This window comes from Rattus norvegicus, chromosome 2 (assembly GCF_036323735.1).
Source record: "Rattus norvegicus strain BN/NHsdMcwi chromosome 2, GRCr8, whole genome shotgun sequence".
Taxonomy (NCBI): domain Eukaryota; kingdom Metazoa; phylum Chordata; class Mammalia; order Rodentia; family Muridae; genus Rattus; species Rattus norvegicus.
The window spans coordinates 167344824-167489002 of record NC_086020.1 but is presented as its reverse complement, the minus strand read 5'-3'; the positions used below and the strand labels follow the sequence as shown (position 1 = coordinate 167489002).

Below are 144179 nucleotides of genomic sequence, written 5' to 3'. Positions count from 1 at the left end.
CTATCAAACCTTCATAGAAGACCTCATACCAATATTATCCAAACTATTCCACAAAATTGAAACAGATGGAGCCCTACCGAATTCCTTCTACGAATCTACAATTACTCTTATACCTAAACCACACAAAGACACAACAAAGAAAGAGAACTTCAGACCAATTTCCCTTATGAATATCGACGCAAAAATACTCAATAAAATTCTGGCAAACCGAATTCAAGAGCACATCAAAACAATCATCCACCATGATCAAGTAGGCTTCATCCCAGGCATGCAGGGATGGTTTAATATACGGAAAACCATCAACGTGATCCATTATATAAACAAACTGAAAGAACAGAACCACATGATCATTTCATTAGATGCTGAGAAAGCATTTGACAAAATTCAACACCCCTTCATGATAAAAGTCCTGGAAAGAATAGGAATTCAAGGCCCATACCTAAACATAGTAAAAGCCATATACAGCAAACCAGTTGCTAACATTAAACTAAATGGAGAGAAACTTGAAGCAATCCCACTAAAATCAGGGACTAGACAAGGCTGCCCACTCTCTCCCTACTTATTCAATATAGTTCTTGAAGTTCTAGCCAGAGCAATCAGACAACAAAAGGAGATCAAAGGGATACAGATCAGAAAAGAAGAGGTCAAAATATCACTATTTGCAGATGATATGATAGTATATTTAAGTGATCCCAAAAGTTCTACCAGAGAACTACTAAAGCTGATAAACAACTTCAGCAAAGTGGCTGGGTATAAAATTAACTCAAATAAATCAGTTGCCTTCCTCTATACAAAAGAGAAACAAGCCGAGAAAGAAATTAGGGAAACGACACCCTTCATAATAGACCCAAATAATATAAAGTACCTCGGTGTGACTTTAACCAAGCAAGTAAAAGATCTGTACAATAAGAACTTCAAGACACTGAAGAAAGAAATTGAAGAAGACCTCAGAAGATGGAAAGATCTCCCATGCTCATGGATTGGCAGGATTAATATAGTAAAAATGGCCATTTTACCAAAAGCAATCTACAGATTCAATGCAATCCCCATCAAAATACCAATCCAATTCTTCAAAGAGTTAGACAGAACAATTTGCAAATTCATCTGGAATAACAAAAAACCCAGGATAGCTAAAGCTATCCTCAACAATAAAAGGACTTCAGGGGGAATCACTATCCCTGAACTCAAGCAGTATTACAGAGCAATAGTGATAAAAACTGCATGGTATTGGTACAGAGACAGACAGATAGACCAATGGAATAGAATTGAAGACCCAGAAATGAACCCACACACCTATGGTCACTTGATTTTTGACAAAGGAGCCAAAACCATCCAATGGAAAAAAGATAGCATTTTCAGCAAATGGTGCTGGTTCAACTGGAGGGCAACATGTAGAAGAATGCAGATCGATCCATGCTTATCACCCTGTACAAAGCTTAAGTCGAAGTGGATCAAGGACCTCCACATCAAACCAGACACACTCAAACTAATAGAAGAAAAACTAGGGAAGCATCTGGAACACATGGGCACTGGAAAAAATTTCCTGAACAAAACACCAATGGCTTATGCTCTAAGATCAAGAATTGACAAATGGGATCTCATAAAACTGCAAAGCTTCTGTAAGGCAAAGGACACTGTGGTTAGGACAAAACGGCAACCAACAGATTGGGAAAAGATCTTTACCAACCCTACAACAGATAGAGGCCTTATATCCAAAATATACAAAGAACTCAAGAAGTTAGACCGCAGGGAAACAAATAACCCTATTAAAAAATGGGGTTCAGAGCTAAACAAAGAATTCACAGCTGAGGAATGCCGAATGGCTGAGAAACACCTAAAGAAATGTTCAACATCTTTAGTCATAAGGGAAATGCAAATCAAAACAACCCTGAGATTTCACCTCACACCAGTGAGAATGGCCAAGAACAAAAACTCAGGTGACAGCAGATGCTGGCGAGGATGTGGAGAAAGAGGAACACTCCTCCATTGTTGGTGGGATTGCAGACTGGTAAAACCATTCTGGAAATCAGTCTGGAGGTTCCTCAGAAAATTGGACATTGAACTGCCTGAGGATCCAGCTATACCTCTCTTGGGCATATACCCAAAAGATGCCTCAACATATAAAAGAGACACGTGCTCCACTATGTTCATCGCAGCCTTATTTATAATAGCCAGAAAATGGAAAGAACCCAGATGCCCTTCAACAGAGGAATGGATACAGAAAATGTGGTACATCTACACAATGGAATACTACTCAGCTATCAAAAACAACGAGTTTATGAAATTCGTAGGCAAATGGTTGGAACTGGAAAATATCATCCTGAGTGAACTAACCCAATCACAGAAAGACATACATGGTATGCACTCATTGATAAGTGGCTATTAGCCCAAATGCTTGAATTACCCTAGATCCCTAGAACAAACGAAACTCAAGACGGATGATCAAAATGTGAATGCTTCACTCCTTCTTTAAATGAGGAAAAAGAATACCCTTGGCAGGGAAGGGAGAGGCAAAGATTAAAACAGAGACTGAAGGAACACCCATTCAGAGCCTGTCCCACATTTGGCCCATATATATACAGCCACCCAATTGGACTAGATGGATGAAGCAAAGAAGTGCAGACTGACAGGAGCCGGATGTAGATCGCTCCTGAGAGACACAGCCAGAATACAGCAAATACAGAGGCGAATGCCAGCAGCAAACCACTGAACTGAGAATAGGTCCCCTATTGAAGGAATCAGAGAAAGAACTGGAAGAGCTTGAAGGGGCTCGAGACCCCAAAAGTACAACAATGCCAAGCAACCAGAGCTTCCAGGGACTAAGCCACTACCTAAAGACTATACATGGACTGACCCTGGACTCTGACCCCATAGGTAGCAATGAATATCCTAGTAAGAGCACCAGTGGAAGGGGAAGCCCTGGGTCCTGCTAAGACTGAACCCCCAGTGAACTAGTCTATGGGGGGAGGGCGGCAATGGTGGGAGGGTTGGGAGGGGAACACCCATAAGGAAGGGGAGGGGGGAGGGGGATGTTTGCCCGGAAACCGGGAAAGGGAATAACACTTGAAATGTATATAAGAAATACTCAAGTTAATAAAAAAAAAAAAATAAATAAATAAATGTACATGTTAAAAAAAAAAAAAAAAAAAAGAGTGAAAGTACAAAGAACAGACAGGAAGAGGGTGGGGATCCAGAATGGGAAGGAAAGAGCTTATCTATGGTTACATGTGAGACAGGGTGACAAGAGAAAAGAAGGGTTAAGGTCAAACAGATGGAAGGGAGGGAATTTAAAGGAAGTCTTGCTTGATAGTATTTTTCTCCCTTAAACTGGAGAATTGACCAACTCTTATGTGTCAGAAAGGTTGTTTAGGTCAATCAAAATTCAAGTAAAACGGTTGCAAGTGATATAGAACGGGTGGGAACCAATGTTGATAAAGGTAAATGTGGAGAAGTCCGAGAGGGAGGATACAAAATCTGGTAAAGACCTGGTAGGATCGCATTGAACATTTCCTACCATTTTTTTTTCTGATGAGTCTAATGCTGAGTTTCAACTCAAAGTGCTGATGGGTAATAAACCTTCTTCCTTCATGACCACAAGAGTGTAGTGATGAACTTGTTTTAAGAGGACACCAAGTACAGCTGAAAGCAACTGAAATTGGAAATAGATCTGTTTTTGTGGCTGTAGTATTTGCAGCAGGCTCCTGAGGATACTGAGAAAGCTATCTGAAGCTCAGGTTTGAAAACTATAAAGTGAATACAGCATTAAATGAAACATGCAGTTCTTTTGATTATTGTGCTATTTGTTTTTATTGTTGCTGTAGTCTACAGGAGAGCTTACAGTCTAACAACAGCGGTTCTCAAACTTCCTAATGCTGTGACCATTCAATATACTTCTTCATGTTGTGAAGACCCCAAACCATAAAATCATTCCATTGCTATAGCATAACTGTAATTTTGCTACTGTTATAAGTTATAATGTAAATATCTGATATTCAATATTTCTAATATATGATCCCTGTAGGGTTCAAGATCCACAAGTTGAGAACCACTGGTCTCAAGTGTAGAAGATTTCTGATAGACTCTGTCTTCCAAGCTGGACTTGATTCTACCTGCTATAATCCACTGACCCTTTCAAGGCACTACACACTACCTCACCTGGCAGTCTCATATATGTTAGTTATATTCTTTCATTGAGAAGAACTGTAGCCCATGCTCTCAAAACACAAGGGGCTTCTGGTACTGTTTGATCACCAGTAAAACTGGCAAAATTAACACTGGATAACCTTTCAGGCGAAGACACAGGAGAAGGCTTGGCTTCCATTTTGCCCAACTCTGGAGTCTTGACCTGTAATGTGGGTTAAAATGTAGCTTTGAAATTATTGTGCTGTGTAGAGTGCTAAATCACCCCGTGTTATGAGATTCAACAGAAAAGCTATCAGACCCTAAGAAGAGAAAGAAATAATTGAACAGCCCTTACCTGCCATCTCTACCTTCTTGGAGATACATCTGCTCAGCCACACTACTAATGTGTTCCTAACAAGCACAAATCATGAGAAACAATAGCACTGGGTAGATTTAAGACCCTAACTCTACAAGGATTTGTTTTATCACTCCAGTAACTGACCAGTGATTCTTCTCCTAGCCCTTCTCAGATTTTTTCTTTTTTTTTAAAGATCCCGTTAATCAGTAGATATATTACATTTACTGTCATATCACATTTACTAAATATGAGATATTTAATTCCAAGCATTGACATTTCCCCCTCTTATATTTATGACTGGAATTACACTTTCTTTGATCTGTAAGGTTGTAACTCTCACTTCTCTCTCTTTTCTTTTTTATTTCCAGCTCTCCTGGGAGAAATGAATCTGAATTTCATAAAGAAGAGCTATAGCAAATGCATTACTTCCTTGATCAGTCAATTGCTAGAATCAGTAACATCTTCTTTTACCATCAGTTTATTTGAAATTACTTTATTACCAAAAACAATGTGTCTTCAAGATTGCAATAGATCTTCCATTTGGAAATGATCTTGGCTTTCCGGGTATTTCCTACTTCTGGCAACATCATGGCTTTGACCCTTTTGCATACAGCTGATTCTTCTATTTTAAAGGATAGTTTCTCCTTTTTTGGTGTGGTTAATGACTTTATCATTTATGACAATGTGATTCTTATTATACTAATTTTTAGTATTGACTCTAATGGTCAAACTTCCTCAGACATCTGCTCCCTGTTGACCATGGTAACAAAGACACTGCTGGGAATCCTCCTTCTCTTTTCTTTACTCTTTATAAAGGGATTTTAATGGATCTGATTTCCAATTTTGCTTGGTATCAAAATAATAAAATATGCCTTACTGTCCCTCCATATTATAAAACTGTTTGTCTTAATTTGTAAGTTGGCCTTGGAAAGAGTGTGCTATCAAGAAAAAGAAATGAGCCTCTTTTCCTCATTTCCCTTCTTGGATAATCATGAGTCCTGGAAAGTGATTGGAAGGAAAACTGGAGAGGGGTATGGAGTCATCCTGACAAAATCACACTTTCTCTTTCTCCCATTTTTCAACACTTTTATAGGTCTCAACAGTCAAGTGGTTTCTTTCCCAGAACTGCAGTAAAATTTGCTCTTAACCCTTAACTTACACTGAAGTACAAATGACTATCCATGAATGACACATGCATTGTTTGTAGTGTGGAGGGTTGAACCTAAAGTTTCAAGTATGCTACACAAAGCCCAACCCCCCAGGTCCAATCCCATGGAATTTATTTCTAAAGCTTTTCTACCTACTGTACAATTTCCAATGAAGTATTTGTCTTTTTTGTTTTAGTACCACTGTAATATGTGGCATCATATCTTTCCCTTACATAGTTCTCCAAGATTGTCAGTTCAAATAATTATATTATTTCAAATTCAAATGTACATGATTCCTGGCATTTTTATATAAACTAAATTTTATTCAGATTTGGAGCTAAATTTTTCATTAAGGAATGCTTAAAAAAATGGTAGCTCTCAGCTAATCGTGACACTTATGATACAGACAGAAGGCTCAGGAGTTCCAGAGGGTTCAGAGGTGCACACTGAAGCCTTAGCTACCCAATGGCATCTCTTCCCAGTCACTTCCTCTACTACAAACAAATAGGCAGCCTACAAACCAAAGCAAATACACACCTTTGTGCACCTGTTTCATTTTGTAAATCTGTAAGATTTTAATTTCAGAAAGTATTTCTGCATAGCTGATGTGTAATATCTGGTCTCAGAGTTCAGTTGTCATCTTATGCCTCTCCCATGAAGCCTGGCAGTGAGAGTCAGTAGGGAGGAGGGAAAAATGAATTTTCATTCTGCATAAAAATTAATTCATTCAATCTATAGCCAACTGATCCCTGAGATGGCCATGGGGAAGGTGTGTCTTTGACCCTAGTCCTTTCTTAGTGGGAAAGAAGAAAATTAATCATGCTGTGGATTTATTTTCTGCTCTTAAGAATTCCTTGCCTGGTGTGGTGGCATACATCTTTATTTACAGCATTTTGTAGGCAGAGACAGGCAGAACTCTGTCAGTGAGGCCAGCTTGATAAGCTTAGTGAGTTCCAGGCAAGCCAGGAATACATAATGAGCCCTTGTCTTGAATATATAGCCTTAATTGGGCTGAGAGGTATTTGTGAATAAGACATATAGCCTGGTTCAGGTTTGTAGACTGGCCATCATTATGCCCTGTGACCTTTTATAAGCCTAGATAAAACAAATGAAAAAAATAAAGTCTCAATCAACTTCATATCTATGCATGTTTAAGTCTATAGCAGTTTCCAGGACACTGTTGATATAAGCACTATTTTCTCTCTATCATTGACTCTAGGATATACCAAGGAACTCTGTGATAATTAGGTGCTTGGTGGTGGAGTACTTCTTATTCACTACACTAAGCACTGGGGACTCCAGCAAGAATTCTTATAAACATTTCATACACCATAAGAGCTTAACAAATACTCGTTAAATAAATATCACTGGATGATCAAATACAAGGGCCTGAATCGTCTTCTAGTCTCATCTGTATGATTTCTCTCATCACTTTCTCATTTGTAATAAGTTGGTAGTAATAGCTTCTGTCCATTATGCTGAGTTAAATGTGTTAACACAGGCAAAGTTGTTAAGAAAATGCCACATGTATTAATAGCAAGTACTGGCCTTTAGTCACCCACTTCTCCCCAGCATGCCCAAAGATAGTGCCCACACTCTGGGCTACACCACTAGGCTATAATTAGAGCAATGCTTCTCAGCCTTGGCTTTATATGGGAAACAATGGAAGGCTTTAAAAATGCTCATGCCTAGGTCCACTCACATTCTTAATGAGTTTGATGTCATTGACTAGGGGTTTCACTAGAGCAGAGAGCTTTACAAAGGCACCTGTTCTATCCCAAGGTACCTGAATAAAGGTTGCCTACCAGGCCATCTCCCAGCCATCTTTCAGAGTTACCAAGAAGCTTCAAAGTCACCCTCTCCAGACTTATGATGCCTTTTATGCTAGATGAAACCTAGAAAGGTAATATCTTCATAATTTTGAAAACTTGAAGCCTGTTTTAAGACCCTTGTGGAGTGTGTGTGTGCTGTTGAATCTGTCCCTGCTGTTTCAGCATTATATTGCTGTGATATGAGCATGCTGGTTAATTATGAATTCCATACACACACTTTAGAAGTGGTGACAGCAAATTTTCAAACCTTCTTAGTAGGAATTACTGCTTTGACTTAAGACCAAGGAATGCTGAATGCTGTCTGAATACCCATTTGTTTTACTGTGAGAATTCCTTCAGCATGATGTTGGGACTGACAAGATGAAAAATGGCTTTCTGATTCATTTCCAGTCCTGTGCTTCTAGGAGTACTTAAATAGTTTGAAATGCCCCTTCTATCCTGTAATTATACTAAGTCAGGGCTGAAGGGATCCCATCTGAGCTTGATCCCAGGTTTAACATATCATTCCTTTTCACAATGCACTAATGTTGTGAAAATAAACATTACTAAGAAGCATTAAATGTGATTAACTGATAGTTTTGAACTTCTCATACTCTGTTATGAATTGCCTTCAAAAGTGGGGAGGGGAAGGTGAATGTATGCTTCCTGTCGGCCACTATACATCAGGTGTACCAAATGAACAGGGAATCCATGGATTCGTGGGGGGCATTTCTAAGCGCAGACCATTTGAGACCAGTTATTAAAGTCTTTTGTTCTTTTAATGCGTTTTAAAATAACTGGAGAAATGTTCTGACTGACTCTGACTCATAATCAGGGGATCTGGCTAGAGGAACCTCTCAGCATGCAGTACTTTCCAAGGTATGCAGAGGCTGTTGGAGCACGTCAATGTATGCAGTTGAAAACAGCACGGGAAAGTCAGGTGGCAAACACATGTCAGTCCATTCAGAAAACACCAGCCTGCTCCCACCAGAAGCTTTACATCAGGAAAGAATGCAAGGCCATTAAGGAACAACAGATCCTCAATGAAATGCATAAACGATAATGTAGGTCTGCAAAAATAGCCTCTCTGAAATATTGTCTACTTGCCCTTAATAGAGTGTCGCCTCCAAATTTCAGATGACTGATCCAACATCAGGTTTTATTTTTAGCCACAGTTAAAACTGGATTTATTCACTCAACAAATATCCCTTGTCCCAAAAAGACTTTTTAGAGACTGTGCACGCACGCACGTGTGCACACACACACACACACACACACACACACACACACACAAAGACTAAAGGGGACATTTGCAGTCCTGAAGATAGTTACTGAGCCACCACCCAGTGTAGATGCTGGGAAGCAAATTCAATTCCTTGTGGAAGGACAGCAAACACTCTTTTTTTCTCGTACAATATATCCTGATTATATTTTACCCTCTCTCCACTTTCTTCCCACTGCCCCTCCCCTCTGAATTCACTCCCTTTCTGAAAAGAAGAGGACTTTAAGAAATAACAACCAAACATAACAACATAAAGTATAAGATGAAGCAAAACATTCCATGTCAAAATTGAACACAGCAAACCAACAGGAGGAAATGAATCCCAAGAATAGGTAAAAGAATCAGGGACTCATTCGTTATTATAGACAGGAGTCCCATAAATATGATAAGCTAATAGCTATAACATATGCAGAGGACCTGGTGTAGACACATATAGGCCCGGTGCTTGCTGCTTCAATCTCTGTGACCTCATATGTGCCCTTAGTTGATTCAGAGGGCTATGTTCTCTTGGTTTCCTCCATTCCCTCTGACTCTTACAACCTTTCCAACTCCTCTTCTGTGGGGTTCCCTAAGCTCTGAAGGGAAGGATTTTGTGGACAGCTCTAATTCAAACTCTATCTCTACATGATGTCTGGCTATGGGTCTCTGCATCTGTCCCCAAATGCTGCCTGAGGAAGCCTGTCTGAGGATGACTTGATAAGGGACTATGTCTGTGAATATAGCATCATATCATTACGAATCATTTTATTGATTTCTTAAACCAGTCATATATCATTGAGCTATCTAGTCCCTGATTCATGGTTATCCAAGGAGTTTAGGGTATGAGTTCCTTCTGATGGAGTGGATCTTAAGTCAAATCAGATATTGAATGGTTACTCCTACAAGTTCCATGACACATTGCCCTAGCACACTTTGCAGGGAAGACAGTTTATAGGAAAGGCTTTGTAGCTCGTTGAGTGTCTACATTTCTCCTTTGCTAGCCTGGAGAGTACCTTCCTGCACCAAAGAGACTGTGGTGTGCCTGTATCAAAAGCATGAAGATTTGAACTCCAGTACCCAGAACACATATAAAATGTTAAGTGTAGCAGTATATATCTACAACCCAGACAGTATATAACTACAGAAAGCAGAGACAGGCAGACCTTGGGAATTCACTGTCAAGCAAGCCTAGCAGAATCAATACGTTCCAGGTTCTGTGAGCAACCCGTTCTCAGCAAATAACAATAGCAACTAAAGAAGATACCTGGTGTCAGTCTCTGGCTACAAACATGTGCACATATACACATGCATAACATGTGGTACGACAGGAATTCCAACAGTTTCAAGAGAGAATGTAAAAGATGTAAATGGGGGTTGGGGATTTAGCTCAGTGGTAGAGCACTTGCCTAGCAAGCACAAGGCCCTGGGTTCGGTCCCCAGCTCCGAAAAAAAGAAAAGAAAAAAAAATATGTAAATGGCAGTGGTGGTATGAGGGACTATTTTTATTGAATGATGAACCTGACCATCAATGTGGCACTTGGGTATGAAAACATTCATGCATCAACACACAGTAAGTGAGGACTACTGTTTATCACAGAGTTCTCATGATCATGAAAGCTGAAAGCATCCTATGGCCCATTTCTAGGAAAGACATTAGGAAAACCTAACACATGTGTTAAAACCATAGTATAAGGCAGCAATATGCAAACGCTGGCCAAGAAATACCGAGCTGAGAAGCAACATAACACTATTAATATGATTTCAAGAGCACACATATTGTGCATATTGTGTGAAAATAAGCAAATATGTTCCATGGTGCAAACATTATTAGAGGACAACTTTATGAGTAAGTTCTTTCTTTTATGGATTGGACTGAGTTCATCATGCATATATAAGAAACATACCGAAGGGAAACCACACTATACATTAAAGTTCTACTCACAGTGAAAAAGGAGTGAAGAGAACATGGATTTAGGGATCAGAGAAGACAGAAAATAAGACAGAAGAATGGGTGATACAGAGTCTAACACACTGTGACACACATACAGTGATATTGTCTTTGTGTCTGAACTCCACCTCCAAAACAGAGTGCATGTGCGCGCACGCGCGCATGCACACACACACACACACACACACACACACACACACACACACAATTACTTGAAATGCCAATAACCAGGCCATAAGCCAAATTATTGGCAAAAATGAGAAAATAAAAATATTTACGGTCTTTTCTTTAAATGGGAAAACATGTATCAAGACTTCTGCAATACTGGCATAGACAGAAAACCCCGTGGCTTTAAACTCATCCTGTAGACACAACACTCTCATGAGTGTTGTCTCTCTATTGCCTATGGAAATACCTCCATATCTTTTCTGCTGTGTAAAATATTCCAGCAAAAATAGCTTAAGGGAAAAAGGTTTCACTTTGGCCTATCCTTGCAGATTACAGAATCAAGGAAGGAACAGCAGCAGTCAGATCAGGAAGACGGCTGACACCACTGCTTCTACTACCATACCCAAGAAGCATGAAGAAAATGGAGTGACAGGATGTGAAACTTAGAAACTCCCAGTGAGGCAGGTCCTCTAGCAAGCCTCTCCCTCCCAGAGAATATATACCCTCTTCAGACAGACACCATCTTGGAATCCATGAGTCTACTGGAAACATTTCACATTCAAGTCACCAAGACACTTAATTTTATTCAGCAGCTAGAAGAAGAGCTATGACTTTACCAGGTCAGGGTTCATTTAAAATTAAGTATAATTAGCAGGATGGTAATGCTACCTTTAAAGACACACAGCAACATCTCCAGATTTTAAGAAGCTCACAGGAATCATCAAACAATTCCCAGTGCCCAGAAGTGCAGAGGAGCCAGGCAGCTCACCAGTGTGAGGACCAACTCCTATTACTGTCTCTCCCTGAAGTACTTTCATTCAGCCATTCACTCCTGCTGTCCCTGATCTGTCATCACACATAGCTCTCTATCACACTTCTCAACCTCCATCAATTTGCACTCAAAACACTCTGAATGTTTAAACTGGGGACACTATCATTCCTAAGTCTCCCAATCTGCCTCACTTAAGGGGCTGTTTCTATCTTGTGACAACCTTGCAAAAGCATCACATAAGTACTGTCGATATTTCTAGAGCTGAAGCTATAATCAGAACAGCCATCAAAGAAGGCCTTTATCAGGAGTTGCACATTGTGACCACACCATCATGAGAATAGGGATGTTCCCATTGTCCTCTGCTGTAAGTACATGTGAGTAAGAGAGAATAAGACAAGAAATTTCAAGATCAGCTCATACGCTTGTTTATATTTTCCTAGGCATAGCTACCAGATCATTATAATTACTAAAAAGACAAGCTAAAAGAAAAGAACTTTTGTTTCTAACTGTTAAAAAATGTTAATAAACGTGATTGTTGGGGGGAGGGCAGTAATGGGGGGAGGATGGGGAGGGGAACATCCATATAGAAGGGGAGGGGGAGGGCTAGGGGGATGTTGGCTCGGAAACCAGGAAAAGGAATAACAATTGAAATGTTAATAAGAAATACCCAAGTTAATAAAGATGGAGGAAAAAGATGTTAATAAAGAAATTCAAGTATTTTCTTTTTAGTAACTCAGAAAAGAATTTGTTAACATGGAGAGTAAGCAATAGCAGTATTTTTCAATGGCATTTACAGAACTTGAGCAGACCACAGCATTAACTTCAGTACTACTTTCAAAAATGACTATGTGCTCTACATGTTAAGGTATAATGTGGCTCTGCACACATCGTGAAATGGCTCTATTAGCTAAAGACAAAGTGTTCAAACACACAGGCATGTGAGCACAGTGCACATCCAAACATGACAGGGTATAGTAAAAGGATATCTACACTTTCATTCTCCATCTGGGCCCAGAGATAAGGCTGTCCCCACAGCCCTCTGGACACAAAACCTGCACAGAGGGAGCTGGTCTTCCAGGAGCACTCTCATTCTTAAGCCCGCAGGTAAGAACCACTTATGCTCCACTGACTGTCCCAAGAGGGACCTACCAGGAGCACACAGGGCACAGGAACCATGGAGCAGCCTGGGACAGGATTCTTCTGGTCACCACATGCTCCCAAAGCTAATGCTGTCCCACAGCCCTCCAGAACCAAAGACTGCCAGGAGAGAGCTGGTCTACCAGAAGTACTCTCACTCCTAAGATCACAGGCTGAGAGGCCCACAGGAGAAACAAGTTCCAGTAAGAGACAACAAGACCAACCAATTAACATATATATATTTAAAAAAAAAACATATGGACACAAGTGCAAGAACCTAAACAAAAGAAACCAAGACTACTTGGCATCATCAAAACCCAGTTCTCCCAACCACAGCAAGTACTGGATATCTTAACACACCAGCAAAGCAAGATTTGGATTTAAAATCACATCTCATGGTGATGATAGAAGACTTTAGGGAGGACACAAATAACTCCCTTAAAGAAATACAAGAGAACACAGGTAAACAACTAGGAAGTGCTTAAAGAGGAAACACAAAAATCCCTTAAATTACAGGAAAACACAACCAAATATATGAAGGAATCAAACAAAACCATCCAGGATCTAAAAATGGGAATAGGAACAATAAAGAAATCACAAAGAGAAACAACCCTGGAGATGGAAAACCTAGAAAAGAAATCATGAACCATAGACTCAATCATCACCAACAGAATACAAGCTATTGAAGAGAATGATACAACCATCAAAAAATGTAAAGAGCAAAAAGTTCATAGCCAAAAACATCCAGGAGATCCAGGACACAATGAGAAGACCAAACCTAAGGATAATAACTCTGGAAGAGAGCAAAGATTCCCGACTTAAAGGACCAGTAAATATCTTCAACAAAATTATAGAAGAAAACTTCCTTAACCTGAAGAAAGAAGTGCCCATGAACATACAAGAAGCCTACAGAACTCCAAATAAATTGGACCAAAAAAGAGATTCCTCCTGTCACATAATAGTCAAAACAACAAATGCACAGAACAAAGAAAGAATATTAAAAGCAGTAAGAGAAAAAGGTGAAGTAATATATAAAGGTAAATCTATCAGAATTACAACAGGTTTCTCACCAGAGGCTGTGAAAGCTAGAAGATGCTGTGCAGATGACATTCAAAAGAGAATTTGAGTGTTCACAAATGCCAGCCTAGCCTACTACATCCAGCAAAACTCTCAACATGGGTGGAGAAACCAAGATATTCCATGACAAAATAAAATTTGCACAATATCTTTCCACAAATTCAGCCCTAGAAAGGATAATAGATGGAAAACTCCAACATAGGAGGGAAGCTGCACCCTAGAAAGAGCAAGAAAGTAATTTTCTTTCAACTAGTCCAAAAGAAGATAGCCACACAAACATAATTCCACCTCTAACAACAAATAACAGCAAACAACAATCAAAATTCATCATTATCTCTTAACATCAATGAACTCAGTTTCCCAATAAAGGACATAGACTAACAGATGGGATACATAAATAGAACCCAGCATTTTGCTGTGTACAAGAAACACACCTCAACGACAAAGACAGCCACTATCTCAGAGTAAAAGACTGGAAAACAATTTTCCAAGAAAATGGTCCCAAGAAACAAGCTGGAGTAGCCATTCTAATATCGAATAAAACTGACTTTCAACTAAAAGTTATCAAAAAAGATTAGGAAGAACATTTCATATTCATCAAAAGAAATATCTACCATGATGAACTCTAGATTCTGAATATCTATGATCCAAATGCAAATTCACCCGCATTCATAAATGTGTGCTCAAAGCACACATTGCACCTCACACAATAACAGTGGGAGACTTCAACACCCCACTCTCATTACTGGACATATCAAGGAAACAGAAACTAAACAGAAGTTATGAACCAAAATGGATTTGACTGATATCTATAGAATATTTCATCATAAAACAAAAAAAAAATGAACCTTCTTCTCAGCACCTCATGGTACCTTCTCCAAAATTGACCATATAATGAGTCACAAAACAGGCCTCAACAGATACAAGAAGATAGAAATAATCCCACACATCCTATCATATCACCATGGACTAAGGCTGATCTTCAATAACAACAAAAGCAACAGAAAGCCCACATACACATGGAAGCTGAACAATGCTCTACTCAATGACAACTTGGTCAAGGAAGAAATAAAGAAAGAAATTAAAAACATTTTAGAATTAATGAAAATGAAGGCACCACATACACAAATGTAAACAATACATTGAAAGCAATTCTAAGAGGAAAACTCATAGCTCTGAGTGCCAAAAAAAAAAAAAATGAAGAGAGCATACACTAACAGCTTGACAGCACACCTGAAAGCTCTAGAAAAAAAAAAGAATCAAATATACTCAAAAGGAGTAGATGGGAGGAAATAATCAAACTCAGAGCTGAAATCAACCAATTAGAAACAAAAAGAACTATCCAAAGAATCAACAAAACCAGGAGCTGGTTTGTTGAGTAAATCAACAAGATAGATAAACCCCTAGCTAGACTAACCAGACAGCACAGAAACAATATCCAAATTAACAAATCAGAACTGAAAAGGGAGACATAACAACAGAAACTGAGGAAATAAAAAAAATCATCAGAAAGCCTATACTCAACAAAACTGGAAAATCTGGAGGAAACGGACCATTTTCTAGACAGATACAAGGTACCAAAGTTAAACCAGGATTAGATAAACCATCTAAACAATCATATAAACTCTAAAGAAATAGAAGTAGTCATTAAAATTTTTCCAACTAAAAAAAACTCAGGACCAGATGGGTTTAGTGCAGAATTCTATCAGACCTTCAAAGAAGGCCTAATAACAAAACTCTTCAAACTATTCCACAAAATAGAAACAGACAGAATACTGCCCAATTCATTCTTTGAAGCCACAATTACACTTATACCCAAACCACAAGAAGACCCTACAAATAATGCAAACTTCTAACCATTTTCCCTTATGAACATCAATGCAAAAAATGCTCAATAAAATCCTCACAAACCAAATCCTCCATTGCTGGTGGGATTGCAAGCTGGTACAGCCACCCTGGAAATTAAACATAGTACTACCTCAGGACCCAGCTATATCACTACGGGGCATAGTCCCCAAAGATTCTCAGACATATAACAAGGACAAATGTTTCATCCACTATGTTCATATCAGCCTTGTTTCTAATAGCCAGAAGCTGAAAAGAACCCAGATATCCTTCAATTGAGGAACGGATAAAGAAAATGTGGTACATTTACACAATGGAATACTACTCAGCTATCAAAACCAATAGCTACATGAAATTCTTAGACAAAAAGATGAAACTAGAAAATATCATCCTGAGTGAAGTAACCCAGTCACAAAAGAACACACATGGTATACACTCACTGATGAATGGATTATTAGCCCAAAAGCTCCAAATAACCAAGAAACAATTCACAGATCATATGTATCTCAAAAAGAGGGAAGATCAAAATATGGATGCTTCATTTCTTCTTAGAAGTGAAAATAGAGTAGTCTCAGGAGGAAATACAGGGACAAAGAGTGGAGCAGGGACTGTAGAAAAAATTATCTGGAGACTGCCCCACCTGGGGATCCATCCTATATGCAGCCACCAAACCCAGTCACTAAAGCTGATGCCAAGTGCTTGCTGACAGGAGTCTGATATGGATGTCTCCTGAGAGGCTCTGCCAGAGCCTTTCTGATATACATGAAGATGCTTGCAACCAACCATCAGACTGAGTACGGGGAACCCAATAGAGGAGTTAGAGAAAAGAACTGAAGGAGTTGAAGGGGTTTGCAACCCCACAGGAAGAAGAACAATATCAACCAACCAGACCCCCCAGAGCTCCCAGAGACTAAACTACCAAAGAGTACACATGGAGGGATCCATGGCTCCAGCAGCATATGTAGCAGGGAAAAGAACTGTCTAGCATCAATAGGAGGAAAAGCCCTTGGTCCTGAGAAGGCTCATTTCCCTAGCGTAGAGGAATGCCAGGGCAGTGAGGTGGGAGTTGGTGGGTGGGAGTGGGAGCATCTTCATAGAAACAGCAGAAGGGGGAGGGGGTATATGAGAGGGGTTAAGGGCATAACATTTGAAATGTAAATACATAAAATATACAATAAATCTACTCAAACAGAACACATCCTGTGTGTGATCATTTTCCTGCTCTTAACCACTATCTATTCACTATAATCCACAGTATCTACTGACTAAATCTACATGGGAGATTCTTATGAAAAAGAAGAAAAATTGTTTTAAAGTCCTAGTTCTCAACAATTTGCTTCTTGAGACTAACACAGGCAAAGGAGCAAACTAGTATCACCAATCTATAACTTGATTCCTACGTATTTGCTCCCTTCTGCTATATTTGTTATAAATGCCTAATTGATGGGCTTTATTCTTATTTAATAAATGATTCAATGGTCAGTTAGGATGATTTCACAAAGAAAATCATACTGTCAAAGAAAATATTCCATAGAATCCCAAGTCTAAATGTGCTAAAAACTTCTGAGGGAATTTTGAAGGAAGGCTAAGCTTTGGACATGGTTAAAGACATAGGTTGTTGACAAAAATCATTAAACTATATTTAATTAAATACACTTACTTAGACAAATTAAATAGCTGCTGGAATGAATGACATGAGTAAAGGGTTCAAGAAAGCACACTTAGCCTTAAATAAACAATAATCAGTGCAGAAAATGCAACTCTTTAGATTTCTTTTCTTGCAGCCAATTTTAGTTTCCCAAAAAAACATAAATCTAACATGCCATAAATAGAAAAATTCCTTAAATTATTTTTCATTATTCAAGTTAAGAAAAAGAAAAACACAAATCAAATGAATGCATGAAATTTCAATTTGTACACTCTACATTTTGCCTTTTAATTAGTTTCTTTCTGAAATTACATGACCTTCCCTTGACAACAGGAAGATGAGTTATCATAACAGACATGAACACATCTTTCTGTGGATCTGAACTGATACATTTTATAAAGGATTGAGTTTTTCAGTCCACAACAAAGTAATTGATTATCTCTTATATTTACATAACATGATATTTCCAAATGACTTTAAACAATGTTAGCACATTATATTCTTCTGACTCTTGGAAGTCATTAGAGTGAGTTAACACATAAATCAGTTTTTCAGATATAAAACCTATCTCTCAGGGGCCAAATTATGCATACCAAAAATCAGAAAATTAGTGTTGAACTTAAGTTAGAACTTAAAAGGCTTTCCTTCCCTATTCCGTTTATACTCTATTAAACAAGTGTTTAGCGGTGCAATTAATTAATTAAATGGTACAATCAATCATCTTAAGATGTGCATACCATAGGATGCACACCAAATGTAAACATAAACTGAATGAGTTAGGGCATCATCCTAGGTTGGAAAGGCAGCTCAATTTAGAAGAAGTCCTCTATCATCATGATCAAATGTGATTTTAAATCTAGATCTTGCTTTTCTAGTGTGTTTGGATATTCAGTGTTTGCTCTGGTAGGAGAATTGGGCTCCGATGATGCCATGTAGTCTTGGTTTCTGTTGCTTGGGTTCCTGCTCTTGCCTCTTTTTTTTTTTTTTTTTTTTTTTTTTTTTTTTTTTTTTTTTTTGGTTCTTTTTTTTCAGAGCTGGGGACCGAACCCAGGGCCTTGTGCTTCCTAGGTAAGCACTCTACCACTGAGCTAAATCCCCAGCCCCTCTTGCCTCTTGCCATCACGTTGTCTCTGGTGTTACCTTGTTCTGCTATTTCTGACAGTGGTTAGACCATCCTATAGGCCTGTGTGTCAGGAGTGCTGTAGACCTGTTTTCTTTCAGCCAGTTGTGGGAACAGAGTGTTCTACTTTCAGGCATGTAGTCCTTCTTGTCTACTGGTCTTCAAGTGTTCCTGTGGGCGTGTGTCCTGAGTCCACCAGGCAGGCTGCTTGGAGCAGAGAAGTTGGTCTTACCTTTGGTCTCGGGCCTGGAGTCACTCCTCAGAGCTGGGTTTCAGCTCTCTGTGAGGGCAGCAATCAGAAGGGCCTGCCCCACCTTTGCTCGGGACCCTGTGCACAGGGGGCCCAGATGGCGGTGGGTGTTTTTCTCTAGAGTCAGAAATGTGGGTAGAGAGTATTCTCCTCTGGCTTCCCAGGTTTGTCTGCCCCTCTGAAGTCTAACTCTCCCTCCCATGGGATTTGGGTGTAGGGAGCTGTTTGACCGGGTCCCTTCAGATCCGGGGAGTGTCTGGACTGCAGCGTTAAGGGGCCTATCTTCCTATTCCCAGAGGCCCTATATAGTTTCCTCTTGGGCCAGAGATGTGGACAAGGGTGGGCAGTACTGGCGGTCTCTCCTGCCCTGCAGTCTCAGGAGTGCCCACCTGTCTGGGCGATGAGCTCTCTCCCACGGGGTTTGGGAGCAGGGAGCTGTGGGCCTGTATCAGCAAGGTTTGGGCCCCAGCTCGAACACAGAGTTTTAAAAAAATAGCTTACTTAACAATTGTAAGGATAGAATAAATAGGGCCTGGTTCTAAACAACAGGAGTGGAAAAAATGAAACTAGCTTGTAGCAAGAAACTGGGGACAAGCAGAGATTGGTCTCTTGGTGCTCAAGTACCAAGAGAAGGCTAGAGACAATGTCGATTCCCACAAAGACATCTGTTGAGTATACCCTGCCACCCTTCCTGAAAGGTATGGGGCTTTAAGCTCACCATAAGGAGAAGCCGGCTTGTAGTTCCTACCGACTTTTAGGAGGAAAAGTTGAACCACATTGACAGACAAACCACTCAGCCTAATTAGTTTTGTGCTGACAAAAGGCAAAGCAATCTGCCATTGCTTGGAATTTATGATCTCTAGGAGGAAACTGGGGCAATGCTCAAGGAAAGAATAATGTTTACCAATGACATTATCAGTCCTCTGCCTTCAAGTATCCCTATCTAGAAAATGCCCCTGTACTCTCAACCTAGTGCTTGTCTTGATTTGGGCTTTTCTAATTCATGAAGTCAGTAACTTAAAATATTTACCTCCAAATGCCACATTGAGCAAATACAAGTCCAATTTTCAATTTTCACCTTAAATCTTTTGCATATTGTACTATTTCATCTTTGTAACAACGTACAGTAATATTATGAATCCGTTCATGCTATAGATGAAGAAACATGAGTCAAAAACATACTAAGAGATTTCAAGAACCTCAATCTCCGTTGATGACATTTGTTTAGTAAGCCTGGGTTTAGACAGAAAACTAATAGTATCAAATGTATAATCCTCAAAGAAATACCACAGAGAGTAGCAAGAGCCAAGTGTGGAGTGTGAGTTGCTTCCTGTTGGCACGTCAGTAGTTCCCTTTTTTCAACTTTCTGAGTAACAGAGTTTGACTCTGTGTTTCATCTCTGGGAATGAGGAATAGAGAAGGCTTGGGGTGTAATTAGGTAGGAAGAATTTTTTGCTTTGTTTTGTTTTCTGAGGCTTAGTTGCATGATTATGGTAGACAATAATTAACAATCGCAAAAGAATTTAAATCAGGGATTTCCAACAAAGAGAAATGTATGAATAAATAGATATATCAATTACTTAATGAGATTACCAAATTTCACAATTTATCAAAATATCATACACTTAGCTCAGAATATAGCCCAGTTATAGATGTTAGCACTTTTCCTAGCATCTATGATGTCATGCATTCTATTCTCAGCACCACAGAAGCTAGCTGTGATAGTTTATTCCTATAATTTCATTAGAGTCAAGAAGATCAGTACTCCAAGGCAAACCATGAATTTACTATGATTTGGAGACTAGATTGCTATATGTTAGTTAGACCTGGCCTCAAGCAAAATGAAAACACACAAGCCCAAAATATTACATATTCCAATCATGTGCATAATTATTACTTGTCAATTTTAAATATATATTAATAAAATTAATTTTGATAAAATGACGTGTGTGAAATAAATGGGTATATGTGTTTAATATTCAAAAGTAACCAACATCCAGACTGATGGTGGAAGTAGAGACATTTTCCATGGGTAAGTGGGAAGAGGAGGTAAACGGTACCACAAAAGACTCAGAGTGAGCAAAAAAAGAAAAAAGAAAAAAAAAAGAAAAGAAAGAAACACAAAGAATCTTTAACAATGGGATGTAGGCCAGTCTAAAAACGAAGAATGCCAAACACACACATAATGACAAGATGCATATGAAGGCAAGGATCCATGTCAAAAGTGTTGTTCTGTGTACTGGAGGCTATCCATGGAGACCTCTGACCCAGTCTGGCAGGAGGGTTCAAGCCAAGGGGAAAGGGCATGTGCAAAGAGGGGAAGGGCTTCTACCATCTCCATTGCTGCTGCTGCTGCTGCTGCTGCTGCTGCTGCTGCTGCTGCTGCTGCTGCTGCTGCTGCTGCTGCTGCTCTGGTGTTACTGCCCCAGCAGCCACTGTTGCTGCACTGGTTGTGCTGAGCCAAGCTGAGGTAGGATGAGTTGGAGGAGAGCTGGGTAGGGAGTGAGCAGAGTGCCAGGTAGATTCTGGTAGTGAAAGCTTTGGGAGAGCATTCTCTTCCCAGGCAGTACTACAGCTCTTGTGACCGATACTCTCAGAGGACAGAGTAATTCTCACACACCTTTATTCCTTCTGGATAGGATCTTTATATACAGTTTTGGGTGGGTTGGGTCTGAAATCAGGTGCTTCCTATTGGCTTGGCCTGAAGGCCTCATCCACATAAGGAGGGACTTGAGGGCACTATCCCTAAGTGATTGATGACCACAATCCTCTCTGGTGGGGGGGAGGGGTGTGGCTATTGACAGAGGCCTAGAGATGGGAGCAGGTGAAGCTCCTACCACCGCTTCTGGGTCTCAAGGACTTCAAGCCCTAGCTCAACTTTACCAGGCTTCCTCTCACATTCCACTACCACACAAAAAGGAATATGCTGGGTCCTACTGAAAGAGAGAATCTCCTTTGAAGATCTAGCCAATAACAAGTTCCAGTTAAATGAGAATAAAGAAGAGAGTACACAGGCGGTAAGCAAAGTAATGATTAAATCTAGGATAAAAAGTTATATGACTTCTGTCTTAATTTGGGTTTTATTGCTATGAAGAGACATCATGACCATGGCAACTCTTATAAAGGCAAACATTTTAGACTTAGTCCATTATCATCATAGCAGGAAAAACAGTATCCTGCAGCCAAACATGGTACTAAAGGAACCAAGAGTTCTACATCTTGATCTGAAGGCAGCCAAGAGAAGACTGACTGTGCAGGCAGCCAGGAGAAGGCTCTGAATTCTCACACTAGACAGAGCTTAGGCACTGGGAGACTCACAATGACTTCTTCCTTCAACAAGGCCTCAACTACTCCAACAAGGCCACAGCTTCTAATAGTGAAACTCCCCAGGGGCCAAGCATTCAAACACATGAGTCTATGTGGAGTTGGGGGGTGGGGTGACAAATCTATTCAAACCACCACAACATTGTAATGGTGATGAACTATTCTGGAGCCTAAAAACTTGTCACACAGGCTTGAGGAATCAAGCTAGGCTGTGAGAGGAGAAAATGGCAAGGTTCTGAAAACAGGAGTCTTCTTACAGGCAGAATTGCTAGCCAAGAGAGGCCACAGTGGTCCCAGAGGCCCATGTTCATCCTCATAGTAAACACAGAGATGACCTTGGTTATTTTTAACTTATCACCCTTTCCTCTGCTACACACTATGCTGGGATTCTGCTAATGAGTTCATGGCTCAGCCAAGTGCAGACAAGACTGGAATGTTTGACTTATGCCCCCATGTCACTAAAAGTGGCTGCACAGACGGGTGGGAGCAAAGTCCCAACAGCTTCAATATTTCCACAAAAGCTGTCTTCTTCAGTTAACACAACGATTCTCACCATTCAAACCCAAAGTTCCATTTTCCATGCAAGTCTGGTTACTAGACACAAAAGGAAAACATTTCCTCCCCATGTGCAGCAGGAAGCTATATGTAGAGAAAATTAAAATGTTTTCATCGTGGAAAGAATTTTAGCACAATGGGGACCTGACCTTCACACACACAAAAACAATGTGTGTTGGGAGACTTCCAGGTGGGAGGGGGAGGTAGAAGTTGAATATTGAACTGTGCTAACCACCACATATTATATTCTCAGACATTACTCAGCTCCTACCAGGAAAAATAGCAAAGAAAATTCAATATGCAAAGCTCTTTATAGACATCTTGCATTACTAGGACATGCCTCTTTAGTACTCCACTGCCTTTATGAAGTCTGAGTTTTTCAAAAATTTCTTACCACTGTGAAAAATACAAAATCAAAACCAGGATGCATCAATTTGCCCTCCAGGATTAACCAGGAAGACATCTATATGCATCTAACCATATGGGCCCTCAGGGGAGAAAGTCTTGCATGCAAACAGTCATGTAGGCCACTACCCCTCTACTCAGACTTTAAAGGACACTGTATTTTCTCCTTATTGTTCTCTGTTATTTCATTATTCCCTAACCCCTCCACTGTTCATCTTCCCCCTCAAAACCAACCCTTCTATGAATCATAGCTCAGACTATTGCAGGGATGTCTTCTAAGGCTGTAAAATTCACCAGCATCAAGTCCCTGCCTTTGACCTTGTCTGCACCATAGCTCTTTGACCCCATAGCTTTTGTATCCCACTCTCTCATACACAATATCATCACCACTGCCATTTTGTTTTGGAGGTCATTACCCCACGCTCTTTATTGCTTCCAGAATTTCGTGGGTAATGGGAGTCTTTGGACAGTCACCACTTTATCCCATGTCTTTTGTATGTGATTCAAGTATATTTGTCTTGTTTGCTGAATGAAAGGAATTCTATCAACAAAAAGACACTTCTTCCCTATTGCTCACTCCCAAATTCTTTATCTTCTACTCTTTCAGTTTGATCCCAGGCAGCCTTTCAAGATGCCCTACTGGAGAATTGTCATAACTAATCATTTGTCTCCCCAAGTCTCCATGCCTGCCTCCACTTTAGTGTGGTGCTCATAGGGTTGCCAGAGCCAATCTTCTAAGTCATCTGTGATGTTCATTCTTCTGTCTGAAGCTCCTTGATTCCTTCTAGCTCACAGCATCATTTCCTTAGAAATTTAGGGTCGGCTTGCATAAGGAAGTTCGAAAAGGTTGGGAGGAAAATAAGAGAAGACAAAGTATAAAAATATCTCAAAACTCACAGAAACATTTTTGTTTCTTAATTGGTGTCATGTTCTAACTGTTTATGTTTCATGGACTAGATATACAAAGCAATAAGGAAATACTATTGTATGTGTGTGTTGCTTTCAAAAACAAAGAAAGGGGGCCAGCAAGGAGGGTGGATGGAGAGGGGAATACCTTTATAGAAGAAGGGGAGGGGGAAGGGAGGGGGCTTATGAACAGGAAACTGGGAAAGGGAATAACATTGGAAATGTAAATAAAAAATTCAAGAAAGAAACAAAGGAAGGATAGGCTAGATCACAGCCTAGTATGAGTTATGCATTAGGAGTCAGTGTAGATGTGATCATCTAATTAGCTCTCTAGATGTTTTCCCAACTGTGCTGTGGTTACATAAAATTCTTATTCTTAGGAAATATACACTATATTGTACATAGCTCAAAGAATGTGACTAATACAGCCTCCTGTCAAATTATTTAACTAAAAATAACTGTGTGTTGAGGGATGGGGGAGACACACACAGAGAAGGAGAGAGAGACAGACAGACAGACAGACAGACTGACAGAGACAAAGAGAGAGACAGAGAGAGAAAGACACAGAGAGAGAAAGAGAGAGAGACAAAGAGACAGAGAGAGAGACAGAGACAGGGAAAGACACACACAGAGAGAGAGAGAGAGAGAGAGTGTGTGTGTGTGTGTGTGTGTGTGTGTGTGTGTGTGGGCACACACGAGAGAGAGGGGGGGAGAATAAAGTAAAACCAATTTGTCATCAAGTTAGAAATTATCACTTGAGGGTAAAGAGTCATTTTCTTTTTCCTGACAGAACATTCATCACTTCCTCATGCACTGAACAAGCCAGAAGCCTTTATCCTCATTTCTACTCATTCCTAATCTCCACTTCCGGTCACTGACAGCTTTAAAAGCCTGAAGATTTGCTGATAATTCCATCCTGGAGAAGATTGACAGTGTTTGGGTTAAGTGCTCCATCTTCTGCCATGGGTTTGTAGAGCTGGTGAGCAAATGATTTTGCACACTTCCTCTTGGATTGAAGTCCTGCAGATCTTGAGTTGTTACTGTGATGATTCATTGTGTGGGCTGTCATGTATATTCTTGTGAAATGGACATTTTAAATTTCTTCAGCTGTAGAACTGTTGAGTAATCACAAGATTACATCTCTAAGGTCCTTTCTCCCACCAAAATTCCTCTTTCATATAGTATTTCCTTGACTTCCACAATGTAGAAGAAATTCAATTAACTGACCACACACTGCACTATCACTTGGAAGAGAAAAACATTTGTTCCTGACAGAGGCGAAGTAAAGCCTGTTGTCAAGCTTGTTCTTTTCTGCCTGACTTTAATTTCTTAGTTGAGACTAGAATTGCAAGACTTATTATTTCAAGAATTCTAAAAATACTAACCTCATGCCCGAGATGGCTTACATTCTTCCTAGTAGAGGGGAATTGTTGAAATAATTGCCATGTTGCCAGATGAACGCCTCCAGTTTTCCTCATTTCTTGGGCCTGCTGTCTGCTCCAGCCACTCAGGGCTCCTGGCCTGCTTGGTTAGCCTGGGCCAAGGTCGTCAGGTCAGGAAAGAGGTGCTACCCTCTCTCCAGAAGCCACCCGTGCTTATGTACTTTGTAAGTGGCTGGACACATACTGGAATGTATTTTCTATTTTTTTTCTGCCCCAAGGAGACTTTGCAAAGGTCTGAACATAGTGCAGGTAGAAGCTGCTGTTGGTTGACAGGTGACAGAAATGGGCTTGGTGGGTTTTGAGGATTTAGATGACAGGTCATAAACTTTACCCCAAAGAGAAAGAAGTAGGGAAGGAAGTGGTTTCTATGATGACATCAGTTACTTTCAAAGACACCAAAGCCCTGGGACATATCAAAGCAATTTTCTTAGAGGAAAAAAAGTTAAATTTTCATTAAACTTAATTCACTTGATACACACTTTAAGTCCTTATTTTATAGTCTGCACAATGATCCACAAGTCAGACCTCTGCTCTCAGGAAAGGCTGATTGTAAGAAACATTAGCTCCTAAGTAAATTTTACTAAAAATTAAAAGATATTGGTTTGGTCATATACAAAAATTTTTATGTGATGTTTTCCAATTGAAAGAAGTGAACGCATAAAACTAATCTTAAAGGTTCTTGAAAATTCTTCCTCAGCCATGATCTGAGTATTTTCACATATTATAAAATCTATCTTAGCACTGCACAAAGCTTCTATGTTCAAAATTGCACGTGTTGTTGCACGGATTGTATTTTTACTTTCGGCTGTGACATTCATTCAATTTCGAGGTTTTGGGGTTCAGACAGACAGTGGGTGTTGACAACATTGTTTCTCTTCCCACACAGGCACTCAAGGGAAGCATCCACAGTGGAATAGGAAAAAGTCAATGCCATTAAAACTGGCTTTTCCTAAACAATATTGTCACTGTGTAAATGCCAAGGTCTACACAGAACTGGAAAACTTTTCATGGTTTCAAGCCTTGTAATTTTCCACCAATAAGCAGCCTTTGCTGTCTAAAATTCTCTATGCAAATCTCCCCAAGAAATTCTCTCTTAGAAGGAAAGGATGGTGTCATTTTAAATGCATCACTTAACAAAACCATGTTTTAACTACAATTGGTATGATGGTTTTTCTATTGAAGCTTTTTCACATCTATACGTATGTGTATGTATACAAACACATACAGAGAAGCCTATTAGAGCACTGGGGTTTATTTTTTGCCCATGGTAATAGTATTACTCCAGGATTTTAGGAGGTTGGAGTTTTTTTTTTTTTTTTCAGAAGAGCAAATGATACTTAGAATAATGAAATGTGGTCTCTACCCTTTTTGTGTGTTTCATTATGTTGTAGGATGATGTCATTATGCAGCAGGGCGGGTCCAGGATAAGGCGAAGCCTATCATTGGATGAGAAGGAAGAGTAGGCAGGGAAAAGTCTAGGAAGGAGAGAGGAGGAGGAGGAGGGGGAGGGGGAGGAGGAGGAGGAGGGGGAGGGGGAGGAGGAGGGGGAGGAGGAGGAGGAGGGGGAGGGGGAGGGGGACAGAGGAGGAGGATGATTCCGATCCAGGTGGTCTAGGTCAATTTTATCTTGTCTAGGTGGGCAGTTTCTATATTAGTTAGCAGTGAATTTATTCTGTGAATGAATTGTAGATTAAGAATTTTAACATATAAATCTAATTGTTAAACTACAAGTTTCTAGAGCTTTGATTTTACCGGACTTCATGGGAGGTGAGCAAAGTTCCCAACAGGCAGAGATACGACGTGTCTCAGTTCTAGAAGCCATGTTAGGCTACAGAACGCCTAGGGCTATCGTGGTGTGATGTCATGCTAGAATGCGATGTGTGTGTGTCAGGCATGGTAACAACCCGCCGAGGGGACAGTTTGTGAAAGCAACTGGCAGAGAAACAGCCAGAGCACCTGGCTCCTGTGGATCCCCATGAAGTGAGCCAGTACCTCCACTTATTTATTTTTACCTCAACATTATATTACCCAACAACTGCAAGTAACAGTTAAACCACACTGCTGTTGTACCTTAAACAAAACCTCAGTGATAACAGTATTTAATCCATTAAAAAATTTTTGTGAGGAAAAAGTTTCAAAATCTCTGCTTAGACATTGTATAGAATGGGTCTTCACTGAAGAACATGATGGCCCATATTCTTTGCTAAAACCTTGAAAATTGCAGGCATAAATGTGAGATGGTGCGTGTTCTGTTTGCATTGAAAGAGTGGGCTTCTGTTTCTTATCTTTGCTTTACTTGTTTCAAAATTGTGCAGCCTTTGGGGTAAAATAATCTTTTCTGTTAATATGATTATAATTCATTGAAGGATGTAGAAAATCCGAATAAATTGCTTTTGAAAGTAACTCATAATCAAGCTATTAAAGGAATATAAAAACTGTGCCACTTGCGGAACAGTGACAAAGATTACAATTTTATTTTTTTTTAGATTTACGTAATTTTATGCATATGTAATTTGGTGGTATGCATGAATGTATGCACATAATGTGCATGCATGCTGCCCACCTAAGTCAGAAGAGGACATTAGATCCTCTGGAGCTGGAGTTATGGATGCTGTGAGCAGCCCTGTGGATACTGGAAATTGAACCTGAGTCTCTGCGAGAACGAATACTCTTAACTGCTAAGCCATGTCTCCAGCACCAGGACTGAAGCTTTATGTTCTACCTGACCATTTGATGGAGGAGGCATTTCCTCCAGTTCCTCTTTCCAAATTAGTTTAGCTTGGGGAAAAAAAAGACAGGCTCTTGTTACTAAGGAAATATGGCCAATAATAAATGAACCAGATCTCATGGTATTTAAAAAGCATACAGCGGCCCACATCCCTGGCCCAAGAGGAAACTGTATAAGGCCTCTGGGCTCCCGTGGGGGAGGGCCCAGGAGCGGCAGGACCCCTGCGCCTGAGACACCGCCGGAACCTGAAAGAAACAGACCGGATAAACAGTTCTCTGCACCCAAATCCCGTGGGAGGGAGAGCTAAACCTTCAGAGAGGCAGACAAGCCTGGGAAACCAGAAGAGACTGCTCCCTGCACACACATCTCGGACGCCAGAGGAAAAAGCCAAAGACCATCTGGAACCCTGGTGCACTGAAGCTCCCGGAAGGGGCGGCACAAGTCTTCCTGATTGCTGCCGCTGCAGAGAGCCCGTGGGCAGCACCCCATGAGCGAACTTGAGCCTCAGGACCACAGGTAAGACCAAATTTTCTGCTGCAAGAAAGCTGCCTGGTGAACTCAAGACACAGGCCCACAGGAACAGCTGAAGACCTGTAGAGAGGAAAAACTACACGCCCGAAAGCAGAACACTCTGTCCCCATAACTGACTGAAAGAGAGGAAAACAGGTCTACAGCACTCCTGACACACAGGCTTATAGGACAGTCTAGCCACTGTCAGAAATAGCAGAACAAAGTAACACTAGAGATAATCTGATGGCGAGAGGCAAGCGCAGGAACCCAAGCAACAGAAACCAAGACTACATGGCATCATCGGAGCCCAATTCTCCCACCAAAGCAAACACGGAATATCCAAACACACCAGAAAAGCAAGATCTAGTTTCAAAATCATATTTGATCATGATGCTGGAGGACTTCAAGAAAGACATGAACACACTTAGGGAAGCACAGGAAAACATTAATAAACAAGTAAAAGCCTACAGAGAGGAATCGCAAAAATCCCTGAAAGAATTCCAGGAAAACACAAACAAACAGTTGAAGGAATTAAAAATGGAAATAGAAGCAATCAAGAAAGAACACATGGAAACAACCCTGGATATAGAAAACCAAAAGAAGAGACAAGGAGCTGTAGATACAAGCTTCACCAACAGAATACAAGAGATGGAAGAGAGAATCTCAGGAGCAGAAGATTCCATAGAAATCATTGACTCAACTGTCAAAGATAATGTAAAGCGGAAAAAGCTACTGGTCCAAAACATACAGGAAATCCAGGACTCAATGAGAAGATCAAACCTAAGGATAATAGGTATAGAAGAGAGTGAAGACTCCCAGCTCAAAGGACCAGTAAATATCTTCAACAAAATCATAGAAGAAAACTTCCCTAACCTAAAAAAAGAGATACCCATAGACATACAAGAAGCCTACAGAACTCCAAATAGATTGGACCAGAAAAGAAACACCTCCCGTCACATAATTGTCAAAACACCAAACGCACAAAATAAAGAAAGAATATTAAAAGCAGTAAGGGAAAAAGGTCAAGTAACATATAAAGGGAGACCTATCAGAATCACACCAGACTTCTCGCCAGAAACTATGAAGGCCAGAAGATCCTGGACTGATGTTATACAGACCCTAAGAGAACACAAATGCCAGCCCAGGTTACTGTATCCAGCAAAACTCTCAATTAACATTGATGGAGAAACCAAGATATTCCATGACAAAACCAAATTTACACAATATCTTTCTACAAATCCAGCACTACAAAGGATAATAAATGGTAAAGCCCAACATAAGGAGGCAAGCTATACCCTAGAAGAAGCAAGAAACTAATCGTCTTGGCAACAAAACAAAGAGAATGAAAGCACACAAACATAACCTCACATCCAAATATGAATATAAAGGGAAACAATAATCACTATTCCTTAATATCTCTCAATATCAATGGCCTCAACTCCCCAATAAAAAGACATAGATTAACAAACTGGATACGCAACGAGGACCCTGCATTCTGCTGCCTACAGGAAACACACCTCAGAGACAAAGACAGACACTACCTCAGAGTGAAAGGCTGGAAAACAACTTTCCAAGCAAATGGTCAGAAGAAGCAAGCTGGAGTAGCCATTCTAATATCAAATAAAATCAATTTCCAACTAAAAGTCATCAAAAAAGATAAGGAAGGACACTTCATATTCATCAAAGGAAAAATCCACCAAGATGAACTCTCAATCCTAAATATCTATGCCCCAAATACAAGGGCACCTACATACGTAAAAGAAACCTTACTAAAGCTCAAAACACACATTGCACCTCACACAATAATAGTGGGAGATTTCAACACCCCACTCTCATCAATGGACAGATCATGGAAACAGAAATTAAACAGTGATGTCGACAGACTAAGAGAAGTCATGAGCCAAATGGACTTAACGGATATTTATATAACATTCTATCCTAAAGCAAAAGGATATACCTTCTTCTCAGCTCCTCATGGTACTTTCTCCAAAATTGACCATATAATTGGTCAAAAAACGGGCCTCAACAGGTACAGAAAGATAGAAATAATCCCATGCGTGCTATCGGACCACCACGGCCTAAAACTGGTCTTCAATAACAGTAAGAGAAGAATGCCCACATATACGTGGAAATTGAACAATGCTCTACTCAATGATAACCTGGTCAAGGAAGAAATAAAGAAAGAAATTAAAAACTTTTTAGAATTTAATGAAAATGAAGATACAACATACCCAAATTTATGGGACACAATGAAAGCTGTGCTAAGAGGAAAACTCATAGCGCTGAGTGCCTGCAGAAAGAAACAGGAAAGAGCATATGTCAGCAGCTTGACAGCACACCTAAAAGCTCTAGAACAAAAAGAAGCAAATACACCCAGGAGGAGTAGAAGGCAGGAAATAATCAAACTCAGAGCTGAAATCAACCAAGTAGAAACAAAAAGGACCATAGAAAGAATCAACAGAACCAAAAGTTGGTTCTTTGAGAAAATCAACAAGATAGATAAACCCTTAGCCAGACTAACGAGAGGACACAGAGAGTGCGTCCAAATTAACAAAATCAGAAATGAAAAGGGAGACATAACTACAGATTCAGAGGAAATTCAAAAAATCATCAGATCTTACTATAAAAACCTATATTCAACAAAATTTGAAAATCTGCAGGAAATGGACAATTTCCTAGACAGATACCAGGTATTGAAGTTAAATCAGGAACAGATAAACCAGTTAAACAACCCCATAACTCCTAAGGAAATAGAAGCAGTCATTAAAGGTCTCCCAACCAAAAAGAGCCCAGGTCCAGATGGGTTTAGTGCAGAATTCTATCAAACCTTCATAGAAGACCTCATACCAATATTATCCAAACTATTCCACAAAATTGAAACAGATGGAGCCCTACCGAATTCCTTCTACGAAGCCACAATTACTCTTATACCTAAACCACACAAAGACACAACAAAGAAAGAGAACTTCAGACCAATTTCCCTTATGAATATCGACGCAAAAATACTCAATAAAATTCTGGCAAACCGAATTCAAGAGCACATCAAAACAATCATCCACCATGATCAAGTAGGCTTCATCCCAGGCATGCAGGGATGGTTTAATATACGGAAAACCATCAACGTGATCCATTATATAAACAAACTGAAAGAACAGAACCACATGATCATTTCATTAGATGCTGAGAAAGCATTTGACAAAATTCAACACCCCTTCATGATAAAAGTCCTGGAAAGAATAGGAATTCAAGGCCCATACCTAAACATAGTAAAAGCCATATACAGCAAACCAGTTGCTAACATTAAACTAAATGGAGAGAAACTTGAAGCAATCCCACTAAAATCAGGGACTAGACAAGGCTGCCCACTCTCTCCCTACTTATTCAATATAGTTCTTGAAGTTCTAGCCAGAGCAATCAGACAACAAAAGGAGATCAAGGGGATACAGATCGGAAAAGAAGAGGTCAAAATATCACTATTTGCAGATGACATGATAGTATATTTAAGTGATCCCAAAAGTTCCACCAGAGAACTACTAAAGCTGATAAACAACTTCAGCAAAGTGGCTGGGTATAAAATTAACTCAAATAAATCAGTTGCCTGCCTCTATACAAAAGAGAAACAAGCCGAGAAAGAAATTAGGGAAACGACACCCTTCATAATAGACCCAAATAATATAAAGTACCTCGGTGTGACTTTAACCAAGCAAGTAAAAGATCTGTACAATAAGAACTTCAAGACACTGAGGAAAGAAATTGAAGAAGACCTCAGAAGATGGAAAGATCTCCCATGCTCATGGATTGGCAGGATTAATATAGTAAAAATGGCCATTTTACCAAAAGCAATCTACAGATTCAATGCAATCCCCATCAAAATACCAATCCAATTCTTCAAAGAGTTAGACAGAACAATTTGCAAATTCATCTGGAATAACAAAAAACCCAGGATAGCTAAAGCTATCCTCAACAATAAAAGGACTTCAGGGGGAATCACTATCCCTGAACTCAAGCAGTATTACAGAGCAATAGTGATAAAAACTGCATGGTATTGGTACAGAGACAGACAGATAGACCAATGGAATAGAATTGAAGACCCAGAAATGAACCCACACACCTATGGTCACTTGATTTTTGACAAAGGAGCCAAAACCATCCAATGGAAAAAAGATAGCATTTTCAGCAAATGGTGCTGGTTCAACTGGAGGGCAACATGTAGAAGAATGCAGATCGATCCATGCTTATCACCCTGTACAAAGCTTAAGTCCAAGTGGATCAAGGACCTCCACATCAAACCAGACACACTCAAACTAATAGAAGAAAAACTAGGAAAGCATCTGGAACACATGGGCACTGGAAAAAATTTCCTGAACAAAACACCAATGGCTTATGCTCTAAGATCAAGAATCGACAAATGGGATCTCATAAAACTGCAAAGCTTCTGTAAGGCAAAGGACACTGTGGTTAGGACAAAACGGCAACCAACAGATTGGGAAAAGATCTTTACCAATCCTACAACAGATAGAGGCCTTATATCCAAAATATACAAAGAACTCAAGAAGTTAGACCGCAGGGAAACAAATAACCCTATTAAAAAATGGGGTTCAGAGCTAAACAAAGAATTCACAGCTGAGGAATGCCGAATGGCCGAGAAACACCTAAAGAAATGTTCAACATCTTTAGTCATAAGGGAAATGCAAATCAAAACAACCCTGAGATTTCACCTCACACCAGTGAGAATGGCTAAGATCAAAAACTCAGGTGACAGCAGATGCTGGCGAGGATGTGGAGAAAGAGGAACACTCCTCCATTGTTGGTGGGATTGCAGACTGGTAAAACCATTCTGGAAATCAGTCTGGAGGTTCCTCAGAAAATTGGACATTGAACTGCCTGAGGATCCAGCTATACCTCTCTTGGGCATATACCCAAAAGATGCCTCAACATATAAAAGAGACACGTGCTCCACTATGTTCATCGCAGCCTTATTTATAATAGCCAGAAAATGGAAAGAACCCAGATGCCCTTCAACAGAGGAATGGATACAGAAAATGTGGTACATCTACACAATGGAATATTACTCAGCTATCAAAAACAACGAGTTTATGAAATTCGTAGGCAAATGGTTGGAACTGGAAAATATCATCCTGAGTGAGCTAACCCAATCACAGAAAGACATACATGGTATGCACTCATTGATAAGTGGCTATTAGGCCAAATGCTTGAATTACCCTAGATCCCTAGAACAAATGAAACTCAAAACGGATGATCAAAATGTGAATGCTTCACTCCTTCTTTAAATGAGGAAAAAGAATACCCTTGGCAGGGAAGGGAGAGGCAAAGATTAAAACAGAGACTGAAGGAACACCCATTCAGAGCCTGCCCCACAGGTGGCCCATACATATACAGCCACCCAATTAGACAAGATGGATGAAGCAAAGAAGTGCAGACCGACAGGAGCCGGATGTAGATCTCTCCTGAGAGACACAGCCAGAATACAGCAAATACAGAGGTGAATGCCAGCAGCAAACCACTGAACTGAGAATAGGTCCCCTATTGAAGGAATCAGAGAAAGAACTGGAAGAGCTTGAAGGGGCTCGAGACCCCAAAAGTACAACAATGCCAAGCAATCAGAGCTTCCAGGGACTAAAAAAAAAAAAAAAAGCATACAGCATTGGTTGGAAACTCAATCAAGTGAAAAGGCCCTGCAGAATTGAAGAAGAGTTTAATCTGACCAAGAAATTTGTATCTAGAATATAGAAAGAATGTAAGAAACTAACATTACGGAAACAACCACTACAAAATGGGCTAAGGCACTTAATGGAGTGTTCTCAAAAGAAAAAGTATTTAAAGAACATTTAAAGAGTTGAACACCGCTAGCCAACAGGCAAATGTAAATGAAAACTATTGTGCGATTCCATTTTGTTCCAATGGTACCAAAATTCCCTCTGAATACCTTACAAACAAGAGTCCATCTTACCCTGCAAAGGAAAGGTGATCACAAAGAAATGAAGTAACAAAAAATGGTGCTGAAGATGTGGGCAAAGAGGTTCCCTTCTTCACTGCTGACAGGAGTATGATCCTGTATATACAATATGGAAATCCTTGCAGAGTTTCTTTTTTTTCCCCCATCTTTATTAACTTGAGTATTTCTTATTTACATTTCAATTGTTATTACCTTTCCCAGTTTCTAGGCCAACATCCCCCTAACCCTCCCTCCCCTTTTATATGGGTTTCCCCTCTCCACCCTCCCCCCATTACCACCCTCCCCCCAACAATCACGTTCACGGGGGTTCAGTCTTGGCAGGACCAAGGGCTTCCCCTTCCACTGGTGCTCTTACTAGGATATTCATTGCTACCTATGAGGTCAGAGTCCAGGGTCAGTCCATGTATAGTCTTTAGGTAGTGGCTTAGTCCCTGGAAGCTCTAGTTGCTTGGCATTGTTGTTCATATGGGGTCTCGAGCCCCTTCAAGCTCTTCGAGTTCTTTCTCTGATTCCTTCAACGGGGGTCCTGTTCTCAGTTCAGTGGTTTGCTGCTGGCATTTGCCTATGTACTTGCTGTATTCTGGCTGTGTCTCTCAGGAGAGATCTACATCCAGTTCCTGTCGGCCTGCACTTCTTTGCTTCGTCCATCTTATCTAACTGGGTGGCTGTATATGTATGGGCCACATGTGGGGCAGGCTCTGAATGGGTGTTCCTTCTGCCTCTGTTCTAAACTTTTCCTCCCTATTCCCTCCCAAGGGTATTTATTCTTGTTCCCCTTTTAAAGAAGAAGTGAAGCATTCCCATTTTGGTCATCCTTCTTGAGTTTCATGTGTTCTGCTTGCAAAGTTTCTATGCATGAACCACAACACGGTCTAGCTACACCATTCCAGGGCTATACCCAAACAACTCTATACAATACTAGACACTTACTCATTAATGTTATTGCTGTTCTAGTCATACTAACTAGAAAATGGAAACCACCTAGATGCTCATCAACTGAAAAATGGGTAATGGAAGTGTGGTGCACATATACAAGAGAATCTTATTTAGTTGTAGATAAAAATAAAATTGCCTCTCAACATGGACAAATGGAAGATAGCCAAAGGCCCCCTACTGAAATGAGCAAGTATGTAGTGTGGAGATGGGAGAGAAAGAGAAGTGGAATGGTTTGTGCACTACAAAGAGAGGCAGAACTGGAGACACGACCAGACCGAGGTGAGGAACAGCCTGATGTAAGGTGCTACCCCCTGAGGCCATGGTGATGTCCAGGTCTGTGTACCACCCAAGGCATTGTGAATGTCCGTGGTCTAGGCTGCCACCTGAAGCCATGTTGGTCTCCAAGGGTCAGACTGAGCTGGACACACCCCTCAGTAGCCACCACACCGTGGCACCAGAGGTGTCATGGGACAGAAGAGCTGTCCCTGACCCTCGTCTGGCCAGTGCGAGAGCTGGCCCAGGTGGCATGGGCATGAGAGAGCTGGGCTGACAAACTCAGTTACCTCCCAGACCCAGGTCCAAGGCTTTGTTTTGGCCCACCCCAACATCCACCCCATCCATGAACTGCTAGAACCAAAGCCACGGGATCTCCATGACACAGGGCAACAGCAGACTATCCAAGAGGAGCCCTGATGAGGATCCAGTATTGATAAAGTAGCAGAAACCAGAGGATTTAAACCAGACCGATGACTCATTGCTCTGAGCACTTTCGAGTAAAGATGTTTGGGGTAAAAGGATGTACCACGTGACACACCTCAGCTTCCAATGCCACTGTCACTAATGAACATGTGATAGAGAGATGGGAAAACCTGGAGGAGCGAATGGGTACACACAAGCAGAACTAGGGATATGACAGCTGTGGGTTTGAGAAAGGGCTATGGTTGAAAGAGGAGCAGTCCACTGCCCAGGGGAGGTCCGAGAAAGGTTTTTGTTTGAGGGAGGGGAGATTACAAGGTTGGAGGGTGGATATGGAAGGACTAGAAAATGAGTGGATTGTGGTGCATGATGTGAAACTCCCAAAGAGTCATAAAAAATATGTTTTAAAAATTATGAAAGTACAAATTGTACAAGTAAATGGATAGAATAACTGACCTAGCAAGACAGGCAAGGTGTCTTCTGTCCCATATGTGGCTCTCAGGTTTGGGTCTTTAGCCTAGTGCATTTTAATTGGAGAACTAGAAGTTTGGAACTAGAAAAAGGCCACTGACTGGAAAAAATTTCCTGAACAAAACACCAATGGCTTATGCTCTAAGATCAAGAATCGACAAATGGGATCTCATAAAACTGCAAAGCTTCTGTAAGGCAAAGGACACTGTGGTTAGGACAAAACGGCAACCAACAGATTGGGAAAAGATCTTTACCAATCCTATAACAGATAGAGGCCTAATATCCAAAATATACAAAGAACTCAAGAAGTTAGACCGCAGGGAGACAAATAACCCTATTAAAAAATGGGGTTCAGAGCTAAACAAAGAATTCACAGCTGAGGAATGCCGAATGGCTGAGAAACACCTAAAGAAATGTTCAACATCTTTAGTCATAAGGGAAATGCAAATCAAAACAACCCTGAGATTTCACCTCACACCAGTGAGAATGGCTAAGATCAGAAACTCAGGTGACAGCAGATGCTGGCGAGGATGCGGAGAAAGAGGAACACTCCTCCATTGTTGGTGGGATTGCAGACTGGTAAAACCATTCTCGAAATCAGTCTGGAGGTTCCTCAGAAAATTGGACATTGAACTGCCTGAGGATCCAGCTATACCTCTCTTGGGCATACACCCAAAAGATGCCCCAACATATAAAAAAGACACATGCTCCACTATGTTCATCGCAGCCTTATTTATAATAGCCAGAAGCTGGAAAGAACCCAGATGCCCTTCAACAGAGGAATGGATACAGAAAATGTGGTACATCTACACAATGGAATATTACTCAGCTATCAAAAACAATGACTTTATGAAATTCGTAGGCAAAGGTTGGAACTGGAAAATATCATCCTGAGTGAGCTAACCCAATCACAGAAAAATACACATGGTATGCACTCATTGATAAGTGGCTATTAGCCCAAATGCTTGAATTACCCTAGATGCCTAGAACAAATGAAACTCAAGACAGATGATCAAAATGTGAATGCTTCACTCCTTCTTTAAAAGGGGAACAAGAATACCCTTGGCAGGGAATAGAGAGGCAAAGATTAAAACAGACACAGAAGGAACACCCATTCAGAGCCTGCCCCACATGTGGCCCATACATATACAGCCATCCAATTAGACAAGATGGATGAAGCAAAGAAGTGCAGGCCGACAGGAGCCGGATGTAGATCGCTCCTGAAAGACACAACCAGAATACAGCAAATACAGAGGCGAATGCCAGCAGCAAACCACTGAACTGAGAACGGGACCCCCGTTGAAGGAATCAGAGAAAGAACTGGAAGAGCTTGAAGGGGCTCGAGACCCCATATGAACAACAATGCCAAGCAACCAGAGCTTCCAGGGACTAAGCCACTACCTAAAGACTATACATGGACTGACCCTGGACTCTGACCTCATAGGTAGCAATGAATGGCCTAGTAAGAGCACCAGTGGAAGGGGAAGCCCTTGGTCCTGCTAAGACTGAACCCCCAGTAAATGTGATTGTTGGGGGGACGGTGGCAATGGGGGGAGGACAGGGAGGGGAACACCCATAAAGAAGGGGAGGGGGAGGGATTAGGGGGATGATTGCCTGGAAACCAGGAAAGGGAATAACACTTGAAATATAAATAAGAAACACTCAAGTTAATAAAAAAAAAAGGAAAAAAAAAAGAAAAAGGCCACTGTGTGGGCAAACCTCAGGAGAGGGGGATGCTATAACATGGGTAATAAGTAGAAAGAGATGTGGATATGGTTTGAATTTTGTTTTGTTTTGTCTTTTTTATATTCAGCAAGAGAGTATTTTTTCAGTTCCCGTTAGTATTTTAGGAAAATTGGTTTTTAGCCCTGATCTTTAAAAAAAATCCCTAAAGGGACAAAAGAAAAACTAGAGAGATATCAGAGAAGACATGAGACAGTTCTTCTCCTTCCCTGGCTTTGAGGATGTGCAGTAACTCTTCTCTTGATGTTGTTAAAATTTTCACAAACTTGGAGGCTTAAAACAATGGAGATTTGGTATCTACAGTTAAATAGATCAGAAGTCTGACCCAAGTCAGAGGGAGAAAAGACAGAACAGATGCATTCCTTTCTGGAAGTTTAAAAATGAATCAATTACCCTGCTATTCTAGCTTCTAAAAACCACTCACATATCTCTCTCTCTCTCTCTCTCTCTCTCTCTCTCTCTCTCTCTCTCTCTCTCTCTCTCTCTCCCTCCTTCCCTCCCTCCCTCCCCCCCCCCCCTCTCTCTCTCTCTCTCTCTCTCTCTCTCTCTCTCTCTCTCTCTCTCTCTCTCTCTCTTTCTCTCTCTGTCTTTCATCCCACCTCCTCACCACAACAGGGAAGAATGCCCTGATTTACCTCCTGTGTCATCATTAGATTCTATTCATGAGGCGAGAAATGTCAAGGTCTAATTCCATGTCAGAGCCTCACATCCTAGGTCCCTTTTGTCATATGAGGTGACTTATTCACAGGATGTCAGATATACATGTGGTTATCTTCAAATAGACATTGTTCTGATCATGTAAAATGGATTTCTTGTGTCTTGAATATTACTGTTCTGTTTACGTCTAAACAAGAATAACTTTCACAGAAATCCTTTTAAAAACATTCAAACATGTGCAAGAAAAGGAAAGAAATTTGCCAGTTTTCCTGTGCTGCACAATTGGAAAAGCCTGCAGCTGAAGAGACTGCTTTCTCTGCACGGCTCACTAAGAACACTCATCCATTCTTTTTGAACACGCAGTATGTTTTGCAGAATGTTTACGGGAGTGACTCTGTGCTTGTCACTGTTACTACCAAGAGTATTCTCTTGCTATTTTCATATTGGCTGTTTTTAGTTTTCAAGCAATTTCAGAAGTATATTAATTACATGAATGTCACTAGTTAGGACTACATTAAACATTTCATTTAATACCAACCATTTCCTTTATGCCAACTTGGATCACAAAGGTTCCAGAGTGTATGTAAAGTATTATTCTGGATTTTTCTGTCAGGATTTGTGATAGTATTGACCTTAATGGGAATTTTTTTTTAATTGAGAATAGTTTGTTTTCATATAATATGATTCTGATCATGGTTTGTGGGTAAGTTCTTAACTAATCCAGATTTCCCTCCTCAATATAACTGGAGCTCATTCAGTAAAGACCTGAAAAGAACAAAAGGCCATGTTTACCCCAAGTGGGATCAAATTCTATAGCAGACAGACATGCCCTGGTTATACAGCAAACCACCTACAGACACCATCTGCCACACTGGTTCTGGAGTGGAGCTGTAGTGTGGCTGCCCCAGGCTGTAGCCTGCCAGCTCATTCTGCACTTTTGGAATGCCCAACTTCCATAACTGTATAAGCCCATTCCTTCTGAAATACTAATTTTATGAATAAAAAAGCACAGAAAGACAAAATATTTTATAAATATAAAGTATTTAAATATAAATATAAAGGCATAAATGCAGGAAGGGAATTATTTGGGGAAGGAAGAATGAAGAGAAACAAGCGAGGGTAGTACAAAAGAATGTGAACAAAGAACAGTAATACATGTATGAAAATGAAGTGGTATAAAGAAGTCCATGACTTTTTATAATAGTTTTAAAAGTAACACTAAACGAATATAATAATAACATCTATTTCTCTCTGTGTGTTTCTGTGTCTGTGCCTCTCTGTCTCTGTCTTTCTCTGTCTCTCTCTGTCTCTCTCTTTCTGTCTCTCTCTCTGTGCGTGCGTGTGTGTGTGTGTGTGTGTGTGTGTGTGTGTGTGTGTGCGCGCGCGCGCACGCGTGTGTGCATGTGTCCTATAGACTGTTGTTCTGGAGAAGACTGGCTTGTGTCAACATAAATAGTTCCTTTAATATACGAAGTACCTATTATCATGATCTTCATTTTTTAATTAGTGTTTTTAATTGATAAATCAATTGTATACATTTATGGAATAGATGAGTTGATTTTACATATGTGTAACAGACAGAATACTAAATCATTCCTAGCCACGCACTCATTACCTTATTCACTATTTATTTTTTTGTGCTGAGTCCCTGAAATTACTCTCTTGTCTATTTTCATATATTATTATTGATTCTAGTCATGTTACTGAGCACTAGGTCCCAAAATTTTCCTCCCTCTCCAATGGTCCTCATTTTATAAATGTAAAATATGAAGTATGTGATTAGTTGAGTGTTTCATATAAAGGAGGATGAGTAAGAGGAAGAGAGAAGACAGAAGGAGCCTTCAGTTTGACATTCAATTGTGATGAGGCTTTTCCTGGGAAGGTGAACAAATGTTACTCACACCACATAGAGTGCCAACAACGGGATTAGAAGCAAATCTATTCAAGTATTGCTTAGTGGACCCAGAAGTTCATTGGGATGATTTGTTGAAGTGTGGGTGAGTAATTACTTTCAGGAACATGGACAATTCAGAGGCAGCTGTATCATCAAAATCATTTTCTTCAATTTGAGGAGGAAATATTTAGCTGACTACCTGAGTTCATTTCTATCAAGAGGGATGTCCTAGTCCATTGTCTAAAAAAAAATAACAGGTCAAAGGTTTCCTGCCTGCATTAGTATCCTAGGTAAGTACCTAAATTGGATGTTTTTTAAAGAGCATACATGAGTGCCCCAGTGGCCTCACTATTCAGCAGGATAGCCTCAGATTCACTCTGCTGTCAGAAGGATGACCCTGAAAGTCTGGATCCTCTGGCCTCCACCTTCTGAGTGCTAAGAGTATAGTCATTCACTACCATAACTGCTTTGCATAGCTCTGGAGATCAAAGCTAGACACTGTTCAGGCTAGGCCAGCACTCTACCAACTGGGCTTCATCACCAGACCCTCAAAAGAACACTGTCACACAGAATTAATGTCTACCCTAAGGAACTCTTCTTCAACACATTGGATCTACTCAGATCCTATTTCCAAGTAGGACCACATCAGTGCCTTAAGAGCTTGGATTTCAAGCTGTCTTTGTGAAGAAACAAAATGATCTTTGCAATGAAGCCAAAATCATAGGACTCTAACCTATCATCTGCCATAGAGTTAAAGCCGGATTTCTTCTGCAACCTATCTGTCTGTGTACCTCAGTCTGTATGTCTGGTTTCACACTGGCAGCTGTAGCCTTGAGGACGAAATCCTTGATACATACCAGGGAAATGCATTTTCGGGTCAAGCATTGCCCATGGAAAGGTAGATAGAATGCTTTCTTCTTTGATGCCATTTCCATGTTATTCACCACTGTGAAGAGCTTGGGCCTGTTTTACTTTTGTTTACCTGATTATCCAAGATTTCATACATCTGACTGATCAGCTCCTTCTTGAATCAGCAACTATTTGACCCAATGCCATTCTACGTGCTGTGAGAGCACCAAAATATAATATATGTGACACTAATAGAGGTAAACCAAACCAATCTCTGGCAGAGAGGGACACTAATACCCATGGGATTAATGGATATTAATTATCCAATATGGTTAAACCTATTGGAGACAAGGCCAGATAACCGCAAGTATCAGTTGGACCTCACCTGTTCACATTTCTCAATTCAATATGATATTTATATTTTTCAAAAACATACATAGGGCAGTTTGTTTTGATTTGCATTCCTGTCCCTGCTTATAACCATTTGTCCTGGCTGGTTTTGTGTGCCAACTTGACACACACTGGAATTATCACAGAAAAAGGAGCCTTCCTTGGGGAAATGCCTCCATGAGATCCAACTGTAAGGCATTTTCTCAACTAGTGATCAAGGCAGGAGAGCCCCGCTCATTGTGGGTGGTGCTGTCCCTGGGCTGGTGGTCCTGGGTTCTATAAGAGAGCAAACTGAGCAATGCAGAGGGAGCAAAGCCAGTAAGTAACAACCCTCCATGGCCTCTACATCAGCTCCTGCTTCCTGACCTGCTTGAGTTCCAGTCCTGACTTCCTTTGGTGATGAACAGCAATGTGGAAGTGTAAGCTGAATCAACCCTTCCCTCCCCAACTTGCTTCTTGGTCATGATGTTTGTGCAGGAATAGACACCCTGACTAAGACACCATTGCAGAAGAGAAAGTTCACAGTTCTGTCTGCAATGAAGGAAGCCTCCTTTCTTATCACTCTGGCACAGACTACAACATTGGAAACACTTGCTCTTTGCCCTATCTAGTAAATAAACTGATGAGAGAAAGTCCAGGAATCCTCCTTGCCCCTGAGAGCTGCCTAAGCATCTCAGTTCTGCTTCCTCCCAGCAGCACCCCTGCCTTTCAGCATTTCAATTGCCCACAGAAACCACTGAAGGATTTGCTCTGGCAGCTGTCAGTGCCTAGCCCTGAATATTGAACAGACAGCAACACATAGAACAATCACAGTCCTAATCAAATAATGTTTTATGCCCTTGCAACTTGGCGATAAAATTCAGATTGACTTTTTTGGAAGTTACGCCTTCTCTCTGCAATGCATATAACCTATTTCTTACTTTCATTTTCTGTACCATAAGAAATTTCAAGCATCATCTGTGGGTTCATAATTGCAGGAATGCATTTTTATGAGGAATGTGATTAATTTTCCTGCATCTTTTTTTTAAAAATCAATGGGGAAACATTTTAGAGCATGAATCTCTCTCTGCATCACTGACTGCATTAAGCTGAGTACCCACAGTCAATGAAAAGGAAGGAGGATAAGCCATCCAGTAGAAGGAAAGTGTGTCTCCATTAATGGGAAAGCAATCCAATCAATCCTGTTTTAATCGAGTTATGAAGACAAACAGTCCTTAAGGGTGTTGGAAAATATGAATTTTGATGAGGATTAAACAACTAATACTGAACAATAGAGTCAATCTTTATAGAGTAACTTGCGTCTCCCAATTTAGATTTTTAACAGAAAAGAAAATATGGTTATATTATCTTTCTGGAAATCACTAAATAGTAGTTTTATTTCCACTTTACTCAACCTTCTCAGTGACATAAAGTAATACAACATTCAAATAAGAACTCTAAAATTAGGCTTCCTTTATTCAAGGGCAGGCATTGTAATTGACTAGCTGAATGTCCTTGGATAGGTTAACTTTTAAAAAACTTCCTCAATTTTCTTGTCTACAAAACAGAAATATGATGTAGTTCCTTCCTCCAATTATATTTGCACAGATATGCCAAGACCATGTGTGTAAGACACTTTGATAATAAATGCCCAAGCTCCCTTGCTACTTGATCTTAGTGAGGAGGGAAGGCCATACATAGACCCTCTTGGAAGTGCAAAGGGAAGTTGTAAGCATTGGCTACCCACACCTATGATGTCTTTTCTTTTTCAGCACCAGATATGGGCCACCACCTTGTCTATCTTCCTCAAAGAAGTCACATATGATGATAGTTGGGTAACACTGCACATATACTCATGAGGTTACTAACACGAAGCTATGAGAAAAACAAAATGTTGCTCATGTCCTACAGTGATTTCTGCCACTAAACTAAATAGTAACTGTTTTCGCTCTAGTCATCATTCAGAAATTTTATAAGACCCACCAGAGAGAGGGGAGAGATGAAGTAAAGAGCGCATGCCCTTGCAAGAGGCAAATATGTAATTTATAAACATCTTTTCTGTCCACAAATTTGGCATATGGTTTTCATGATTTTCAACTATGAAAGGTCTTATAATTCCCATGAAGTCCTTTAACGAGAGTCAATTACTTGCAACTGGATGAGAAACCTGTGTTCTGTTCATTGGCAGCTGCGGAAGCAGATGCTGTCTGCACAGCTATCCAAAAGGAGTAAGGTGTACTCCAAGGTCAGAGCTAGAAGAAAAACACACCAATGAGGGAAAGTACAGAAACGAGGAATAGACCACAGTGGTGGGAACCAGTGCCTCAATGATTACATTTGCCACAGTGCAGCAGAGCCAGGCACTGGAGGAAGAAAGCAGCAAGCTTTCTCAGTGAGAATCTGCCTCAGCGAGATCTTCATTGCCAATTGTCAGATCCTATCCCGTCACTTTGAATTTAAGTTAAGATCCTCACACTTCATTCCAGCTTGTGAAACACTGCAGATCTTCCTACTTTTCATCAAGAGCACATGAATTTGTAAATGATTAGTTGATTCAACTCTAGTCTGAAAAGCAAATTATCAACCATGACACTCATGCAACAGTGAAAAACAATCCACCCAGTATCAAAAGGCAGGAAGTCAGTGTGACACTGCCATGCTGCTAGGAAGAGATCTCTGAAGGGGCTGCCTCATCTCCCCAAAAGTGTAAGAAGAAGACCCACATGAATGCTCCCACAATCCTCTCTTGCCCCTAATTTTATGGTATAGGTTAATCTTCAGAAAAGAAGAAAACATAAAGGTTACCTAGAACCACAACTAAAGCCTATCAAATTAATTCTGCAGCAAAATGAGAAACTGCACTGGTTTATTAAATAAGTAAATAAATGCTTTCTGACCCTACTGGGTGTGACTAAAGAGTAACTTGAGCTCTCACTAGTTATTATTTGTCTGACATGGCTCATATCCAATCAGTTACAAAACACTCAGACTAAGGACTAGGGTTGTAGCTCAGTGGTTGAGGATTTGCCTACCATACATCAGGACCTGGGCTTAATCCCTAGCACAAACTTAAAACAGAAATTCCTCCACACCAATTCTCATGTTTTAGACCAACACCAGCTTCTACCACTGACCAAAATACCTGAGAGTTACCTTGTAAGGAAAGAAGACTTAGTTTTGATTTGCAGTTTCAGAGAGTTCAGCCTATTGTTAGTTGGTCCTATAGACTTTGGTTAGAGGAACTTGGATAGAGGAGAGAGATTGACTTCTGGTCAACCAGGAGTGAAACAGGAGGCACATAGGGATAACATAGGTCCCATGGACCTTCCCCCAGTGACTTACTTCTTCTAGTTTGATCTCTTAAATATACCAACACCTCCAAAATAGTGTCACCAGCTAAGAACCAAGTGCTCATGAGCCTATGGGAGGCATTTCATATTCGAACCATAGTAAAGCTCAGTCTTCACGCTTGGATTTGGAGTAGAGCACAGTATACAAGGGGACCAAGTAAACATCATCTCACCAGAGGAAACATGGTTTTTTTATCTTCTACTAATAAAGTTCAGGGAGACAAGGTTCTTCTCAGGAGTTCCAAGAAGCAGCTGTTATCATTGGCTTCCAGTCGACAAAGTGTCTAGTTTTCACAGCTGGACCAAATGTTCTTAAGATTGGCGGTTGCTTCCAGCACACACAGTAGAAAAAATAAAAAGATGATAATAATTGCTTCACTTCTCCTTCCTCCAAATGAAAGAGATATGGTTTTTCCACCAGAATCAAACTGCAGGTTGGGAAAAATTACAAATTCATATTATTTATATTTATACTGCTAACTATAAATATTTATAATAATAAAGTCTGTGCCACGGTAATATGTAGACATAGCTTCTTACCTCTCCCTTCCCCTATTCTCTCTCTCTCCCTCTCCCATCCTCCCTGCCTTCCCCGTGTGTGTGTGTGTGTGTGTGTGTGTGTGTGTGTGTGTCTGTGTGTGTCTGTATGTGTGTGTGTCTGTATGTGTGTGTGTCTGTGTGTGTCTGTATGTGTGTGTGTCTGTGTGTGTCTGTGTGTGTGTCTGTGTCTGTGTGAGTGTCTGTATGTGTGTGTCTGTGTGTGTGTATGTGTATGTGTGTGTCTGTGTCTGTGTATGTGTCTGTATGTGTGTGTGTGTCTGTATGTGTGCGTGTCTGTATGTGTGTGTGTGTCTGTATGTGTGTGTGTCTGTGTCTGTGTGTGTGTCTGTGTGTGTGTGTCTGTGTCTGTGTGTGTGTCTGTGTGTGTGTGTCTGTGTCTGTGTGTGTGTGTCTGTGTGTGTGTCTGTGTGTGTGTGTCTGTGTGTGTGTGTATGTGTATGTGTGTGTCTGTGTCTGTGTATGTGTCTGTATGTGTGTGTGTGTCTGTATGTGTGCGTGTCTGTATGTGTGTGTGTGTCTGTATGTGTGTGTGTCTGTGTCTGTGTGTGTGTCTGTGTGTGTGTGTCTGTGTCTGTGTGTGTGTCTGTGTGTGTGTCTGTGTGTGTGTCTGTGTCTGTGTGTGTGTGTCTGTGTGTGTGTGTCTGTGTGTGTGTGTCTGTGTGTGTGTGTGTGTGTGTGTGTGTGTGTGTGTGTGTGTGTGTGTGTGTGTCTGTTTCCTGGATTCCAAGCTACTAAAATATCTTAGGTTTACAGTTGCTTCCTTCCAACTTCTTGAAGTACCTCAGGCATAGAACATCCAGAATACTCTTCCTTCTCTCACCCTACCTTCTCCCCTGCCCAATACCCATCTGGTTCTCATTTCTCATTGACTCTTCTATTTCCTTAACACTAACATCCAACCAGTTAGTTCCACCTCCAAAATGTGTCCAGTATCTGACCATTTCTCTCTTCTATCACTGCTTGCACTGTGGTCCATCATTGCTCACTTGGGTCACTAAAAAGGACGTCCTCACTGGCTCTATGCTTCTTTCCTTGCCTCTTAGCTTGTATCTCCATCACATGGAGGATAATCTGTTAGCTCTTAGCCACAGTAGCCTTTTAGAAGAGAAGTCATACACATTTGCATTTGCTGTGCTTTGAACATTAACATCCCCCAAAGCCTATTTGTTGAGACTTGTATGGCTTTGTTAAATGCTAGTGGAATATCTAAAAAGGAGAGCCTTGTGGGAGGTCTTTAGGTCACTGGAGGTGTGCCCTGAAGGAAGTCGTGGAATCTCTATGTACTTCTCCAAGGTCATGCTAAAATGATCTCATAGCTAATACTACAAAGGGCAGACACTTCACTGCCCCACTGCAAGGAATATTCTCTCCGCTGTGATATTTTCTACTCACTGGATTCCCTCAAGCAAAGTTAAGTAGTAATTCCCAGGGCAGCACCTGTGTTCTAATAGGTGCTGCTGTTTTTATCTCTAACTATCCTCGGTAGAGACAAAGAAACCACCCTAGACCGGACAATGCCCTTGCTCAGGCTCAGGCATTGTTGAAATTCCATTCAGAAGGTGCAGCTGATTAGAATTCCTTTAAGACACAAGGTCCAAACCAAAGTCAAGAATAAAAACATGTATTTTCTCAAATCAGAGGATAACTGCATATTTCTAAATGAACATTTTAATGTCCAGATTTTATTTACATAGTATAAAAACAATGTACATCTTCAGGAAGATACTAAAATGTATTGGGGATATTAGTTTGAAATATGTGAAGTATAAAGTGCTAATGAGGAAAAACTGTAGAATCCAGAGATTAAAATTTAATTAATAAATAAAATACTTTTAGGTGTTTGCCAAAGCTATGTGGCATCTTACCACATCAGAACAAAAGTCAGGCATTTCTTGACCAGAAGAGATTTGCTGGGAGAAAGCAATGCTCCTTGGAGAACTGGAGATTGTAGGAGGTGCTTTCCTGACCAAGGAAAATTCTGCCACAGTTGTTTCTCACAGATAACATTGAGGCACTTCTCTAAGCCAAGCCTGTGCATAGTCAATTCTAGTGCATTATCCTACTTACTCCTCACAGTATCTCTATCCGCTGCTTATTGCTGACTCATTCCCACCTTACAAATTAAAAACCTGGGGCTAAGAAGTGTGGCAATTTGTCCAAGGACACAAAGCAAAGAGTGTCCAGACTGGTACTCAAACCCAGAGCCGACAAACAGGGTCAGATTTTTGGCACTGTGTTCTGCAATGTCTTGGCCAATAATGAAGACAAATAATGAACAACTAAAACATTGTCTTTCCGATCATTTCTTAATATTTTTATTTCATCTTTTTATTTATTTTATGTAGATGAGTACATTGTTGCTGTCTTCAGATGGTTGTGAGTCACCACAAGGTTGCTGGGAATATGAACTCAGGACCTTGGCAAGAGTAGTCAGTGCTCTTAACCTCTGAGCCATCTCTCCAGCATCATTTCTTAAGGGAACAGAACTATTGGTTTCCCAATCACCCTTGGAGGAATAAAACTCAAGGTCAAGGTATGAGGTCATAGGCTTAGGGGGCAAGAACAGCTTCCTTATCTGAGTGTGGTTTTTTTTTTCTTGTAAAATGTGATGATAATGACTATGACTGTTATAAAAACTGAGTGAATACTCAGACAGTAAATAACCCAGCAGCAAAAATTATAGGCCTTTGACCCCAACACTGACCTCACCTTTTCTTACCATCTGCCTGCTGGTTCTCTCAGCCTAGTCTCCTGAATGTTTGGAGGAGGTTATGGAAATCGCCCTCCTCTCCTACCAGGGGGCTGAAAGTATTAAGACAGAAAATCCTTACACATAAAAAATGTTTAATAAAATTGAGCTTTGCCTTTTATTACAAAAAAAATCACCTGGCACCACAGACATTAGCGATTATTGTTCTAAGCAAATAGAAGATAATTTACTAGAAAGATGACAAAAATAAAAATGTAACTTCAAGTAAACAGGTCACACCAAAATTAATATTACACCAAGAGAAATGATCCTTATATTATGTAAAATAAAATCGCTTACTTGAAAATAAGCTCTGACCAAATACATTATAAAGCAAAGTTTAGTGACTGGCTGCATAATGCAAGTTAAATAACATGAGGAAAGTTAAACTAAGATGAGATATGACAGTAAGCTAGAACAGGATAATTCACAAATAGAACAGATAAGCCAAAAACATAGAAACATAGAGTGATCTTATCTGTGACTACATGGAAAGGCAAACTAAAAACTGAAGATTATCAGGCCATCATGAAAAATTAAAATTTAAGTCTAGAAATCTAAACCTATATATTTTGGGGATGTATGTGTGTGTGTGTGTGTGTGTGTGTGTGTGTGTGTGAGAGAGAGAGAGAGAGAGAGAGAGAGAGAGAGAGAGAGAGAGAGAGAGAGAGATGCGTGCACATTTGTACAAGTCTAATGCAATACAGGATGTCTTTCCTTGATTGCTCTTTGACTTATTTTTTGAGACAGGCTCTCTCCCTGATCCAAAGTTCACTGATTTGTCTGGACTGCCTGGTCAATGAGCTTCGAGAACTCCTGTGTTCACCCCTCCACGCTACCCCTAAGGCTCAGTTACAGACTTGTGCTGCCATGCCTACTTCCTCATGGGTTCTGACTGTCCAAACTCAAGACCTTGTGCTTATGCACCAGAGCACATTAGGAACAGAGCAATCTCTCTAGCCTTAATTGGCAAGGAAGAAGATAGTGACAGGCAGATCTGCATAAAACTCCTAAGATTCAGAGTGTATCACTTAACAGTTTACGCAGTGTTTAGCCAAGCTAATAGCACACAGAGAATTCTTCTAATACAACTTTGAAGGACACATTGGATTTTGTCATAGGTCCATGAAACCAGAAAAAAAAGTATTTTTCCACCTATAATTGATTCTTGGCTGCTTTAATAAAATAAAGTGAAGAAATTGGACAGCAACATTTCATAACGCCGCGTGACAGTTTGGGGACCGAGGAACTTTGATGTGATTTATGCTATCAAAGACAGAGTCCCAAGATCAAACCAGTCTATGAAGAAGCAGACTGGCCTCAGATGAGGTGCATGTTCTCCTCAGAGGAAGAACTTTCTTTAGTAAGCTTTGCTTTCCATGTGATTGTACCGAGTGGCTAACGAACATTGTGTGGTTGTCAGCAGGCTTGACAAACACAAGCCTAAGGAATGGACCTCCGGCCTTTCTGTCTGACACTATTCCCCTCACCTTGGTGATTTCTCTGGAATATGTGTTCATTTTAACATTACACAGCGTTTTTACATTGTTCATATGCTGAACTCTCTATCTAAATTGAGGTGGGAGTTATGCTTTCATTTCTATCTTTGGGAACGTATGCCTTTTGGTGGCTATGGAAATATATAGACATTGCTCTGCCCATGCCAGCAACCTCTCCCTCTTCCTAGTCTGCCTTTGTAGATCTCCTAGCAGATATACCCAGGTCCTCCCCAGGCTTCCTTCCATTCAAGCTTATCTTCAGACATTCTTTGAGAATGGTCCATTGTTCCAATGGCCAGCTGTTCTGTGAGCTCTGTGCTCATAACTCCACTTACGTAACTGTTATTTTAAGAATTGAGTTTTGAAAAACAGAATTCCATTTTCTCTTTTTTTTCTCCCATACTCATCTCTTGTTCTAGGCCATATTAACTTCCTTCAATAAACTTCTTCTGGTATTTTAAGGACTCCCCACATACTATCTGTTTTATTTATTGGATCAGCTGATTAGAGTACTTTTTCTGCTTCTCTATAAATTTTGGTTTGTGGCACCCGAGTTCTTTACATTCGAATTGAATGTATTTAGAGAGTTTTAATTTTCACTAGTGCCTTTATGCCATCAGCTGCTGAAGGTGACATTCCTGAAATGTGGGGTATTAGTTTTTCAGGGGTACCCTGAGTGCCAGCTTTTATATTGTTCTCTTCTCTGAGGATCTATGCTGGCCACATATGGCAAATTTAAACTTTCACCCAAAATAGCATATCAGTACAGGGTTTTTATTGATTTGAGTTTTTTTTTTCTCCTAGCGACAGACAGAAAAATGAGCTTCCTTGTCAACCCTGGGTCAGAGGGCAGATAGGTAATGCCTGCCTGTCAGGGGTGCTTCACATTTCTATCCTGCAGGAAGGTTTTTTTCTTCACAGAGAATCATTGCTCTGTAAGGTTTATGTGCAGATATTGAAATTCAAGCCCAGGAGCTCTTTCCACATCACCCTTCAACCTCTGTCCAGGGCTGCAGCAGGGTCTACTCCACACTCTTGGACCTAAGCTCTATTCCACTTTTTTTCTTTGAAAAAGTAAAATGTTATTGTGGTGTCTAGGACTTCTCTTTCCTTGCTATGTTCTCAGTGTTAACTTTAGTGTCAGCATATATTTTATCAAGCAGTTCCAACACAGTGGGAGGGTTTGGCACTTACTTGGCACATAACTTGATGGAACTGAAACTCTGTGGGTGATTTCTTCCATTTATATGGATTTCAAATTCCCCGTGCATTTTAACAACTCCTCAATTCTATTCTGAAATCAGTGGCTCTCAACTGGGTGGTGTCTTTGCTTTACAGAGGGCATTTTGTCATGTCCAGGATTATTTTGGGTTGTCACAACAGGAGACTACTGTCTCATTGTGGGTAGAAGCCAAAGCCTCATGGCCTTTATGTACTGTGCACTACTTTTCTATTTTCTAGACCCACACTTGAATGAATATGTAAATGTGTTGAACAAAATATTGGTGTAGGTTTTATTTACCAAATCACTTTCATCCATCTTTCCCACCTTGCTGGATGGCCAGCATCGTTAGGAAACTGACTGCTCCATTCTAAAGTGCAAAGGTCATCCTTCAAATCTTGATGGCCCCATGCAGTTGATCAGACTTAGAAAATAGGAGCTCATTCTTCATCTCTACTCCTCCAAACTTACCTAACTTGTTGCCTCAAAGGCTTCTCTTTTTCTTTTTTTTCTCTCCATCTTTATTAAATTGGGTATTTGTTATTCCCTTTCCCGGTTTCCCGGCCAACATCCCCAAACCCCTCCCTTTCCCCGTCTATATGGGTGTTCCCCTCCCCATCCTCCCCCCATTGCCGCCCTCCCCCCAACAATTACGTTCACTAGGGATTCAGTCTTGGCAGGACCAAGGGCTTCCCCTTCCACTGGTGCTCTTACTAGGATATTCATTGCTACCTATGAGGTCAGAGTCCACAGTCAGTCCATGTATAGTCTTTAGGTAGTGGCTTAGTCCCTGGAAGCTCTGGTTGGTTGGCATTGTTGTTCATTTGGGGTCTCGAGCCTCTTTCAGACCTTTCTCTGATTCCTTCAACGAGGGTCCCATTCTCAGTTCAGTGGTTTGCTGCTGGCATTTGCCTATGTATTTGCCATATTCTGGCTGTGTCTCTCAGGAGAGATCTATATCCGGTTTCTGTCAGTCTTCACTTCTTTGCTTCATCCATCTTATCTAGTTTGGTGGCTGTATATGTATGGGTCACATGTAGGCAGGCTCTGAATGGGTGTTCCTTCTGCCTCTGTTCTAAACTTTGCCTCCCTATTCCCTCCCAAGGCTATTCTTGTTCCCCTTTTAAAGAAGGAGTGAAGCATTTGCATTTTGGTCATCCTTCTTGAGTTTCACATGCTTCTTGCCTATCTACCTCCTTTCAGCCTTGCCTGTCCCAGATTCATTTTCCATACCATCTGGATGACCTTCTCACTGGAAATCTGACAAAACCTCCCACTTTCTCACCAAGGTATTCATGACATTTGGCCCTCTGAGCTCCTTAGCACACATGTCCCAACAGTTACCTTTTATAAATGGCTTTTGTCTCAAAGCAATTTTTATCTCCAAATTCTTTTGAGAAAAAGAGGTTCTCTCTCACTTCTGTTTCCGCAGAGGCATGGGCTGAACAAACTGTCTTGACTTTATAAGAAAGAATGTATTCTTCTGAAAAGGAATCTCAGCCAACAAAAGAAAGCTGGACTGGGGCCATGACTGTTACTCTACTATGCATGTCACAAAGTAAGCTCAGCCACCTTTGACTCTCTTCCCTGCTAATATCAGGATGCTGCACAGGAAACCCCATATTCTTAAAATCTGTACCTGTCTCTAAAAGAGTTCTCTGTGTGTTTTCACATTTGAAATGTTCTCCGATACTCAGCACAAAAGCTCTATGATTTAAACCAACTCAGTGGATTTTGAATTGCTGGATTTATATTGTGGCCTCGTTGTTATTTTTAAGGCTTCCATCTGGTATTACAGCAAACAACATCACTTCAAAATATATTTCCATTAAAACAACAGTATCAAGATAAGTATCACTTGTTGTTCCTGACAATAAACTTATTTCTAGCATGCTGAGGGAAAGAAAGATTTCCTTTCCAGCAAAGAGCTGATTTTCTGAATTTCAATCTGGCTTGGTTTTTGCCTACCTTCTTGCTTTGAAGCACACTAATGAACCAGTCAACCAGCGCTGCCCTGGCCATTATGTCTACTTGCAAACTAGCAAATTCAATTTTTAACATAACAACACAAAGCAAAATGAAGTGGAATGCTGTGATTTTAAGGGGGCTTTGGTCTCTTTTGTTCTGCAAACTTTGCCAGCTTTCACAACACAGAAGCCCCACAGCCCTTTGTTCAAACTCACATCATATGTAAAGAATGGCTTTACATTGTGATCTTCTTACCAGAGGAATCCAAAGGCATCAAGAAAAATGCTCATCAAGGCTTGGAAGAGAAAGAAGTATTTACTTTACTTGTGGCCTCATTTTATGCTACTCAGCATCACGACGGATGGGACTCGGTTTGCAGAGGACAGTCCGTGCTCTTTTTCTGTAGGAATCAAGAAGTCCTAAAGCACATGCCTAAAATTTATCCTTTTAAATACCAACTACTGGTAAGAGGGGACACTGAATATCACCACCTCACATACCTGACTAGCACTACATTTGCAAGAGATCCCACAAACGTACTTTTGGCTCCCACAGGTGCTTATTAGTCAGTTTTACATATGGTGTGGTTTCTGAAGTCTATCTCATCACATGCCCAAGGTTCAAACTCTCTCAGGCAAGCCACAGAGACAAGGTGGAGAAAGCTCAGGGTGGATGAAAGAAACTCGAGGGACCTCATTTTCACAGGCATAAATAACAAAATCAAAACAGACGGGATTTCGAGTCATTTCAGCTAACACCTACCTAATTGATCTGTGTACAAGCTCCACTCACTTTTGTTTGGTGGGTAGAGTTAATGTGAAGAATAGAGTTGGAAGTAAAGAATGTGTCAGTTGATTTAATTTACTCATCCTATATGATTTCTTAAGGCATATTGCTTTGCACTCCATGAGTACATGCAGGTTTGGGAAATTTTTTAAAATAAATTTTGAAAAAGAAGACAGTATTTTTGAAGAGCATTGTACCACACTTGTTTTCATTATAGAAAGAATCTGACACAGGCAACTATTATACTAAGGGGATATTATTTTTAAGGGACTTTTTTTCCCACTCTCACTCTCAATAATTCACATGAAATCATATTCAAAGTGCAAATGAAAAAAATTTATAACATGAAAGGCCCAGTAACCTAAACAAGTTTCCAATGTGTCAGCTTTAAAGTCGTGTTCAGTTTCCCACTGTGTGCTCTTGCTCCTTGCATTCCTTTGATGGCCTCCAACATCTGTGTAAAGAACCCTTGAAGATTTGGAAGCACAAATAGGCAAAAGCCAGACATAGTGGTATACACATGGTAATCCCACTATTCAGGAAGCTAAGACTAGAGGATCCTAGAGACTGATCAGGGCCAGCCCACACTATATACTGAGGTCATGTCTCACTACAAAACACACACGTACACACACACACACACCACTCAAGACACCTTCGAAAACAATGAAACCAACATTGTCACTTTCCTCAGAGGTTCAACTCTGCATCTACCTGAGAACACTAACCCAGAAGAAACTCTGCCCATGCGTTCAGGAAAGAGGAAACAGGGAAATGGGAGAATGTCAAAGGCCACACCTCCAGGGTCCAGCAGAGAGGGCAAGCATTAATGGAAAAGAGAATGTATGAAGATGAAGTATCCAGACAGCACAGAGAAGTTACTTCGATAAACAGAAACAATATTGAAGAGACTTCTAGTTTAAAAAAAAAAGACGAAATAAAACTGGCAATTTTGCAAAACACTTAGACACAAAGCATAAGTGTTCTGGCCACAGGGGAAGCTCTAAAGGCTGGTGCAGCTCACAGAGGACAGCCCTTGAACTTGGCTGTCCTCACATTAGTCTTCCTCTTCACAAACACCATCCATTTCATTCAGGGCAGAACATCGTGCCAAGTATGCTCTTTAAATATTGATTTTTAGAACATTTCCTTGATTTGAAAGTTCACTAGGAAGCCTGGCAGTCACCCAGATTCTTTCTCTCTGTAGTTGTTGTTGTGATTTATAGGAGCTTTTCCCCCTAAGAGCAAGTGGAAGAAGACCAGACAGTAGACTGGTGCCGAGCTCACCATTGCTGATAGGTAAATGCCTTAGGGAGAGTAGGCATGAACATTTGGGTTGATCCAAGAGATCCACATTGTATACACAGGACAGCTGAACACTGATGCTTCCTTTCCTTGTAGGGACCTTTGAAGACTGGAAAACTAAAGGAACTCTGCATGAAATTACTCTTCATGATGTGTGCCCCATTTAGAATGAATGCTCCTAACTTCTGTTATTCCACAGATGCACTGGCATTAAGTTGGAGAAAATAAATGGCCAATGAGGAAAGCCCTAACTGCCTGCTTCCTGCTTTCTCAGGAGGCCAAAAGCAATCCTGACACACAGCTGGCACTCCATAAACATTGGTTAGATGAATGAATGAAGCACTAGAGAAATCACATTAGCAACTAAAGTGAAGTCTTTCATCATCACAACCTGAGAGCCCCCTGTGTCAGAAGCCCTGAGAACCTTGAAGTATGAGTTGCAACTCATGGTTTCGGCTCCCTCAACCTGAGTTCATAGCTCTAGCCAGAAACTAGTAAATAAGCTGTTTTATGATCAACCATAAAGAGAAATCAGCCTCTTGATCAATAGAAAGAAAGGAAAAATGATCTAATTCATTTGGATTTAGAGTGTGTGTGTGTGTGTGTGTGTGTGTGTGTGTGTGTGTGTGTGTGTATGGTTGGCAAATGCATGCCCTTTAAAGTCTTTCCTTTGATGTGTCCTCAGTGACCTTCTCTGGCTTACATAACTCTCTTTAAAGACTACTGATCTGACAGCTGAGGAAAACAGATCTAAACCCTTTTATATGATATTTCTAAATTTTTTTGAAATCGTATCTCATAGCAATGTTTTTCTCATAAACTAACACATTTCCTAGGAATTTTAAAGTGACTCACAATTACATATGAAAAACTCTTGAAAACAACACCCATCTTAGCTCTTACCTTGACTCCTAAGCCTTGTAGAGCTTGCTAAATTCTCCTCCACGTGGCCCACCATCCCTTCCTGCCCCAGTTCACTGGGACACAAGACTATCACAAGGCAACTTTTCTGAAAAATACATTCAAGCCTGTCAGTAAAACATGACAAGAAAATAAATATAGCTTTTAGTGGAAGCTGGGGCAGGGTGAAAAGACAGGTAATTTGGGGATAAGGAAAGGGAGAAGAGCCTTCACTCCACACTTGAACTGAAGCCAACTGAAAACCAAGAATAATTAACATTTGCTGACATCAAGTTAATATTCCTCTAATGTGTATAGGTACTTTATATTAAAGTAATAAAGAACAGGCTTAAGTATTAGATGTCCATGACCTTGGGTAGAGTCGTGGCTCCTTTCTCAGGCATCATTTTACGCTGTTAACTTTGCTTATGATGAAGAGATCCTACCTTCCTGTATCTTTAGATTTTTACCTTATCACTTAGAATTCTATCAGATGCCTCAGAAACCACTCTGCGATCTTACTTAGATTCCTTGATGGCACTTTAAGATAGTAAACTTAACACTACCAGAATCCTAGGTGTGCCTAGGCAAACAGCCATGAGGTGACACAGCTCTTCTGAGAAACCCGAGCCCATGACTGACAGTAAGTATGTCTTACTTTCTACAGCTTACCTCAGTCTCTCGGTACTGAAACTGATATCAACACATCTACCAAACCTCACCTCTGCTTCAAAAACTTCCCAGTCCTGAAATTCTTTTCAGGACTGAAGCCACAAATCCCACTTTGGCTTGAATCAAAGTCCCTAAAATTTAAGGGAACACCCCGGGTTGCTGAGAATGACAGTTTCTCTTGTGCCTATACCCACAAACATGGGCAGAAACCACTAAAGTAAGCTGAGGCCGGAAATTCAGTTGAAGTCAGCAGCATCACTCTCTAAAATGGCTGCCTCGAAAATCAGGACAGAGAGCATCAGTCAATCATAGTAAACTAAAGGAGGAGGAGAAAGAAAAATCACCTGCCTGTTCTCCAATCAACATGAGTTGATTCTGCCACAGCAAGGGGGTGTTTTAAGAGACTGAAAACAAGTCTTACACTTGCTCCTTAGAAAAACCAGGATGGGAGGAAATGGGGGCAACAAGGATCTAGCTCTGTGGCTTGAGGGTTTAGTGTCCACAGCCTTCATTTGTCTCTCCATCCTTCCATACTTAACTCTTGCTATCGCCACTGTCCCCACCATCTCTTCTTTATCCATCTCTTGCAGCTCAGCAGAAAAATCCTAAGACCTCAAGAATGCTGCAGATGGGTTTAGTTTTCAGAATCTTTTTTCTTATCATGATGCCAAAATTCTGAGTGAAATGTTCTGATCAGCCCAAATCAGTAGTCTAATTTTGACCCAACCAACTATTACAGGAAACAGAGCTCACAGCAAATGGCTGGCTTTCCTGGTAAGTTGCATGGCTATCAACCACAGCAAGAAGGTCAGCGGTGCAGCATGTTGCGGTGCTCAGTTCCCAGAACACTGTTATTAGGATGCAGTACGAAGCTGAGGCTACTTTGACTCAACACTTGAAACTTTCACCACATGCTGTACTTAGTCATTCAATGGAGAGTTCCAATTTGCAGGCTAGGTATCCAATGTGTGCAATGGCCAACTCCTTCCAGAGCTTTCTTCACTCGGGCATAGAGATGAAATATCTGAGTGCTTGGGTGTAAAACCTTCCTATGATAGATTTGTACCAGAAGAAACCCCCTTTGTTTTAAGTCGCTGAGATTTAATGGCATTTTGCTATTGCAGCATTCCTTTGTCTGCTTACTGCCTTGCTGCTATGGTTTGGATAAGGATCTCCCAAAGCTCACTGTATTAAATGCTCAATCCCTCCTCACACCCCCAGTAATGTTACAGTGAAGGGTGAAACCTGATGTGAGGTCTCAAGGTTACTGGTATACCGTACCCTTAAAGAGAAATGTGAGATCCCCATTCCTTTCTATTCCTTCTCGCTTCCAGACTCGTGAATTAGCTTGTCCTACTGTACACTCTTTTTATGATGTTCCATTGTCACTGAAGACCAAGTTATAGGAACATTGAAATTGGACTGGAGCTGCAGAACCATCAGCCAAAATAAACTTTTAGCCCTTATAAGTTAGCTGCCTCAAGTATTTCATTGTAGTACTGAAAGCTGACCAATGTGCCGACCCTGACTGAGGCTCCATGCTTCCCCCATTTACCTTTGCTACTCTTTCTGCAGGATCCACTTGGCAGCTGACTGTGTCCTGACTTAGCAGTCCCTCTCTAGGGTGATTTCTGTTCCTCACAACGAAATACCTTCCTTCTGCTTCTTTGACCTTCATCAGGGGGGGTTTTGAAACACTTCTGAGGCCCACGAATGAGTTTCTTTGACAGAAAAGTTCTCAAGAAATACAGGTCCTGAGTCCTGGGGCAGGGCATAAGCATGCTTACCAGCAGCCACAAACCATCCTCAAAGTCCTGGTCTTTGCTTTGCCATGGGCTTCCAGGTTTATTCCTCACCTAGAATCTTTCAGAGCCTCCAATGTGTCTCTCTCCTGAATGGCAAGTAGCTGCTTCCTGTGATTGGTTTCCTCAAGCCCTCTCATTTCTCTGAATTTTCCCTGGTGTCATACAGGGTGGTGATAGATTACCATGCATGAAATTTCACAGAGAAATATCTTCATAAGCTAATTGTGAGGAGACCACAGTTACAGTTTGTCTTTTACGAGAGACTTGGTGTCTAGGCAGTAGCTCTCAGCTAAGCAGGAGGGAATCTCCTGGGTGATGTTTTACTTTTCTCTGGAAGAGAGTGGAGAGCAGAGTGAGAACTAATCTTGGTTGTCAAGGAAACTTTTTTATGACAGCACATATTGGTTGTTAGCCTGACATATCTGAGAAGAGACAATGTCAACACAGTCATCTCCATCAGATTGGCTCTGTAGCCAAGCCCCAGAGGCATTTTCTTTATTGCTAACTGATAGGAGGGCCTAGCCCAGCACTAGCAGCACTTAGCTGAGTGTGGAGCTGGGAGCAAACAAATAAGGGTCTTTCCTCTTCCGTTCCTGTTTCCAGGCTCCTGCCTGAGTGCCTTCCTTGATTCCCTTCAGTGAGGGACAGTTACCAGGAAGTATAAGCCAAGTAAATCCTTTTCTCCCCAAGAATCTTTTGTCACAGTGTTTGTCACAGCAACAGAAAACAAACTGGAACACAGCCAGCTACACTGCATATATAACATCTGCCATCACAGGGGCTCTCGGGATTAAAATGTCTCCAGTGGAGAAAACCTACACTATAATGGAGGTTTAACTAGGAAAGGAGGTTCTGTCTTTAATTAGAGACTTGGTTCTGGTCCTGCAGTGCCACTGCTGTTAAAACACATCATCCCCCTCTTACTGGAGACAATGTTTTTGGCATCCCTAGAAAAGAGGAAATGACACAAGAGAATAAGACAGGAACTATCACAATACTTACCAAACAACTAGTATTGTCATATTAGCATGTGTCTTACATTTTAACTGTCATGTTAACTGATTAAGAGAGATTAATGTTGAGTCTCTTTAAGTTATTCCGTTTCTCTCTAAAAATAGCCGAAACGTATAATATTAATCATATCATAATTCCTCCAATTAAAAAAGAATGTCTACATCTTTGTTGTTGCTGCTGTTAAAATGTTACAAAGATTAAACACAAAAGCTGTATTAATCTTAAAGTCTAATACTACTGAGATTAAGAAACAAGTGTCTTATTCTCTTTAATGGAAGCTGAGCCGATAATATATGTCACTTTATAAATCAAATAGTACCTATTGTCTTGAAGCTAAAGACATAATTGGCCTACCTGTAAACTCACAGCTTTCAGTCTGGCTTATAGACCCATTGCTGTCTCAGAGACCCATCTTGCCTGCTAAACTAGAGTGGTAACCAGCTATTCTGGAACATGGGGTGAAAGTCACAACCAGACCAGGAGCCTGGCCTCAGTTTTAGCTCAGTATCACAAAAGTCTTAGAATGTCCTGACATGTACTGTTAAGAAATATAGATTGCATTTTTTTTTTAGAAAGAACATGCACCAGGGTTCCTTAAAGCTCATGTAGTTGTGATTTTTTTTAAATCAAAGTAAGTGCATTTTAGAGGGATGGGGGTAAAGGGCTACCCAACCTTTCCACAGCGAATAGAAGTGGGTTGATGATGCGCAGTGCGCTGGCTGCTGACAGGGAAGGGGCTCTGAGATTCATTCACTCAGCATGTGCATTTTCAGGCTCTGCGGTGGGCTGCCAGCAACTCTGAGTCAGGCCTTTCGTACAGCAGAACCCCATCCCAGGGGACTAAAGAGCTTAAAAAGTGGGGAAAATGCCATATTCTAACAGGAGACAGCTGTGCGTAAAAGGGACAAGGGCAAAGGTGACAGGAATAAGATGTTCAGTGCTTCCGGGAGTCAAAGAAACAGGTCACATGGCCTTAAAACTTTTCCCAATGTCAAGGAAATAATGTCATTGGCAAAATTTCATGAATTTGTTTAGGAAAGTGTTAAATTAAATGTGGGAGCATTACTAATGTGCAGTAAACTACTGAGTAATAATCAAGTTGCTTATTTCAATACCACATAGCAACTTATTTTTCTCCTACTCCAAAACAGATCATAGTATTTTTGTTTTTTTTTTGTTGTTGTTGTTGTTATTTTTGAAAAAGAGCAAATAAATCAGATAACAGAGTTTTAATAAATTAAAGTATTAAATAAATGCAAATGACACTCTATAATTCTGTCAGTAGATTGGGAACTCATGGCACTGACTAAGCATATTTAGGAATTACTAACAATCAACGATTCTTAGGTTTACATGCATGGATAAAAAGCTTGCAAACTATTTGCTCTAAGCTCAGTTTCCAATTTTGTATGCAAGTAATGACTTTATTAAGTGGTGATTTTTCTTATTTATCTGATATAATTTATTGCCCTCTTAATTTTGCTCTGGAGAGCAAGCATTTTAACTGTCAGAGACTGTAGACCGAAGAGACGAGAGCATCCCACCCATAATTGGGTACCTATAGGTCTAAGAACCCACTCAGCTGAAAGCTGTATGATTCTATTGCTATAACAGCGAATACAAGTGGAGGAAGGGTTACCTGTGGAGGAGTGAGTCTACTTTCACTAACTCTTAGTATTGTCATATTGAAGACCAAGCTCCTAGGACAGGCACATGTAGGGAGCAAACCACATTTTAGCCTATGAAGTTTGTTGTGGTATCTCTTGGTGCTTAAATTATTACAGGGTTGGTGATTTAGCTCAGTGGTAGAGCACTTGCCTAGCAAGTGCAAGGCCCTGGGTTCGGTCCTCAGCTCCGGAAAAAAAAATTATTACAGTTCATCAAATATTCCTAATTTGACCTCAAATAGTCTAGCTTCAATTGCTAATGAGGAATCACATTAGAACCAAAGAGAAAGGAACTAGCTATTGAGCAAATTAGTATTAAAATAAAATATGCGGCCCGCAGCAGCTCTCTGCCCCCAGACCCTGTGAGAGAGAGACCCAACCGCCTGGTCAGGTGGGCACTCCTGAGGCTGCAGAGAGGAAGAGACCACCAACACTGCTCACCCCTGCCCACATCCCTGGCCCAAGAGGAAACTGTATAAGGCCTCTGGGCTCCCGTGGGGGAGGGCCCAGGAGCAGCAGGACCCCTGTGCCTGAGACACCACCAGAACCAGAATGAAACAGACCGGATAAACAGTTCTCTGCACCCAAATCCCGTGGGAGGGAGAGCTGAACCTTCAGAGAGGCAGACAAGCCTGGGAAACCAGAAGTGACTGCTCCCTGCACACACATCTCGGACGCCAGAGGAAAAAGCCAAAGACCATCTGGAACCCTGGTGCACTGAAGCTCCCGGAAACGGCGGCACAGGACTTCCTGGTTGCTGCCGCTGCAGAGAGCCCGTGGATAGCACCCCACGAGCGAACTTGAGCCTTGGGACCACAGGTAAGACAAACTTTTCTGCTGCAAGAAAGCTGCCTGGTGAACTCAAGACACAGGCCCACAGGAACAGCTGAAGACCTGTAGAGAGGAAAAACCACACGCTGGAAAGCAGAACACTCTGTCCACATAACTGACTGAAAGAGAGGGAAGTCCCACACCCGCGGATCCCGGCCCGCAGCAGCTCTCTGCTCCCAGACCCGGTGAGAGAGAGACCCAACCGCCTGGTCAGGTGGGCACTCCTGAGGCTGCAGAGCGGAAGAGACCACCAACACTGCTCACCCCTGCCCACATCCCTGGCCCAAGAGGAAACTGTATAAGGCCTCTGGGCTCCCGTGGGGGAGGGCCCAGGAGCGGCAGGACCCCTGCCAGAGACACCCCCAGAACCTGAAAGAAACAGACCGGATAAACAGTTCTCTGCACCCAAATCCCGTGGGAAGGAGAGCTAAACCTTCAGAGAGGCAGACAAGCCTGGGAAACCAGAAGTGACTGCTCCCTGCACACACATCTCAGACGCCAGAGAAAAAAGCCAAAGACCATCTGGAACCCTGGTGCACTGAAGCTCCCGGAAGGGGCGGCACAGGTCTTCCAGGTTGCTGCCGCTGCAGAGAGCCCGTGGGCAGCACCCCACGAGCGAACCTGAGCCTCGGGACCACAGGTAAGACCAAATTTTCTGCTGCAAGAAAGCTGCCTGGTGAACTCAAGACACAGGCCCACAGGAACAGCTGAAGACCTGTAGAGAGGAAAAACTACACGCCGGAAAGCAGAACACTCTGTCCCCATAACTGACTGAAAGAGAGGAAAACAGGTCTACAGCACTCCTGTCACACGGGCTTATAGGACAGTCTAGCCACTGTCAGAAATAGCAGAACAAAGTAACACGAGAGATAATCTGATGGCGAGAGGCAAGCGCAGGAACCCAAGCAACAGAAACCAAGACTACATGGCACCATCGGAGCCCAATTCTCCCATCAAAACAAACATGGAATATCCAAAAACACCAGAAAAGCAAGATCTATTTTCAAAATCATATTTGATCATGATGCTGGAGGACTTCAAGAAAGACATGAAGAACTCCCTTAGAGAACAAGTAGAAGCCTACAGAGAGGAATCGCAAAAATCCCTGAAAGAATTCCAGGAAAACACAATCAAACAGTTGAAGGAATTAAAAATGGAAATAGAAGCAATCAAGAAATAACACATGGAAACAACCCTGGATATAGAAAACCAAAAGAAGAGACAAGGAGCTGTAGATACAAGCCTCACCAACAGAATTCAAGAGATGGAAGAGAGAATCTCAGGAGCAGAAGATTCCATAGAAATCATTGACTCAACTGTCAAAGATAATGTAAAGCAGAAAAAGCTACTGGTCCAAAACATACAGGAAATCCAGGACTCAATGAGAAGATCAAACATAAGGATAATAGGTATAGAAGAGAGTGAAGACTCCCAGCTCAAAGGACCAGTAAATATCTTCAACAAAATCATAGAAGAAAACTTCCCTAACCTAAAAAAAGAGATACCCATAGACATACAAGAAGCCTACAGAACTGCAAATAGATTGGACCAGAAAAGAAACACCTCCCGTCACATAATTGTCAAAACACCAAACGCACAAAATAAAGAAAGAATATTAAAAGCAGTAAGGGAAAAAGGTCAAGTAACATATGAAGGGAGACCTATCAGAATCACACCAGACTTCTCGCCAGAAACTATGAAGGCCAGAAGATCCTGGACTGATGTCATACAGACCCTAAGAGAACACAAATGCCAGCCCAGGTTACTGTATCCAGCAAAACTCTCAATTAACATTGATGGAGAAACCAAGATATTCCATGACAAAACCAAATTTACACAATATCTTTCTACAAATCCAGCACTACAAAGGATAATAAATGGTAAAGCCCAACATAAGGAGGCAAGCTATACCCTAGAAGAAGCAAGAAACTAATCGTCTTGGCAACAAAACAAAGAGAATGAAAGCACACAAACATAACCTCACATCCAAACATGAATATAAAGGGAAGCAATAATCACTATTCCTTAATATCTCTCAATATCAATGGCCTCAACTCCCCAATAAAAAGACATAGATTAACAAACTGGATACGCAATGAGGACCCTGCATTCTGCTGCCTACAGGAAACACACCTCAGAGACAAAGACAGACACTACCTCAGAGTGAAAGGCTGGAAAACAATTTTCCAAGCAAATGGTCAGAAGATGCAAGCTGGAGTAGCCATTCTAATATCAAATAAAATCAATTTTCAACTAAAAGTCATCAAAAAAGATAAGGAAGGACACTTCATATTCATCAAAGGAAAAATCCACCAAGATGAACTCTCAATCCTAAATATCTATGCCCCAAATACAAGGGCACCTACATACGTAAAAGAAACCTTACTAAAGCTCAAAACACACATTGCACCTCACACAATAATAGTGGGAGATTTCAACACACCACTCTCATCAATGGACAGATCATGGAAACAGAAATTAAACAGTGATGTCGACAGACTAAGAGAAGTCATGAGCCAAATGGACTTAACGGATATTTATAGAACATTCTATCCTAAAGCAAAAGGATATACCTTCTTCTCAGCTCCTCATGGTACTTTCTCCAAAATTGACCATATAATTGGTCAAAAAACGGGCCTCAACAGGTACAGAAAGATAGAGATAATCCCATGCGTGCTATCGGACCACCACGGCCTAAAACTGGTCTTCAATAACAATAAGGGAAGAATGCCCACATATACGTGGAAATTGAACAATACTCTACTCAATGATAACCTGGTCAAGGAAGAAATAAAGAAAGAAATTAAAAACTTTTTAGAATTTAATGAAAATGAAGATACAACATACCCAAACTTATGGGACACAATGAAAGCTGTGCTAAGAGGAAAACTCATAGCGCTGAGTGCCTGCAGAAAGAAACAGGAAAGAGCATATGTCAGCAGCTTGACAGCACACCTAAAAGCTCTAGAACAAAAAGAAGCAAATACACCCAGGAGGAGTAGAAGGCAGGAAATAATCAAACTCAGAGCTGAAATCAACCAAGTAGAAACAAAAAGGACCATAGAAAGAATCAACAGAACCAAAAGTTGGTTCTTTGAGAAAATCAACAAGATAGATAAACCCTTAGCCAGACTAACGAGAGGACACAGAGAGTACGTCCAAATTAACAAAATCAGAAATGAAAAGGGAGACATAACTACAGATTCAGAGGAAATTCAAAAAATCATCAGATCTTACTATAAAAACCTATATTCAACAAAATTTGAAAATCTTCAGGAAATGGACAATTTCCTAGACAGATACCAGGTATCGAAGTTAAATCAGGAACAGATAAACCAGTTAAACAACCCCATAACTCCTAAGGAAATAGAAGCAGTCATTAAAGGTCTCCCAACCAAAAAGAGCCCAGGTCCAGACGGGTTTAGTGCAGAATTCTATCAAACCTTCATAGAAGACCTCATACCAATATTATCCAAACTATTCCACAAAATTGAAACAGATGGAGCACTACCGAATTCCTTCTACGAAGCCACAATTACTCTTATACCTAAATCACACAAAGACACAACAAAGAAAGAGAACTTCAGACCAATTTCTCTTATGAATATCAACGCAAAAATACTCAATAAAATTCTGGCAAACCGAATTCAAGAGCACATCAAAACAATCATCCACCATGATCAAGTAGGCTTCATCCCAGGCATGCAGGGATGGTTTAATATACGGAAAACCATCAACGTGATCCATCATATAAACAAACTGAAAGAACAAGACCACATGATCATTTCATTAGATGCTGAGAAAGCATTTGACAAAATTCAACACCCCTTCATGATAAAAGTCCTGGAAAGAATAGGAATTCAAGGCCCATACCTAAACATAGTAAAAGCCATATACAGCAAACCAGTTGCTAACATTAAACTAAATGGAGAGAAACTTGAAGCAATCCCACTAAAATCAGGGACTAGACAAGGCTGCCCACTCTCTCCCTACTTATTCAATATAGTTCTTGAAGTTCTAGCCAGAGCAATCAGACAACAAAAGGAGATCAAGGGGATACAGATCGGAAAAGAAGAGGTCAAAATATCACTATTTGCAGATGACATGATAGTATATTTAAGTGATCCCAAAAGTTCCACCAGAGAACTACTAAAGCTGATAAACAACTTCAGCAAAGTGGCTGGGTATAAAATTAACTCAAATAAATCAGTTGCCTTCCTCTATACAAAAGAGAAACAAGCCGAGAAAGAAATTAGGGAAACGACACCCTTCATAATAGACCCAAATAATATAAAGTACCTCGGTGTGACTTTAACCAAGCAAGTAAAAGATCTGTTCAATAAGAACTTCAAGACACTGAGGAAAGAAATTGAAGAAGACCTCAGAAGATGGAAAGATCTCCCATGCTCATGGATTGGCAGGATTAATATAGTAAAAATGGCCATTTTACCAAAAGCAATCTACAGATTCAATGCAATCCCCATCAAAATACCAATCCAATTCTTCAAAGAGTTAGACAGAACAATTTGCAAATTCATCTGGAATAACAAAAAACCCAGGATAGCTAAAGCTATCCTCAACAATAAAAGGACTTCAGGGGGAATCACTATCCCTGAACTCAAGCAGTATTACAGAGCAATAGTGATAAAAACTGCATGGTATTGGTACAGAGACAGACAGATAGACCAATGGAATAGAATTGAAGACCCAGAAATGAACCCACACACCTATGGTCACTTGATTTTTGACAAAGGAGCCAAAACCATCCAATGGAAAAAAGATAGCATTTTCAGCAAATGGTGCTGGTTCAACTGGAGGGCAACATGTAGAAGAATGCAGATCGATCCATCCTTATCACCCTGTACAAAGCTTAAGTCCAAGTGGATCAAGGACCTCCACATCAAACCAGACACACTCAAACTAATAGAAGAAAAACTAGGGAAGCATCTGGAACACATGGGCACTGGAAAAAATTTCCTGAACAAAACACCAATGGCTTATGCTCTAAGATCAAGAATCGACAAATGGGATCTCATAAAACTGCAAAGCTTCTGTAAGGCAAAGGACACTGTGGTTAGGACCAGACGGCAACCAACAGATTGGGAAAAGATCTGTACCAATCCTACAACAGATAGAGGCCTTATATCCAAAATATACAAAGAACTCAAGAAGTTAGACCGCAGGGAAACAAATAACCCTATTAAAAAATGGGGTTCAGAGCTAAACAAAGAATTCACAGCTGAGGAATGCCGAATGGCTGAGAAACACCTAAAGAAATGTTCAACATCTTTAGTCATAAGGGAAATGCAAATCAAAACAACCCTGAGATTTCACCTCACACCAGTGAGAATGGCCAAGAACAAAAACTCAGGTGACAGCAGATGCTGGCGAGGATGTGGAGAAAGAGGAACACTCCTCCATTGTTGGTGGGATTGCAGACTGGTAAAACCATTCTGGAAATCAGTCTGGAGGTTCCTCAGAAAATTGGACATTGAACTGCCTGAGGATCCAGCTATACCTCTCTTGGGCATATACCCAAAAGATGCCTCAACATATAAAAGAGACACGTGCTCCACTATGTTCATCGCAGCCTTATTTATAATAGCCAGAAAATAGAAAGAACCCAGATGCCCTTCAACAGAGGAATGGATACAGAAAATGTGGTACATCTACACAATGGAATATTACTCAGCTATCAAAAACAACGAGTTTATGAAATTCGTAGGCAAATGGTTGGAACTGGAAAATATCATCCTGAGTGAGCTAACCCAATCACAGAAAGACATACATGGTATGCACTCATTGATAAGTGGCTATTAGCCCAAATGCTTGAATTACCCTAGATCCCTAGAACAAATGAAACTCAAGACGGATGATCAAAATGTGAATGCTTCACTCCTTCTTTAAATGAGGAAAAAGAATACCCTTGGCAGGGAAGGGAGAGGCAAAGATTAAAACAGAGACTGAAGGAACACCCATTCAGAGCCTGCCCCACAGGTGGCCCATACATATACAGCCACCCAATTAGACAAGATGGATGAAGCAAAGAAGTGCATACCGACAAGAGCCGGATGTAGATCGCTCCTGAGAGACACAGCCAGAATACAACAAATACAGAGGCGAATACCAGCAGCAAACCACTGAACTGAGAATAGGTCCCCCGTTGAAGGAATCAGAGAAAGAACTGGAAGAGCTTGAAGGGGCTCGAGACCCCAAAAGTACAACAATGTCAAGCAACCAGAGCTTCCAGGGACTAAGCCACTACCTAAAGACTATACATGGACTGACCCTGGACTCTGACCCCATAGGTAGCAATGAATATCCTAGTAAGAGCACCAGTGGAAGGGGAAGCCCTGGGTCCTGCTAAGACTGAACCCCCAGTGAACTAGACTATGGGGGGAGGGCGGCAATGGGGGGAGGGTTGGGAGGGGAACACCCATAAGGAAGGGGAGGGGGTCGGGGGATGTTTGCCCGGAAACCGGGAAAGGGAATAACACTTGAAATGTATATAAGAAATACTCAAGTTAATTAAAAAAAAAAAAAAAGAAAGAAAGAAAGAGAGGAAAACAGATCTACAGCACTCCTGACACACAGGCTTATAGGACAGTCTAGCCACTGTCAGAAATAGCAGAACAAAGTAACACTAGAGATAATCTGATGGCGAGAGGCAAGCGCAGGAACCCAAGCAACAGAAACCAAGACTACATGGCATCATCGGAGCCCAATTCTCCCATCAAAACAAACATGGAATATCCAAACACACCAGAAAAGGAAGATCTAGTTCCAAAATCATTTTTGATCATGATGCTGGAGGACTTCAAGAAAGATGTGAAGAACTCCCTTAGAGAACAAGTAGAAACCTACAGAGAGGAATCGCAAAAATGCCTGAAAGAATCGCAAAAAATCCCTGAAAGAATTCCAGGAAAACATAAATAAACAAGTAGAAGCCCATAGAGAGGAGACACAAAAATCCCTGAAAGAATTCCAGGAAAACATAAATAAACAAGTAGAAGCCCATAGAGAGGAGACACAAAAATCCCTGAAAGAATTCCAGGAAAACACAATCAAACAGTTGAAGGAATTAAAAATGGAAATAGAAGCAATCAAGAAAGAACACATGGAAACAACCCTGGATATAGAAAACCAAAAGAAGAGACAAGGAGCTGTAGATACAAGCTTCACCAACAGAATACAAGAGATGGAAGAGAGAATCTCAGGAGCAGAAGATTCCATAGAAATCATTGACTCAACTGTCAAAGATAATGTAAAGCAGAAAAAGCTACTGGTCCAAAACATACAGGAAATCCAGGACTCAATGAGATCAAACCTAAGGATAATAGGTATAGAAGAGAGTGAAGACTCCCAGCTCAAAGGACCAGTAAATATCTTCAACAAAATCATAGAAGAAAACTTCCCTAACCTAAAAAAAGAGATACCCATAGGCATACAAGAAGCCTACAGAACTCCAAATAGATTGGACCAGAAAAGAAACACCTCCCGTCACATAATTGTCAAAACACCAAACGCACAAAATAAAGAAAGAATATTAAAAGCAGTAAGGGAAAAAGGTCAAGTAACATATAAAGGGAGACCTATCAGAATCACACCAGACTTCTCGCCAGAAACTATGAAGGCCAGAAGATCCTGGACTGATGTCATACAGACCCTAAGAGAACACAAATGCCAGCCCAGGTTACTGTATCCAGCAAAACTCTCAATTAACATTGATGGAGAAACCAAGATATTCCATGACAAAACCAAATTTACACAATATCTTTCCACAAATCCAGCACTACAAAGGATAATAAATGGTAATGCCCAACATAAGGAGGCAAGCTATACCCTAGAAGAAGCAAGAAACTAATCGTCTTGGCAACAAAACACAGAGAATGAAAGCACACAAACATAACCTCACATCCAAATATGAATATAAGGGGAAGCAATAATCACTATTCCTTAATATCTCTCAATATCAATGGCCTCAACTCCCCAATAAAAAGACATAGATTAACAAACTGGATACACAACGAGGACCCTGCATTCTGCTGCCTACAGGAAACACACCTCAGAGACAAAGACAGACACTACCTCAGAGTGAAAGGCTGGAAAACAATTTTCCAAGCAAATGGTCAGAAGAAGCAAGCTGGAGTAGCCATTCTAATATCAAATAAAATCAATTTCCAACTAAAAGTCATCAAAAAAGATAAGGAAGGACACTTCATATTCATCAAAGGAAATATCCACCAAGATGAACTCTCAATCCTAAATATCTATGCCCCAAATACAAGGGCACCTACATACGTAAAAGAAACCTTACTAAAGCTCAAAACACACATTGCACCTCACACAATAATAGTGGGAGATTTCAACACCCCACTCTCATCAATGGACAGATCATGGAAACAGAAATTAAACAGTGATGTCGACAGACTAAGAGAAGTCATGAGCCAAATGGACTTAACGGATATTTATAGAACATTCTATCCTAAAGCAAAAGGATATACCTTCTTCTCAGCTCCTCATGGTACTTTCTCCAAACCTGACCATATAATTGGTCAAAAAACGGGCCTCAACAGGTACAGAAAGATAGAGATAATCCCATGCGTGCTATCGGACCACCACGGCCTAAAACTTCAATAACAATAAGGGAAGAATGCCCACATATACGTGGAAATTGAACAATGCTCTACTCAATGATAACCTGGTCAAGGAAGAAATAAAGAAAGAAATTAAAAACTTTTTAGAATTTAATGAAAATGAAGATACAACATACCCAAACTTATGGGACACAATGAAAGCTGTGCTAAGAGGAAAACTCATAACGCTGAGTGCCTGCAGAAAGAAACAGAAAAGAGCATATGTCAGCAGCTTGACAGCACACCTAAAAGCTCTAGAACAAAAAGAAGCAAATACAACCAGGAGGAGTAGAAGGCAGGAAATAATCAAACTCAGAGCTGAAATCAACCAAGTAGAAACAAAAAGGACCATAGAAAGAATCAACAGAACCAAAAGTTGGTTCTTTGAGAAAATCAACAAGATAGATAAACCCTTAGCCAGACTAACGAGAGGACACAGAGAGTGCGTCCAAATTAGCAAAATCAGAAATGAAAAGGGAGACATAACTACAGATTCAGAGGAAATTCAAAAAATCATCAGATCTTACTATAAAAACCTATATTCAACAAAACTTGAAAATCTTCAGGAAATGGACAATTTCCTAGACAGATACCAGGTATCGAAGTTAAATCAGGAACAGATAAACCAGTTAAACAACCCCATAACTCCTAAGGAAATAGAAGCAGTCATTAAAGGTCTCCCAACCAAAAAGAGCCCAGGTCCAGACGGGTTTAGTGCAGAATTCTATCAAACCTTCATAGAAGACCTCATACCAATATTATCCAAACTATTCCACAAAATTGAAACAGATGGAGCACTACCGAATTCCTTCTACGAAGCCACAATTACTCTTATACCTAAACCACACAAAGACACAACAAAGAAAGAGAACTTCAGACCAATTTCCCTTATGAATATCGATGCAAAAATACTCAATAAAATTCTGGCAAACCGAATTCAAGAGCACATCAAAACAATCATCCACCATGATCAAGTAGGCTTCATCCCAGGCATGCAGGGATGGTTTAATATACGGAAAACCATCAACGTGATCCATTATATAAACAAACTGAAAGAACAGAACCACATGATCATTTCATTAGATGCTGAGAAAGCATTTGACAAAATTCAACACCCCTTCATGATAAAAGTCCTGGAAAGAATAGGAATTCAAGGCCCATACCTAAACATAGTAAAAGCCATATACAGCAAACCAGTTGCTAACATTAAACTAAATGGAGAGAAACTTGAAGCAATCCCACTAAAATCAGGGACTAGACAAGGCTGCCCACTCTCTCCCTACTTATTCAATATAGTTCTTGAAGTTCTAGCCAGAGCAATCAGACAACAAAAGGAGATCAAGGGGATACAGATCGGAAAAGAAGAGGTCAAAATATCACTATTTGCAGATGACATGATAGTATATTTAAGTGATCCCAAAAGTTCCACCAGAGAACTACTAAAGCTGATAAACAACTTCAGCAAAGTGGCTGGGTATAAAATTAACTCAAATAAATCAGTTGCCTTCCTCTATACAAAAGAGAAACAAGCCGAGAAAGAAATTAGGGAAACGACACCCTTCATAATAGACCCAAATAATATAAAGTACCTCGGTGTGACTTTAACCAAGCAAGTAAAAGATCTGTACAATAAGAACTTCAAGACACTGAGGAAAGAAATTGAAGAAGACCTCAGAAGATGGAAAGATCTCCCATGCTCATGGATTGGCAGGATTAATTTAGTAAAAATGGCCATTTTACCAAAAGCAATCTACAGATTCAACGCAATCCCCATCAAAATACCAATCCAATTCTTCAAAGAGTTAGACAGAACAATTTGCAAATTCATCTGGAATAACAAAAAACCCAGGATAGCTAAAGCTATCCTCAACAATAAAAGGACTTCAGGGGGAATCACTATCCCTGAACTCAAGCAGTATTACAGAGCAATAGTGATAAAAAACTGCATGGTATTGGTACAGAGACAGACAGATAGACCAATGGAATAGAATTGAAGACCCAGAAATGAACCCACACACCTATGGTCACTTGATTTTTGACAAAGGAGCCAAAACCATCCAATGGAAAAAAGATAGCATTTTCAGCAAATGGTGCTGGTTCAACTGGAGGGCAACATGTAGAAGAATGCAGATCGATCCATCCTTATCACCCTGTACAAAGCTTAAGTCCAAGTGGATCAAGGACCTCCACATCAATCCAGACACACTCAAACTAATAGAAGAAAAACTAGGGAAGCATCTGGAACACATGGGCACTGGAAAAAATTTCCTGAACAAAACACCAATGGCTTATGCTCTAAGATCAAGAATCGACAAATGGGATCTCATAAAACTGCAAAGCTTCTGTAAGGCAAAGGACACTGTGGTTAGGACAAAACGGCAACCAACAGATTGGGAAAAGATCTTTACCAATCCTACAACAGATAGAGGCCTTATATCCAAAATATACAAAGAACTCAAGAAGTTAGACCGCAGAGAAACAAATAACCCTATTAAAAAATGGGGTTCAGAGCTAAACAAAGAATTCACAGCTGAGGAATGCCGAATGGCTGAGAAACACCTAAAGAAATGTTCAACATCTTTAGTCATAAGGGAAATGCAAATCAAAACAACCCTGAGATTTCACCTCACACCAGTGAGAATGGCTAAGATCAAAAACTCAGGTGACAGCAGATGCTGGCGAGGATGTGGAGAAAGAGGAACACTCCTCCATTGTTGGTGGGATTGCAGACTGGTAAAACCATTCTGGAAATCAGTCTGGAGGTTCCTCAGAAAATTGGACATTGAACTGCCTGAGGATCCAGCTATACCTCTCTTGGGCATATACCCAAAAGATGCCTCAACATATAAAAGAGACACGTGCTCCACTATGTTCATCGCAGCCTTATTTATAATAGCCAGAAAATGGAAAGAACCCAGATGCCCTTCAACAGAGGAATGGATACAGAAAATGTGGTACATCTACACAATGGAATATTACTCAGCTATCAAAAACAACGAGTTTATGAAATTCGTAGGCAAATGGTTGGAACTGGAAAATATCATCCTGAGTGAGCTAACCCAATCACAGAAAGACATACATGGTATGCACTCATTGATAAGTGGCTATTAGCCCAAATGCTTGAATTACCCTAGATCCCTAGAACAAATGAAACTCAAGACGGATGATCAAAATGTGAATGCTTCACTCCTTCTTTAAATGAGGAAAAAGAATACCCTTGGCTGGGAAGGGAGAGGCAAAGATTAAAACAGAGACTGAAGGAACACCCATTCAGAGCCTGCCCCACAGGTGGCCCATACATATACAGCCACCCAATTGGACAAGATGGATGAAGCAAAGAAGTGCAGACCGACAGGAGCCGGATGTAGATCGCTCCTGAGAGACACAGCCAGAATACAGCAAATACAGAGGCGAATGCCAACAGCAAACCACTGAACTGAGAATAGGTCCCCCGTTGAAGGAATCAGAGAAAGAACTGGAAGAGCTTGAAGGGGCTCGAGACCCCAAAAGTACAACAATGTCAAGCAACCAGAGCTTCCAGGGACTAAGCCACTACCTAAATACTATACATGGACTAACCCTGGACTCTGACCCCATAGGTAGCAATGAATATCCTAGTAAGAGCACCAGTGGATGGGGAAGCCCTGGGTCCTGCTAAGACTGAACCCCCAGTGAACTAGACTATGGGGGGAGGGCGGCAATGGGGGGAGGGTTGGGAGGGGGACACCCATAAGGAAGGGGAGGGGGGAGGGGGATGTTTGCCCGGAAACCGGGAAAGGGACTAACACTTGAAATGTATATAAGAAATACTCAAGTTAATAATAAAAAAAAAAAAAACAAATAAAGGAGCACAACTGAAAAAAAGTAAAAAATAAAAAAATAAAATATGCATGTTCTTTTAGCCAAAAATTTCACTTCTGAGAATTCACCATGAGAAAACAAAAGATTTATACAAATAGTTATCAACAAACACATACGTTACACAGGGTAAGTGAAAATTTCTTCTCTGTGTCTAATAGAAAGGGATTGTTTAAACAAATCGTGATGTTTCAGTTCTATAGAGCACCACATAGTTTTTTATCTGAGCTCCAGAGTTTAGCACCCAACTGTGGACTCAACAGCTCTACATGTTGATATCCTCCCGACCACATACTACCAACATAATCTTTATCTCAGCATATAGCACCATTTCTATCAAGTTCTCTGAGCCAGAAATTTATGAACCATTCCCAACATTTCTCTGAACATACCTCTCAATGACTCACACTATTTCATTGTATTACGGTTTGTGTATCTACTGAACCTAATTGTCAATAGTGTTACTATGAAGAGGATTTCCCACACTGTATCCAGGGGAAGGCTTAAAAATTATTAACTAGTAACATATTATAAAGGTCTGTATTTCACTTACTATTGTATCAGTTTCCTGGTTTTCATAAACGATAGTATACTCATGTAAGATCATTTAAGATTGTTATTTAAAATGAACCCCCCACATACAGGGTTTCCACAAGTAAATATTGGAAACTCATTGTATTACTTTGAAATTTAATGTGTCTAAATTATTTTCAAATAAAAATTTTAACAAAAAATAAGTTTATTAGAACAAAATTTTCCAAAATATAAAATTGATTATTAGGAAAATATAAATATAAACACATATAAACTATTTGATCCAAATAATAAATACAGCATTACTATGTTGGTAAACTCATTTTAAAATATTTCTAAAGTTAAACATTTAAAAGCCATGAGTAGATAAAAAACTGGTTAGTGTCTAACATGGTAATAAATTTACCTATAAAGTTTGTTTCTTCCACCAGGAAAAATTTGTATTTCTATGGAACATGAATCTACAAGCTAACCTCTTCCCTAAAATTCTGTTCAATAGGCATTCGGTAGAAAACCAAGCCCAACATTGTAAGAATATGCCAAAGTCATGGTAGGCTGTGCCCAAGTTCAGGTAAGTTTTATAACACGTTGAAAAGTCTCTCTTAGAGTGAAAAGTTCTTGTATTCTGTTTTTGAGACAGGGTCTGACTGTAGTCCAGGCTGACTCAAACTTGAAGTCACTCTGACTCAATTCTTACATGCTGGGATACCAAGTACATGACATCATTGTCTCAATGACAGATCAGTGAGAGCACTCAGTCTGGTAAACAATACCCACGATGCTCACTACGTTCTTATGTCCTCCAGTGAGATCCCAACTGCTTGGGCTCAAACCATCATGGTGCCACAGGCTACTGAATACCTTGGACTCCCCCAGCCTGGTTCTTGACTATATTACTTAATTTTTATGAGAGAAAGAGAGAGATGATCAAATTCATATATATATGATTTCAATGTTTTTCTGACCAGTACATTAGATGTGACTTAAGTAGACTGCATTCAAATAAACATTAAGATGTCATAAGCCAATGTGCAAAGAATGTTTATCTAAATATTTTATTACTTGTAATGTAATACATATCTAAAAGTACAGTAGAATAAACACATTATTATTCAAGTCCACAGATATAAATATTTTAAGAATAAATCTAGGATATTTTACATTTTGATCAACTCCCTAAGTACTTAACAAACTTATTAAACAGGAGTGATAGGAAGGAGAGTTTAACCTACTATGAGGCTCACAGCAACCATGGAAAGTTAACCAATCCGGGCAGGCATCTTGATTTTTAAATTGCCTCTTTTTCCCCACTGATGAAGTAACAAACAAACACACTTTTCAAAGCTCGTTGCTTATCCTGTTTTCCAGTTTAAACAGAATATTTGGTCATCAAAACAAAGACGGTATAAAGCAGAAACAGATTGGAGTGGACTGTTCCAAAGGGTGTGGGGAGCTGCTGCATTTGCTTTTGAAAACTAACTCAATGGATCAGAAAAAAGTACACAACTTTAATTTGTAGCATTTTTATTACAGGGTCTAAGACACATGTGCACTTTCATATCAGTTAAAAGGAAACAGGTCACACCAGACTAAGCTGCTGTATGTGAACCAAGGTAAATTCTTCTATTTTAAATCTGTTAGAGCAAATTAACCACGTAATGAGCTAATAGATACAAAATCTTAGTCATTTTTTGAGCACATCTGAAATACAAACACTCTCATCCTTTCGATGAAAGAAGAATGTTACTTATTAGAATTCAGTTTGGCCTGCAGCTATTATTCAATACTAATGCACCATCAATTACTCACTGTTTGCAAAACGAATCATTAAAAAAAATGAATGTAAAGACTGGGGAGATGCCCAGCTGTTGAGAGCAGTACCGCTCTTCCAGAGGACGTTAGTTCAGTTCCAAGACCCCAAGACAGGAAGCTCACAACTGCTTCTGAGATTCTGATGCCCTTCTTCTGGCTTCCATGGGTACTACATACTCATGCATGTATATGCATATGTATACACACAAATAAAAAAGTAAAAATAAATCCTTAAAAGATAAGTTATAAACATAATCAATGGTCTTTCACTTTTTGCTTACAATTAAGCATGTTGAAATAACTAGGCAAAAATACAGTCAGACACATCTGGGGAAAGCCAGCCTGCTCAGAAACATCCTAACTTAAGAGACATAAAAGCAAGATTTTTTTTTCTTTTTTTTTTCTTTTTTTCTTTTTTTCTGAACCCAGGGCCTTGCACGTGCTAGGCAAGCGCTCTACCGCTGAGCTAAATCCCCAACCCCAAAAGCAAGATTTAAGAAGCCAGAATGCCTGTAATTAATATCACAATGGTAAATGGTGAAATGGTAAAATCTGTAGAAATAAAAAAAGTATTCAGATGAATGTAGATCGTCTTGATAAGGCAGGAGACAACTTGGCAGAAATCTTTTAATTCTAAGTTAAGTGGGGGTGTAAAAGTGCTCGCAAGGATGATTGAGAAGATAGTTTGTGAGACAAAACTCACAGAGAGCAACCATCATGGGAACTCACCAGGGCCCAGTCATTCTCAGGTCACAGTGGAGAGAACTGCAGAGAGCATGGCAAAGTTCAACATGGCGTGCCAAGGGAAAGGAAACCTGCAGGATGGTAGGTGCAGTGCTTGGACGTGAGCCTTGAAAGCCAAGCCAAGAGACTCAGCTCTTCCCTTGGTCTGTCTTCTCTTAGACCTAACATTTTGGCTTTCTTTTTGACATGTCGGTGTGTTTGTATCAGTTATAATCTACACAAGTGTTTTTACCCCCATGATGTAGTCTATATTGCTGTGTTTTTAAAAGTTGACATCGATATCAAATTATTCTTCATCAGAATATGGAAAATGTTGTGTACATTAGGAACAAAACTGAAAAAGAGGAGACGAGAAATATGATAAAAATGTGTAATGCTTTATTTTTAAGTTTCCAAAAGAAGAAAAGGTCAGTAAATCAGCTTCTATGAAGGGAGGGGCACATTTCAGACAGGATGTCACTATGAACCGGACTGGCCTCAGATTTACAATCCTTCCACAGCTTCCTGGGTGCTGGGATTTCAGCTATGTATCACCGTAGCTGGCTATTCATGGCCTTTCAAATAAGGCACAGAAGAGTTGAAATCGAGAGAGACATGATATGCTCTAGATTCAAAGGCTCCATATAAGTAGGATAAGGAATGACCTGGCAAAGTCTCCCAGGACAGACAGACTCAGAGCATGAACCTTGTGTGTCTCAGTTCTTTCAACCCAGTGAAAAATTTGGTAGAGGGATTTGGGGAAGAATTAATTGAGACTTAATCTTGCTTAATTTGTTGCAATACGCTTTCTATCCATATGTTCTTTATGAGAAGATCCAGTCATGTGTGTTGGGTTTCATTGCAACTTCTTGTATTGAACTGATCTATATGTGTATTTAATATCTGATACCTAGATAATATCAATTTATCAATTTAATATCAATACCTAGGTAATATCAATTAAATCAGATGAAACCTAATTATACCAATGTAATCTTCTGTGATCAAAGAAAAACTTCATAAATTACAGCATATCCTTTATAAAATGACAAATTGTTAAGTATTCATTAAAAGTGGTCTGGGTTTATGGGCATAGTCATACAGTGTCTCTCTAACATGACTGAAGACCCAAGTGTGATACTGGGCACTCTGGGACATGGCATCACATACCTGTCTGTAATCCCAACACTTGGGAGACAGAGCATCAGAAGACCAGAAGGCCACTGATGAACAAAGAGTTCAAAGCCAGCCTGGGCTACATGAAACCTTAACTTTTTTTTTAAACCAACCAACCAATAAAAGCAGTAAGAGACTCTACAAGTAAATTTTCAAACAGGTAACAACATGCCTTACACTTCCTTAGTTTTCTAACCACAGGGCATAAATTGGGTCATAATTGAGACAGCAAAATTGAATTAATACATCATTGTTATGACATTTCTATGCTGTCAATAAACTTCTTAAAAAGGGAAGGATAGGAGGAGAGGTTTTTGTTTTTCAGAGGTAGCTGATTATCTGAGGCTCTAGAAAATATACTTGTCATTTGTAATGAATCTACTTCTATGTCTACTTAGAAGTTGTTTTAGGACTGCTGCTCGTGCAGAGCTCATGCCTCAAATTCCTGATGGAGAATTGCCTCTGAATAGGGTTGGGATAGCTGTTGTACCCATCAGCAATGAGAGGATGTCAATAAATTCACTGCTAGCAGCTGGTCAGATCAGTCAAATGTCATGGGAATGGTTTATTAGAAGAGCCAGTTTATACTGTCCCATCAAATGACATCAAAATGGTTTAAACATCAGTAGGAATAATCATTTGGGTCATTGCACAATGACAATACTGTGACACACATATCAGAGTCTTAAGTAAAAAATATCATCAGGCATTTTGCAATATGTTATTCTGAAACTTCTTGAATCTGCATACCTTTAAACTCTACAAACTTTTTTAAACTTAGTTCATGGTATAAACTGCGTCAGTTTCATGTATTCAACTATGCTGCCTCATTCCTAGAAACACTTAAGGTTGATACCTTTAATTAAAGAAAAACCAAGTGTGACACATGTACAGCCCTTGAGGCGGAAAGCCATTTGTCATTCGTTCATAGGTAATACTCTAGCTCCATGTGCGTTGATGTAGGTGATAAGGATTCTGGCTCTCCGCTCTATGACATCGATAAGCTTCTCAATCCCTTGCCTGCCTCCTTGACTTTCCCAATAAACCTGATCAAGGAACAGAGACTGCAGGAGCTTCTGCCTTAAGTGTTGACTCTTCAAAACAGAAACTGCAGATTCAGGAAACCTGAAAAGATAACACAATATTTCATTCTTAGCATTCTTTATGTTGCTCAGAAATATTCTTTCTTCCCCCACTTGCTCTGCCTTCATTAGTCTCATAAATCACATTATCAAATAATACCTAGAAAACCAAAATGTTTTTGTCACTGTCAAGCAGACACTTCCCCTAAAAATAAAATACAAGAAAAATGTGCTTTGAATGAACCAAATTATCTAATCCATTCAGAACTCGACATACTAATTCCTTATTTAAAGGTCATTAAAGACTGGCGAAGAGAGGCATAGAATTAAGATCTCATTAGGTCTGAAGATGTATTTCCCGTCATCTTAAGCTCCATGTCTCCTACCGAAAGCCTTTGTCTGCTCTCATCAGTAACAAGGTGGAGTTTGAGGGAAAAAAATGGTGAGAAGCAAAACATGTGTGGTTTCAGTGGAATATCCTCCCTGAGCAGCAGTTAGGTTTAAAGTGTGATGACCTCAGACTTGTGATAGAGCAAAAGAGAAATTATTAAAAAAAAAAAAACTCAATTAAAGGAAGAATTTCCTCTGGTTCCAATTATAGAATTGAGGCATCCTGGCATGTATAGTCCAGTTCAAATGGATTCATCTACAAAACAACTCCCACATCTGGGACTTAGGAAACACTGAAGAGGAGGGAGTAGGGGTGTGTATAAATGTCAAAAGGTCAAGGAGTTTGCACCCAGAACGTCTCACAAACATGGCACAAGCTGAGTAAGAACAATAGACATGGTTAGGTGCAAGGCCAGTGTTTTCCTGAGTGGAGTATTACATGATGCTCTATGTCTTGAATGATCTTGAATGTCTCCCAAATATCCATGCATTAAAGACTTAGTCCTTGGGATATTATGTCTGGGGGGTGGTGAACCTTTTAGGAGGCGAGGGGTAGTGGGAGATGGTGTCATTGGGGCACGCCTTAAAAGAGATGTTAGGACTCCACCCCTTCCTCGTTCTCTCTTTCAATTCCTGGTCATTGGTGAAAAGGACCTCCCCATCCTTGGCTATAAAAGTCCTGTTCATAAAGGAAAGCAAACCATTACTCTACTAGTGTCATTTACACTGCATTGGTTAAGGGAAAGGAAATGGCTAATATAAATACAGTAGCATTTAGTACCACCACAGTGTACTGTACCACTAAAAGATCAAAGAAGCAGTTGGAACTGGAAAATATCATCCTGAGTGAGCTAACCCAATCACAGAAAGACATACATGGTATGCACTCATTGATAAGTGGCTATTAGCCCAAATGCTTGAATTACCCTAGATCCCTAGAACAAACGAAACTCAAGACGGATGATCGAAATGTGAATGCTTCACTCCTTCTTTAAATGAGGAAAAAGAATACCCTTGGCAGGGAAGGGAGAGGCAAAGATTAAAACAGAGACTTAAGGAACACCCATTCAGAGCCTGCCCCACATGTGGCCCATACATATACAGCCACCCAATTAGACAAGATGGATGAAGCAAAGAAGTGCAGACCGACAGGAGCCGGATGTAGATCGCTCCTGAGAGACACAGCCAGAATACAGCAAATATAGAGGCGAATGCCAGCAGCAAACCACTGAACTGAGAATAGGTCCCCTATTGAAGGAATCAGAGAAAGAACTGGAAGAGCTTGAAGGGGCTCGAGACCCCAAAAGTACAACAACGCCAAGCAACCAGAGCTTCCAGGGACTAAGCCACTACCTAAAGACTTTACATGGACTGACCCTGGACTCTGACCCCATAGGTAGCAATGAATATTCTAGTAAGAGCACCAGTGGAAGGGGAAGCCCTGGGTCCTGCTAAGACTGAACCCCCAGTGAACTAGTCTATGGGGGGAGGGCGGCAATGGGGGGAGGGTTGGGAGGGGAACACCCATAAGGAAGGGGAGGGGGGAGGGGGATGTTTGCCCGGAAACCGGGAAAGGGAATAACACTCGAAATGTATATAAGAAATACTCAAGTTAATAAAAAAAAAAAAAAAAAAAAAAAAAGATCAAAGAAGCAGAGCCAGGTGGCTATGTCCTGAAATCCCTAAAGTTGTAAGTCACAGTAAATCTTCCCATTTTGTATGATGATCACTTCAGTCATTACTTACAATAACAGAAAGCTGCCAATTGTTTTCAAACAAAGTCAGCAAAACTACTGAGCAAGGATATTCAATGACACCTCACTGGACATCCTGAAGTCACTTAAGAAGAACCTGACTGAATAATTGAGAGATTTCATTGAACTTGATTATATATATAAAAACTAGACTAGAACCAGGGTCTAGCATGTATAGTGTCACAAGGTCTTAGAAAATTTCTGCTCATAGGTTAGGTTCTGCTACACCTCCAGCTTGGCCTCTTCTAGCTTGCAGAAGACCTGTGCCATATAATCACTGGGGTTCAAAGTGACTTTCAAATAAATTTAGTTGCACCCTAAAAACATCAGGGCAAGAACATATACTTAAAGACATATATTTAAAGACACACTTGGGGACAAGACACGTGACACATTAGACACTAGGGATCCAGAGTCAAGAATCCTGGTGATGACAGAGACCAAAGATTGCTGAGCTGGACAGAGTAAATAATCTTGTGTGCTCTGAGTCCCCTTAAAGCATGTACTGTGCAGTCTTGTGGGCTATGTCTTAGTGTTTTGTTGTATAATGTATTAATATCCATAATTATTATTTCTATAGCCTTTCAACCAAGTTAGCTTAGGCAGCATGCATGAGATGAGAATAAAACTGCCAGACTCTTCAATGACTAGAAGTCCTGTTCATAAAAGAAAAGAAAAACCATTATTCTGCTATTGGTTTTTACATTGCCTTGGTTAAAGGAAATATCAGTGTGTGACTCTAAGCCTAACAAAGACTTCACTTTTGCTTATTAATGTGTGAATTATATGTTTAAAGGAGATTTACCCTTAAATCCATTATACCCCATAATGCAGTTAAGGTTTAATCTTCTTTGAAAGAATAAATAAAAGTATTCATATTTTTGTGAATGTTTAAGATAGATAGATGTATGCCCTCGGCACTCTCAGTGCTGCAAAGAAATTTAAGTCCCTGTAATATCAACTTAATAAGAGATGTCTTAGGAATGTGAATTTCCCTATGCATAAATTTTCCTTGGCTCAGACATTTAAAAGAGAGAATCTGCCACGCATTCTGCCTTCAACTGACAGAGTCCTAAAGAGCAGCAACAAGGGAAGGCTGGGGGGGGGGGAGCCTCCTGGCACTCTCAAAACCCACAGGAAAGTGTTGAGAGTTTACAAAATCCATGTTATCTAAGTACAAAGTTGGGAGGAAATGATTGAAATGTGGATATGAAACACACTGAGCCCCATGCCAGTAAGAGTATTAGCATGGGAGGAGGGGTATTAACATTAGAATGCAAACACAAGTTGCCACAAAGGAAAAACAGTGGCTATAGGCTTGGAAGTGATGAGTTCTACCATTAGCTTCAGACTTACTGGGCTGTTATCCTGATGTTCAGCTCTGGGGTGGGCGGTGCTGTCACTATCTTGTGAGCTCTTTTTTTTTTTTTTTTTTTTGGTTCTTTTTTTCCGGAGCTGGGGACCAAACCCAGGGCCTTGAGCTTCCTAGGCAAGCGCTCTACCACTGAGCTAAATCCCCAGCCCCAAGCTCTTAAGCTTCCAATCAAACCTAATTCCTTTTGGAATCTTATTCCCAACTAACATGGGAACAAGTATGGCTCCACTTTCTGTGAAATTTACTCATGGCTTCCATAACTGAGGTGGGACTGATCAGACTTTGTAGCCAGCTCCAGCTACACTTTTTATTCAACATATTTTTATTGGTTATTTGGGAAATTCACATCATGCACCCAGATCACATTCACTTCCCAATCCTTCCAACTCCGCCCTCCCAACCTTGCGAACTTGCTCCTTCCCTGAAAAAGGAAGAAGCAAAAGAAAAAAAAGTTCACCCCACATGTGGCCCATACATATACAGCCACCCAATTAGACAAGATGGATGAAGCAAAGAAGTGCAGACCGACAGGAGCCGGATGTAGATCGCTCCTGAGAGACACAGCCAGAATACAGCAAATACAGAGGCGAATACCAGCAGCAAACCACTGAACTGAGAATAGAACCCCCGTTTAAGGAATTAGAGAAAGAACTGGAAGAGCTTGAAGGGGCTCGAGACCCCATATGTACAACAATGCCAAGCAACCAGAGCTTCCAGGGACTAAGCCACTAACTAAAGACTATACATGGACTGACCCTGGACTCTGACCTCATAGGTAGCAATGAATATCCTAGTAAGAGCACCAGTGGAAGGGGAAGCCCTGGGTCCTGCTAAGACTGAACCCCCAGTGAACTAGACTGGTGGGGGGAGGGCGGCAATGGGGGGAGGGTTGGGAGGGGAACACCCATAAGGAAGGGGAGGGGGATGTTTGCCCGGATACCGGGAAAGGGAATAACACTCGAAATGTATATAAGAAATACTCAAGTTAATAATAAAAAAAAGAAAAAAAAAGAATATTTATTATGATAAAAAAAGAAAAAAAAGAAAAAAAGAAAAAAAAGTTCAAATTCTGTTGCCCATATATTCACTGAAGCACGGTCAGACTTCCCATGGCCAACCCTCTAAAGAAAACTGAGTCCTTCTCCCCAATGCCCTTCCAGGCCTCCCCACCACTCTTCCCCCTGCTTCCCCACCAGAAGCCATCAATATGCGTCTGTACTATCCACAAATGCTTGAGTGTCCCACAAGACCCACTGTGTTCTTACTTCTACAGCACAGCTCTTTAGCTCAATGCTGCCTCCCTGTTTACTCTATATCCTTTCTAAGTCCTACCAAATGTCTCCCAAATGGTTTGAGTCACCTCTGAGTTTGGGGCCAATCTTGAGTACAACAGTTCTTCTTTGTCTAGCTTCCTGCAGCCCCTCCTTTGTAGTTTTCAAGACCCAGCCCCATAGTGTGTCTGCCAAAAAGACTTCTGAGTACTCAAAAGCCCTCCTACCCAGTTTAAAGGGCCAGCTGTCCTCTGGTGCCCTACCCTTCAGAGAGCTCTTTCCTAACTATATTCATAATAGTCATGGGTTAATCATGAATCCAGCATCTTACCATGCATATTAGTTCCATGGACAGGCCAAATAGTTGATTACAGATTTAGACATTTCTATTGTTCCTGCCATGTTCAATCCTGTGCTCTCACAATGGAGCCTCTGTCACCTTATTATCATCCTCCTGACAGCCCTGCATATGTCCAACCTCACCCACATGGGTCTTCACAATGAAAGTTGACCATGGCAGTGATGGCAGACTGTGGCAGGAGCTGTGTGGGTGTAGATGTACTGTCTGCATCTCTATTCCCACACTTATAGTTTCTTTAGAAATTAAATATATCTAACACAAGGTGCGAGTTTTCACAAAACATTACTAATTATTAACATATACGTGGTCTTCCAAGATGTCACTCAATTAGAAAATGTACTCTTCGTTTTGGGCATACCAGATCCTTCCTGCAATTCTAGCCCCCTGAAAGCTGAAGCAGGAGGATGACTGCAAGTTTAAGGTCAGCTTGAATGACAACAAGTTCCAGGAAAGCCTGAGCTACACAGCGAATTCCAGAACAATCTAGAGAGTGGGATGGGACTTCCACAATAAACACAACACTTACTCTCTGATGCCTTCCAACAATTTGAAGTTCAAGTTGTCTTCGCTTCTGTCAAAGAAGCCCTTATTGTTGATGAAGACCAAATGCCTTGGGTCATTCTTTCGCTGGATAATGTGTGCTAAAGTCACAGAACTTTGGTCCTCACAGTTTGGCCTCAGTCCATTCTGTACACAGGCGTCTTCCTTGCGAGGTCTGAATCCGCAGCAATTGGTATCCAAGCGATTATAAATCTGAAAATGGAAATGAAAACAAAATCCAAGATGCTGAGCAAAAGCTTGGGAAAGTCAGAACCGTTCCAAAGAATGGGAGCTGTCTGAACAGCTGACCTGCCAGAATCCAAGCAGGCCAAGCTGCTTTAATTAAAAGCAGCTGTCAGAATAAATCCATAGTTCAAAGCCCTGTGACTCAGATGTAGTCCTAAACATTTCCAGCTTCTGCTAACAGCAGATCGTCCAATTCAGGCGACCCCACCCTTGATATCCCCAGTTCCCACGGACACATTCAAGCATGTGGCCAGCAGAGTCTCTCGCTCTTGAGGAAAGAGAAGTCAGCGTGGTGTTTTTACAGACCCGGGGACTAGCTCTTGTTTTCTCCCTGGGTTTGGGATCTGCAGACTCTTATTACTTTGTTGGCTTATAAAGTCTATTGTGCTGGACTGCAGTACTGCAGGAGCGAACCTGAAATAAGACAGAGGAACTCTACAGAACGTATGAGATCCAATGTGAAACATCAGCTACATTTGAATCTGTGACAAAGCTATAGAGACTTTAGGGGCTTGTTACAGAACTCAAAAAAAAAGTAGCAAGGTTAATTAGCACATTGCTTAATATCACTGTTTTTGACCAAGAAAAAAGTAATACTTAATAATCAGAGTGAAGTAAACCTGAGCTCAGGAATTTAGTCAAACCACTGGTCTATACTTGTTAGACGGCAACCTTGGTAGGCATTCTTGCATGTCACTGACTGTGTTTGGTCACCTGTAAGCTATGACTTATTTATGTTATAAAGTTGGTAGAGAGATTAATAAAATACTGTACACCAACATTGAAGCATGACATTTGTTATTTACAAACAAATGGGACCACAGTCCTAGCTATCCTAAGATGTTTGTGGCCTTGAGCCACAGGTTAGACCTAATTATATGGCATACAGTCTTTATTTTAGATCTGAATGCTTCCCCCAAAGGCCCATCTAGCAGAGACTTAGTTCCCAGGCTAACAGTGTTGAAGTGGTAGAAACCTTAGAAGATGGGACTTAGGTCTTAAGTGATCGGGATAGGCCAGAGAAAGGGATTTGGAGCCTCACTACTCTTCTCAGTTTCTCAGCTTCCTCCTCCCTGTACCATTGCCTTCCTACAAGTCCAAAAGCAATGACGTCAGTCAGCTAGGGACTAAAGTCTGCCAAACTGTGGGCCAAGTTTAAACTGGCTGGAGGCCAGTTGTCATTATCACCACCATATATTCATGTTCAACTATATTAATATTCATGAGTAAATGAAATGTTTTCAATTTTTACTATACTAAAATAAACATTTAGAATTTAACTCTTAAGGACAAACTTTTTATTTCTTTTTTTTTTTTTTTTGGTTTCGTTGGTTTGGTTTGGTTTGTTGTTGCTGCTTGAGACAGGGTTTCTCTGTGTGGCCCTTGGCTATCCTGAAACTTGCTCTGTAGACCAATCAGGCCTTGAACTCAGACATCCAATACCTACCTTCCAGCAGTACCACAAACTGGGGGCCAAGCCTTTAACACGGGAGAAAGAACATATGGGAGAATTATTATCCAAACTATAATAAAAGCCGTGAATGTTGAATGAGTTCATGTTTGATCATAAGCTCTCATGAATTTAAGCCCTGTCAGCATCTTTATAAGAATTATATTTTATAGTTGATATTTTTAAACCTCATGAAAGCATGAGCAATTAGAAATTGGAAAGAATGACAGAGGACCTATTTTTTATAGCCGTCCCATTTGACTGTTTCCTACAGTGTGTTCTAAAATGTTCTATATAATCTAATTTTGAGTCATGAGATATTCTGATGATTTCGCCAGTTCTCTGACAATCTGCTGTGCTGGACAAGTTTGACCAACATCACCACTGAGGACCAGTTCCTCTTCTGGGAAATCATGCCACCGATGTTTTTCCGGGCCAAACATGTACTTGGTGAATACATTACCATGTGCCAAGTTTATGCCTATGCATACCTAGGGATGTACAGTCAGACTGCAAGGCCTTGGATAATGTGTTTTACCCAGTTATGTTGCTCTCTGGCTAGAGTAATGCACGTCCTTATATCTTTGCCCTTGTATAGCAATGGCTTATGTAGTTGTTAAATTATAATCTCCAAGCCATCTCAGAATTTTGTCATAGTTTTCCTCTGAGTCCCCATTCAATATACCAAGGATATTGGTATAATTCTTATCCCTTATAGTCCCTGAAAGTCAGCATTATCAGCCTGGCAGCTGGTTTAGGTATTTACCAAATACAGTTCTGTGTGCTTTCAAGATAGCTCACCAATTTTTAAAGCCTAATAAAGACCATTCCACAAAGCTGTGAACCCCAGATGATATTTTAATGGGCTTGTTTAGTGCACGCATTAAAGCAAACACTTAAGCATTGCATGGTAAAGTACCCGCAGTGCCAATCTGTGTCTCCATTCTTAAATGGGCATCCTGGAAAGAAGCCCATTGTGGGTAAATGTTTTCAGATAAGCAATAATGACACCAATCACCATTACTGTTCGAGTTCTTACTATTTTATTAATTTACTTTATTTGGGTGCATGCATATGGTACGTACTATTTTATTAATTTACTTTATTTGGGTGCATGCATATGGTACGAATGCATGTGCATGACACCCTCCACACGTAGAGGTCAAAGGACAACTTTCAGATATGAACTCTATTCTTTCACCATATGGGCCCCAGAAATAGAACTCAGATCATCAAGGTTGGCACAAGGCACCTTTACCAACCCAGCCCAGGCATGTCACTGGCCCTGACTGAACTCATACTTTCTTATTCTACAGTACAAGAAGAATCATTTTTTAAAAAAACAGTTTACTGTTGAAGAGGACTGCCAACCATCATTCTCCATAAAAGTACTCTTTCCTTTTTTAGAAAAAATATATCTTTTCAATGTTTACCTAACTAAAATTACACTCAGAAAAATCCAGGTGTTCCTGCCAAACTTTTTAAAGAGATGGGATAGATATTTTTAGATATATTTCCTTCAGGAGCTTTCCCCCTTAATTCTATTTTCCTTTGGTAGCAATCATTTTGTCTTTAGGAAAAAAAAGATATCTTCTAAGTGACTTATGTTCTCTTACTGCACCTAAACCCAGGAAGCCTCTGCTCATGGCGTGGCTCTGAGAGCCATTAGAGGTCTGCAGAAAACCAATTCCGTTTTCCACAAAACCACACCCTATCCGGGTGTGTGTTCAAAACTAGGCACATCAAGGACTTGGGTGAGTTTATTTATATTGTCAAAGTAATAGGCTTAAACAACTAATTGCAGACAATGTCCAGACAAAGCAGCAGAAATTAAACGAAGAAACTGAGCTATGATAAGGAAGAGGCAGGTGACTCCTCTGGGCTCCCTTCTTCTCACAAAGAGGAGAACTCGGGATTCTAACCGGGAAGTAAAAGCTGTCTTCAGAGCACCATGCTCTCAGCCATCCTGATACTATCTTTTGGGTACTGTCTCCCGTCTGAGGCAAAAGAAGCATTTGTTTACATTTGCATAAAACGTTAAATGATTCTGCGTGCAATTAGTGTTGATTACAAGAGTTTCAGCAGAAGTACAAAGAACTTCAGGCCAGAACAGCAAGGAAAAATGCACGGAGGCAAAGTCATAAGACTTGAGTTTAAAGAGCCAGGGAGCAGGAGCTGGAGAAGAAATGCTTTATTACACTCAGTGGGCAAAAGTGCTCTGCAAAAATGCTCGGGGTATTTCTCACGGTGCTCACAGGCACTGTTTGCACTGGCGTTGCGGACCGGTATGAAGCGGGGTGAAGTGGCCTGTGTCCTCCTTTGGGCTGGTATGAAGTGGCCTGGGTCCCTGAGCGACACTGGACAGTACAGTTGGAGTGCACTGCTGGAACCAAAGAGAACATGAAGCCAATAGAAGTTAAGGTGTCATGCCCCGGGCTGGAGAGATGGCTCAGCGGTTAAGAGCTCCGACTGCTCTTCCAGAGGTCCTGAATTCAATTCCCAGCAACCACATGGTGGCTCACAACCATCTGTAAAGGGATCCGAAATCTTCTTCTGGTGTGTCTGAAGACAGCTACAGTGTACTCACTCTACAGTGTACTCACATACGTAAAATAAATAAAATTCTTAAAAAAAAAAAAAAAAGAAGTGTCATGCCCGTGTGAAAAACTCTGAAAATAGATTTATCTGAAAACTTTGCCATTCTCTCACATCGAACCAAAAGGACCGAATGCCAGTGAGCAGAACATCAGGGTAAATCATTAAAAGAATGAGAACTGAAATAGAGCATGCTGGGAAGCTGAAGGAAGACTATAATGAGGATGTTCTCACCTACACCGACAGTGAACTCCCATCATCCACATGTTATAGCATAAACCAGCCAAGTTAGATAAACCTGTACATTGGTATATACCAATTTTTCTTTCTTCATTCTTAACTAGTCTGCATGAACATAGGTGTGCATGTATGTATTTCTTGTTTAATGAGTCAGAATCTTAACATTCTTTGTGGAGGGGAGATATATATCTACCTATCTATATATAGATGTATATACGGATATAGATAGATAGATAGATAGATAGATAGATAGATAGATAGATAGATAGATAGATAGATAGATAGATAGATAGATAGGGATATAGATATATAGATATATAGATATATGTATATGTATATATGTATTAATTTGCATGTGTACACATGCATGGAGGTATATTCGTTCATATTTATAGGTCAATGTGGAAGCTAAAGACTGACTTCAGTATCTTTTCCTGTCACTCTCCCTGTTAGTGTTTCCAAAAATCTCTCACTGAACCTGGAGCTCATAGATGAATCTAGACAGGCTGGCTGATGAGCCTCTGTCTCTGATTGGTTGAGGCTGGCTGGCTGATGAGCCTCTGTCTCTGATTGGTTGAGGCTGGCTGGCTGATGAGCCTCTGTCTCTGATAGGTCTAGGCTGGCTGGCTGATGAGCCTCTGTCTCTGATAGGTCTAGGCTGGCTGGCTGATGAGCCTCTATCTCTGATTGGTCCAGACTGGCTGGCTGATGAGCCTCTGTCTCTGATTGGTTGAGGCTGGCTGGCTGGTGAGCCTCTGCCTCCGCCCCACACTCACTTTCTGGGGTTACAGATGTATACTCACTACCATCTTTTATATGGCAATTAAACATGCAACTCCAAGCCTTCATGAAAATTGCACAGCAAACATTGTACCAACTAAATTATCTCCCCATCTCCTCTCGAGTCTTACTGACTTCAATCAATCTATTTGGTTTTAGTTTAAAGTTTTTGATCCAGAATCTGTCTATACAACCCTGCCTGTCCTAGAACTTGTGAAATAGAAGAGAGATTCACCCACTTCTGCCTCCTATCTAGGAGGGTTAAAGATGTGTACCCCCACACCTTGCTCAAACCTTAAACAACTGTCATCTTTTGAACCCAAATTTAAGGGGGGAAGCTCGAATATTCAAGAAAGTATGTAGATAAACAGAAATTCTGCACAATGATTTACCCAAAGGCTAGTATGTTGTGGCGAGCAGCCCTTAATGAATCAACTCTGCTGAATGCTGTAACTCAATTTGGATTTGACTATGTACAGACCTTCAACAAAGGACTACCTTGTATTGAGAAAAGCAAGCACAGTAAAGTGTTAGCTATGCCAAGGGGAGAGGAACTTATAAAAGAGCTGTCAGGAGCAAGCCACCAGATGCCTCTTTGCTTTTGGCTAGTGTCTGTCTTTGGTTTAACTGTACTAACCATGGATCATGAATTCTGCATCTGATAGAAAATCTACCATAATGCCTTGCATTACATTAGCATAACAGGCAGGTGAAATGGAAATCCCAGAAGAAAATTCTTTCTTTTATATGGCTGGCAGTTTCCTGGCAGAGTTCCTCTGACTTTCAATTATTTGATTGAACATCTCACTTGCTTGTTGAAAAAAAAATACAGGTAGAAAATAGGTCTTAATTTCAACAATTAATTTCAAAAGGCAGACACAGAGTCAAATTTACTCGAAGCACTCCAAGCATAAGAAAATACAAAACATTCGGGCTTGTTTGTCAGAGAAACTCACATGGGAAATGTGCTCTGGGGTTTTGTCCTATATAAACCTTTGCGTATTTGTGATGCTGCGGAGTTGATTTCCTACCATCTAGTGAGGAAGGTAACTTCATCATAAGAAGACCAATCTTAGACAGACACCACAGCATCTGTGGTGCCTGTTAATACAGGCACAGCTTCTTCCTTCAGGGAGCTACAGAAAGCAAAATTCTGAAGAGGAGAGAGAGGAGAGAAGAAAAGACAGGAAAGGGGAGGGAGAAAGAGAGGAAGAGGGAGAGGGAGAGGGAGAAGAAGAGGGAGAGGAGGAGGGAGAGGGAGAGGAGGAATGTGTTCTCCCCGTCCTGCACATATACCACTTGGGAACTGTGTCACATCATGAAGCAAGCCATCAATTTCACTTGTGTTCCATGCTGCCATGGCAACCAATAAGCAGGTTCACATGACTAGCAGGGCAGTTGAGGAATGATGAGAAATGTAACAATGCTCCTCTGTGTCTAACATCTACCGAGCAGCACGGGCTCTCAGTTCTTGTGTCTGTGAGCTGCTCTAACTCACCTCCACCCCACAATTTCACATTTAAATCGCTATCAATGGACGCCAACTCAAGGCGGATCTCTAGGTTCTTACATATTACAGATTCACACGGAAAGACGTAGTGTTGTCTCTCTGTTCAATGTTCAATGCTGGGAAGTACTTAGGATACAATGTTAAAAAGCTTCACTGTCTCATAGAAAGGCTCTGGATAAAGGCACTAGGCAACCAACAGCCTATTTTTAGGGAAAGAAATTCACTTTCTATAATTTGAACAAGCAGAGCTGCATAAAAATAGACTCTGCCCGAGACACACCCACCTTCCTGCAGTGAGTTTTAAAAAGCACTCAAATGAACAAACAGAAAAAGACAAGTATTTTTATATCCTGTGAAGTTCTGATTTGTAGACTGAATTTATATTAAGTAGAGAAATCTAACACAGGAAGAGGGGCTGGAAAGATGACTCAGGGATTAGGAGGACTGCTACTCACCCAAAGGATTCAGGTTCAATTCCCAGCCCCTACACAGTGGCTCCCAACAGTGCATACTTCCAGTGTCAGGGATCCAATGCCCCCTTCTGTCCTCCCTGGGTCCCAGGCACACGGGTGGTACACATACATGTAACGAAACACTCACACACTTAAAATGAAAGGTCTTTAAAATTAAAAACTAAGCAAACAAAATGAAGATAAAACAATCTAATTTTTCCCTTAAGAATTTACACTAAAAAATTTAAACTAGGAGTGAAATATTGCCTAATCTACGAAAAAAATCTCCTTAAAAATGCATCCCTCGGATGAGACGAGGCAGCTTTTCAGCTCACATAAACTACGATTCGGAAGGAGCAAACCTCCTGTTTGTTTACATCTGAAGGAGCGATGCCACTGAAAACTGGTCTTTTGCACAGTGATATTTGTTCATATTTAGTGTTTACAAAGAATTCCTGCCAATTTTGTTTTTCTCGATAAGGTGAATCTGATAAGAGAAAATTGACAAGAATAAAGACGAACTAGGAGACGCTGCTCAGACCGTTCTGGGCTAGCATTGAAGAGGCAAATCTGACAGCTGCCTAGACTCATTTGCTTCATGAAACTCAATTAAAACGGTAACTAATTCTGACAAATTGATTATTTGCTAGCCTTTGAAAACATTTTGGTTTTGCTTCCTGAATCGGCCTTGCTGTCAAAGTTGTTTTCCCATCTACTATATACAACATCTCCCATTCTAAGATGAAGTCATATCTGTGCTTCTCATACATTAAAGCCTTATATGTAACCAGCTAATTTTTCTAAAACACGTAAACAAAACACTCATACACTTAAAATAAGTAAAATTTCTTTAAAATTAAGAACTAAACAAACAAAATGAGATTGAAACACCTATTTTTTTTTCAAAAAAAAAAAAAAAACAAAAGCAAAAACAAAAACAAAAACAAAAAAAGAAGGCTGCAAAGCAATCCAAACCAGCATTCCCAGTCATTACATACTAACTAATAAAGAAAACAATTCCAAGAGGGTAACAGCCACCCAAAAAGAGAAACAAGAGCTGATTTCCACAGCAGCCTGCCATGGTGGGCCACACTAGGAACATGGGCTTACCACCGTGGATGTTACAGCTTCTTGTGCTAAGCACGGCTAATTTTATACATCATACCAGTGTGCTTCCCATCTTATAAAGAACGAATACTTAATAACTGTTAATGAAGACAGGCTCCACATGTGTTCACGATATGGATAACCCTGATGTGGGGATGAAGCCAGACTTCCATGTCTCCCTATCTGTTGTCTTACTAATGTCTCACCACGACAACTGAACTTTGGGATACAATACATGAGACTTCTGTAGATATTCTTCTCGTCTTGTCACTCGGGTATTTCAGAAGTATGTACTTATAGGCTCACATTTAATAAAGCGTCACTTCTCCAAGGTCGTTCTTGAGAGAATCTGGCACTTTCTCTGTGTGTTTTTCTGTGTTGTGCAGAGGGACACAAACTGGAGCTTTTCCTGGCACTGCGCTGCCTACCTTGACTCATGCTAAGACACTAACAAACTCACTAACTCGTGTAAATGCTAACACACTGAAAATGGCAAATGGAGAGAATAAACAAATCTCAACATGCTTATGATCCTGTGAAAAGCCTGCAAAATGCATTGCCCCAGACAAGGTTCCATTTGATTTGATCTTGTCACAGAAATGGTGTTTGAAGTGCCATGTATCTTTTAGTAAATGATGTCTGTAAACAGCAACATCAACATGGCTAGGGAGAGCGTGAGGATAACAGATACAATTCACAGAGCACAGGAAGCTCAAGAAGAAGGAAGACCAAAGTGTGGATGCTTCAGTCCTTCTTAGAAGGGGGAACAAAATACTCATGGGAGGAAATACAGAGACAAAATGTGGAGCAGAGACTGAAGGAAAGGCCATCCAGCGACTGACCCACCTGGGGATCCATCCCACATACAGTCAATCACCAATCCCAGGCAGTATTGCGAATGCCAAGAAGTGCATGCTGACAGGAGCCTGATATAGCTGTCACCTGAGAGGCACTGCCAGAGTCTGACAAATATAGAGGAGACTGCTCACAGCCAACCATTGAACTGGGAACAGGATCCCCAATGGAGGAGTTAGAGAAAGGATTGAAGGAGCTGAAGGGGTTTGCAGCCCCACAGGAAGAACAACAATATCAACCAACCAGACACCCCAGAGCTCACGGACTAAACTACCAACAAAAGAGTACACAGGGATAGAACCATGGCTCTAGTCGCATATGTAGCAGAGGATGGCCTTGTCGGGCATCAGTGGGGAGAGGCCCTTGGTCCTCTGAAGGCTCAATGTCCCAGAGTAGGGGAATTCCAGGGCAAGGAGGCAGGAGGGAGTGGGTGAGTTGGTGGGTGGGGGAGCACCCTCACAGAGTCAGGGGGAGGAAGATGGGATAGGGTGTTTCTGGAGGGGAAACCAGGAAAGGGGATAACATTTGAAATGTAAATAAAGAAAATATCCAATAAAAAAAGTCACTAATTAAAAAAATAAACTAAAATAAAAAAACAGTAGTATATATGTAAGTATATGTATAACACTATATGAATTATAATGGTTCCAAGGGAATATCTGGAAGAATGGGCAGATGGATATTCATCAGTCCCAATGAGAGTTCAGAGTTTTTAATTTGCTTCACAACAGACTCATCCAGAAGTCCAACTACAAATTTCCTCTTTCCCAGAAACATGCTAGTTAAGTGAGTATCAGAATCATGCAATGATATTAGAAAGCAAGGCAAGGGCTAGTTCACATAACGTGTTAAACAGAAATTGAATCTCCCCGGCCCGCAGCAGCTCTCTGCTCCCAGACCCGGTGAGAGAGAGACCCAACCGCCTGGTCAGGTGGGCACTCCTGAGGCTGCAGAGCGGAAGAGACCACCAACACTGCTCACCCCTGCCCACATCCCTGGCCCAAGAGGAAACTGTATAAGGCCTCTGGGCTCCCGTGGGGGAGGGCCCAGGAGCGGCAGGACCCCTGTGCCTGAGACACCTCCGGAACCTGAGGGAAACAGACCGGATAAACAGTTCACTGCACCCAAATCCCGTGGGAGGGAGAGCTAAACCTTCAGAGAGGCAGACAAGCCTGGGAAACCAGAAGAGACTGCTCCCTGCACACACATCTCGGACGCCAGAGGAAAAAGCCAAAGACCATCTGGAACCCTGGTGCACTGAAGCTCCCGGAAGGGGCGGCACAGGTCTTCCTGGTTGCTGCCGCTGCAGAGAGCCCCTGGGCAGCACCCCACGAGCGAACCTGAGCCTCAGGACCACAGGTAAGACCAAATTTTCTGCTGCAAGAAAGCTGCCTGGTAAGCTTGGGACACACGGAAGCAGAATTTCTCTAGGACCAGGCACGTTCTGTGTTTACCGGAAGTCCCACACCCGCGGATCCCGGCCCGCAGCAGCTCTCTGCTCCCAGACCCGGTGAGAGAGAGACCCAACCGCCTGGTCAGGTGGGCACTCCTGAGGCTGCAGAGCGGAAGAGACCACCAACACTGCCCACCATGCCCACATCCCTGGCCCAAGAGGAAACTGTATAAGGCCTCTGGGCTCCCGTGGGGGAGGGCCCAGGAGCGGCAGGACCCCTGTGCCTGAGACACCGCCGGAACCTGAGGGAAACAGACCGGATAAACAGTTCTCTGCACCCAAATCCCATGGGAGGGAGAGCTAAACCTTCAGAGAGGCAGACAAGCCTGGGAAACCAGAAGAGACTGCTCCCTGCACACACATCTCGGACGCCAGAGGAAAAAGCCAAAGACCATCTGGAACCCTGGTGCACTGAAGCTCCCGGAAGGGACGGCACAGGTCTTCCTGGTTGCTGCCGCTGCAGAGAGCCCCTGGGCAGCACCCCACGAGCAAACTTGAGCCTCAGGACCACAGGTAAGACCAAATTTTCTGCTGCAAGAAAGCTGCCTGGTGAACTCAAGACACAGGCCCACAGGAACAGCTGAAGACCTGTAGAGAGGAAAAACTACACGCCCGAAAGCAGAACACTCTGTCCCCATAACTGACTGAAAGAGAGGAAAACAGGTCTACAGCACTCCTGACACACAGGCTTATAGGACAGTCTAGCCACTGTCAGAAATAGCAGAACAAAGTAACACTAGAGATAATCTGATGGCGAGAGGCAAGCGCAGGAACACAAGCAACAGAAACCAAGACTACATGGCACCATCGGAGCCCAATTCTCCCACCAAAGCAAACACGGAATATCCAAACACACCAGAAAAGCAAGATCTAGTTTCAAAATCATATTTGATCATGATGCTGGAGGACTTCAAGAAAGACATGAAGAACTCCCTTAGAGAACAAGTAGAAGCCTACAGAGAGGAATCGCAAAAATGCCTGAAAGAATCTCAAAAATCCATGAAAGAATTCCAGGAAAACATAAATAAAAAAGTAGAAGCCCATAGAGAGGAGACACAAAAATCCCTGAAAGAAATCCAGGAAAACACAATCAAACAGTTGAAGGAATTAAAAATGGAAATAGAAGCAATCAAGAAAGAACACATGGAAACAACCCTGGATATAGAAAACCAAAAGAAGAGACAAGGAGCTGTAGATACAAGCTTCACCAACAGAATACAAGAGATGGAAGAGAGAATCTCAGGAGCAGAAGATTCCATAGAAATCATTGACTCAACTGTCAAAGATAATGTAAAGCAGAAAAAGCTACTGGTCCAAAACATACAGGAAATCCAGGAATCAATGAGAAGATCAAACCTAAGGATAATAGGTATAGAAGAGAGTGAAGACTCCCAGCTCAAAGGACCAGTAAATATCTTCAACAAAATCATAGAAGAAAACTTCCCTAACCTAAAAAAAGAGATACCCATAGACATACAAGAAGCCTACAGAACTCCAAATAGATTGGACCAGAAAAGAAACACCTCCCGTCACATAATTGTCAAAACACCAAACGCACAAAATAAAGAAAGAATATTAAAAGCAGTAAGGGAAAAAGGTCAAGTAACATATAAAGGCAGACCTATCAGAATCACACCAGACTTCTCGCCAGAAACTATGAAGGCCAGAAGATCCTGGACTGATGTCATACAGACCCTAAGAGAACACAAATGCCAGCCCAGGTTACTGTATCCAGCAAAACTCTCAATTAACATTGATGGAGAAACCAAGATATTCCATGACAAAACCAAATTTACACAATATCTTTCCACAAATCCAGCACTACAAAGGATAATAAATGGTAAAGCCCAACATAAGGAGGCAAGCTATACCCTAGAAGAAGCAAGAAACTAATCGTCTTGGCAACAAAACAAAGAGAATGAAAGCACACAACCATAACCTCACATCCAAATATGAATATAAAGGGAAACAATAATCACTATTCCTTAATATCTCTCAATATCAATGGCCTCAACTCCCCAATAAAAAGACATAGATTAACAAACTGGATACGCAACGAGGACCCTGCATTCTGCTGCCTACAGGAAACACACCTCAGAGACAAAGACAGACACTACCTCAGAGTGAAAGGCTGGAAAACAACTTTCCAAGCAAATGGTCAGAAGAAGCAAGCTGGAATAGCCATTCTAATATCAAATAAAATCAACTTTCAACTAAAAGTCATCAAAAAAGATAAGGAAGGACACTTCATATTCATCAAAGGAAAAATCCACCAAGATGAACTCTCAATCCTAAATATCTATGCCCCAAATACAAGGGCACCTACATACGTAAAAGAAACCTTACTAAAGCTCAAAACACACATTGCACCTCACACAATAATAGTGGGAGATTTCAACACCCCACTCTCATCAATGGACAGATCATGGAAACAGAAATTAAACAGTGATGTCGACAGACTAAGAGAAGTCATGAGCCAAATGGACTTAACGGATATTTATAGAACATTCTATCCTAAAGCAAAAGGATATACCTTCTTCTCAGCTCCTCATGGTACTTTCTCCAAAATTGACCATATAATAGGTCAAAAAACGGGCCTCAACAGGTACAGAAAGATAGAAATAATCCCATGCGTGCTATCGGACCACCACGGCCTAAAACTCGTCTTCAATAACAATAAGGGAAGAATGCCCACATATACGTGGAAATTGAACAATGCTCTACTCAATGATAACCTGGTCAAGGAAGAAATAAAGAAAGAAATTAAAAACTTTTTAGAATTTAATGAAAATGAAGATACAACATACTCAAACTTATGGGACACAATGAAAGCTGTGCTAAGAGGAAAACTCATAGCGCTGAGTGCCTGCAGAAAGAAACAGGAAAGAGCATATGTCAGCAGCTTGACAGCACACCTAAAAGCTCTAGAACAAAAAGAAGCAAATACACCCAGGAGGAGTAGAAGGCAGGAAATAATCAAACTCAGAGCTGAAATCAACCAAGTAGAAACAAAAAGGACCATAGAAAGAATCAACAGAACCAAAAGTTGGTTCTTTGAGAAAATCAACAAGATAGATAAACCCTTAGCCAGACTAACGAGAGGACACAGAGAGTGCGTCCAAATTAGCAAAATCAGAAATGAAAAGGGAGACATAACTACAGATTCAGAGGAAATTCAAAAAATCATCAGATCTTACTATAAAAACCTATATTCAACAAAATTTGAAAATCTTCAGGAAATGGACAATTTCCTAGACAGATACCAGGTATCGAAGTTAAATCAGGAACAGATAAACCAGTTAAACAACCCCATAACTCCTAAGGAAATAGAAGCAGTCATTAAAGGTCTCCCAACCAAAAAGAGCCCAGGTCCAGACGGGTTTAGTGCAGAATTCTATCAAACCTTCATAGAAGACCTCATACCAATATTATCCAAACTATTCCACAAAATTGAAACAGATGGAGCCCTACCGAATTCCTTCTATGAAGCCACAATTACTCTTATACCTAAACCACACAAAGACACAACAAAGAAAGAGAACTTCAGACCAATTTCCCTTATGAATACCGACGCAAAAATACTCAACAAAATTCTGGCAAACCGAATTCAAGAGCACATCAAAACAATCATCCACCATGATCAAGTAGGCTTCATCCCAGGCATGCAGGGATGGTTTAATATACGGAAAACCATCAACGTGATCCATTATATAAACAAACTGAAAGAACAGAACCACATGATCATTTCATTAGATGCTGAGAAAGCATTTGACAAAATTCAACACCCCTTCATGATAAAAGTCCTGGAAAGAATAGGAATTCAAGGCCCATACCTAAACATAGTAAAAGCCATATACAGCAAACCAGTTGCTAACATTAAACTAAATGGAGAGAAACTTGAAGCAATCCCACTAAAATCAGGGACTAGACAAGGCTGCCCACTCTCTCCCTACTTATTCAATATAGTTCTTGAAGTTCTAGCCAGAGCAATCAGACAACAAAAGGAGATCAAGGGGATACAGATCGGAAAAGAAGAGGTCAAAATATCACTATTTGCAGATGACATGATAGTATATTTAAGTGATCCCAAAAGTTCCACCAGAGAACTACTAAAGCTGATAAACAACTTCAGCAAAGTGGCTGGGTATAAAATTAACTCAAATAAATCAGTTGCCTTCCTCTATACAAAAGAGAAACAAGCCGAGAAAGAAATTAGGGAAACGACACCCTTCATAATAGACCCAAATAATATAAAGTACCTCGGTGTGACTTTAACCAAGCAAGTAAAAGATCTGTACAATAAGAACTTCAAGACACTGAGGAAAGAAATTGAAGAAGACCTCAGAAGATGGAAAGATCTCCCATGCTCATGGATTGGCAGGATTAATTTAGTAAAAATGGCCATTTTACCAAAAGCAATCTACAGATTCAACGCAATCCCCATCAAAATACCAATCCAATTCTTCAAAGAGTTAGACAGAACAATTTGCAAATTCATCTGGAATAACAAAAAACCCAGGATAGCTAAAGCTATCCTCAACAATAAAAGGACTTCAGGGGGAATCACTATCCCTGAACTCAAGCAGTATTACAGAGCAATAGTGATAAAAAACTGCATGGTATTGGTACAGAGACAGACAGATAGACCAATGGAATAGAATTGAAGACCCAGAAATGAACCCACACACCTATGGTCACTTGATTTTTGACAAAGGAGCCAAAACCATCCAATGGAAAAAAGATAGCATTTTCAGCAAATGGTGCTGGTTCAACTGGAGGGCAACATGTAGAAGAATGCAGATCGATCCATGCTTATCACCCTGTACAAAGTGGATCAAGGACCTCCACATCAAACCAGACACACTCAAACTAATAGAAGAAAAACTAGGGAAGCATCTGGAACACATGGGCACTGGAAAAAATTTCCTGAACAAAACACCAATGGCTTATGCTCTAAGATCAAGAATCGACAAATGGGATCTCATAAAACTGCAAAGCTTCTGTAAGGCAAAGGACACTGTGGTTAGGACAAAACGGCAACCAACAGATTGGGAAAAGATCTTTACCAATCCTACAACAGATAGAGGCCTTATATCCAAAATATACAAAGAACTCAAGAAGTTAGACCGCAGGGAGACAAATAACCCTATTAAAAAATGGGGTTCAGAGCTAAACAAAGAATTCACAGCTGAGGAATGCCGAATGGCTGAGAAACACCTAAAGAAATGTTCAACATCTTTAGTCATAAGGGAAATGCAAATCAAAACAACCCTGAGATTTCACCTCACACCAGTGAGAATGGCTAAGATCAAAAACTCAGGTGACAGCAGATGCTGGCGAGGATGTGGAGAAAGAGGAACACTCCTCCATTGTTGGTGGGATTGCAGACTGGTAAAACCATTCTGGAAATCAGTCTGGAGGTTCCTCAGAAAATTGGACATTGAACTGCCTGAGGATCCAGCTATACCTCTCTTGGGCATATACCCAAAAGATGCCTCAACATATAAAAGAGACACGTGCTCCACTATGTTCATCGCAGCCTTATTTATAATAGCCAGAAGCTGGAAAGAACCCAGATGCCCTTCAACAGAGGAATGGATACAGAAAATGTGGTACATCTACACAATGGAATATTACTCAGCTATCAAAAAGAACGAGTCTATGAAATTCGTAGGCAAATGGTTGGAACTGGAAAATATCATCCTGAGTGAGCTAACCCAATCACAGAAAGACATACATGGTATGCACTCATTGATAAGTGGCTATTAGCCCAAATGCTTGAATTACCCTAGATCCCTAGAACAAACGAAACTCAAGACGGATGATCAAAATGTGAATGCTTCACTCCTTCTTTAAATGAGGAAAAAAATACCCTTGGCAGGGAAGGGAGAGGCAAAGATTAAAACAGAGACTGAAGGAACACCCATTCAGAGCCTGCCCCACATGTGGCCCATACATATACAGCCACCCAATTAGACAAGATGGATGAAGCAAAGAAGTGCAGACTGACAGGAGCCGGATGTAGATCGCTCCTGAGAGACACAGCCAGAATACAGCAAATACAGAGGCTAATGCCAGCAGCAAACCACTGAACTGAGAATAGGTCCCCTATTGAAGGAATCAGAGAAAGAACTGGAAGAGCTTGAAGGGGCTCGAGACCCCAAAAGTACAACAATGCCAAGCAACCAGAGCTTCCAGGGACTAAGCCACTACCTAAAGACTATACATGGACTGACCCTGGACTCTGACCCCATAGGTAGCAATGAATATCCTAGTAAGAGCACCAGTGGAAGGGGAAGCCCTGGGTCCTGCTAAGACTGAACCCCCAGTGAACTAGTCTATGGGGGGAGGGCGGCAATGGGGGGAGGGTTGGGAGGGGTACACCCATAAGGAAGGGGAGGGGGGAGGGGGATGTTTGCCCGGAAACCGGGAAAGGGAATAACACTCGAAATGTATATAAGAAATACTCAAGTTAATAAAAAAAAATAAATAAAAAAAAAACATAAAAAAAAAGAAAAAAAAAAAGAAATTGAATCTCAAATGGCTACATAGAGAACCACAGACTTCTCCAAACTCATCATCTCTTCAGCAGCCCTGGGTATAACTACAGCTATGACTGAAACATTCTGTGTATTATTAATCTCAGCACGATCTGAAAGTGCATGGCAACTGTGAAAATAAATTTTACAAGGCACATAACTAATCAATATGCTCTTCATGTCAGCTAGCAATCAAATTAGAATTGACCAGGAAATACTTGGTTATCACAAAAAAAAAGATTATGTATCTCATGATTTTGACTTTCTCTCTTTTACTTAATATAAAAGCAAGTACCTAGGTCAGCCAACATCCGAGTGTAGAGAAATCAAGGACAGGAGTACCTGAAAATTAATACAAATATATATATATGTGTGTATATACATATATATGTGTGTGTATATACATATATATATATATATATGTATACACACACACACACACACAAAGTTCTACTTGCATATAACCCAGTGATCCTATACCTGAGTACAAATCCAAAAGAAAAAAAAAGAAAAAGAAAAAGAAGAAATCAGTGTGTCCAAGGGACATCTATGTCCCATGGTCTCTGCCATATTCCATGTGGCAACCAAACCATGAAATTATATCATGCATCCATTCAGATGGATGGAGAATAAAAACATGAGTCACACATGGAGAATTATAGATGAGACGAAAATCCTGTTATTTTGGGCAACATGGACAAAACTGGAGAACATTATATTACATGAAATAAATCGAGCATAGAAAGATAAATCCCATGAGTCTCACCCAGCTGTGGAAGCTTAAAAGGTTGATGTCATGGAAACTGCATGAGGACTAGCATTTCCCAGACACTCGAAAGGGCTGGGGAGGGATGATAAGAGAAGATGATTGATGGGCACAGGGGTGCAGCTTGGTAGAAGGAATAAGGAACTGTTGTGTGGCACAGTAATGTAACTGTGGTTGACAACAATTAATTGCTTATTTCCAAAGAGCTATTAGAGCTTTTGGGCTTTCCAAAATTAGAGATGGAGGTGATTCCGGTTATCTGCCTCCAACAGCACAAATTGTATGTGATATTGAAATACTGCAGTGGCAGGTAAATATGTACAGTAAAAAAATTTTTAATATTTAGAAGAAAAATACATTAATATTCTTAAATATTTCACATTGAGAGCAAACATCCCGGGAAGCGATTTGCTCCTTAACATGGAGCATAGGTTTTGAGGCACAAATTATTATGAAAAGAAAGTGGGCTGTGGGAGACATGATTGTACCAACCTGTAATCCCAGCATACAAGAGAACCACCAAGGAAAGAGATCATGAGTTTGAAGCCAGCCTGTGAGACCCTTTTTAAAAACTTAAAAAGAAAAGAGGAAAAAAATGAAACCAGCTTGTCTCCAAAAAAGTAGATGTTGACTGCTGAGGCCAGCTGTTGGTTCATAAGCCAAGTGTGAGTTAACATAGCTAAAGACTCCTCTCCCCCCCTCCCTCTCCCTCTCCCTCTCCCTCTCCCTCTCCCTCTCCCTCTCCCTCTCCCTCTCCCTCCCACTCCCCCTCTCACTCCTCCTCCTTCTTTCTCATAGCCAGCATAAAACAATTAAATAGCTTACATGATGTGAAGTGAGAGAATGTGGTTTCTAAACCTCAAGTAGAAAGGAAAATCATCATAGCTCAGTGCACACATATTTGTTTTCCCATCCTGTTATATTATTAAAGAGAACATTAGCACCAGCAGTGTTTTCCATTTAAGGCTCATAAAAGTGGAAAGCGTTTGCCTCTTGAACTACAGACCCACTCTCTCCTTCCTCCCTTCCCAAGGTCTCCACAAGGCCTAATTGTCAGAGAAAACCTGTCAATCTCTGCCAAGGAAGACCTCCCAGTGAACGCAGTTTGAGGTGTGAGATCTAAAGGTGCTATCCTCTTAAAGGAGATGTATCAATGAATGGTTAAAGAGGAAGCAGATGAGAAGAACAACCACAAAGACAGCTGGAGTGAAACACTACTGAAAAACAGAACACAGAGAGGATGTTTTGTCAATGTCAGGAGGCAAGCCCTCAAACCTCAAATGAAGCCAACAAGAAATTATAGAAATCCCACAATAAAGATACACTGGCTTTCATCAAAACCCATCCATGGTTTTCTAGATGTCTGTAATTCCCAATTTGGTATATTAAGTAACATAAGAAGTGATGAAACACACTAACAGGAACAGAATAGCTGATTAAACATACATACATACATACATACATACATACATACATACATACATACATACACACACATTTAAATCACATACCCGATTCAAATCAAATACCTCGAAAGCAAAGCAAAGCTTCCTTATGTTATTAAAATGGTCACAATCAGGGGCTGGAGGGATGGCTCAGCAGTTAAGAGCACCGACTGCTCTTCCAGAGGTCCTGAGTTCAATTCCCAGCAACCACATGGTGGCTCACAACCATCTGTAATGGGATCCGATGCCCTCTTCTGGTGTGTCTGAAGACAGCTACAGTGTACTTATATATAATAAATGAATAAATCTTCAAATAAAATAAAATATTCTTTAAAAAATAAAAAAATAAAATAAAATGGTCACAATCAATGAATTCATGCTTTTAATATCTGCCACATCAAGATCTGATTTCATGCCTGGAGAGATGGCTCAGTGGTTAAGATCTGTTCTTGCAGAGAACCCAGAGTCTAAGATTCGATTCTCGCACCCATGTGGTGATTCCCCATCCTCTGTAACTCAAGTTCTTGGGGAAATGTAACACCTTGGGGAAATGGGATCCAGACATGCATGTGGTGCACAGACATATATGCAAGCAAACACTCATACACATAAAAAATAAAATTAAAAAAAAAATCTGGTTTCAAGCTGGTCATTTCCTGGTCAATGTCTTGTTCTGGCTTGGTTGTTTGGTTGTGTGGTTGGTTGTTTTTTGGGGGTAGGAGAGGTTGGTTTTGCTGTTGTTGTTGTGTAGTTTTGTTTTCTTTGTTGGTTTTTTTTTTTTGGTTGCTTGTTTGTTTTTTGAGACAGAGTTTCTCTGTGTAGCCCTCGCTGTTCCAGAACTCATTCTGTAAACCAAGCTGGCATTGAACTCAGAGATCTGCCTCTGCCTCCCAAATGCTGAGATTAAAGACAAGTGCCACTCCCACCCAGTTAATGCCTTGTTCTTGATCTGTTCTTACGAATATATCCTCCCTGTTATTCACCTTCAGCCTTCCCCTGTCCTTCCTTAGTTGTTAAAGGTACGGAAGTAAGAAGGTGCAGAGAAATGTAGGCACCTGAATGTGTAGTCGGCCACCTTTTGAAAATGCACACATATCCACTTCTGTATATGAACTCGTGGGTGTATGCATGTAGAGGGGTTTCCAGATAGCTAAGAAGCCCATGTTGGTTTCACGAGACGGATCACATCTGGGAGAAGACAGAAGAGTGGGGCATGAGGACGAAGACAGGAATCAAGTCTTCAGAGAGAAGACGGAAAGCAGATACGCAAAAAGGTTGACAAGATCATTCTGAAAGATGGAATGCTGTGTCCTGCTTTGTTGGCCCATGTGCTTTTGGATTTAAAACAAACAGAAACCCCCTCCACTAAGAGAATCCAAGAGTGAAATGTTGATTTGTCTTAGTCTATAGATCAAGGGCCCATCAGTTACCAAATACATCCAGAGGTGTTCGTTGTAGTCTTCCTGTCTATATAAAAATGAGAGCCCACCCTCCTGCACCTGCTTAACAGGCCCAAGGAAACTGGCCTCATATGAGCTTGCAAATGGAAACAAAAACTAAATAAAAATAAACAAAAAGATGTAGGCTTGGAGTCTTGGAGTTTTACATATTAAGATCCTAATTGATCACATGGCGTAGGCTTTAATGAAAGCCTGTTTTCCAACAAACTGAAGTAAGTACATATGCCATTTAAAATAAATAAAAAGCTTTGGCATATGGCAGGAATGATTAATAATTTGAGGCATGCTAATAGTAATATGCTTATATGCTTTATCTTCTAGTGATGCATGCCGAAATGCATACAAATTAAGCAATACAATGTCTGTGACTTCCTCCAAATTAGTACAAGGCATAGGAAATAGGTAGCATTAGAGAAGGGACAAGACTGTCATGAGCTGGGAATTGTGGACAGATACTCTGAGGTTCATTACAATGCCTTACCTGCTGGTATATTTTTGATGTTTTTTTCATTTAATCACCTTATGTCTTCATTTACTTTGGTCCCGAGGATAGTTGCTCACACATGCTAACCATGTCCTCCATCACTCAGCTATAATGCTGGCTTCCATAATAACTCTAAAAGCCCTCAGGCATTTAAACTTCATTGCCCAATCAAATGGAAGTCCTTACAGATTATTTTAGTTTTCTGTGAGGTCGATTCAGTGACGGTTTGCACAGTAAATGGCAGCCGAGAAAGACAAGGAGATCAGTTGGGAGCTTAGATGGCATCTGACTCATGTGGAGAGAGTCTGATTAAGGTGCATTGACAGGAAGGAGAGATAGATAGGCATATGGGAGTCGTTTCGAAGAACTGTCAAAATCTGCTGTGGCTTGACTGTGAGGCACAAAGCAAAGGAAGGCTAAAAAAGATGACTCAGAATGTAGAAACCTCCAGATTTAACACGGTTGTGTAACGGAGAAAAACAGGTAGGTCAAGAGAGGAAGTCATTAGCGGTGAGTTGATAAAAATACCCCCAAGCATTGTGAGAACCTAAGGGACTGACTGCTATCGGAAGCAAATTCTTTAACTAGGCATGCACAAAAATAATGCCTAGTCGATTGTGTGATTTATTTATAAGTCAGCTGTCATGAATTAAATGTACTGTAATAGAGTAATCGAGTGAGTTAGTTAGCTGGGTGTAAGGAGCACACCTGGAATCCCACACTCAGGAGACTGAGGTGACCAGACTGAAGGGTTCAGACAATCATGGATACACAGCAAGACTCAGCTCAAAAAGAAAAAAGAATAAGCTCAAATCTGTTTAGAACTAACATAAAATAGCCCCAAACCTTCCTTATAGCAATAATTCTTACATGGTCTATCCATTTCATCTAATAAAAAAAATTTCTTGTTCTTTTAAGCAATCTTGTAAGTAGTCTTTCTTTTACATCATGTCCAATTTCTCTACTTTCTTAAATAGTAAAATGCAAGAAACACATGTGGATGCCCCATAAACACCAAGGTTTCTGGGCGGTCCACTCAGTTATTAGAAATGATACTAGATATTACAACGAAATTGCAATTTCACAAGATGAGTTTAAAAGAAGGGGAGATCTTGGGAAGAATTCTTAAATAAGATAACATCATTATCTTCCTAAGCACAAGCATTAAATGTACTAAGAAGCATCGATCATGCTGAAATAATTTTTCTTGAATTTCATTGGAGAAACGAGACAGTATAATAAATCTAAAATAACCATAATAAATGTCAGTGTTTGGCATGTCTCCCCCTATGAAATTTGACCTTGGCCAGTTTTTAAAAATAATGTTTCTTTTATCTAGAAAATTTCATCTATGTGTATAATGAAACAAGATTATATCCAGCCCCCATTCCACTCCAGCTTCCCTTGTATGCCCTCCAACGTGTCCCCTTACAACTTCATATCACCTTTGTTTGTTTGTCAACAGCCAAATAAGTCCAATGAGTGCTGCCAGTATGAGCATGGGGGTTTGATCATCCACTGCCAGTTACCACACTCTCAAACAAATGACGGTTCTCTTTTCCCCAGAAGCTATTGCCTGCCAATAGTTCTTCAGTAGGGCACTGCCTACTGTCCTAGAGAGCACATGACACCTCTATGAACTCGGTCATTTTTAATGTTTAGAAAGCATAGTCCATACATCCTTTACCTGAGTAAGAGATCTGGTGCCAAGGAAACCATTCTGATTATTTCATACTCCCCATAAGAGAACTGGGATGCTATATCAACAAACAATAAGGAGGAGAAATATAGCTCTGCAGACTCTTAGCTCCTCTCTCTCTCTACTTTTTAGGTCCTAGACAATTCATCAAGAGAGCTAACCACTATATGAAGCTAATCCCAGACTTTCTTTGCCATTTGTTCCTAAGACATTATTTGAGGCCATCATCCCTCCCTCACTATTGCAATCAAGTAAACAAGAAACTGCACCATTTGTTTGAACTTGCCGAACAGGGCAAGATATCATTTACATATGCATGGCCAGAGATCACTTAAATGGATAATGCTCTCATTCTGAAAAACAACAAAAGCTAAGCCAAACTGTGTTAAGTCTCGATGTCTGGAACCCTGGACTACTCTACCTTCTGCCACCAGAATGCCCACCTGTGACAAGTCTTTCTCACTGGCTGCAGATGTCGGCAAGTGAGAGCCTTGGTCTCTGAGAAAGCAGAAGAGGAGAGGATGCTTGGGAGTCCTTTATGAGCTATCAAGGGGCCATAAGCAGAATCTTTCTTAGACTTGCAGAGAATGGTCAAACCGAATAAAGCTTCGTTTGTAAACGATAACAAATTCTCCCTTCTATAAAAGATGGCTGAGGGTGGAAGACTGGAAAGAAGGTCCACTAGGCAAAGTGCTTATGCACACATGAGGACCCAAGAACCCACATGGAAAGTTAGGGTGGCACACACTTGGAATCCCAGTGCTGGCAGGGAAAGGCAGGAAAATCTCAGCAGCTAACTGGCCAGTTAGTGAACATCTCCAATATGAAAGCATACACACCCACATGCAGATACACACACACACACACACACACACACACAGAGAGAGAGAGAGAGAGAGAGAGAGAGAGAGAGAGAGAGAGAGAGAGAAGATGGTTGGAATTTTTGCTTTCAACCTACAAAGATCAAAGCAAGGGGAATTCTATAGAGGTCATCCCAGAGCAAATTCCGTAGGCACCAGATGAAAAGGGGGCAAGGATAACTGGAGGAGACAGCTGTCAAGACAGGAAAAATGTGGCTAATCGTTGAGTTTATCACCATGAGTCCATTACTCACAGCCGTCTACGCAAAAGCTACATTTGGAAAACAGGAAGTTTCTTCAGGCATCATTTTCCCATTCAAGGTACTTTTTCACACTTTGAACTCTTTAAGATTCTTCTCCATTAAAATCTCTTCCTATGGAGTCCTGCTTTTCTGGATAAAATGCCAAACTCCCTAACTTCTTTCTTGAGCCAAACATTTGAGAATAATTCATGGCTTCCCGTTTCTTTCCATAAGATTTAAGACTTAATCGTGGTCAGTGATATATTCTACTATGGTTATCTTTCTCTCATTTTAAATTATGTAACTCTGAATGCAAGATATTATCTCTTTCAACTTTTTTATGTACAGCATTAAATTCCCCTCTGTGTCTCGAACAAAAGAAGACCTGGAAAGTCTAAGTAGAAAGAAACATGCTATAATGTTTTGGTAATAGTGAAAGCAAATATTTCTGAATACACAACTACTATCCCCTTAATGTAAACATTCATTCATTAATTTCTCATTCAAAGAATGACTGAAAAAAATCTAAGTCCATCAAGCAATAAAAAGATGGCAAATGCTCTCTCTTCATTAGATTCTTCCATTTATTTTTTCTAATTCCCTTTCTTTAACAACATTATTTACTTTCTGTGTTATAAGCAGTTTTCCTTTCACTTGTAACAATCATAGTTTGACACTTCAGATCTAGTATTTTCATGTAACTGGGTAGTTTTCCTTGACCAAAAAACAGTGTCCTAAGAGCTGCATGCAGCATTTCTAAACATGTGGCTGAAAACACAAAGTTTACAAGTCAAATAAGAGAAAAATTTGCCCCTGAGAAATCCAGAGTTGTCAGAGATACAGAGTTGTCAAAAAGAATTAAACCACAATAAGAAAAGACCTAGAAGGGATGTATAGCAGTCCATAAGCATTCAATAAATTAAAATATTTGTTAATGACTTGCAATTTAATGAATAAAATAATGAGATTGATTTATTTACCTCGTATGTACATCTTTGAATTTCTAGGTGTTTAATTTGCATAACTAATGAAATAATACTGAATATGTATCAAGCATCATTCTAAATACATAAAGGTATGTATAAAAGTAATTTGCTCTTTCATTAGCCCTCTATGTGGTGTGAGTGTCCTATTTTACAGATGGAGAAACCGAGGAGAGTAAAGCTTAAGTGATTCTCAAAGCTAAGAAATGACTGCATCGTGGTTGACATTCAAATTCTGCAGATTAATTCCTCCTCAGTTTCCAACACTACAGTAGAGGCTCCTAGTTCAGGAAACATGGTTCCTGTGTGCTGACGTCAGTCCTCTTATCTAATCTTTTGAGAGAAATTGGGACAAACCTTAGAGACACAAAGCATTTTCTAGAATTCGTTGTTTTGTCATCCCTATGGTGATAAATTTTGATTTGTGCAGTTCATAGCCCCACACTTAGAGAAGAAAAGATGGCTTGTGGCTCTTTTGCACTTTACAGAGTCAGTAATATTGTTCAGCCTTTCTGAATTATACATTTGTTAATTGAGTGAAACAAATGAACACTGTATGCAGAGAATAACAACCATTCTGTGTTCCCTGGTCCTTGCTCCAGCATCACAGAGCTAGTGACTATAGCTTGCTCCAGGCATAATTTGTCTAAAATTGTTCACAAAATCTACTCTCTGCTTTCCCAAGCTCCACTTTTATAGCCATGTTTCTGATTAAATAACAACTCCATGTTATTGAATAGAAAAAAATTTTACCAATCATTAACTAAGACGATACTTGAGAATGGGTCTGTTTTTATAGACTTTGTTTCATAAACTCCAATTTCTGACAACAATTTATGATGCTAAATATAAAAAGTGAAAGAGCCAATTATAAATGACCTTACATGAAATGCAAAACTGCTCCTTTGGTATTAGGAGAATCAAAAGGAAAATATTACAGTAATCTAGAATGTCTCTTAAAGGCCCAATCATAGAAGGATTAGTCCCAGTGATGTACTATAGGAACGTAATGAAACCTTACATCCATCAGATTTAAAGGCAAGGCACCAACTCACTGGAAATAGTCTAGCATAGCTTTTCCCCCCAGGCAAAACATTATGGTAATGGTCATGATTAATAAGCAAAACAACACAATGATAGCCCAGGCTCTGGTGCTAGCAATGGGTCTATTTACACTTCTAAGTAGCAGAGAGAGAGAATCTTGGCTTGGGATTCCAGCCTTTTATGAAACTATTTCCTTCTAATTGAAACATTCCCTCCTGCAGAGAAAACGAAAACTTAGGAAGCTAATGAGACCTACTAAGGTAGGTCTACTAAGCAAAGGAAGTTCATGAAACTTACATTTAAGTACAAGACCTACAAGGCACGTTCTCAGGGTTGTATGAGGAATAAACAATGACTGAAGAATGAGGACACTCTTTGTAGCCTTCAAGTTGGGCACTGGGTTACAGTGATGCTGCTTTCATGAACCCATCATCCATAGCAGTGTGAGCTTTTGGTGGTTCAGTTGCCTTTGGATTGGCCATGTTTCTACAAGCAACCCCAATAAATGAATTGATTTGACAAGCTAGAATTGGATGGAATCATTTCTTTAGCCTATCATTAATGGCCTGCCTAAGATACATGGACATTTGCTCTCATCTATCCAGGAAAAGTCACACAAGATAGCTGGCACCCAAGGACCCACAAAACCAGAGAAGAGTTGGGATGAGCATTTATGCAGCAATTACAATGGGTGTACTTGAGGCTCATCCATCTGAAGATGAAGCAGCCATAAGAGAAATCTAACACATTACATTGCTCCCATGGGTATGATTTATTATCCTGCTATAGTGGCAATTGCATAAAGGAGAGAAATCGCACACGAAACTGATAGAAGGGGTTTAGAACAATGGACACTTTAACACCCCAGTTATGCACAATCCAAGGGCCTAAGGTGTTAGTCACTCTGGGGCAGTGCTGCACATTTATTTTCTCATGCTCACTACTAGAGTTTAAAAGTATGAACTCTCATGGGAACATACGAAGCAGAAACAAGCTTTATTTGGAATTAGAGAAAAGTGAGAAATTGAGGGGATAATGAGGGAAGCTCGAGAGTGGGAGGAATTTCCAAGAGAGAAAAAGATGTCAAAACCTTCCTTGTCTGGGGTTTTATAGGCCTGTGGCAAAAACTGGACAAATGACAAGATAATTATCCTGAGATTGGTTGACTCTCTGGGCTACATTGGGTCAACTCAATAAATACCCACATACTCTCCAAGTTTTCCTGGTCAACCATGGAGGTGATAACAAGCCTAAACATGATCTAAATATACACTAAACATCCCCGTAGGTGTGGTTAGAGCCCATCCCTGAGATCTCTGATTTGTGCTGACAGGTACTAATTTGACTGCTAACTTAGTCACTGGCTGCCATTGCTACCTCTGACATTGCAATGTCTCATATACTGTTCATGTAATAAGTTCTCGTTGTTCTCACATTTTCATGAGCAACTTGTATCTTTATCATGGCAGAGTTAACTCTGTCACAGCTTTATATTTAACTACCTGTCAATGGGATCGGCTGGAGTGGTCTCTTAGGTGGAAGGTTCCTCTGAGAAGCCATGCTCAGTTTCAATTTAGATTTAGAATTAGCTGCATTTCAAAGCAAGAGAATGTGAAAAGGCTATAGAGGCTTCCTTTTTTTTCTCAAAAGCTTCAGGAAGGGGCACCAGCTTGTTATAGCTGGCTAAGAGCCCTCTTCTTCCTCTTATCTGGTCCTGTTGGCTGTCTCTCTGTCTTATCCCTAGTGTTCCTGGCTCCCAGCTTTAACTCTAAATCCCTGTGTTATCCACTTGCAACCTTCACCACAGGCCCTTTTCTCCTACCACATACTGGGAGCTAGCTCCTAAGCCACAACCAAGGTTGAACCATATCAGGGTGGAGCACCCTTGGGGGACACTCAAGGTGACTGACTCTTTCTCTCTGTGGCCCAGAGCCGTGTGCCTCCAAGACTGAGACATATGTGCTGTGTAAGTACAAGCAGAAACCTAAGTTGACTGATGGAGTAGAGAATATGTCACAGTCTCTGAAAGTTACACATATGGTTTAGGATCATAGGCAGTTGTGACGTTCTATGGCCTTGGGGGGGGGGGGCAATAAGACATGCAACTGAAGCTTAGCAATCTGCCCAGATAAAGAAAGACTTACAAGAAAAGGACTTGTCTGTGTTGTCCTTCAAATTAGCCTCCAATTTGGGAGACAATATGAAAGACAGAGGATGAGAAATAAGTGTTAGTTTACCATTTTTTACAGACACAAATAGAGAATAAAAATTGGTAGCGTGCTTAACACCCATTCCCGAGACCTAAAAACCCCACCTCTGAAGCAGAATCAATCAATGCAGAGAGAGAGAGTGAGGAAGAAGTGCTAGAAGATGTCCCGAAGCATGAAGTCTAACCCTTAGACTGAAGACAAGGAAAATCCCAACTCAGCATGTACACAGGAGGGAGTGTTACTGAAGAGTTATATACAAGAAACCATAATTATGAGAAAATTCTGTATCGGCAATGCTTGAATTGTGAAAAGCATCCTTTAAACAAGAAATAAAAGAATCCCTCATAACCTGGCTTATTAGGCTTTTGAGGTCATGGGATATGAGAATGAATGGCATGAGTCTGAGTATGAAAGGCCTGAAGACACTGAGTAATTACTCGCACACCCTTGAGACAATGCAGTGAACTTGTCCCCAGTGAACCAGCTCCAATATGTGGTTATAGCTAGATGGGTCCCCATGAATATCAGGGACTAGAAGACAAGACAGGAATAAGTTTATTACTGAGGAAACTGGGGGTGAGGGAGACAACATCCTGTGCTTGTTCACCAAGCCTAATGGGTTTGGGTTTGCTGACGAGCTAAGAAAGAGATTAATTCCCAAGGGGCTCTGTTACTTTACTTAGGCACAGGTGAGGCATTATCATGGTGAGGTAGAAGACATTCTAGTAGATCTGAACAACTTAAATTTTTAAATTGGGAATTACACAAAGGTGTGTGTCCAGGACAACCCAATATCCAGTGTGATGAATTGCTGAAAAGTCAGAGTCCCTCAGGTAAATATTAACAGAAGCTGCGTGTCATGGAGGGAACCTTGGGAAAGCTTTAAGGCCAAAGCAGCAGTTCACCAAAGGCATGAGAGAGGGAATGGAAGACAGAGTGGTACCGTTAAAAGAGATTTGTCTTAGAAGTAGGCAATTATTGCCTCCTCCAGAGTATTCTGTGTACATTTCTCCCCATGAGAAAATATACTGGGTGTGGAAATTGTAACACTGTGGTGGTTTGAATACGTTTGTCCCAGAGAGTGGCACTATTAGGGGGTGTGGCCTTGTTGGAGAAAGTGTACCACTGTAGGGGTGGGCTTTGAGACCTTCCTCCCAGCTTCTTAGAAGCCAGTCTGCTCCTGACTTCCTTTGGAGCAAGATATAGAACTCTCAGCCCCTCTAATGCCATTCCTGCCTGGATGCTGCTGTGCTTCCTGCCTTAATGATAATGGACTGAACTTCTGATCTGTAAGCTAAACCCAATTAAATGTTGTCCTTTATAAGAGTTGCCTTGGGTTGGGGATTTAGCTCAGTGGTAAAGCGCTTGCCTAGCAAGCTCAAGGCCCTGGGTTCGGTCCCCAGCTCCGAAAAAAAAAAAGAAAGAAAAAAAAAGAGTTGCCTTGATCGTGGTGTCTCTTCACAGCAATGGGAACCTTAACTAAAACAACCCAGCCCATGGGTTGTCTCCTTCAGCAGCCATGGGTGACAGATTGATAGCAGCCATGGTTCTGCCTTGAGCAACAGATAAGGGTACAACCATAACCCGGGTGAGCCAAGCACTGCAAGGCAGCCCAGAGGAAACCGTCTAACATGGAGAGATGCATAGTGGCCACACAGCAGTGCCCCACATGAGAAAGCAACACAGCTTACGGAGAATGTGTGGGTTAAAGAAGGCTAAATAGGGCCATGCCTACTATCCATTCTGCTCTGCCCGACATCGCTCTTTTTATAAAACAATTGATACAAGTTGTAAGACCTTTTCATGCTTTTCTAAAGGATCGCTCTACTTTTGAAAAGTGTAAGTCTAGCTGCGAAATCCGAAGACCAATTGGCACTTGCTTAAAGTGGACATCGGTAAGTCTCAAGACATCTTACCCTCGATAAAAAGGTTTCATTACATAATGCCCTCGAGTGTCTTGAATGGGTTACAAACTTGGAAGCACATCTAAAAGAAAAGTGAAAACAGATGTTGAAGATTCTGAGTAGAAAAGGCCACTCAGAATCCATAGGTTATTAAATGAAAACCCTGGTGCCAGAAATGTTACCTCCTGTCCCAGTTACTTCTCTGTTGCTATGATACACTCTGACCAAAGGCAATTTGGTAGAGGAAAGGGTATGTTTTGTCTTATCTGTCCTGGTCACAGTCTATCACTGGGAAAAGTCAAGGCAGGAACTCAATACAGGAACTACAGAGAAATGCTGATAGCCAGCTCGCCCTATGGCTGACTCTCAGGCTTATACTTGGCTGGTTTTCTTAGCTCAGACCACCTTACATCCTCTAGTGATCAAGACAATCCCTCATAGACAAGCCCACAGACCGCCTGACTCTTTGCAGGATTTGAAGCTATGTGAAGTTGGAAGTTACATGTAAGAATGGCTTAGAGCTATAAACTGTTGGCTAGGAGGTAGTTTCCTAAATTCAGCCACCTCAGGAATGAATTCCTTGCTGGCCAGAACAAAACTGAGTTGTATGCCCAGGCCTCGGAACCTAACTCCTATCCTCCTTCTTCCGATGTTTCAGGTTTGTGTGCTCACCAGTAAAGGATGTGAAGAGGGAAGGTGCTGTTATCCCGTTAGCCAAACTAAAGCACACAAGTCATCATGTGTTGCCTGTGTACAGCGTGCCCACTCCTTTTTCCTCTTATCATTCTAAAATTCCAGGTCAGAGTCCAGGAGGGGACCTGACTGCAAGGGCTGACTCAAAGACCCTGAAATCAGGAGACCTGGATAAGGTCCAGTCATCAACGTTAACTTCCTTGCTTAACCCCTTATTTCAAAATATGACTGGTCAATGCAACAGCCCATCCCAATTCCCTTTGCTTTCTGTTCCCATTCTATAAAAATGTTCTGCGATCCCCCTTCAGAGAAGATTCCCAGAGAGTAAGGCCCTATTTTGGTTTTAGGATATTGAAAATTCAAGCTGCAACTAAGATGGATGGCCCTTCTATATTGCCTGGCTTTAGATTTCTGGGAAGTCCTATGCAAAAGGTTCAGAGGGAACTGTCACCAAAACCCTTGTTCAGATATGGACTCTTCATATACACCTCCCGCATGTCGTGCAAAGTGTGGCATAACTGTTGAAGGTTCAATGACTGCTTTCTGATTTGACCTAAGGCTATCACCAGCGAAGAGAAATCATGTTTGTAATAAATTAAGGCAAGGATCTGTGGCTGGAGAGCTGATAGGCCCCTGTGCTGTTGTTTAGTTCAATGGCTATAGCATGCCTGTCAAATTGCCTTCTACGTGTTTGTATTTAAACCCACAGATTACTGTTATTATCAGGTTTGACCTAGGAGGGAAACTTATTTTGTTGCTATGTGATAGACACTGTGTGACTCACACTTGGTCTACCTGCAAGAGACTGTCTCTGTGCATAAGGACTCAATGTTCAGTCGTAAATGGAAGAAAACTCTAACATATCTACAGCACCCCCACCAAAGCCCAGGGAATACCAGGAAATGTGGAAGAAACGTTGTTAGAAATGAAGGAAACCAAAGAACATATTAAGAGGGAAATATGACCTCTGAATTGTAACATTAACTGCCGTTGGGAGTAGGAAAGGTTGGGAGAGGCTAATAAGACCCAAGAGACTCGGGGAAGGAGTAGCAAGGCCTCGCCCAGCGGTCATGTAAACAATAAACAATCTTTAGAGAAAGAAAAGACTCTTGTGGGTGGAACTGCCTACAAGTCCCACAGAGAGCTCCAGACAGGCAGTTTCCATGAGTTCTAACCCATGCTGGGCTGGGCTTTCAGTGACACAACTGCCTTTGAGTCACACATGTTTCTTTAACCCTTCATCTATGCCATCTGTAGTAACCTCAGGGACTTGTTTGTAAAGTGAGACTTGGGTGAATTGATTCTTCAATCTGTCATCAATGCTAGATTGAACAGAATTTGTTCATGTCTCCCCAGGAAAAAAGTCGAACAACACTATCATAACCAATGTGCACATTGATCTTGAGAGGTACTAGAATACATAAGAGGTGGACACTTAACTGGGCTGAACCTCATAATGCAGCTTCTGTAGGCTTTACCCATGAAGGGGTGGCACTTTCTAGTGATGTATCAGCTTTATCACCATTGTAAGTGACTACCTCTTTACCCCCATCTACCTATAATCTCAGTAAACACATTGGCTCACCAAGCTGGACTTGGATAGACCATTCTTTGGATAGGTCATAGATTCATCTCTCCTGAGGAAACGTAAACAGGACTTTGCGGCAGGCTGGCCCCCTCTGTTCTCTCTCATCTACTTACTGCCCATGAGATAAGCAGGTTTGTCCCACCACACACTTTTTCCACAGTCTACCCCCCTTATCATAGGCCCAAAACAATGGGATGGAGCAATTACAGCCTGAAACATTAAAAACTGAGAGCCATAAGTCTTTTCTCTTCATAAGTTTGTTTGTGTCACAAAAAGCTGCCTGATGCAGACGTGAATAGGTTTCCTTCTCATAATATACAAAGTTTTTAGTCAATAAGGAAAGTTGTAAAATGTGAACAAGAGATTTACTGGAAGCAAACAAAATACCTGAATATATAATATTCTCAATCTCACACACTATAAAACTGAAAAATGCAAATAAGACCTCATCACCCTTCATCTGATTGGCAGAAACACCACGTTGCCTTCTGCTTCCCACAGTGGGGAAGAGGGAAGCTGCAACCATCAGACCTGACACAAAATGGTAAAATGATGTACTGTCTAAAGGAGATGAGCATCTCGCCTGTTCACTGATAGAAATAAATAATGAAAAGTAAAGAAAAAGTGTAATCCCTCCCAACAGATGCCATTTGCATATGTGTGTATGCATGTATGTATGTGTGTATGTATATATGAGGTATGTATGTATGTATGTATGTATGTATGTATGTATGTATGTATGTATGAATGTATATATATGTAACTGTGGGCTTTTCTACTCATGATCCAGTTCCCTAATAACAACACAGAGGTTCATTATTAGTTCAAAAATGACTAGGCCATAAGCTAGGCTTGTTCCTACCAACTCATAACATATTTAGTCTGTGTCTGCCACATGGCTAGTTACCTCTCCTCAGTTTCATATGTCCAACTTCCTCTGAGTCAGGGCAGGGAACCTTGCCCTCTGACTATCTCCCAGAGTTCCCCCCCATCCCTGTCTCTGCCAGATGTCCCACCTTTTAATCGTGCTCAGCTTATTGACTATAAGATTTTTATTGGCAGGTGATGTTCCCACACAGCACACAAAACATTATCTCTGCATGCATGTGTGTGTGTGTGTCTGTGTGTGTGTGTATTTGCAAATACTATTTAAATTAATCATTAATAAATGATATTCTGAGTTCTATACAGAGCTTTTAAAGCAGAGTTAGGAGCTTCCAATCGGTATTACAGTTTGAGCAAGTTGTGGTAAATCCTTGCCCAGACTTCTTCCTCGTGAATTACCAAAGAGGAAAAGCTTCCAACCACAGGCAAAGGGAGCAACTGCATAGACTACAGAAGCAGAGAGAGCCACACCCTGCAGACATCTAACCTCTGCCGTAAGTGATCTTGGCTCATACAGTTTGAAGTGGCTAAAGGGAGGCATCTAAGAGAGAAAGGACAGAGCCTTGAGCTAAGACAGGAGCCAATGAGTGATTCCTTCATGAAAGCAAATTAAGAGATATCAAGATATTGGTCACTACCCATGTGGCCCTCACAGAAAGCACACATATGGCTCCTAGATTTTTCACTTGGAACAGTGACTGGAGATGGAACTCTGTATAAGACATGAAGGAGGCAGTTGTTCCCTTCAAGAATCAAGAAGGCTTGATTTTTAAAGCAGAACTTCTGGTTTGACTCCAGGAAGTAGCAGACATGTGACCCTGGCAAGATTACTAAATTCTGCTTGATCCAGCTTCCTCATCTCTAAAATATAAATAACAACCAGACTTAGTTCCGGAATTACTTTCTTAGTGCTCAGAACCAGATACACAACATAAATGTTCTGTGAGTGGTAGGTGAACCATAGTATTCTTATTTCAAGGTATAGGGATATTTGCGCATGTTTAAAATTGCCTGTGATGACTGCATGTGCTTACACTCATCCCCAAGGCAGCAGACACTGTCCCTGCATGGGTAAAGCTGCCAGTGCTCTCAGAAGCTAAAGTGCATTGGCTGGACTTCGTTCCGGCTCAGTTAGGGTAATGAACAGTAGAGCAACACAGTCAACACATACTTTGTATAAAGGACTCCTTCCTTTTTGCTACTTCCTATGTCCAAAGCAGGAAGCCCCAATATTTGCTTAAACAAAGACTCTGCTTTAAATGGCTTATTTAAGATGATTAAACACCACGAAATGTCATCACACCCATGATCTTCTCAGGCTTTTATACAGTGTCTTGATTTTACCCCCCAAACTTCTACTCAAACACTTTCTCTTCACTATTTGGTGGCATGTGTTCTCTCTCCTTTGACATCAGAACAGTCGAAACTAATATTTAGGCACCAATTCTGACGTGGATCTGGCTTTTATTTCATATACTATAGTTTCCTAACCATTACACTTCCAGAAGAAAGCAAAGGCCAAAAGGCTTTGGAGTGTGGTATAATTACTTTATAGTACTTTTATAATGATCATAGGTTGTGTGTGAATTGTGTGTGTGTGTTCTCTTTGGTTGAATAGCAAATGAAACTTAGGTCAGAATGAGATTTACTTGAGGGTTTCAGATTTAAAATATAGAACACTAAATCATAGATTTGCCTTTCATTTGCTATAGGTAGTTCTGTGTCTATCAGTGACAAGCTTCGAGATCACTGTGTTGAAAGACAGTTCTCCGTGGGCATCTCTGCACAGCACACCAAGCTCGCTCTTTGGGTTCATGTTCTGTCTTATGTTTTTGCCTGTGTAGTAGTGAGGATATTCTAAGGTTTTTCACCCAACACAGGCAGGTGCTGTCATGAAGCTGTCCTTCAGACCCTGGGCAGCACTGATTGTCACACTTGTTGGCGTGGTAAACTGCTCTGGAAGATACAAATGCATCTTACTCTGCAATGTAGGGGATGTTTGCATCCTTGCCAGAATACTAAAATCGCACATCCTTCTAAGGCAAACATTAGTCAGGTTTGCTAGGAGCCAGTGGGAAGACTGGAGATTCCGAGGTTAGGGTTCCATATGAGAGACTAACACTCTCCAGAAACATTCTCCAGAACACTGCTATGTTACCGCACAGAGATACAAGGAGGCATGAAGTGGATAACAGTGGCTCTATCCTAAGTGCGAAATTCACATGTGTCAGTCCCAAGGGTTTCATGACTTCACTAGCATCAGTCGTTCTGCAGTGGGCTAATTTGTCAGTTTGCAAGTAAGCTGTCAGAATACATATTGTTTCCATGCCTCCGTTCTCCTACATGCAATATAGAGAAGGGAGCTTACTTCACAGCCTTCATATACTGATTAAGCTTACAAATGAGATAATCCATACATAATACATAACCTATCTATAACTCAGAGCTAGACTCAAACACTGTCCAGGGTAGCAATTCCAAGTGGCTGTTGGCTGCCTCTCCACTCCATTAAACGCTGGCTTAGTCTTCACTATACACTCTGCATCACTGACATGGGAGACCATTCTCTGGGTCAACAGTTTGTCCCCTAGACAGTGACTAGGCTAGTGCTTTCTCTACTTTTTCTGTTTTGCTTTTAAAACAGAGGGTCATGTTCCCTAGACTGGACTTGAAATCACTCTATAGTCTTCCATCTATGTTTCCGCTCCTGTTTCCTTCCTTCTAGCTAGACGCACAGACAGAAAAGGTACTCACCAAAAGGAGGATGTTTTTTACAAGCGTTCTAAGACTTGTAAGTCTTAAATCCTCTCCCAATTACTATTTAACAATATGATAACTTAAAGTACAACTTCGTAGACACTCCAGTTGCTGAAGTTTCCTTTGAGGCCTTACAACACTATCGGTCTTAGATCACCACAGGGGATTGGATAAACTTACCTGTAACAAAAAATCAAAGAGAGCCATCTTGGACCACTCGTGGTGATGGACTTCAGTGCAGCCCCATTCAGGTCTGGGAACCCGGCCGTTCAGCCAGCACTTCTGTTTTAGCAACTGCTGATAAGTTCCCCAGGTGATCTTAACAGAAGAATGGCTAACATTGCTTGAAGGTACTAGAGATGAGTCCCAGAGAATGATAGGTCGAGGCCGGCCATCTACAAAATCAGAAAAGCAAACAGTTCACTCAGCAGGCTGCCCTAGTAAGTAGGCAAATGTCCTTGGGAAGGTCACTCAACTAATTCATGCCCTCTCTCACCTGTCGGCTGTGGGACAGAACCAAATCCCATGGTCCCTGTGTCTTTACAAGCTTTAAGACTGTTAAAAATCTTATAAAACGGAAAGTTACTGTAGACAGTGAAAGAAAATTTAACAAGATTTATGGATGTGGCAAGAACAGGCTACTAACTACTACTCAAGCATCTTCTCATTTAGTATGGCTTTATTCCACATCTAAAAAGCAGCCGCCACAAGAAAGGAAATAATCCAGACATTTATAATTGTCTATTCAAGGTCTGAGCAGAGCGGTCTCTGTTTGTAATAACAGCTGTCTGATTTTCTGAGGCTACATCAGGATGCCGGGGGGTGGGGCGAATTTTTAGAAGTCACAAATTTCAACAAGAAAATGGATGTTTCACATCAATTTTTGGAGTCTGCAAGGAAGGAAAGCAGGAGAAAGAAGTGTTTTTGTTTCTGTTTTTCTTTTCTGATAGAAGTGTGCAAGCACAATAGTGCTCTTGGGAAAGGGTCACTCACTCACACATAGCCTTATAAGGTGTCTTTAAGCAAATGTCACTTCAACTGCATGTGCATAGATGATACATTTTTTAAAATGTCAGTAAAGTTGTTTGGATCTTAGTCACTGGACAGAAATGCAATTTCTATCACTGCTAGACTGAATAAAGTATAATACATTCCTGTGGAATCCTCATCAACAGAAAAGATCACAATGGAATCTATTGAACAATATTTCAGACTTAAACCAGAACTATCATTTACAAGCTCCCATTTCATCCACGTAAAGTCCCAGAGATGGTGATGATCAGGGTTGCTTGTAATTCAAAAGTCAGTAAAGTGCTCTTGAAGAAAACAACTCAATTATAAGCATCTAGAAAGCCCCCTTAACTCGTTCTGAACAAGCCTGAACAACAGAGCCCTCAGGAATTCTGATGGGAGTGTCTAGACATGCCAGGAATTTCTAAAAGCCCTTTGAAACAGCCTGGGATGTTTGAAATCTCCAACTTTCCTCACCTAGCTAGAAACTCAAACCCCGTTGTTTGAAACTTGTAGTGCTCTTACCTGCAGGAAACTGTCAGCTGCTTGACACATTCGGAAGCTGGTGGCATACCGACAGTTTAAACACATTAACTCAACCATTCAATTGCTCTCATCCCAGCCTGTTCCAAAGGGTAGAGCATGTGGAAGGTCTCTACACATCAGCACGTACACCACAGTCACTGACACACAATTAAGAGAAAGAAAGAACCTCGAACTGACCCAAAAGATCATCAGTTTTCCATTCCTTTCCTCCTTCCCATTTCCTTTTTACTGATTGGGGTTCCTAAGACCTAATTCTATTCTAAAACAGCAGAGCTAGACAATCTTGTATATGCCAAGTACTATGCTGATAGATGTCGGAGAGATAAAAATCCATGTACGATTGATCATGTGAGGAAGACAAGCTGGACCCATGTGACCAAATATGAGTAGATAATGTCATGCAGCCTTCCGAGACAAGCACATGGGACATCTGTACTTCGAGAGGCTGTGAACCAGTGTCCCCCACCCTGTGACTCACCAACATCGCTTCTCATCTCAGAACAAGGCAGTGTTCAAAAGTAACTAAAGCCTAATACTGCATATCCACAGGACAGTCACTGCAAGATCAGGCAGGCAACTGTTTCATCTGCACCCAAGCCCTAGAAGGAGCAAGAAGCGGTCTACAGAAGTCAGAGAAACCTTGCTTCTCTCCAAATCTTAAAGAGCATCCATACCTTACTGTAAAATTAAAGAAAAAGAAGTCTCTTCATTTTAGGCAATGAAGAAAATTATGGATGAGAATGTATAAGGAAGGAAAAAACCAGTTGTCAGCAAACCACAACAATCAGTTGTTTTGTTTTCTGAAGTTTTCCTGCCCTCTTCACTCTTATCTGAATAAATAAATAGCTTTAAAATTTTAGGAAGAGAATGTGGCTAACTTAGAAGCTGAAGCTGAAGCTTAGACTATGGAACCCAACAGAGTTTTTGCTCTCTAATCTGACTTCCTTGCTTTGTGACATTAGACAAGTGACAAGTCTCTGAAAATGTTCCTCCTCCTCCTCCCCCTCCTCCTTCTCCCCCTCCCCCTCCCCCTCCCCCTCCTCCTCCTCCTCCTCCTCCCCCTCCTCCTCTGGGTCACAGGGGTGATGATGTATCTTTGTAAACTGACTTCACGATTATTAAATAAGACTTTGTATAAAGAAAAAATGTCTTCCTCAAACTTTTATCACTTCTATCTAGTGCAAACATTCAGAATTCCCTTCCTCAAGGTTTTTGAGCATATTCAGCATATAATTGCTAACTGTAGCCACACCACTGTTGTAAGATCAGCATGTTGGATAGGTTTGCCCTGATTTGCACATTATACAGTGTGCCTGTAACTCACTAACAGGTAAAATTTTTACGTTGACATATGAAATGAAAGAAAAAATAAAGCAAGTAAATAAAACCCCTCATCCTAGTGTTTAGCATAAATGCATAATCAAGAATGACTTTATAGCAGCTGTTTTTACATATGCACCTCCTACAGTCTTCACCCAACAACCATTTCTGCTTACTGAGCAACTACTATATGCCAGGTAGTGTTTTGGAGCCTAAAGCTAAATTATAAACAAGTAGGTGCCAACTTTTTGCTCTAGGGAAGCATACATTTTCACAGGATAAGGAACCAAAAATTATACAAGGGAAAAAATAAAAATATGTGGATTCTCATAATTGTTTTATTAGACATTATAGTACGGATGTTTATTTTACAATTAAATATTTGAGTAGCACTGATGTAATTGTTCTGCAGTGATGTAATGTAGCCCAGTGGTCTGCGTACCATGCAAATAGCAGCGAGTAAACATTTGCAGTTTGTCAGTCATGTGATCTTCGCCACAGTCATTCTACAATGTGCTTGGCTCAGTGTCACAGTGGCACACTATAAAGTGACAATTGGTCATGACTAAGCCAACACAGCTTTTTTGTAAACATTAAAGTGTGAATCCACATTATTTCCGATTGTCAGAGTAATATTATCAACCTTTTCATTATATTTTTCAGCCGTGTGAAATTGCAGACATCAGTTTATGAAAGCAAAAATCTTTGGCCACAAGTCGTAAGCCCATGGATTGATCAGTCTCTCTATAAATCATCAGATTCTTTGATAGTTTGTTGCTTTTTCCTGTTGTTAATTTGTTTACTTGTTTGTTGGTTTGAAACCAACATGGTCACACCATATAACCATGGTTGACCTGGAATCTGCTGTGTAGACCCAGCTGGCCTCAAACTCCCAGAGATCACCTGCTCCTGCTTCCCAGGTGCTGGAATTAAAAGTGTGCGCCACCACGACTCGTGGTTTCTTCCCATCACCCAGCTGCAGAGCTCCAGCTGTAGCCACAGCTGGACTTGAACCTGCGTTCCTCCCGTCTCTGCTCCATGGGCACTGAGATTACAGGCACATGCACAGTCATTTCATATTCCTTCTATCCCGATAGCTAATAAATCATTTCTCAAACTGTCAAAGGTGGGTTCAGCAAACTGGCACAATAAATTATTCTCCATGGCCATCCATGTCTCCCGAGTAGAACATAAAGACATGCCTTTCAGGGAAAGGGATTCCCAGAGAACAGAGAAAGCCAGAGATCTGAGCTCCCCGGTTGGTGAGTAGAGGAGCACAGGCCTCTTGTTTTTCCACAGCCAAGAATGTGGGACCCAGTGGGCAATAATATCTGTCGGCGTAGCTGCAGATCCCGGCACAGTAAGCGCCACTGAGGGGAGAATTCCACATTATATAAAATACAGGAGTAAAGGAGCGTTGATAGATCATAAGGGATGATGGGAAGATGGTCTCTGGAAACAGGAGCCTGGTTAAAGGCATTCACCCTGAAGGGTTTTTTAAATGAGCAGTGTTCACCTCCTTCCATTCATATTTGTCAAAATGATGCAGTGCTGTGCTCTCTGGAGAAATCTTAATGGTGAAGAGATAAAATTCTAACTGTCAGAGTGGTGGGAAGCAGCCTTTAACAGATGTGTGGATGTCCATGTGAATTAAAGGTTACACAGCTGTCTTAAGAAGGAAACTTGCCAGTAAAAACTCCTCTCTTCCAATATCTGAATATCTCCTCAGAATTTTGATGTTCTCTTTAGTCATTTTTGACTCAACAGCACAAAGAAGACATTCTCTGGGGAAGATGGACATGAAAATTAGCCAAAAATGTATGCTTTACACAATCTCCTTTGTCTGCATGTATTAAATGCCCTTCACTTTAAACACTGGCTAACTGGTTTCGCTACACTATAGGGGCAGGCCAAGCATGCTGGTAGAGTGTGAATGTCTGCCTGTATTTATCAGCAGACAAAAATAAGCAAAAGTGTTCTAAACTGTGAATCAAAAGTCCTTTCTATCGAATGGGCCAAGTTCCAAGACTCCTTGTGAATGGGACTGAAAGGAAGTTAGAGTTCAGCATCGGGCCTTTCACTAAACACAATTCTACAGATCCTTGAAAGAAAGCACGGGCCAGTCAAAACCAGTGGAGCATCTTCATTGCAGGAAATAAATCCCATGGGTTCCATCACAAGCATCAGCAAGTCACTGACAGAAAGCCTTATACTACAGATTGCCCACTGCTAAAAGCAATAAGGTGTTCATGCATGCTGCTCCAAGGTCTTGTAGAACGTGTCTAGGTACAAAAACTTGTTAAGTCTTATTAACTTCATTGCCTCAAAAAGGCAGGATTTGAAATATAAGTATAAATATACATATATACATATATATATATGGCATTTTGAGTTCATGGTAGCCTAGTTTATATTACTGCCTGAGCTATGTGAAAGAGACATTATCTTAATATACCAAGGAATAGGGCTTGAACACACTAGTTCTTTTGCCTAGTATTCCCAATAGCACTGCAAACAATCTCTCTCTGTCTCCCTCTCCCCCAACTCTCTCTGTGTGCATCTCTCTATGTCTCTCTCTAACTCTCAGTGTCTCTCTCTGTCTCTCTGTATCTCTCTGCCTCTCTCTTTATCTCTTCCTATCTCTTTGCATCTCTCTGTGTCTCTCTGTCTCTGTGTGTGTCTGTCCCTTTTTTCTCTGTGTGTCTCTCTCTGCATATCTCTCTGTGTGTCTCTGTCTTTCGGTGTCTGGTCTATCTCTTTCTGTGTGTTTCTGTGTCTCTTTGTGTCTCTGTCTCTAACTCTTACTCTCAGTTATAGATATATACATACAAGCAGACACACACACATACACACACACCTACCTATCTCTATTTTTCAATTTTATATTTGAGAGTAAATATAATTACATTTTCCCTTCCCTTTTCTCCCTCCAAACTCTCCTACATACACCTCCCCTCTCTTCTTCAAGTGTATGGACTCTGTTCTTTGTTATTGCATGGATATATGCATATACATATATATTCCTAATCTACATACACCCTACTCCATCAGTATAAGGATACTTGTATGTACACAATTTGACTGAAGTGACCAGGCGAAGCTTGAAGCTTGTGAGTGTGACAAGCTAACATGTATGAGAGAAGCCCAAATAGTAATGTGAGATTCATGATACCCTTGAGAGAGGAATGAGTTGGAAGGAGTTGATGAAGGCTCACATATAGTCTGGATTTTCAGTACTGTTAATTTGTCTATTCATTTAAAAGTTATTTAAAAGCATCATTTACTCTCTGGATTTATGTAGTCCTAAGTTTGCAGTAGAAGAAATATGTACAAAGCATATATATATATATATATATATATATATATACATATATATATATATATATATATATATATATATATATATATATATATATATCAGGAAGTTTCCTAGGGTTCCAGGAAAGAGCTAAAGCTTAAACATCTTAGAAGTTAGTATAGCCAAGCAAGTATACATGTACAGCAGGGACAGGAGAAGAAGTGAGTGAACAGGAACAGTGATGAACTAAATGAGATGAGCTCTGAGACATATGGTTGGAAGTCACAGGTCACTAGGAGAGGAAGCTTTGTTGAGAAGCAGCTCAGGGCTTGCTATGATAGGGTAAACAAAAAAGTCACACAGTATTGCTTCTATCCTGAAGCCACCACTGTGTCTTCAGGACCAGAGGCGAGACCTAACACTCTAGGTAAGATACTAACCTACCCAAGATGCATAGAGAAAACTTTCTCAACTTGCAAGACTGTGTAAATCCAATGAAACAAACCCCAGTTCTGGCAAGTCTAACAAGGAACAAATCTTCCAAAGATTTTATAAAGTTTGCTTGTTTGTTTGTTTGTTCATTTTGAAGGAGAAAGGGTAGAGACAAGAGTATGTAGTTTCCATATGTGTAGATGTTACAAAACTAACCAAGTGGTGGAATTCAGGATTTGTCTTGGAAATAGATTTCTACATAAATTGAAGAACAAGGCGGCATCCTAATACATCTATTAGAATAACCATTATTAAGATTAAAGAAAAAAATCTCCTGGCAAAATCCTAGGGAAAGGAGAAATTTCAGACTCTGTTGGGGAGAAGGGAACTGATCCAGTATTGTGGCAAACTGTTTGCAGGGTCCTCAGAGTAATGAAAGGAAAGTATATGACCCTATCACCCAACTCCTAGATGCTCTGCAGGGAACTGAAATCAGGAGTCTGCACTTCCGTGGACACTAAAGCATCCTTCACCACAGCCAAGCAGTAGAGGCAACCTGCCTGACAGCCCTCATGTGCTACCACACGTGCACGATGGAATACTATTTAGTCTATCCCAGGGGAAATTCTGTCACTCAGGACATCATGAAGAAACAGGAAGTCTGAGCAAAGCAAGACAGAAAGACAAAGGCAGATACTGCAAGATCCCATACGTAGACACTGAAGTATCTAAACTCTTAGAAGAGAGTAGAACATTTGTTGCTAGAGTCTAGGAAGAATAGATAGATGACTCGAGGGCATATGATGACAAAAAGAAAAAAGAAAAGGAATGCAAAGTTTCAGTTAGATGGGACAAGAAGATTCAATGATCTCGTGACAGGGCAGATGGCTCAGTGGATAAGGCGCTTGCTGCACAAGTGTGAGGACCTGAATTCTGCATGTGCGTGCAGCTTTGGTGCTGTGAGTGAGGTAAAGGGGCAGGGGTAGGTAGAGCCAGCTAACCAATCCGAGACAATGAGCACCAGGCTCCGCGCTGTCTCGAAGGAATGCAGTGGAAAGGAACAGAGGAAGACACAGGACTTCTGGAGTGCATGGGTGAGAACACGCCCATGTTCATACATGTGAGAGAGAAACGCCTTTAAAATTTCATGATCTGTTGCACAAAATGGTGACCAAAATAATATCTCAAACTAGCTTTAAACAACAGCTAAAATGTTTTTATTATGAAGAAATACTAAGTATCTGAAGTGATAGGTTAAATTAGCCTACCATGCCACATTAAATATATTTTTCAATTAATATTATATATCTATATTGTATACATATATAATTATAACCCAAAAGTATACACAGTTACCAACTAAAAGTACAATTAAAGAGGCATTGGATGTCTAGGTAATTTAGACCACTTCTGCAAGCAAAAAAAAAAAAGTCTGTGTATTCAAATAACTACCACTCACTTCACAGTTGACCTTCTCTGGGTTGAACAGAGCTCAGTTCATCCCAGTCTTTCATTGATGTTTAACTGCTCACGTGAGTGTGTAGCCTGGGAATAGGGAAGAATGCCATGGGACTTTTCCGACATGACCCGCCCAAGCTATCCACTCCACTTTTAAAACTATCCTTTGTTCTGAACCTCTGCTCGTGGAGCAACCCTGAACACACACTCACTAAAAGTCTCTACTTCACAAATGGAAACCCCTAAATTCTTCTTGCCTCAGTGTTTATTTTAAAGTGCAGGAATCAGGGCTGAGTGTGGTAACACGTCCCATTATCCCAGCACTCAGGAGCAGAGGCAGGTGGATCTCTTGAGTTTGAGGCTAGCCTGGTCTACATACTGAGTTCCAGGACAGGGCTACGTAGAGACCTTGTCTAAAAACAAAACAAAAACAAAAACAACAACAAATAATAATAACCTGCAGAAATAAAATTGACCTCCCAGGGTGGTGGGGATATTGTAAGGGTGTCAAACTCTACAAACAACCACATTTGGGGGGGGGGGGTAAAGTCCTTCTTGCCTTTGGGTAACCTAATCTGGGGAGTCTTGGGGTTCATACAGCGAAAGGTGTCATGAGTTTCTGACAAGAGTAGCCTTGTAACACAAGCCCAACCATAACATTCTCTTCTCTAAAACCCTGTTACTCCCCATCCCCCACATGCTGAAGACAAAGCTCAGGGTCCTCACAGGATAAAGAACAAACTGCCCATCTAAGACAAACTTGTCTCCCTTCATCCCTGTAGCCCCAATCTCCAGTTCAAAACTGCTTTTCCTGGGGGCATACTGCCCTCAGAAGCCTTTCAGGCTGGCTGCCTTTCTACATGGATCACGGCTCCTGCTCTACCCACAGTGACTTCTAAGAGCTGGTTCTGGGCCAGGAAGATGGCTGAGTGGGTGAAAGTGCACACCGGATGACCTGAGTTTGAGCCTTGGATCACATTGTGAAAGAGAAACAACTGCTGGAAGTTGTCCTCCGACACACACAACTAAATGAACGTTAAAAACAACTGGGACACATGAATGATTTGTTTCATAATCCCCCAATGTCCTTGTATAACTAGTGTGTTCCAAGACATGGATAATGGACTCAGAACAAAAATGCAGCTGTTGTGAGACCCCAGTAATCCTTACTTTCAAGGCCATCCCTGAAAACGAATGAGAAGGATTAGGGAGAAACTTGAGAAACAGAGCTGAAAAATGTACAAAGCTTTCTGTGCCCTCATTCTCTCCAACTAGCACTTGACTCTCACACATCCATGATGCTATAGAACTCAGGAGCAAGAGAGGTGGGGTGGAAACCCTTACACATACACGCACACCTTCTGACCTCAGGCCACTGATATGAGACCGGAAGCATCGGGGCTATACTTGAGAGAGACAGAACAATTAGGCTGTTGAAAGCAGGCTACATTCTGAATGGCTGAGGAATGGGGATACAATGCTGGAGGCCCTCCTGTGGCATGACTGATCACAGAGGTAGCAAGGCAGCAGGATGATGAGGATCAGGCTACCGAAGTCCCCCAACTCACATCTGTATCAGTTTCACTATCCATCATGTTATCTTTTGAGCTTCAGTTTCTCCACAGAAAATCTGTACCACAAGGTAATCATGCTTATGATACTCTTACAGGACTTAACAAGCTTGCGAAAGGAAAGTGTTCTACATTCCAAAAATTAAAAAACAATATCCATCCCCAGCTACAGAACTTGCTTTGAATTAATTGTGGTTGCCCATTTACTTATCTCAAGTAAAATTAGAGAAACTATGACAATCTAAAAAGCATACCACAGGATGCTAAATCAGCTTAGAAACTAAATGAAAACAAAAGGCCACATTTATAAGTATACAGTACGCCCTACTACAAATATTTAAATATATATACATATGTATATATATATATATATATGAGAGAGAGAGAGAAGAGAAGAGAAGAGAAGAGAAGAGAAGAGAGGAGAGGAGAGGAGAGGAGAGGAGAGGAGAGGAGAGGAGAGGAGAAGAGAAGAGAAGAGAAGAGAAGAGAAGAGAAGAGAAGAGAAGAGAAGAGAAGAGAAAGGGGGAGGGGTCAATTTTAGTGACAAGGCCAGGTTAAATATTATTATAAATATCATTATTCTAATCATCATTGTTATCATTGCTATGCTCATAAAAAATAAAAATCAGTAAGGTATTGAATCTGGAATCAAACCCAGGCAAAGCATACTGCCAGTATACATGCTCAGTTACACAGATTTGAATTGAATGGCTATTACATAGGGAAGTCCTACTCCCTGCCCCAGTTCTGGGACAGTGCTTCACAGACAAATTCAATGCCCATAGACTAAGCTCATTACAGCCAAACTGTGCAGAAGTCACGAGCATTGACCCTTAGTTAAGGTAAGAAAGGTTGCCTGGTCCTACTGAACTGTGCAGTCCTTCCATCAACCCAGAGCTGCAGAGTCCATAGAGACATCATGGCCTTAAGCTCAAGAGAATGTTTCATGAAGCCTGCAATCAATAGCAGTAAGACTCGATGATGTCAGGTCCACAAGGATAGCTCCCCTGGGCTATGTTGTACAGGGTTGTAGCCCCAAGGACTAGAAGAGTGACTAGTAAAAAGTGGGTGTTCAATAAACGTTTGTTAAAGGAATGACAATAAATAAAATCCTAGCAGAGGGGTAGATTTGCATGGAGTTGAGGAACATGTTTACAGTGTGAATCCCGTGTAACAACCACTTCTTGTCGCTTCTGTCCTAGCCCAGAGTGAGATCAGGGGAGAAATTCCAGATGCATAGCAGAAGGTTGCCAGGTCTCCAGTGTGTCTGGGAAGGTATGTAGTGGGCAAACAAGAGGACACTGCAGCCAGTCGGTGATGCTTGGGAGGGAAGCTCAGGAAACTTTTGTCCCTAAATGAATGCAAGTATTGAGCTGGCCAGCTCAACTGGATTGCTAAAGAAATAGCCTTGGGGCTGTTCTGATAAAGAATAGAATGTGCTTTTGAGCAGAAATTTCAACAATAAACCATGACTATACAGTCCTAAGTAAATGTTTTAAGAAAGTTTGCAGACATGTCAAGGGTTTGTAGGGATCAGAACCAGTGTGATTTCAAATTGTTCTGAGGCGTTCTCAGAGCTCCAAAGAAATGGATTGCACCATCCCTACCTGATCCCTGAAACAACAGGAAAAGCAAAGCTGCCATAGTCTTCCGCCCTGGCAGATACACCAGCAGCTCGGGCTCCCAAGACTTCCTCAGGAAAGTAGAAAAGACAGGGGGTGGGGGAAAGCACACAATCTATTTCCCCTGCTCTGTAATAAGAAGAGGCAATGCAAGTTGAGACACAGTGAGCGACTTGGGATCCACAATGAATTTAAATGGAAGTTTGTGGGGTGCCTGTAGTTTGTCATCTAAGCAGCTCGCTGCACAGAATTCTTGGAACTAGTCTACCTTAATTCAGTATGACAGCTCCATGGCAATAAAACAGCATCCTAAAAATAAAGCATACATAATGCATCTTCCATGCTGGGTATGAAAAATAGCAAGATGCTTAAATGCTACCCAAACAGTGTTCCCGAGACCCATTCACAGAAATGTGCAGCCCAGAGGAGAGCTTTGGCAAAGTTCCTAATTCACAGGTCAGATGGCACTGGGTTTCCATTTCATTCATCTATCACCTATCCATCCGTCTGTCTGTCTGTCTTCTAGTCTCTCTATTCACTCGTTCACTCACTCATTCATTCATCTATTCATTTGTTTATATTGGGGGAGAACAAATGCATGCCAGTGTTCTTGTTGAGGTTAAAGGAAAGCCTTTTTCAGAAGTTGTTTCTCTCCTTTTACCCTGTGAGTTCCAGAGATCAAAGCTTTTACCTGCTAAGCCATCTCGCCAGCCCTGGCTTTCCTTTTTAAATGCATTGACTTTCACGTGGTCATAGTCTGCTTTGCCTTACCCTAGATTAAAAGGTTTTAATTTTTTTTCAAAAGTTATCTGAACATATGGACACAACACCATGTGTACCTGGTGCCCTTTGCAGTAATTTGAGAATCTTGAACAAGAGAGACAGAAAACAAACTATCATGTTCAATCATATTTTCATGCTCATGGTTGTTCAAACCAAACATGGAAATCTGTTAAATATCAGAATTTTAGCTTTCGTTTAAAAATAAATACAGTCTTGCTCAGAGTGATACATCAATACTTTTTCCTCTGAGCAAAAATACTGTCAGAGTTATATTGTTGGACTTAAATAAATATTAAATAAATAGTATGTTGATATAGTAGCACAATCAGAAACTAGCATGCTAAAATTAGTATTGTTTAGTCATTATATCATAACTGTCCCAGACAGTATTTAAAACATGAGGTTGGTTTACAGAAGCAAACTGTGGAAGACTTACCCTGTGAAGAAACAGGTACAGGTCCCAGCTTTACTAATCAGTAACCATGTGGCTTGGGGAGAAATTTATAACTTTATGTAGCTTCGGAATTTCTCCACTTAAGAATGGGGAAATGGAGGGCTCAATGGGTAACTTTTCTGTCCTTACAGGGGTTTCCCCCTATGCATGACTCCAAATGCATGGAGTCCAACTGTCTTACATACATGGCTAACAACACCATTATTACATACTATGTTATGTCTAGCACTAGGTCTTTATAGATGACAAGTTAAATATTACTGCAAAGAATATCCTGTTATATTTCGTTATTTTTTATAAAACTAAACTGGGCTTTATTTAAAAATGCCATGACAGTGCCACATACCCAAGAGTGGGTGTTGTTTTCTCAAGATGTGGGTGGATCCTTGGGATTTTAGATCACTGGTTTCCTTAAACAAAGGAAAGGCTTCTTCATTGATTAAGGTGGAGAACAGGAAGGAAAACCTGGAATGAAAGGGGGTTTTCTGCCACTTTCTGTCCTTAGATGTGATTTCCCACATTTGTCACAGTGTCAGATGCAATAAGATGCATTTACAAAGAATTTACAGTCTATTATGTTTATTACCAATTCTACACATCAGATATTACTGATATTTTATTTTATTCATTTGTTTGTGGTCTTTAGTATTGAACTGAGGACCTTGTCTGTGTTAGGCAAGTGCACAGTTGGTGATATTTTGATTAAAGGACGGACTCTGAGGTCCTTTAGTAAAGACTCTTAGGCATCATTCCAGCTGGCCATGTTGGTTCTAACCAGTTTTACAGGTTAGATCTTTTAGCCTTCAGCCACTCTTTCTCCTAAACAGGTATCCAGCCAACCTCTTTCCCCCCATCAGAGGCTTATAGTTAATCTTAAAGGTTTGAAGAGGGGCTAAAACTGGATCTTTTTTTAAAGCACACTTTATTTTTATCTTTGGACCTCCCTCAAAGATAGTCATACAACACAAATCTGTGTCCATAACAATGACTAGATCTTCTGACATTCCCTACCTAATTACAGTCTCTCCTATACATACTCTTTTCTTTTTCTAAAATAGCTTTGCAACATTTCAGAAAATAGCTGGGTTTAATTATTGATTGGCAAGTCCATGGATTTCAAATATATATTTTTATATTTAAAGAGACTCGTTTAAAACATATCATTCTAAACCACGAACTGGTCCAAGAGTAATCTGAGCTAATAATTCTGTGATGATTGAATCACTATTTCTTTTATCAATTTTTAAAATTGTGAAGACAGGTCTGGAGAAATGATTCAGTAGTTACAGAAAGCATATTATTCTTGTGAAAGACCCCGGTTCCACTGCCGAACACCATATCAGGCAGCTCAAAACCATGTGTAAGTCCAGATCCACGGGATCCAGTGCCCTGCTCTGAACGCTGAGGGCACTACATCCATGTGCATAAGCCAGATACTCAAATACACATAGACATATAATTTAATTTTTTAATCTTGAGAAATGTGTACTGCAGATAGTCTACAATGACAGTCCCTGTACCGTAGCTCAAATTAATTTACAACATTTCAACTTCATGGTGGTATGAGAGCATTCTGTAGAAATCATATTTAAAATTCTGAGTTTCAATCTTTCTTTGCTCGACTGGCAGCATCTGATGATGCTTTCTAGCAAGGCCAGGTGGCAGCACTGAACCCCAGTTAGCCATCTGACTGAACATAGACAGCCAACAGTCTCCAGCATACTACAGTGCAGGCATTATTTGGATGTTGTGTTTTACATCCCATCGTGTGTATAAAATACACATCCCTGTGTGTATATGAGCCTTTATTACAAAACAAGCTTTGTAGCTGATGACTTTGCCCAGCTATAGGTTAATGCAAATAGACCTGGGATCTCCCATCATGCTTGAAAAGATGGAACAAGATGAACGATGATGGCCTCGGTCAGCCATATTGAGCCTATCTTCTAATTCCTGTACATAGACCCATATTGAGGTGAGGTGTGTCTAGGTCAGCCATATTGAGCCTACATTCTAATTCCTGTACATAGACCCATAATGAGGTGAGGTGTGTCTAGGTCAGCCATATTGAGCCTACCTTCTAATTCCTGTACATAGACCCATAATGAGGTGAGGTGTGTCTAGGTCAGCCATATTGAGCCTACCTTCTAATTCCTGTACATAGACCCATAATGAGGTGAGATGTGTCTAGGTCAGCCATATTGAGCCTACCTTCTAATTCCTGTACATAGACCCATAATGAGGTGAGGTGTGTCTAGGTCAGCCATATTGAGCCTACCTTCTAATTCCTGTACATAGACCCATAATGAGGTGAGGTGTGTCTAGGTCAGCCATATTGAGCCTATCTTCTAATTCCTGTACATAGACCCATAATGAGGTGAGGTGTGTCTAGGTCAGCCATATTGAGCCTACCTTCTAATTCCTGTACATAGACCCATAATGAGGTGAGGTGTGTCTAGGTCAGCTATATTGAGCCTACCTTCTAATTCCTGTACATAGACCCATAATGAGGTGAGGTGTGTCTAGGTCAGCCATATTGAACCTATCTTCTAATTCCTGTACATAGACCCATAATGAGGTGAGGTGTGTCTAGGTCAGCCATATTGAGCCTACCTTCTAATTCCTGTACATAGACCCATAATGAGGTGAGGTGTGTCTAGGTCAGCCATATTGAGCCTACCTTCTAATTCCTGTACATAGACCCATAATGAGGTGAGGTGTGTCTAGGTCAGCCATATTGAGCCTACCTTCTAATTCCTGTACATAGACCCATAATGAGGTGAGGTGTGTCTAGGTCAGCCATATTGAGCCTATCTTCTAATTCCTGTACATAGACCCATAATGAGGTGAGGTGTGTCTAGGTCAGCCATATTGAGCCTATCTTCTAATTCCTGTACATAGACCCATAATGAGGTGAGGTGTGTCTAGGTCAGCCATATTGAGCTTATCTTCTAATTCCTGTACATAGACCCATAATGAGGTGAGGTGTGTCTATAATTGGGACCCTCTTAGACTGGACTGAATCAATGGAAAGCTTCTACTGGGAGACCAAGAGTGGACAAACCATTCAGGGGTCTTCTTTGTACCTTCTTAGGAGTGTTACACACCACTTTTATATCCATTTATATTAATGCTCTTTTAATAAAAATGCTTATTTTCTCTGGCCTTCTATCTCCATATTCATCAACTTCCTATCATGGAGTTCCAAGGTCCTGTGACTTGAGTACACTTCCAAACACTTTTATGTGGACTTCATGTGATAATGGAGTCCCAGTTCTTAAAAAACGAAATGGTGCTTGATGGGAAGTGACACCCAGTGAGCGACTGTTACAATGGAGGCTACTGTTCCCTTGAGAGGAGAGGTTTCCACAGCCTGTATGTGTACATGAGTGTTGGTCACCTGTGATACTGTATTAAATGATGGAGATTCTGATTGTTAAGTACACAGAGAGAAAAATAAATGCCTTCTGGCCCCTTAAAGGATTTGTTTAAGGAAGTTGATTGCTGAAATCAGGAAAGACTTGGAAACTTAGGATAAAAATATGGAGGAAATAGAGCCTTTATTCTTTATGGTCTCAAGAATTCATTCTCCTTTTTTGACTCTAAACAGACTTACTTGTCTTTCATTTCAAATTAAGGTGGTTGTTTTTTTTAAATGCCAACAGGGTAAGGTTCTGGAAGAGTCGGTGAAAATAAAGCCAAATACTTAACTCCGAGCTTCAGACAAGCTGTGTTCTTTGTATGAGACATAAATGTATTTTCATAAACACAAGTAGAAGTCAAAGAATTGAAACAGCCCCCTTAGGACAGACTACATACAAGATGTGCTAACTACCTACTCTCTCCTTCATGTAAAAAGATGTATTTCTAGACCAAACCATATCTCTTAAACAAATCGTATTGCTCCTCCTACAGAAAACCCATCGTTAAATCATGCTAGCATAATACCAATACACCACGCTGATGGTCCTCAGTATAATACATCTTTGAGTCTTATTATTTGTACTGTGACAAGGCTACGAAGAACATTTATCACTAGCCTCCACAGCAAACGTTTCATGAAGCACTCCAGATAAATCCCAGCCTGGATTTAAGATAAAAATACTAATACTTTTCCTTAGCAAATCCAAATACAGATTTACAAAGCATCAAAGAAACAAGGCAAGCAGGAATTCCCACGTTCATTCAACATGTTCATTGAGTATCTTCAGTACATTACACACTCCAATAGGATCCAGACACACAATGAAAAATACAGGAAACATTACTGCCTCCCAGACACAGAGACCAGTGGGAAGGGAGAGACGACACAGTACAATAGGACAATACAGAATGAGTCAGATCTTCAGAGCTCAGACATGTTCAACCTAAAACTAAGCTTGTAGTTCCAGACAGGGAAATTCACACCCAATGGAAACTGGAAGAAAAAAGCAACTTAGGAAGGGGAAATGTGAGAATGTTCACTGCACGCTGGAACTGGCCTGTTCTTGTCCCCTGCCTCACTGTAACAAGACACATGTATAAGAAGATATACCTGTGAGCCATTTCATGCTCTCCTGAGGAAGCTGACCTGACCTCATGACTCTAAGAAACTGAAGGAATGAGATATTGAAGCAAGAGCAGAGCAACCACTGATGCCATCTCATACAAAATCCGAGGGATTGAGCTCGTCATACTGAGCTGCAGCCACGACTCTATTAACTTATTTCAACTGCCACTTAGATGCGGTTGGAGAGAGGACCATGCCAGAGACTTCTTCAAACTGAATCTTAGGGGGTTTGATATTCTAGAGACCCAGGAAACAGAATCAAATATCTCAGAGAAATTCTGGCACGAAATAGGAATAGTCAAGCTAGCAGAGTCCTACTGATAGTTTGTTCATAAGAGAAAATGACCTTTGAGAGCTGACGGCCCAAAGCAACTCAAGGAACTTGGTACTTCATGTACTCAGTGGAATAACAGCAATAGCCAACACTTATTCAAGGTCTGGTCTGCGCCAAGAACTGTTTTCTATGTGTGAGCTACCAAAACTTCATGGGGTTCATGGCATTCTCATTCAGAAAGTATCCTCTGTGGGGCATGAACTTAATACACACTCTGTGATTTCACCTTACGTTCCTTATTTATTAAGGAGGCCGAGTTCACTGGTTACAGTCGAGGTAAAAGAGTTGACTCTTATGTGGTCAGTTCTGTCTGAGCCTCTGACCAAGATTGTTTGCTGAGGAAATTTCTTCTTAATTTTTTAAAATGTAATCTTTATTACGTGCATAGAAGTGTTTGTCTTCGTATGTGTAAGTGTATCACATGCATGCCTGGTGCCTACAGAGGTCAGAAGACAGTGTTGAATAGCCTTGAATTAAATTTATGGGTGGTTGTAGAGGGTGTGTGTGTGTGTGTGTGTGTGTGTGTGTGTGTGTTGTGTGTGTGTGTGTGTATCATTTGCAAAGGCACTGAGTGCTCTTAACCGCTGAGCCATCATTTCTCCACCCCACCCCCACCCCCTTACTCTTTAAACCATCTAGGAAGGAAGTTTCCATAGAAACCTGTAAGGTTCTATGTAGTGCTGTCAGCAAGCTCTGTACCCTGGCTTCCTATCATCGTGAAAATTGTCATTGTTTTTAATTAGATTTAACATACCACCAAAAGAAAGTTCACAGAGAGAAATGGAGAGCAAAGATTGCAGTGTGGGCTTAGCCTCACATGCCCAGCACAGCCGCGTGCTAGATCGTTAACAGCAGCAGACTGGGAAAAAGAAGAATGCCACGCATATGGAAAGATGACGCTGCTGCTGCTGTCCAAATGGGAAACATGGGTGGGGAAAATAATTCAGAGAAAGTGGGAGAAAGGAGAAAATGATCCCAAATCCCCAGCAGCTGCAAATAAGAAGCAAGTGAATCTGTTACCTTGGATGAACTCTAATTTCCTGCTCACAGATGGCAGGGTCCTGTTGAGACCCAGGATCCTGTCCAGGTGGAAGGCAAACACTTCACTCATGTCCAGAGGTTGCTTGAGAAGCCCACAGGGGCTAGGGCCGCAGCCAGGCACAGAGCCTGAGGTGCTTCCTTCCAACATCAGCAAGCGGGTACCACCTTCAAAGATGGTGGGTAGGATGCTAGCCACCTCACCATCAGCCAGGAGGCGCATTCTGCGGATGTCTTCTTTGCTCAGCCATGAGGGGGCGCTCTCGCTGTAAATCCTAATGTTGCTCTCTGGGGCCCTAGGCTGCTGCAAGTTTGAACCTCTGACTCTAGGACCATGCAGCATCCTCCAGGGTCGTTCACCAACCTTAGTCAGGTAACCCTGAACATAGCCAGGAACTTCAGCATCTGCTGCCCGTGCAACTTCCGGCTGTATAAGGGATGGTCTAACCAGCACCTCCTGATCAGGGGCTACAGATGCCACTGCATACTTCTTCCTGCGCTTAGGTTTCACTGTGCCACGGATATTCGCAGGCTTGCTGCGCTTGGAACGTAGAGTAATGTACACCACGTTGGGCTGCAATGTGCTTCCATTGCCCTGCGACTCTGGAGGGGCCAGGGTACCATCCAGGGGGATCTCTGGAAAGGGTACCTTGAAGATATCCTGGTTGTTGGGTGGCCCCCTGTTAGTTGCCTGCCCATGCTGGAAGGAGCCTTTGCCCACCTGGCTCACCAGAAAGCCCAGGTAGATGGCACAGGCAGTGCCCAGCAAGAGGTTCCGTCTGGTCCTGGGACGCCGGCTACTCCAAAGTTTACACACTCGTGGGGCGCACAGGGAGCAGACAAACCAGTTTATGAGTTGCCCCAGCTTGTCTGGACAGGTCATTTCTCTGCCGCTTCCACATGCTGAACTGAGTTTAAAGTCTGCAGCTGGCTCCTGGTGACATGATTCATGGCTTCCTGAATCCAGCCGCCCAGTCCGCTTCGATATCTAAGTGGTCTCCAACAGGCAGAGGTAAAAGAGAAGGGTCGCCGCGGGCTCTGGGAACGCTTTGTGCACTGACCACCGCAAGCCTTTTAAACTCCTATCAGCCTTCTCCAGGAGAAAGGGGGGCTGACTCTGGGAATGAATGGAAACAAAGTTGACTGAGTCACTAACTCAACCCATTTCAGTTCCTCTACAAGAGGAAAGAGGCGAGTAACCCTTTCCTTCCAGAAATTCTACCAAGTTTGGGGTAAAGTTTAAAACACGGAAGCAAGATAAATGTGTGAGTCTGATTTCACTTTAAAGTAATGAAGATACGCTGCAAAGAGCATTTGGTAGCTCCGACTGAAAGCCACTAACTACATCTGGGAAGCAAAACTTTAAAACATCATCAACCAGGATCCCCTGCAGACCTCCTTTTGGTGATTCAGCAATAAGACAAGAAATGAATCCTTTTATGATTTTTATAGGCACTCTAATAATATAAGGTCTATATTAACTACTTGGGCAAAAACACCAAGAAGTAAGTTCACATTTAAACATATTCTCTTGTCTTCACAATATGTTCTATATGTTGGATTGTTACTTAACTGCCCCTTAACGTTTGTACAACTTGGAAAGGGTAAGTTTTCTCTCTCTCTCTCTCCCTCTCTCTCTCTCTCTCTCTCTCTCTCTCTCTCTCTCTCTCTCTCTCTCTCAATCTCTCTCTCTCTCTCTCTCACACACACACACACATACACACACACACACAAACACACACACACACACACACACACAAACACTACAAATCCAATTACTTTTTATTTCTCTTCTTTCTACTAAAGAGAGTAAAATGAAAGAAAAGAATCTCCAGGGTTTTTTGCCTTGTCTTTTCTTCACAGTTTTAGAGGGAAAAAAAACTAGTTTTAAAAGAGAAATGAAACTTTACTTACACAGCTGGCCCCACGCTTAGCTCCAGGAAGAATGGAATCCCTGACTTAATGCACAGAACTTTGAAAGGCTGAGGCACGTAAGGAGAACATATTTCATGGTCAAGAGTGTTCCACCTTTCAAACATCTCGGCTCAGCCTTAAAAGCAGCTGCCTTCTAACAGCGACACAAAATGACTTGTAAGCTGGCTGCTGCACCGTTTTCAGACACGCGAGGTTCTTTTTAAAGATGACTAGAAAAATAAAATTTAATTTTGAATTTCTCTAAACACAGTTCAGAGCCAATTTTCATTCAAACAACTTCTGCTTCCTTCAACCCCTGGGAGCCCTCTAGTGTCCCATTTGCTAAGCGACACAGAAGTGTCAGCCTTGGGAAGTTGCAGTGATCTGAAGTGTTTGCTGGAGTTGGTGGAGACCCCCGCGTTGCCAAATAAATACATTTGTAAAATGAGTGCCACTGACCCCTGCCTGACCCCGTGGAGTTGGGGAGGGGGAGCAGGACACCAGAGACCAAGGGCCTGCAACTTACCTTACATCTGGGCTGTTTGCAGACTAACACTTGTCTCCCACCAGTCCTGGATGAGGGAAACGACCAGGAAAAGTAGACAAAACTAAGAAGGGGGTCACTGGGAATGAGTGGAAAACCGGAAGCGTGAGACAAGGGTGCGGGAGACGGGAAGGCACTTGCGGCATGCAAATGAACACAGCAACAGCACTCAGAAGGCAGCCTGGACCCCTTCTGATTGGAGGTCTTCTAAAAACAGGTTAGTGATTGGCCTGGCTCATTTGCATGTCAGGGCACAAAGGCAGTATCAGATGACCTTGGGGTCTCAGGGAGCTTCCTTGTCTTTGCTTCTGCAGCAAACAGAATCAAACAACAAGCCACCAATGGGATAGGGAGGGTTTTTCCCCCCTTTAAACAAAAGACTGTGATGTGGCGTCGGGAAATGAAAAGAATAGAATATATGCTGTATAATCCTAAAAATATTGTGTTACAACGCCAAAAAAAAAAAGTGAAGAATTTCCCGTTCTCAAAGCTTTCTTCCTCTTTAAAAGTTCTGATACATAGGGAAAAGAAACAAAACAGAGATGGACAGGCTTGAAGTTCTGACGGGCTTTGGCCAAACTCTGTGAGAAATTCAGGCTCTGAGGTCCATCTCTTTATGCTCCAAAACTCTTCAAGCATACTCCCCCAGTGTGATTTTGTTTTCTGGAGAGTATCTCAGAAGTTTCTGAGAGGGGACAATGGCAGACCTGCTTTTTCAAAGCTATCTTATGCTATCCGCATATTCAAAAGATTCACTGACCTAAGTCTTCACAAAGGAAAGACATGAGATGAGACTCAGCTTGCTGACAGAACAACTGGCTTGGCATGTGGGAGCTCTTAAGTCCTATTTTCAACAACATAAAATATTAAATTAAAAAGTTAAAAATAAACACTTGACAGAAACCTCTTCCAGGCATTTTAAAAGCAATGTTAGGGGGTGCCTAGGAAGCAAGTAAAGGTTGTGTGAGCTGATAAATTTGGCTGACTCCTCTCTCACCTCAAAATAATGTTCATTATTAGAAAAGAACAGTTCAAGTCATCATTGTCCCCCTTCCATAACAATAGGGATTAGCAGGAGCTAAGCAATGTG

At 40.9% G+C, this 144179-nt stretch overlaps 1 protein-coding gene across 2 annotated transcripts; it reads right to left on the bottom strand.

Annotated features, from left to right (window-relative positions):
- Positions 1 to 78396: 78396 nt before the first annotated feature.
- Positions 78397 to 143265, bottom strand: Gask1b (golgi associated kinase 1B). Of its 2 annotated transcripts, XM_006232514.5 has the most exons (6): positions 143072 to 143265; positions 142546 to 142775; positions 140614 to 141748; positions 122396 to 122610; positions 85955 to 86181; positions 78397 to 80320 (listed from the first exon to the last, which is right to left on the bottom strand). In XM_006232514.5, the coding sequence occupies exons 3-6, from the start codon at positions 141512 to 141514 to the stop codon at positions 80113 to 80115; spliced, it is 1551 nt and encodes a 516-aa protein (XP_006232576.1). In that variant the 5' UTR covers positions 141515 to 141748; positions 142546 to 142775; positions 143072 to 143265; the 3' UTR covers positions 78397 to 80112. The 2 variants fall into 2 exon arrangements, with proteins under 2 accessions (XP_006232576.1, NP_954536.1); NM_199105.2 differs by lacking the exon at positions 142546 to 142775 and having other exon boundaries at positions 143072 to 143161.
- Positions 143266 to 144179: the final 914 nt, after the last annotated feature.

What these genes read in the sequence shown, in the direction of transcription:
- Gask1b (XM_006232514.5), bottom strand. Translation starts at nt 141,514, where the DNA reads ATGACCTGTCCAGACAAGCTGGGGCAACTCATAAACTGGTTTGTCTGC. An exon ending in GAAATTAGAGTTCATCCAAG is followed by an intron (nt 122,611 to 140,613) that starts GTAACAGATTCA and finishes CTGATTTTGTAG; the next exon opens with ATGGCCGGCCTCGACCTATC. An exon ending in TCTTTGATTTTTTGTTACAG is followed by an intron (nt 86,182 to 122,395) that starts GTAAGTTTATCC and finishes TTCCATTTTCAG; the next exon opens with ATTTATAATCGCTTGGATAC.